Source organism: Nymphaea colorata, chromosome 6 (genome assembly GCF_008831285.2).
Source record: "Nymphaea colorata isolate Beijing-Zhang1983 chromosome 6, ASM883128v2, whole genome shotgun sequence".
Lineage (NCBI taxonomy): Eukaryota > Viridiplantae > Streptophyta > Magnoliopsida > Nymphaeales > Nymphaeaceae > Nymphaea > Nymphaea colorata.
In genome coordinates this window covers 21,058,626-21,179,170 of record NC_045143.1, presented here as the reverse complement: position 1 = coordinate 21,179,170, position 120,545 = coordinate 21,058,626, and the positions used below count along the sequence as shown (strand labels likewise).

The 120,545-nt window shown below is 38.1% G+C and overlaps 1 protein-coding gene across 7 annotated transcripts; it reads right to left on the bottom strand.

Moving 5' to 3' along the window:
* Window positions 1-38,128: 38,128 nt before the first annotated feature.
* LOC116256051 (BEACH domain-containing protein B) lies at window positions 38,129-111,118 on the bottom strand. Of its 7 annotated transcripts, none has more exons than XM_050078403.1 (43): window positions 110,888-111,094; window positions 110,665-110,753; window positions 109,462-109,528; window positions 104,791-105,037; window positions 99,354-99,417; window positions 97,675-97,906; window positions 96,132-96,290; window positions 94,230-94,553; window positions 93,132-93,354; window positions 91,449-91,517; window positions 87,262-87,720; window positions 86,196-86,520; window positions 80,799-81,251; window positions 80,558-80,719; window positions 80,276-80,425; window positions 78,729-78,884; window positions 78,577-78,618; window positions 78,154-78,498; window positions 72,385-72,558; window positions 70,491-70,651; window positions 70,067-70,379; window positions 69,560-69,995; window positions 69,117-69,450; window positions 68,750-68,938; window positions 65,168-65,429; window positions 64,907-65,098; window positions 64,592-64,807; window positions 64,277-64,450; window positions 63,958-64,076; window positions 50,133-50,624; window positions 49,801-50,014; window positions 49,456-49,677; window positions 48,799-49,284; window positions 48,381-48,725; window positions 47,839-48,291; window positions 47,692-47,738; window positions 47,518-47,611; window positions 45,647-45,853; window positions 43,647-43,772; window positions 43,152-43,523; window positions 42,843-43,074; window positions 39,450-40,205; window positions 38,129-38,420 (listed from the first exon to the last, which is right to left on the bottom strand). In XM_050078403.1, exons 4-42 carry the CDS (start codon window positions 104,907-104,909, stop codon window positions 39,508-39,510), a joined length of 9,840 nt encoding a protein of 3,279 aa, XP_049934360.1. In that variant the 5' UTR covers window positions 104,910-105,037; window positions 109,462-109,528; window positions 110,665-110,753; window positions 110,888-111,094; the 3' UTR covers window positions 38,129-38,420; window positions 39,450-39,507. The 7 variants fall into 7 exon arrangements, with proteins under 7 accessions (XP_049934360.1, XP_031488055.1, XP_031488056.1 ...); XM_031632195.2 differs by having other exon boundaries at window positions 38,129-38,446; window positions 110,888-111,093; XM_031632196.2 differs by having other exon boundaries at window positions 38,129-38,446; window positions 104,791-105,032; window positions 110,888-111,093.
* Between the last annotated feature and the right edge of the window lie 9,427 nt (window positions 111,119-120,545).

Genomic DNA, 120,545 nt, shown 5'->3' with positions numbered 1-120,545 from the left:
TCTCTCCAAGAGGCCATCGAGTCATCTCATGTTGAACCAATGCCACATCTTAGACCTGATCCACAGCCACCATTCTCATGAAAATTCACATGCCATGGTAGAAGGGAAAAAGATGGCATAGTTAAAGTGCTTCATTGCTCTTACGGTTCCTTTGAACTTAAAATAGTTAAAGAGGCATTGAAGTATCCAACATGGGTAAAAGCAATGGAGGAAGAAATGGAAGCAAGACATGGGCTCTAGTACACCGAATCTTGGACATGAATTTCATCTCCACCAAGCAGGTTTTCAAAACTAAGTTGAAAAGTGATGGAACCTTGGATTGTCTAAAAGCTTGACTAGTGGCTCGCAGGTTCAATCAAATTCCTAGCATTGAATTTATGGAAACATTTTCACCAGTCATAAACAGTGCCACAATTCATATTATTTTGACTATCGCGCCATCCAAAAATTTAAATATCAGTTAAATTGATGTAAAAAATGCATTTTTACATGGGGACTTGCAAAAAATGTTTATGTAGAACAGCCACAAGGATTTGAAGATCCTATCAAACTTGGTTATGTATGCAAGCTTTATAAAGCTCTCTATGGGCTTCGGCAAGTTCCAAAGGCATAGTACTATAGGTTTTGAATTTTTCCTACTTTCCAAATGTTTGACTCATCTCTTTATATTTGCCATAATAAAAAGGGAACCATAATTTTATCATTATATGCAGATGACATAAGCTTGATCCGCAGCAGAAATTGTTTTATTCAAGATTTCATTGTTGAACTTAATCAAGAGTTTTTGATGAAGGATTTAGGAAGTTTACGTCACTTCCTTTGCATTGAGGTACTCAAAACGCCTCAAGGATTTTTCTTAATCAAAAGAGGAATGCATATAGTCTCTTAGAACATGTTGATCTAACAGCTTGCAAACCAACTATGACTCCTCTCATTTAAAACTTTAGGTCACCTCCTCAAGATCCACGATCCACCATTTCCTAATCCTACACTCTATAGCAGCTTGGTAGGCAGTCTTCAATATCTCATGTTTACATGTCCCAAGATCTCCTATAGCTTGAACTACATCAGTCAATATATGCAACAACCTACTCAAAGTTTGCTTTTGCTAGTTCAAAGAATACTTAGATATGTTCATGGAACTATTGAACTTAGAAGTATGCTTTCACCTCAGTTAGTATTTCGTTTGCATGTTTTTCTGATTCATATTGGGCTAGATGCCAAGCGACACAATGGTCCACCACTGGTTTTTGCACATTTATCGAAACAAATGCTATCTCATGAATGACTAAAAGACATCCAACCGCTCTACAATTGAAGCAAAATATGGATCGATGGCATCTATAACAGCTGAATTAACATTGCTTTCTTTTTTATTCAAGGATGCAGACATTCATATAACAAACCCCACCAAGATATACTGCAGCAACATGTCTGCTCTACAAGTTAACATTAAACCAATCTTCCATTTCAAGAATGAATCATGTCGCTATAGATTAAATAAGGTCAGACAAGGGAGAAATCAGAACAAAATAGGATCCAAGGATAGGAAGGGAAAAATATAAAAAGACTTGGGTTAGATTAGTAGCTCCCCAATGGCAGGGATTAAAAAGTCAAATAGGAATCAACCCAGGTAATCAAAATTTAAATTAATTAATCATCTGTTTGGACTAACTGGGGTTAACTAACCCTGGTTAACTTAGACAAAGTGGCATCACAAGAGGCCAACACCTAGTTGACTAGCTGTCATGCCCACGTTCATTCTGGGTGTTGCAACTAGGTGGCGACACCTACTTCTTTTCTACACCTCCTCAAGAACCTCATAATAAAATATGGCAAATTATAATAAAATTCAACATAAATAGAGAAGGGCCACCCCTTTGGGCAGCAACAAAGGGCAAGGGGAGAGAGAGAGAAAGAGAAGAAGATGAAAGGGTGGAGAAGAAGAAGAGAGAGAAAACAAGGAAGAAAGAAGAGATGAATGATTGGGAGCAAGACCCAAGCCCAGGTTGCTTCACTAACATGAAAACTTTTACTTCCTATGATAGATTTGCTGTTAAATTGAGAGGAAATTAAGGGGGACGAAGCCCATACTAGCTTTGGGTTTCATGCTAGGGTTTGGCCACACCTAAAGCATTTGATGATTTGTTTCAATCAGTTTTGCAAGTTACTAATGTCACCCCAATGGTCACTGTCCCTTCACCATCAGCTCCACCTGATCATAGCCCTTCAAATTTTGGATGTGAAAATCTTCCTTTGGCAATTTATTAGAGGGTTTTTTTTTTTTGTAATTCCACTTGGATTTTTTGGAATTTTTGTTCTCCAAAGGTGAAGCCACCCTCCTTTGCTCTATTCTTCGAGAACTCGATAATCCTACAATACATTTTGTAACTTGAGTGTTGTGCATATTACTGTTTGCAATATAGAAAAGTAACACCCATAGGTAGGGTTGAACAACGAGTTGAGCTACTCAAGCTCGACTTGTTAAAGCTCGGGTCGTGAACGAGTTCAAGCCGAGTCATTCAAACGAGTCAAGCTCGAGTTCATGAGTCGACTCATTCAAATAATCAAGTTTAGTTAGCCTTAATCGAGTTTGTCGAGCCTTAATCAAGTCGATATATTCAAACGAGTTTATGAGTTTGTCGAGCCTTAATTGAGTCAAGAGCTCAACACGTAACGATGAATATCAAATCTATTCAAACAAGTTTGTCGAACCTTAATCGAGTCAATCTCAAGCTCAGCAAGTAACAATGAATATCAATTCTATTCAAACGAGTTTGTCGAGCCTTAATCGAGTCAAGCTCATGCTCAGCACGAGCTATTCTCAAGCTCGAGCCGAGTCAAACTTAAGGTTTCATTAGTTGAGCTGAGCTCGAGCTGACTGAACTCAGGCTCGACTCGACTCATGTTCACTCCTACGCATAGGAATCAAATTGAAGACATGTTGTCAGCACAACACTCAAGTCAACCAGCTATGCTACTCCTCTCAAAACTATTCCACTTCAATTTTCAAGAAAATCATAATGGTTTTGTTCTACATAAATTTCCGATCCGCTCCCTCCCAACCCGAACCTACCCAACCGCCATTCATATAAGCACCTCAATCATAAGTGGTTCCTTGCTTTCACCTACCATTTGTCTTAGCTTTCTCATTTTATTTGGAGAATTTTATTATCAAAGGTTTTTAGGGAGCATTCGATTACCCCTTACTAAAAACTCTTTGGATTTGAGGTTCACCGAATTAAAGATCAGATTCAAAATTGTTAGAAAGGTCAACATAAAATTTTCAAAAATGTAAGAGGTTAGTCTGGGTTAAGTACTTTCCTCTTTATGAAAATATAAATTAGAGTGTTAATTATGTGGGAGCTTACCCTCTTGAGGTGAGTATATAGGAAAAGCAAATGAAAATTCTATGGAGTCACAACACAAACAATCTTTTGTTGGGGGCTTAAATGAAAATGATTCAAATGGGGCCTTTTTTCTGCAGCTTTCAAAAGATTGTACCATTTTAAAATAAAATATTTAAAAGATACATTTCGTAAAAAATAGGACATTCAGCATAATTGGTGAGATCCAAGGAAGCTATGCGAGATAAGGACAACATAAAGAAGAACAAATTTGTGATGTTTCCTGGAAACTATGTTCTCCAACCATGCGTATTTTCTTTCCTACTTTTTTGAATGTGATGTTCCTCTCTCTTGGGGCACAACAATTACCAGTGCTGGTTCTTCCTTTTAACATGTGCTTCCTTTGTGTAAAGAAAAACAAAAACACATTGGACAAGATCCGAGAGTTAAGACCAATGGGTCTGACCTTACAAGGTCTTGGCATGGTAGATGCCTTACTTCCCCTGCCCTCTAAGTAATTCTTTGGCAGGCGAGTTGGACCACCTATGCTCAGGAGGTCAGAGTTATATAGTTGGGGTCAGTTGGTGAGAGGAACTGCAACATTAGGAGTAGTCCTGTAACTGTCCAATAAAAGAATTGTACATTGAACAAACCTAATACCTGGTGATTATTTTACAATTTCTTGGAGAAAATCACCTCATGAGTTGCCTTAATGGAAAGACAACTCCTAAAAGAACGCTGAAGAAAGGAACGTTGAAGAGATGAACATTGTCCTCTTTCCTTCCTCTCATTGTTTCCACTCTTAGTTTTTTCAGCCATTGTAAACTCAAAATAAAGTGTACCACTGCAACGAGCAAAGCAGCAACAACAGCAATAAAAAAATTGGTGACTTCTCCCGTGGACGTTCAAGCCGAACCACGTAAATCCTGCCCCTGTTTTTCTTCTTGATTGACACACTATTAGATTCATTTTCTTAACAGATTATCCCATGCAGGGATTGTGCTAAAACAGTAATCAAATGAAGTCACTTATTTATGTTCATTGTCTTTGGAACATTATGTCTCTATAATTTGCAAAGTTCTTGGTAGTGGTGTCTAATTGTAACAAGTTTTCTGTATGACGTGCGGAGACCTACTGAGTATATATCTATTGGTAAACTCATTATATTAATTGTAAATTTTCAGGTGAACCTAATGCCCCATAACAATGTATGATCGATTTGGGTGTGCAATCTGGAAGCTGTGGCCCACAAATGGTCATTGTTATGCTTTGACTGGTTATGTATATATTATAAATATCTGCTTTTGAATGAGTTTCACAGTCTAGGCCATAGCAATTTGGGAACTCTTTAATGGAAATGACTTTGTCCTTGGGAGGTTTCTGACAATGAAACTTCTTTTTGGGTTGTATACATAGTTATCAATGGGTAAGGTCCCCCTCCCTCCCCCTCCACAATCACGAACGTTTTCAAAAAAAAAAAATTAGGGTCACCATTTCAAGGTGTTACAGCATTTGGTATCAGGGCAGTGGACCAGCGAGCCACATCATTTTTTGTTTTGCTTGATTGTGCGCACACAGCCACATGGCCACAGGTCACTCTCCAGCCTCGTATTATGGTGACAATACACCTAATGTTTATAATGTGTATAAACTTCTTATTAGGAAGTGGATATATAAATAACATGTTTATTTCTTTATATGGATGGACGATTAACAGCCCAATTAGTGGACAATGGAGAGGGATTTCATTATGGAATCTCTACAAACCGCGGCCCAAGAGATGGCAGCTGGTCCTTGGGCTAGACCAGCAATGATTAGAAGGGTGATTACTTATATGCAATTTATGGAAATGGAGCCACCCACCTTCCTCTTTCTAGCGATAGTGATCTCACACTGGCTGAGCAGTGGATGACCAAAATCGAGATCTTTCAAGTACTATAGGTTCCTGAATCCAGAAGGTTGATTTTGGTACCTATATGTGTAGTGAATAGCCCAATAAATGGATAGAGCAGGGAAATTTCATTATGGAATCTATACGAACCATGACCCCAAGGACCTTCATCTCAGCAGGCAAGACCATCAGTAGTTAGAAGGGCGATTACTTATATGCAATTCATGGAAATGGGGCTGCCTTACATTTCTAGTGATGGTGATCCAGAACTGGCTAAGCAGTGGATGGCCAGCATCAAGAAGATTTCTCGAGTACTACAAGTTCCTGAAAACCAAAATGTTGATTTTGGTACCTATAAGTTAACATGTGATTTTAGCGTATAGTGGGACACCATCAAGGACATTAGATTCCTTGCAAATGCATTGGTTACTTGGGGAAAATTTAGAGAAATATTTCTCAAGTCCAATTTCACCCATGATGAAAGAGTAAGAAACTCGAGGAATTTTGGAGCTCAAGCAAGGGCACAACATGTTTGTCATTGAATGTACTATTTTCATAAATCTTCACAAGTACCAACCAACACATATACTACTGAAGCAGCATAGGCCAAAAAATATGTTTAAAACTTGAGGGATGTTATTAGGGGCAAGGTTCTCCTTAGCAGACCTACTACTCTAACAATGGCCATAGACATGGCTGATTATGTTGTTATGTTAGGTATGGACTTGTGATATGAACATCATGCCACAATATTGTGCCATGATAGAAAAATTGTAATTTCTCTTCCTAATGAACGCGTATCGAAGTGTCACTCGAGTAGCAAAGTTACAACAATAAATTAATATATGCTCTTAAGATTGGAAGGCTGATTGAGAAGGGTGCTTCAACTTATCTTACTAGCATCACTTGGTTGGAGCTCTCGTCAACGACTAGTAGATATAGAGGTGGTGAAGGAATTTCTAGATGTCTTCCCATAGATTTGTCAGGTATGCCTCCAGCTGGGGAGAAAGACTTTGTCATTGACATCCTCCCTAGTGCTGTCGCAATTTCAAAGGTCCCATATAAGATGGCACTTGAAGAACTGGCAAATTGAAGAAACAAGTATAGGAATTATTAGATAAAGGATTTATAAGGCCAAGTGTTTCACCTTGGAAAGCTCCAATATTATTTGTTAAAAAGAATGATAGTTCACTTAGGTTATGCATAGAGTATAGACTTCTTAATCAAGTGACCATCAAGAAATATATATTCTTTACCTAGAATTGATGATTTGTTTGATAAGTTGAACTGTGCATGTGTCTTCTAAAATAATTGATTTAAGATCTGGGTATCATTACTTAAGGATGAAGGCGACTGATGTATACCGAAGATTGCTTTTTGAACTAGGTGTGAAGATTATGAGTTTAAGTTCATGTCATTTGGTTTAACTAATGCCCCAACAGCTTTCATGGTTCTTATGAATCATGTGTTCAAGCCATATGTGGGCTGGTTCACAATTGTATTTGTCGGCAACATTTTGGTGTATTCTAAGAATGCAAATGAACAAAAGGAGCATATGAGAATAGTTCTCCAAATTCTCCAGGAGAATAAACTTTATGATAAATTCTTCAAGTGTGAACTTTGGTTTGATAGTCATTTTCTTAGGGCATGTTATTTGTAGTGATGGCAGATCTATTGATCTAGCCAAAGCTGAAGCAACATAGTCATGGGCAAGACCGAAGAATGTTACAAATATAAGAAGTTTTTTGGGTCTTGCGGGATATTACAGAAGGTTTATACATCATTGCTATTTTCATGACTAGATTGTTACAAAAAAGTGTGAAATTTGAATGATCCCCTAATTGCGAGAAGAGCTTTCAAGAACTAAAGCAATGTAATCACAACAGTTGTTTTGGCACTTCCATCCAGTACAACTCCTTTTTAAGTTTATACCAATGCATCAAGCACTGGCTTGGGCTGCATTTTAATGTTGAACAACCATATCATTGTGTATGCATTGTGCCAATTGAAACCTTATGAGCACAACTACCCATGGTATGATTTGGAGTTGGTGCCAGTGGTTTTCACTAAAAATCTAGTGACTTTATTTATGTGGAGAGAAATTTGAACTATACAAACCTTAAGAGTCTCAAGTATGTATTCTCCTAGAAGGAACTGAACATATGTCAGCATAAATGACTTTGAAAGGTTATGACTTTGCATCCTGGCGAAGCCATCATGGTAGCTGATGTTCTTAGTTGTAAGAATAGAAGGGTAACAATGGAACATGGTTGAGGATTAAATTGCTTAGAAACCCTTTATGATGGTCAGGTCTCTTGTTGTTTTAAGTGGATTAATTGTTAAACCTGACAACAATTGACGATATTAAGAACATGTAAGGAGAAGATTCTAGTTATGCGAAATAAATCTATTGCCAATTCAAATGAATCTGATTTACGAGTTGATAAGAATAAAACATTTTTGTTCAAGAGACATCTATGTGTGATAGACACTAGTGAACTACATAAGACCATACTTGATGAAGCACATAGGACTAGATATGTTATTTACCTAGGTAGCATCAAGATGTACAAAGATTTGCAACAAATTTTTTGGTGGGCAGTAAATGTCTGACTTGACAACAAGTTAAAATTGAACACCAGAGGCTAGCAGCACTAATGCAAATAATTGACATTCCACAATGGAAATGTGAGGATATCACAATTGACTTTGTTGGCAGACTTCCAAAGACCCACAAACAACATGACACGGTATGGTAATCATGGATAGATAGACCAATCTGCTCATTTCCTCCCCATTCGTGGCAATCAATCATTGGGAAGCCTCACATATTTATATGTTGAAGAGATTATCAGATTACATGGAGTGCCATAGTCCATTATTTCATATAGAGAATTGTGGTTTACAGCTAAATGTTGAGGACAAGTGGAAAATCATTAGGCACTTGACTGAAGTTCAGTGAAACCTTCCATCCATAAATAGGAGGTCAATCTGTTGCACACATCCGCACTGGATTGGAAAGGTGAGTGAAACAGAAATGTTCAGTTGGCCAAATTTGTCTATAATAACAGTTACTGCATGAGTACTAGTATGATACCATTTGGAGCACAGTACCATCGATCATGCAGCTTTCTTATGTATTATGTATTGCTCAGACATTGGGGCTAAGAGCATTGATGGCCCTTTATCAATACAACATTACACTAAGCAAGTACAAAAGATCAGGCAGAGACTGGTAGCTGCCCGATGTACGCAAAAGAGCTACAAAAAATCGCATATGAGAACTTGCTTTCATTGTAAGTGATAACATTTTCTTTAAAGCTTCACCTACGAAGGGCATATTCTGATTTGGAAAGAAAGGAAAGCTCAGTCCTAGGTATATTGGTTTATTCAAAATTTGGGAGAAAGTAGGTGAGGCTGCATACATGACTACCTTACCATTGAAGTTTGAACACATTCACAATGTGTTCCATGCATCTAGGCTCAGAAAGTACTTCCACAATCCAACCCATAAAATAGACTATGATGACATTGAGGTAAAGAAAGATTAGACCACAGAAGTGATGCCAATAGGAATTGAACATACAAGATGAAACAATTACGTAACAAAGAAATTCCCTTAGTGAAAGTCTGATGGTTACACAAGATTGAATGACACATGTGGAAATGAGAAAGCAATATCCCTTGCTGTTATGTAAATAACTATATGTTAATTTCCGTAAATGACCATTCTTTTAAGGGGAGGAGAGTTGTAATACCCCACCCCTAAGCATACTAGAGTGCAAGTTTACTTCATCTTTTCTTCACAGTTGGGCTATTAGGCATTTTGAATCAGAGTCCGAACAGTAGGATATTGTGTTAGTGTTTGCATCTCAAAATTTTCTATTTGGTTTTGGAATGCTTTAGAAAAATGAGGTTTGTTTTGACCTAGAAAAGAAAAAGGACTCGCCCGTCGGTACGAGGATTGACCGTTCCCGGCGCCTTTACCGGGGGTAATCAATCCAAGGGCTATGTTCATCATTGATGCATTTCATTTTAACTTAAACATCATTTTGATTCTATATGCAGTGTAGAAAATATTGAAAGTTTGATGTTTCAAACTTTTGAAAAGACTCTTGAAGAGTTGCTTGAAAATGTGAAATATTTTGAGGAAAAAGTAAACTTAGTAAATATCATTTGAAAAGCTTGTGAAATCATTTTGAAATCACTTTAGTGTTCTCTTAAGACTTTAAGTAGGTTTGAGATTTTGCTCTAATTTGGTTACCACCTAGTTAAAGCTTCATTCAATCTTGCTTAAGTTCTTTTGGAGATGTGCTTGTGATCATAAGTGAAATAAGGGTGAGAATGCGTGGATGTATTTATCTTATATGTATTTATCTTATATGATTGGAAGAATGTAAAACATTCTGACCACAACATTCATCTAAAGTCATTCCTACCACAACATACATCTAAGATTTTTGTTTTTGTAACTATCATATATATGAAAGAAAAGTTTTTGAAAATGGATTGGGATTGTAGACCTATCAAGCATGAATCCAATATTGGGTCATTACTGGGTTTGTGGTCTTGATGAAGTCGGCAAATGAAAAATTAAAATCTTAAATGGTAACACATTGAAAGAACAGAAAATATGAAAGACTACATCTCAAGAGAGATATAGAGAAAGAGATCTTGAAAATCACAAAATCAAATATTTAAAAGAAAGAGAGATATGTATTCATATACGTATATATATGTACATATATATGTATATATATATATGTATAGATACGTATATGAAAGATTGTAAAAAATGATGTTTAAATCAAATAGAGAAGAAAAGATCATTTTCGAAAGAGAGAGAGATTTAAAAATGGAATACACATATATATATTAATATATACGTATGTGAGAGTTTGTAAAAGAATATGTTTAATCATAAAAAGAGAATGACAAAAATAAATAGTCATGTACACATATACATATATAACATGTATATACGTACTTGTCTTCATGATAACTAAAATAAAGAAATGAATTAAAAATAACCAACTTCAATTTTTGATATAGGCCGGAGGGGAACTTAGGCTCATGCAAGAACCTAAGTTAAGTCTCCAAGGCCGCATTAGAGAAGTTTCTTTTGAAAGTGTTTTGGAAAATATGATTCATATCTAAATATGAAATGTTATGATTTGGTTTGCCACAAGGGATATATTTCTTCCACCGTTGGGTATGGAAGAAAATAAAGCAATATAACGAGTAACTCGTTAGGGTTCCTAATTGGGTGATTAGGAAAGAAACTAGCGCAAAATGACATGCAAATACATATTAACATATACATATTTCGTGAAAGTTTTCCCCGGGTTGGACAAGTCCCAACCTCAAAAATCACAAGACGAAATCCCAACCTCAAACACTCACTCTCATTGTGCATTGGGTCATATAAATGGAAGATTAGAATATCATGCATGAGCATCATTTCAAGCATGAATGATGAATGAAGACAATATATCAAGTATACTTTTGGAGATAAATGAAGATATGGATTTTGTTCCATCTTGCTCATACTCCCGGTGCACTCAAGAGTAGCTCTTGATTCGGGATCATTTGAGCTATCTTGCACGGCCATGGGAAGATGGCAAGAGGAAAAGGATGATATGAAAAGGAAAGATTGCATGATATAAGCATGAACATAAAATATCATTTCATCTTGTCATGCTCCCGATGCACTTGAACATAGCCTCTTGATTCTAAAAATATAGATTGAGGGCTATCTCATATGGCCATGGGGAGAGGAAGAAGAGAGAAAAGGATGAAATGAAAATTGAGGTTTACATACCTCGGATATGAATGATATTGAAAATGCTATGGAGAGAAGAAAAAATGAAAATGGAAATAGAAGAAGATTAAATACCTCGAATGTGATTGATATTGGAAATAATCCCTCTTTTTTTGAATGATCTTGGACTTACCTTGAATGAAGTTCCCAAGATGTTGAAGATGAAGAGAAATGGAAAGAGGAAGAGGGAGAGAGAAAGAACTCAAGAGAAACCCTAAGTCTTCAAGTGAGAATACTCTAGGGTTTCTCTCAAGGCTAACTCTTGCCTAAGAGGGAAGAAGTAGAGGGTATTTATAGAGAATTTTGGAGCCAAAATTCGAAATTTGAATTCAATATTTGAATTCAATATTTGAATTCAAGAGGGAAAACCTTTTAGAACCAAAATTCGAAATTCAAATTGAAGATTTAATTCAAAAGGGAAGAGTTTTGGAGCCAAAATTCGAAATTCAAATTCAATATTTGAATTCAAGAGGGAAGAATTTTAGAGCCAAAATTCAAAATTCGAATTTAGGATTTGAATTCAAGAGGGAAGAGTTTTAGAGCTAAAATTTGAAATTTGAATTCAAGAGGAAGGAGTTTTGGAGCCAAAATTCAAAATTTGAATTCGTCTTTGGAATTTGAGTTTGGAATTCTTGATTTGGATTTAAACTTGGAGTTTGGATCTAAACTTGGATTTAAAATTTATTTTAAAAATAATAGACCTAAAATTTTAATAGCCCTCTTTTTTAAAAAAATTTGGGGTGATTACAGATGCCCCTCTTTATTAATAAGTCGGTGTTAGCCGTGCTTAATGACAAAGATAAGCGCCACAAATTTTTCAAACAAAAACATGTTGGGAGAGATGTTTCAGGCTTAACCCCTTGCTTGAATGGGTTGTTTGAGCTTACATTGCATATTTAACCCCTTGCCTGCGTGGGTTTGCCGATATGAAATTCAGGTTTACCCCCCTCAATAGGTTGCCTTGACTTGCATCGCAAGTTTATATCCTTACCTGTGTGGGTGGCGTTGGCTTGTATTGCAGGTTTAACCCATTTACCTACGTGGGTTGCTTTGGCATGCAGTGCAAGTTTAACCCCTTACCTACATGAGTTGTTTTGGCTTGCAATGCGAGTTTAACCCCTTACCTGCGTGGGTTGCTTTGCTTGCATTGCAGGTTTAACCTCTTGCCTGCGTGGGTTGCTCTTTTGTCAAAAATTTCAGGTTTTACCCATTTCCTGAATGGGTTGCTCTATAACAAGTGGCAATGTCAGGAAAGAACCCTCATCACCTCGAATGCCTTTGTTGAAACGGAGGATGAGACCCTATTGCTCCAACATTGGTTGTGACAAGAAGTCTTCTTATCACTTTGAGTGCCTTTTGGTGAAATTTTTGTTTTCACCCAAGGCTTGATTTTGAACTTATTAAAATTCCCCAAACTAACGTTTGGGTTGAGCTTGCTTTGAAAAAGCCCCTAGCCAAACAGCCAAGTTGCGCTTTGCTCCATAAAATTCTTTTGTCTAGCGACATGGTTGAGCTAGCTTTAGAAAGCTCTGAGCCTAGCGGTCAGATTGCGCTTGATCAAATCTTTAGCTTAACAGCTGAATTGATTTTATTGGGATATGATCCCATTTTTATGGACAATGATGATTGTGTATGAAAATATTTGTTGCAAAAGCAATTTGGTCTCAAAATAATAAAAATGTCCCAGTATTAGGAATTTGCCATGATTGATAAAGGAGAGAATGCTAGGTAGAAGATTGAGACTGAGGCGAAGAAAGTAATGGAAATTGCCTCAATCAAATAAGGTATGAGCAAAATTATATAAAGAAAATTGATATAGCTTCCACTAACAGGAAAATGAGGGTGCAAGGTAATGACATATATATGAACTTTGGTATGCAAGAATTTATGTTTTGTCTCTGAGGTAAAGAAATTGAGACAAAGCTTGTAGGAGAAAAATTTGTTATAAGAATATGATAGGTAGATGGTAATTCTCATGGCGAGATATCTAGTTGATAATGCAGCAAAACAGAGAATCTTAGCTTTGAAATGATTAAATCTCGAGTAGAGTATGAATATATGAGGTTTGACTCAGAAAGATATAGATTGAACCAGGGTGAATGAATGAGTCAAAATTAGATATCCAACGATTGAAAATATAATATATCGGAGCATTAGCAAAAATCTTGGAATAAATGATGACCCAATAAAATCCTGAAAGTAGTAAAATGGAAAGAAATACATTCCATATGTATTGAAGTTGAAAAATATTGGGCTAAATGTAAGTGAGAAAACAAGGAATGTATGGCCCGAGTCAAGCATGTGTTGATCTTAGACTGAGCTTGAGGCTGAGAAAATAATGGAAATTGGCTCAAATGTATAAAAAAATTGATATGTAAGGGTGAAAGGTAATATCACGTGTCTGCACTTGGATATGAAAGAATTTTGACATGTAATTGGGACAAAGCTAGTATGAAAAGAATTTGTTGTAGAAACATGATTGGTAAATAGTGATTTTCATAGCAAGATAGGAAGTTGATAATATAGGAAAATAGAGAGAATTATGAGCAATTTATCACTTGTGATGAAAATCTTAACTTTGAAAGGATTAAACCTCCAATAGAGTATAATGAATACATGATGTTTGATTCATATGGATCCAATAAATGGAAACCACGTGTCTGACGATTGAAGATGGAGTATAATTAAGTAAAGCAAATCTTGATATTCAATTTGGAATAAATGGTAGCTCAATGAAATAAGGAGAAAGATATGGGTGTTGAGACCAAAATAATTATGCATGACTCGAGTCAAATAAAGTCAGTAATTGAACTAATAGATGAGTCACATACTTGATAATAGGAGATTAAAAAAATAAGGGATTGACAAGCTATAGATTTTGAAGCAATTCTAAAAAAATATTTGCCAAGGAATAATTGATGATCCAATGAAATTGTGGAAGAAGTAAAATATGAGGAAAGATATCCAATAAGTATTGAAGTTTGGAAAAATGTTTGGTTAAAATAATGGCAAAAGACTGTCTGACCTAAGTCCAGCAAAGATTGGTAATTGAGCCAATAACTGGCCATCATGTTTAAGAATATGAGGTTGGACCAATGAAGAAATGAGTGATTGAAAATGTAGATCTTGAAATGATTCTTGAAAAATGGATGACAATATTTGAAAAATCAATGTCATGTAGGTAGTAGGGTCCAAACATGATTTCATAGTGTGATCTTGTTGAAGATTATATAGAAATGATTGAAAAAGACATTGATTTAAATGAGAAAATGAGATGCAAGATTATGAAATTGATCAAAGATTGCATGAAGGCACACATGTATTCATCATATAATGATAAACATCCAGTATTTTTGAAAGTCACATTTATCATGCATATATTTGAAAATGAGTCTAGGACCCTAATTGAATTTGGTTTGATCAAATTGTTCCATATAAGATATGCCAATATACCTTAGCCAAAAGGCTTAGTACGAGCATAAAATTCTCCATTAGGCAACTAAGGGTAAGGTTTATCCACTTCTTCTTGATCACTCGTCGATATACCATAAATTACCACTCATGGTACTAACGAGGGGGCTTTCCCACCCAAGGTGTGGTCTAGTTGTAAGACTTAGTCTTGTGCTACCGCTTAAGACCAAGTCCGGCAACATGATGACCGGAACAAATAGGTATTGAGATTTTAAAATATGAGAAATCATGAAAAATGAGTTGTCTCTAATGCAATGTTGCATAAGATGATGATTGAAATAAATAGAAGAGCAAACATTGTTTTCAAACAACTCTTAAATTGAGGAGGGTTGTATTTGATCCTAAATCTAAGTGAACATGATTGACCATCCTCAATTAGTCTTACGTGCAAGAAAGCAAACACAATCACCAAGCGATGCAATTAAGTGCCAATGAGGTCAAGGCCAAAATAGGGGACATGCTTTATCATTGGCAATATGTGAGATGTTTAAGTTAGTGAAAATGCATCAATTATAATCATAGCCAAATGATGACAGGTCCCATCATGGTCGCCATCTGTTTGCATCTCAAAATTTTCTATTTGGTTTTGGAATGCTTCAGAAAAATGAGGTTTGTTTTGAAATAGGAAAGAAAAAGGACTCGCCCGTCGGTACGAGGATTGACCGTTCCTGGCGCCTTTACCGGGGGTAATCAATCCAAGGGCTATGTTCATCATTGATGCATTTCATTTTAACTTAAACATCATTTTGATTCTATATGCGGTGTAGAAAATATTGAAAGTTTGATGTTTCAAACTTTTGAAAAGACTATTGAAGAGTTGCTTGAAAATGTGAAATATTTTGAAAAAAAAGTAGAATTAGTAAATATCATTTGAAAATCTTGTGAAATCATTTTGAAATTACTTTAGTGTTTTCTTAAGACTTTAAGTAGGTTTGAGATTTTGCTCTAATTCGGTTACCACCTAGTTAGAGCTTCATCCCCTCTTGCTTAAGTTCTTTTGGAGATGTGCTTGTGATCATAAGTGAAATAAGGGTGAGAATGCATGGATGCATTTATCCTATATGATTGGAAGAATGTAAAACATTCCGACCACAACATTCATCTAAAGTCATTCCTACCACAACATACATATAAGATTTTTGTTTTTGTAAATATCATATATATGAAAGAAAAGTTTTTGAAAATGGATTGGGATTGTAGACCTATCAAGCATGAATCCAATATTGGGTCATTACTTGGTTTGTGGTCTTGATTAGGTCGGCAAATGAAAAATTAAAATCTTAAATGGTAACACATTAAAAGAACAGAAAATATGAAAGACTACATCTCAAGAGAGATATAGAGAAATAGATCTTGAAAATCATAAAATCAAAGATTTAAAAGAAAGAGAGATATGTATTCATATACGTATATATATGTACATATATATGTATATATATATGTATAGATACGTATATGAAAGCTTGTAAAAAATGATGTTTAAATCAAATAGAGAAGAAAAGATCATTTTCGAAAGAGAGAGAGATTTAGAAATGGAATACACGTATATATATTTATATATACGTATGTGAGAGTTTGTAAAAGAATATATTTAATCATAAAAAGAGAATGACAAAAAGAAATAGTCATGTACACATATACATATATAACATGTATATACGTACTTGTCTTCATGATAACTAAAATCCAGAAATGAATTAAAAATAGACAACTTCAATTTTTGATATAGGCAGGAGGGGAACTTAGGCTCATGCAAGAACATAAGTTAAGTCTCCAAGGCCGCATTAGAGAAGTTTCTTTTGAAAGTGTTTTGGAAAATATGATTCATATCTAAACATGAAATGTTATGATTTGGTTTGCCACAAGGGATATATTTCTTTCACCATTGGATATGGAAGAAAATCAAGCAATATAACGAGTAACTCGTTAGGGTTCCTAATTGGGTGATTAGGAAAGAAACTAGCGCAAAATGACATGCAAATGCATATTAACATGTACATATTTCGTGAAAGTTTTCCCCGGGTTGGACAAGTCCCAACCTCAAAAATCACAAAAAGAAATCCCAACCTCAAACACTCACTCTCATTGTGCATTGGGTCATATAAATGGAAGATTAGAATATCATGCATGAGCATCATTTCAAGCATGAATGATGAATGAAGACAATATATCAAGTATACTTTTGGAGATAAATGAAGATATGGATTTTGTTCCATCTTGCTCATATTCCCGGTGCACTCAAGAGTAGCTCTTGATTCGGGATCATTTGAGCTATCTTGCACAGCCATGGGAAGATGGCAAGAGGAAAAGGATGATATGAAAATGAAAGATTGCATGATATAAGCATGAACATAAAATATCATCTCATCTTGTCATGCTCCCGATGCACTTGAACATAGCCTCTTGATTCTAAAAATATAGATTGAGGGCTATCTCATATGGCCATGAGGAGAGGAAGAAGAGAGAAAAGGATGAAATGAAAATTGAGGTTTACATACCTCGGATATGAATGATATTGAAAATGTCATGGAGAGAAGAAAAAATGAAAATAGAAATAGAGGAAGGTTAAATACCTCGAATGTGATTGATATTGGAAATGATCCCTCTTTTTTTGAATGATCTTGGACTTACCTTGAGGGGCCGTTTGATGGCCTAGAAATATGGAATTGAAAATATATTTCTGGAAATATATTTCCTAGAAAAAAGGAATGAGAAAAATATTTCTGATTCCCATTTTGATGTGTGTGTGTGATGACTGAGAAACATATTTCCAGAAATATATTTCTGTGTTTGATGATAAGGAAATATATTTCCACATTTTCAAAATATTAATTCTTAAAAAGGAAACATTTTTCCGGTGAGAACCCCAAAACAAAAATTGAAAGAGTAACCTCGACACAGAAGTTCAATGGGTAAAGATGACAGCTTTGGGAGAGGTTGAAGAAGCATCCTTACTCCATCGAATGGTAGATGGTGTTATATTGTATTCTGGGTTGTGCCTCAGCCTCTCCATATGATTAACCAAACTAGATAAAACATGCAATTTCTCAACCAGAAAGAATCATCTTTCAGGCATGCATTCAGGAGGCAAGCTCACGGTATGTGAGTAATTGCAGCTAAGCAGGGAATTTTTGTGCTTTTATCACCTTATTTTCAGTCACATGCTAGGCTTCACAAAAAGATAATCAAGCAACAACATATGCAACAAGATGTCCTACAAAAACATCATGCAATTAGTGATTCAGGATAATACTAGCCTAAAAGCAGAGCATAGTACATCATTCACACATTCGGAAGCAGATCGTAGGTGGCCTTATTAATTAGCGACATTATTCAAATGCATGAACATAAGAAAGAAAAAACAGATAACTGAAGTAAAACAATTATCAAAAATTCACATCTACCATGTTCCCCAAAGAAGTGAACTAAGTATTAATGCTACCTAATGATAACATTACCAAGACACAGATCTGAATTTTTTCATCTTTGTCAAAGGGCTAATCTTCGAGCAACTGTCTCAGTCACTATGAAATTTCAGTTACCATGTTTCTGCAACACATTTTCCATTTAGCAGAAAAACAGCTTCCAGCCCCAACTCATAAATTCCTTCATCACTGGCCAACAACACGGTCAAGGAAGACCGATCAAGCATGCAATTTTGCATTCTCTCATATCCTAAAATTTCTTAATTGGAGAACCGAATACGAAAACTAGATTTTCTGTCGCTAACACCATCCTCTACAGTACATCTAGTATAGCAAAAGAATTAAAAAAGAAACCGGGAATTCTGCAAGGGACTGGAACCAAGCAAAGGGCAACACCGGAAAAACTTAACTCCACGGTTGATGCTGAGCCCGAACTCGAGGATTATCCAGCAGAGGTCATGCCCGAGCCCCGTCTTGTTGGGGCAGTTGACGGTGATGACTGCCGGCTCCCCTGCTTTCAGGGCATGCCGGATGAGCATGACGTCGTCGTAGGGCAGGCCCATCTCGCCGCCTGAAAACTCACAACTAGTCGCTCGACTTCCCCCAAGAGGGAAAACCGACAGGTTCCCCGGCTAAGGACGCGAATTTCCTCCCATTTAAAGGAGACGAGAAAATAAATACAGCACAAAACATACCAGCAAGAGAAAGACAGTGAGAAGGGAACATTCGCACGCTTCACCGAGATCCTGTATTCCTAATTCCACCAAAGTGGAGGGGCTATGGGAATCTATCGCCCTGAATTCTGCAAGCAAAACCCCTAATCTTGATCCCAAAAAACAAATAGGGAGAACCGCAGTTCAACAAGCAAAACCCCTAAAATGATGAAATCCATTGGTAGGGATTGGAGAAGAAAAAGGCAGCAAAAGAATAAAAAGCTCACAGTGGGCCAAGAGAGATGACAAGGGAGGCAGGAGGGAGGTGATGAAGGGAGGCGATGCAGCAAGAGGGAGGCGTTGCGACAGGAGGGAAGCGATGCAGCAGCGTGAGGCAGTGGCGGAGGATGAAGATGAGAAGAGGAAGATGAGGCAACAGCACCGTGAGGCAGCGGCGGAGGACAAACAAGTTAAAAGAAGACGAGGCAGCAGCAGCGTGAGGCGAAGGACGAAGATGAGAAGAGGATGAGAAGAGGAAGACAAGGCAGCAGCAGTGTGAGGCAGCGACGAAGGAAGTTGAGAACGATGAAGCAATGGCAGGAGCAAGACGCGAGAGGCAGCGGATGAGGCAGCGGCAGGAGGAAGACGCGAGAGGCAGCGGTAGGAGGAAGACGCGAGCCCTAACGTGCAGAAAAATAAACCTGGAAATACGTTTCCACCCCTCGCGGTGGAAACATGTTTCCGGAAATATTTTTCCGGAAACGAGTTTAACGGCTCCAAAAAAATTGACGCGTTTGATGAAACCTAAAATTTTTTAAAATTTGGAAATTTTTTCCTGTACTACAGGATATTTCTTGCCCGTCAAACGGGCCCTGAATGAAGCTCCCAAGATGTTGAAGATGAAGAGAAATGGAAAGAGGAAGAGGGAGAGAGAAAGAACTTAAGAGAAACCCTAAGTCTTCAAGTGAGAATACTCTAGGGTTTCTCCCAAGGCTAACTCTTGCCTAAGAGGGGAGAAGTGAGAGGTATTTATAGAGAATTATGGAGCCAAAATTCGAAATTTGAATTCAATATTTGAATTCAAGAGGGAAAACCTTTTAGAACCAAAATTCAAAATTCAAATTCAAGATTTAATTCAAGAGGGAAGAGTTTTGGAGCCAAAATTTGAAATTCAAATTCAATATTTGAATTCAAGAGGGAAGAATTTTAGAGCCAAAATTCAAAATTTGAATTTATGATTTGAATTCAAAAGGGAAGAGTTTTAGAGCTAAAATTTGAAATTTGAATTCAAGATTTGAATCCAAGAGGAAGGAGTTTTGGAGCCAAAATTCAAAATTTGAATTCGCCTTTGGAATTTGAGTTTGGAATTCTCGATTTGGATCTAAACTTGGATTTAAAATTTATTTTAAAAATAATAGACCTAAAATTTTAATAGCCCTCTTTTTTTGAAAAATTTGGGGTGATTACAGTTAACTTGGTGTAGGTTCGGTCCGATAGCCAATTGGACTATTCCTAATTGAGATAAATTCAATTATTTGTAAGGGACATGGATCAGTGAATTATGACAATTTTACATCAAGGGCATGTTAAGAATTTATAGAAAAGACAAGGGAAGGATCAATACAAAAGAAGATGTAGGGATAGAAATGGAAATTGTAAGAAGACCAGGGTAGATTGGTCGCATGCTAATTGGCAAGGATTAAAGAGTTAAACTGGAATGAACTCATGCAAATCAAAAATTAAGTTAATTAATCATCCAATGCAGACTAAACAAAGTTAACTAACCCTCATTAACTCAGAATGAGTGGTGCCACAGGAGGGTGACACCCAGTTGACTAGGTGTCCACCCAAGTTCATACCAAGTGTTGCAACCAATTGACCACTCCCACTTCTTTTTTGCACGTCCTCAAAATAAAAATAAATAAATTGTGCCTCCTTCTAATAGAATACATAACTTATAATAAAATAATAACAAAATTCAATATTAATATAGGAGGGCCACCCCTTCGAGTGGTAACTTTGGGCACGGAGCGAGGGAGTGAGAGACAATGAGGAAGAGAAGAAGAAGAAGAGAGAGAAAACAATGAAGAAAAAAAAGAAATGTCCCAGAGCAAGGCTACGGCCTAGTAGGTCTCTTGATGTGAAAACGTTTAATTCCTATAGTAGATTTATTATGAAATTGAGAAGAAAATAAGGGGGAGGGGATCCAACAAGTGGAAAAAATGGATTTCCCTCGTGAATTTTAGTCGAGTTATTGTGCCATACCAACTAGCCAAGCAGAACAACCATAACGGACAAGATTCCTACCATAGTGGTTGAAATAACCGCCATAATGTTTTGGTATAACATGTTAGGGTTTAGTTGTACTCCAGATGTTTGATAATATGAATCATCCGATTATAACTATTGAGATGTAAAATTTTTGTGCATCCCTTGAATTCTATAAAATTGCGAAGTTGATTTACTGTCGGCTTAGCTAATTGGCACGGTGCAAACATCCTATGAGCCATAGTCCATGGCATCAGACTCCTCATTTGTAGTTTGAAACATTGTTGATTTAGGCTTTTGTTTTAACAATCAAACAGGGCCACACCAACTGTAGGCTTCACGTGCTAGGGTTTGGCCACACCCAAAGCATTTGATGATTGGTTTCAATCAGTTGTGGCTATTACTCATCGGTGATAGAAATCTTCCCTACTGGCCGGCACCCACCCAGGAATACTCGGAGGTGATGTTGCAGCCACTCATAAAATAGTTAAGTACAAAATGTGCCCGGCCGGATAGTCACCCCAGCTCAATTCAACTCTTAGGATGGTAGTACAAGGAGGTTATCCCACCCCAGTTTCAAGCCTACTACAAAGTTCTCAAGAGGATGATGAGGCTTATTACAACCACTGTGTACAAGAATTTCACTCCTCACTCATAACATCCATCACACACAAGCCATTCTGCCATACAATCCCTATTCGAACAAACCACACCCTTGCTGCCCTCAATAGGTGGTGTGCGTGATACGGGGCTATGTTCTTGGCAAGTGGTGCCTTAGAGAAACCCCGTGAGTCACAAGACAAATTCGATGGACTGGAAACAAATGAACAACCTCCCCGATTTCTATAGGGGTAACCGATTCTCACCTCCTGGGGCCTTGCCTAGGGACTCCTCAATGCCTCACTGAGGGTGAACGACCGGCAGCAAGCTACTGCCCCCTCAGTATTCCTCCTCCGGTACTCCTCCCAATACGCGGCTAGATATGTCGTGATTGCCACCTCCGCTAGTCCTTGATTAGTCCTTGATATACAGACAATTCAAAGAGTTATTTTCCTATCGAAATCAGCAAGATAGAGGGTAGTATTGCAATCACCGGATTCACCAATCAACCCCAAGATGTAGTCAAGTCGATTGAGAGAAGTAATCACCGATGTCACCCGGTAGATGCGATTCCTTCAATAATGATCACTGGTTGAATTAAGCAGCTGGAATGCTTCGGTCAAGTCTGACCGTCGGGTGTTAAGGACTCACTAACTCCCTCATCCAGCAAGAATGCAGCAACAATCCTTGATACAAGGTAGTTAAAATTGGAATAAACTAGCAAGGAATTAATCCTTTGGTAGTGCACTTCACCGTGATTCAATGGGCGGCCGCCTTCCTTGTTTGGCTAGGGTTTCCTAGAAACCCTCGAAGCTCTGTTGTGGTGGCAGCTCTCCTAGCTCCCACGTGGCACCTTCCATATCAAGTTGATCCTGCCCCTCTAGGCGCACCGAATCCTCCTTCTTAGAAGAGTCATCCTGTCTAAAATTTTAGGAGACGATTTGGAAACCTCAGCTCCTCCCTTCTTGGGCATGAGCCCCTCAAGAACACGTGACAGCTGATCCATCGGCACCTTCCTTAAGGGTTCCACAAATGTTTCCAGCTGATGCGAGCTCTAATCCTTTCCTAAAACATTGGAGACGGATTAGGAAAGAGACTAGTGTGCTCTTGCGGCGCCCGTCCTTTGGTTCGGCAGCTCCGTAGCGCTAGGGTTAGGAATTGTGGCCTTTCACCTTTAATCTCCTCCTTCGGACCAATCTGCCCTTGGTCAACCCTAATTCAAATAAGTTAAATATTGCTGATACAGGGACAAATCGGAAAATATCCTCCGATGGAATTAGGGTTACAATTCTCGTGACTGCTAGAATTACAACACCGGATCTCCTTCAACTCGCCGGTCGTCCTTCACCGCTGCACACTTTCCAATCAGCCTAGGATTACTCCGGTCAATCGTTCTCCTCTTGGCCTGATTTTCGGATATGTGGTATATGAGATTCTGATGAATCCAATGAGATTCCAACGAATCCAACAGGGTATATCGCGTGGTAAATCCTCTAGTAAATTGCCGGCTTCAGCCCTCAGAACTTGCTGCTAACCCCTTGATACCCGTAGGCTGAAAACCGGCCAAATGTGAACTTGATGTAGCCGATCTCTCTTTGTTCTTCCCCCAAGATTTTTCGTCGTCTAAACAAGCACAAATTAACCCAATGAGACTGACGAAGATCCTATGCCAAAGCTGAGACCTCCTAGCTGCAATCTGGCATTAGACCCCATGAAGGTCATGATCAAATGTGCTGAATCACGCCTAGTTGCTCAATCAAGTAGGGCCTTCGAATCGACCGAAATTGCCCAATCTATTTCCACGTTAGACCGATGGAGATCTGAATCGTAATGACGTCCTGAAATTCTACGATAAGAACGTGGGAGATATTTATCTCATGTAGAAGTCCAGCCGATACATCATGGCCGATTGAAAGTGCTCTGCTGATCACATGTGCTTCTTCCTTTTTTCTCTGCAGTCCCTATGGCAGTCTCGGCCTCTAAACCTTGCTGTGGTTTCAAAGAATGCACCGTAGACCACACTACGCACGATATTGGGACCAAAATGTAGCTTCAATCGCTGGTAGCAGATTAGCGGCCAACACAACTCTAGGGATTCATACACTAAGAACACGATGGACAAGACTCCACCATGATCATTCACTCTCTCCATGCAAAAGCAATGAAGAAAACCTCGAAAGTGAATTGAATTTGAAACAGCCTGTCAAAAAAGTCACGGTCTCAGCCTTTTATAGTTCATGGCTGAACCGGTTCACACCTGTCTCAGTACGAGATGCACACCAACAAGAATCAAATGAAGTTTTAAAGCAAAAAAAAAAAAGCAATAAAGGTACAGGCTAAGCCGACACTTGCTCAGGTGATGCCTGAGCTCGTCCCCATGTCCTCCAACTGCTGGTCCTTGGGTGGGCTTGCACCCCCACCTGCCTAGGTTAGCCCTATGCTGCTACAACTGAACCGCTAGGATCGATCATCTCATCCTTGGCTGGCTGGTCACGCCTAGTCGTGTTTTCTCTGCGCTTGCTGGGTTGGGTTGCATAAGTACACCCGCCTGTCCTGTTGCTGCGCCTGCCACGGATAGCCTCTCAATGAGCTCCTTGTCCATCCCCGTGTGTGGCTCCTGGTCCCCGTCATTGGCTTCGGCACTCTCAGCCATGGCTATGACTATTTGTGCGGCTGCTGTCCGCCCAGTCCTCGGCCATTGGTCAGCCTCCTCAGTGGTACTCGGCATCGCTCCAAGAGGGTCTGTATCAGCTACGTAGCTGACATGCCCAGGTCATGTATTTTGTCAACGTCGTTGCTGGCATCTATCTCATTTACTTTATTATATAGATCTTCTACCTCTTCATGCAAAAACATATTTTGTTGCCATCAATTTTATTCGACTAGGAACTGTACTAAAAACCTCAATCTATTAACGAAAAAATATCATGAATAAAAACCTAACCACTGCCTACAACATCAAAGGGATGAAAATCAATTACACTTTAAAGACCACATTTCTAACTTTGTCACATGCCCTCAATATCGTCAAGGAAATGGACATTTCCTATCCCAAAGGATGTCTTGTAGTTGGGTCATAAAATTTGTAACTCTTGGATCTCTTAGAGTACCCAAGAAAATAACAACTAACCATCATGGAATCCATTTTCTTTTCATTCAGCATGTATGACCTTGCCTCAGCAAGACATTTTGAAATTTAAAAATGTTCATATTAGGCATTTTGCATGTCTACCATTCATATAAGGTTTTCGGTACTGTTTTAGTTGGTACTCTACTTAGAATGTAAGTTGCAGTCTTTAATGTTTCTTCTTGGAGGGACTCTGATAAGGTAAAATCATTAATCATAGTTCTTACTATGGTTATAAAAGTCTTGCTTCATCTCTCAGCTATTACCATGTATTCTTGAAGTATGTGATATATTGATGGACTATGCTGCATTCCTCTAGATATTTAGCAAATGGACTTAAACATTGTTCACATAATCCATCAAATCTGTCATAGTAGTCACCACCATGGTTCGATTTGATAGCCTTAATTCTTTTGCCTAATTGGTCTTCATCTTTGATTTTAAATGATTTAAACATGTTTAAGGACTAAGACTTCTCATGAATTATTTACAAGTAACGAGAATATTACCTATGCGATAAAGTGTTGTTAGTCACTTTAACAAGATATTGGGAATAGACCACAAACATCAGCGTGAATCAATTCTATGACATTCAAGACTTGATTGACCTTTGTTATCTTAATGTTTGTTTATTTTCCCTTTATGCATTCAATGCAAATATAGAAGTCTATAAAATCGAGAGAAACAAGAATTCCATTTGACAGAAGCCTTTTAATTCTCTTTGTAGGTATGTGACCTAAACATCTATACCACAACATAGCAAAATCATCATTAGCAAATTTTCATTTAATACCACAAGCCTTAACATGCAAAGTTTCATGATATGAAACAACTATATTAAGTAAATAAAGGTTATCACTACTAGATAATGAACTAATGTCAATTAAATCTGAATTTAGAAGCAACTTAAATTTATTATCTCCGAATGAACAATGATAACCCAATTTGTTCAAGAGGAAACTAGAAACCAAATTTCATATAAAAGATGATAGTACAAAAGTCTCAACCGAATTCAAATAACACCTAGTCATTAACAATAACCAAAAAATCTACTATAGCTTCATTCTTTCTCTTCTTACCGTTACCCACATAGGTGAATATTTCAATATCACTTAGTGGCCAGCAATTTGACACACATATATGAATAGTAGCACCTAAATTTGTCCACCGAACATATGTAGGTAATAAAGTAAAATTAACCTTAAAACAAACCAAAGTCAGAATTTCTTTTTTCATGTATGGTACTCGATACAGTTCTTCTTCATATAACTCACCCTGATAGAAGAAACAAATTGATTTACCTTTTCTTGGTTTCTTTTGTTTCTTAATGGTCAAAAAGTTTGCTACAACTTTTTTATTTTATTTTATTTTCTTTTTTTCTTTTTAGGCAGAGTAGCCAAGTGAGCATATATCATGTCCTTCATCAATCTCTCCTTCTTATCCATGCAGTGTGAAATGAGATAATTAAGAGTCTACTTTTTCTTTTGGCAATTACAACTAATTTTAAACTGCCTATACTGTAGTGGAATGGAAATGAGAATCATATGCACTGTGAAGTCTTTATATAAATTCAAACTTAGTGTCTTTAACTTTAAAGCAAGATGAGACATCTTCATGATATACTCTTCTGTGTTCCACTTGTCTTTGTACTTTAATATAACAAGTTTACTAATCTGAGTACTTATTTCAACCTTCTCATTTTTAGTAAAATACTTTCAACTTAATTGAGGAACGTGGCACTAGCCTCTTCAAAAATAATGTCCTGAAGTTTCTAGGATAAACTTCTTCATGATCATAAGGTTCAAATGATTGGAATGCTTTTACCACTCAAAATTCTGCATATCTTCACAGGAAACTTTTATCTGTTAGGGTCGGTTGGCTTTCCTCCCAAAACACATCTATTTTTTTGGTTGATAAAGATGGCACAGGCACAGGCACTTGACTGTCCTCTCCTTGTCCCTATCATACCATTGGTTGCCATTCGGCATTCCGATGGTTGTTTCTTTAATCTACCTCTCAGTGGGTTTTCAATAACTACAGGCATCTAACTGTGCTTGCTCTATAATAGAGAAGGGGGAGAGGCTGCACGCGAGAAAACCATTGATGAAACTTCATACAAGAGAGAAAGAAGCCACAAAAAATAAAAATAAAAAACCAAAAAAAAAACATTAGAACAAATACATGCATATCACAGAGACAACAATATAATTCATCATTCAACAATGAACGAAGGCTCTGTACCACTTATCAGGACTGAATATTTACAATACATGTTCATACTGAATAATCGAACAATAATATCAATTGCAACAAAAGTGTACCTAAATCCATCTCGATGAAAGCAACGATAAAATTGACAACAGGATCTTTTGAGTTATCTATTTAGTATGTGGTTTCTCTGAGAGGAAGAAGGCGAAGCCTCTGAAATTCTATTTCCCTCTATGTATGACCTACGGACCACTACCTTTTATATTAAGAATAAATTCAGATCCAGTCCAGCATATAATCCAAAATTACATATAGTATTTGCACATAAAAGAATTACCTCATTTCATATGAAATAATTAATTATCAAATTTAATAAATTACTTTATGAGTATTTTCTTTAGATAGTATATAATGTCTGAAATTGCTAAGACATACGTACCCACATTGGTGTTTCAATCGAACCCAGTCAATCAGATTGCAACATTGAGGTTTGAAGAGGAGGAGGGCACTCGGTACTACAAAGTCATCCAAGCGAGCGAAGAGAGGGATGAGTTGGAGATTAGGCTTTTAACTAAATGGCTAAGAAAGAAACAACAATTCAGCTTGAGGAAAACACTCATTTCCAATAGCAGGGGCTGGGTGAGGCATGCTAGGAATTTGCTGGAAGGAAGAAGGCAAGTTCAGGATCTGTGGAAAGAAGTCACTGTTTTTTGTGGTAGAATTTTTTTTTTAGACAGTGCGGTTCCCCCATTGTCTCTCTCCTAGGGCTCCGCTCAGGCTCAGTGGAGGCTGTCGTTGCCACTGGCCAGCGGTCCCTCCCCACCGGCGGGAAGGTGGGGTAGCGCGTGAGAGAGGCCGATTTTTCTCGCTCGTGACTGCTTTAGGCCTGATTGCTCATGGACTGTGAGACGGAAGGTGAGCCGGAGAAAACAGAGGAAAGCCCAAATCGGAAGGCGTGTGCAGGTCGGAGGGGAGTCCAGCAAGGATGGCAGGGGACGAGAGGAGGCTAACCCAACAGGAATGGAGTGTGAGACAGAGGAGACGGAGGCAAACCATAACCAGAAAATGCGTGCAGTCGATGGGGCGTGCGAGGGAAATGGATGGAGGGGCTCTTGGGCGAAGGTGGTGGACATTCAGGAGAAGCCGTGCCTAGGTGAAATGGAGGAAGCGCAAGTCAGCTTCGAGGGAGAAAACCCTACTGTGAGATCCAATCCGGAGGTAGTCAAGCGTCTGGAAGAACCCTTCAAATTTGTTGCTATCGCTGGTCTTTTTGGGGGTGGTGGGAGACTGGGGATGGATTACAGTTATGTTTTTTCTTCATTGAAGAAGCAAAGGGGGAAGATAAAGAACCCATGATTCTCCATAGTGGGAAACGGAAGGTTTCTAATCAGAGTTGATATAAAAGCAGAGTTGGCAGAAGTGGTTCAGAGACGGGCATGGAGAGTGGGCAGGCACACTCTAATTGCTAGCCAATGGCAACCTAGTCAGGAGCTGAGGATTAATGTAGTGGAAACGATTATCCTATGAATTCAGCTACCCCAGCTACCGATTCACCTATGGAATGAATACTGCTACAAGGGCATAGCGAGGGCCCTATGAGGAGAATATGTGGAGGCAGATAGCTGCTCAAGCAAATGGGAGAAAGTTGGTTTTGCAAGGGTGAAGCTTGAAGTGTCGATCAACTTCCTCCCAGTGCCGTGGGTCTCTCTGGATTTAGGGGATGGTCGACGGATCACACAGGAGGTGGTGTATGAGTCGAGGATCTTTTTTTGTGACCTGTGTGGTGCCCTCACTCATACGAGGTCAACGTGTAAGAAACTCACAGAGGGAGAGCCAGCCGCAGCCAACCCATGGGCCCGGGTTAAGATGGCCACTAAAGCTTGGAAGGGGCAACACCGAGATGTTGTACACTCCTTTGCCAAACAGGACGGGTTAGGTTATGAAACAGTGAGGAATAAATCGAGGGAGTCGGAGGGGGAACGCACACCAACTACTCGTCAAAAGGAGCAAACCAAGGGGAAAGGAAAGCAAGGCGATAATGGGGGAGGAGCAGCTAAGCATCAAACTATGGAGTCGAACCCCCGAGGATTAGGTACTCCTTCCAAAACCTTAACTCCTAACCCTTTTCATGTTTTGGCTAACGATAAGAAGATGGACGACCTTGTCTTCCCTCCCGGTTCCACCATTGAATGTGAGAGGACAGCGATGGGGCTGAACTCTAGTGGGGCCGAGACAAAAGGAACTAAAACACAGAATAAGGTGGTGAGAGGCACTCACATTAATGGGTACAGATAGAAGAAGCAAGGTCTGCTATCCATTGACACCACTCCCCCAGTAGACAAGACTAAGCTAGGGGAAGGAGAAAACGAATGGATCAGGGTTGGATGAAAGAGAAGGAAAGAAAGATATGACTTAACTAAGGAGATAGATCGTGTCTTAGATGAAAAAGGTAAGGAGAAACAGCTAGGGGGAATCAAAGTGGCTATGGATGGGGGGATGGAGAGAATTCGGCGATGCACCGATGAAACTCACTTGTTGGAACATGAGGGGGGCTGCACGGCCGGCAGCCCAACAAGACCTCATAAATCTTTGTAAGTCTGAAAGGCCCTCGATCTGCTTTCTCCTTGATGTGCAAGTTAAGGAGGTGGTTATTAGAAGTGTTGCTCGTCGCTTGAGCATAGAAGGGGTGCAGAGGAACGAAGATGGGGATGATGGGCGAGCTCGTATTTTTTACCTTTGGAACCAGGAGCATGCTCGTAACCATGGTTGGGTTAAAAACCAGTGGTGGTTGGCTGGTTATTTCTCCTTTACTAGTGTAACGCAGATTTTTTGGATAGTAGCTGTTTACATGCCTAATAACTCTCTACTGCATCGTAATAGTTTTGCTGAGCTGGGATTTTTCCTTAATGCTCAAGACATCCCTACTTTGATCTATGGGGACTTTAATGCTACGCACAACAACCTCAACAAAACTAGTAAAACTCCGACTGCTCAAGCTTGTAGTGATTTTAACAGATTCATCCTATCTTCCAATTTGAAGGAGCTATGTGACAACCAAAGTAACTATACTTGGTCCAATATATGCCATGGTAAGGATAGGATCCTATGCAAACTTGATTGGGGTTTGACTAATTCTGCTTGGGAAAGAGACAAATTTTGTTTGTGCCCTTTCTACGTCTCCCAGAGCCACTTCAGACCGCAAGGTGTTCATGGTGAAGATGGACAGCCCTCTATGGCAGAGTAGGAATACAAGACGTTTTAGAGTCATAAAACCCTGGATGTTGACCTGGGAAGGCCGCCGTGTTATCAGTGAAGCGTGGGGAGCTGAGGTGCAGGGTTGTTCGATGCTGCGGGTCCTTCAAAAGCTTGAGGTGGTTAAGCGCAGCCTAATACACTAGAACAAAAATTCTTTTGGGCATATTGAGGACAACATAAAGTCCCTTCAATGTCGTCTCAGGCAAGCACAAGCGAATAGTGAGGCTGGGGATGGGTGGGCTACGACGGAAGAGGAATCCATCAAGAGAGAGCTGGAGAAGGCTTTACACTTGGAAGAGATCATGTGGAAGGAAAAGTCCAGAGTCAAGTGGTTGTTAGATGGTGACAAACACACGCGCTTCTTCCAAACTATTGTCAATAATAGATCTAGAAAGAACCGCATTGCTGAACTTGAGGTGGCTAGACAAACCTTCTCTTCAGTCAACAGCGTGCTGGAAGCAGCTAGCGGCCATTTTGAATGCTTCCTTAATGATGCTAGTGCTAGTGGCGAAATCACTAATGATATTTGGCGGGGAGATTTTGTCTCAGCGAAGGAGAACACTTCCCTCTTGGAACCTGTCACCTGTGCGGAGGTCAAGGAAACTGTTATGTCTCTTGATAAGGATAGTGCTCTGGGGCCAAATGGCTTCCCGAATTCTTTTTATCAAATCATGTGGGAGGAGAGTGGTGGACAACTTTTTCAGAACAGGGAAGTTGGTGCATAGTTTGAACAATACCTACTTGATGCTCATCATAAGAAAAGAGGTGCACGTCGGATCGAGGATTTTAGACCCACTGCCCTGTGCAATAGCCTTTACAAGGTGATTGTTAAAGTTATGGTGCAGCGCATGAAGAACATCCTATCCCGCATGATCGGGATAACTCAAGGGGCCTTTGTTAAATCTAGGGTGATCCACGATCAGGTTGCCATGGCCAATGAGCTGGTTCATCTGTTTGATAGCAGGAAAGAGGTCGTTGCCTGTCTCAAACTCGATATCTCTAAAGCTTATGATAGAGTATCTTGGAGATTCGTGCATAACTGCCTTCTTTATATGGGATTTCACCCTCCTCTATCTCCTATATAGTGTTGATTGATGGTGATGTAGGGAGAAACTTCACAGCTGCGAGGGGTGTTAGGCAAGGCGACCCGATGTCCCCCTACCTTTTCATTCTAGTAATGAAAATGGTAGCCAGATATCTTAAGGGAAAATTTTTGAAGAGGGCCATTCACCTACCCTATTCAGTAAGAGCTATACCTGATGTTCACTGCTTAATGTTTGCAGATGACCTCCTACTTTTTAGTGCTGACAGTTAAATCGCTAACCAATATCCAAAGTGTCCTGAGCCAGCTAGAAGGAAGAATGGGTTTCATTATAAATAACTCTAAATCTTCTCTGTTCACCTTCAATGTTGACGCTCCTCTTGAGCAAAGGTTGGCCAACATTGGCGGCTGACAGGTGGTTAAGCTACCTTTGGTTTATTTGGCTGTTCCTCTCTTTGCGGGGAACTTAAATGCGAACCTTTGTGCGGGTTTGATTGCTAAATTTAAGAAGAAGATGGTGTCTTGGAAAACCCAACTCCTATCCTATGCAGGACGTGCTTGCCTTATCACCCATAACCTTAGCTCAATGGGTATTTTTTGGATGCAATCTTTCTCTCTCCCGAATGAAGTGTTGAAGAAGTTGGAGAGATGCATGGTCGGATTCTTGTGGGCTAATACTGAGGAAAACCGACATATCCACCAAAAAGCCTGGCGTTCTTTGTGTAAGCCCAAGGTGGAAGGTGGCATTGGTATATGCCTTCTTGAGGATGTGAATGATTCTCTGCTAGCGAGCAGACTTTGCTCTTCTTTCAGTAATAACTCTCTCTTTGCTCAGTGGTGCAGGACTAGATATCTTAAATCTAATAGTTTGTGGACTGTGCGTAAACCTTGGAGGGGATCTTGGGCGTGTATCGGGATCGTGCAGTGCATGAGCACTCTATTGTAGCATTTCTAGTTTTGAGTTTCAGACTCCGTTGCTCGAGTTCTCGAGTCAAAGGTGCAATCAAGTTTCTAGTTTACTTCTTCATCTCAGCAGCTCCTGTTATGAGTCTCGCTCCTAACTCCGCGAATCTACACCTTTTTTGATAAGCATATCTATATCAAAGCATTTCGCAATTGATACACCTTTGAGTCGATCCTGGTCCGAATGTGGGATCTGTCTTTCATCCAGGGGTGGTCGTGGCGGTTCTTCCGATGGTAGAGCGGGGCACACGTTGTACATTAGAATGCCGGCATCTTCACGGCTACTTGTACATGCTTGGGTTCTGCCCGAGTGACTTGCCGGGAGGGATAATCCGAAGGACTTGACCAAAACCCGCCTGTTCGAAAGGAGGACACGGCCTAGAAAAGGCTGGAATAAGATAGCAATGTGAGGTGGAAGATTGGTGATGGTAAATCTGTGTCCGATTGGTGGCATGACGAAATTCTGGTGAAATCAATTAGTGGAGAGGAGTATGGTGTCATAGTTGATCAGTTGAAGCTTTTTGTGGCTGAGGTTACGGGTTTGGATGAGGCTAGGCTAGAGTTGCCAAGCAAGGCATTAGCCGTGAGTAGGTGCATTCAACTAATTAATGAGACTGACAAACTTGTTAGTAATGCTAGAGACCTCAATGATCTTAGCTCTAGGACGATTTGGGAAGCCACAAGGCAGAAGGGTAGTTAGGAAGACTGGCGAAAGGGTATATGGAACAAACATATCCCAACAATAGCAAGTTGGATTACCTACATCACCAGCCACAAGTGACTGACCACTCAAGATAGATTAAAAAGACACAGAGTTCATTTGGCAAACAGATGCCATTTATGCAAAAGGGAGGAGGAGAATAATGTGCACGTCATGTTGTGCAAAAGGTGTGGAGAAAGGCGATTGCTAGTTTTGGCAGGAGTAGGCTTCCGTGGCAGAATATAGATAAGGAATTTCAGCTTTGGAGTAAGGTGTCCTTCAAGGTTAAATGGCGTAGGAAATGTTGGATTTTGCTTTTCCCAATCGCGTTATGGAAGCTATGGTGGTTTAGGAATGAAGTGGCACATGAGAGAATGACCATAGTTATGACTGAACATATTTTCTCTGCTGTTTGGCGATCAGCTAAGGAGGCTTTTCTAAGTTTGCAGCTGGAGGATGGCAAGCGTAAGGCAATGTCCACTTGGTTGCGGACTGGAATCATCTGTGAGGGCAGGCTATGAAGCTTAAACATGGACACTAATGTGCTGCAAATTGTCACATATAAGAAGGGCATTAAAACCATGGTGATGTGCATGTGGAGATTGAGAGGTATGGAATCCAGTGAGGCCATACTTACTGAAACTCAATCTAGGGAGGATGAAGCTGAATTACAAGTGCTTAATGGGTGGCTGCATTCTATGGCGAGAGTCAATGGCAGTTTTGGGATCATATCTAACAATGAAGGATGGAAGCGCAGACTTAGAGTGATGCTGGAAGGCAGGAAGCCGATTAATCAGAAATGGCAACACATGAGGGAGACCACTCAACGTCTAATGGTTCTTAGTCAACTGCCTACATTAGAGGCTGGAGACCAGATGTGTCAATATGGGGAAAGAGATGGGAGGGATGATGGTGGTTAATGTTTTAAAAGCTTTCCTAATACTGTTTCTGTTTTAGTCTTATGCCTTTTTCAGGAGCAGAAACACTGGTGGGATTTTTTGGCCTTCTGGTGGCGATTTTTGGAGCAGCTGGGTTATGCTTGCCTGGGTTTTTTGGTTTTTCTCTTTATGTGGCTGATTCTCAGCTTTGTGTAAATTTTTCTTTCGTCCTGTACATATCTTAATTTTTCGGTAACCTACCTCCCAGCAGCCGTTTATTGGCAGTACTTCCTACAATGAACATTGGTTTGCTTATTTGTAGATACGTCTTATGGAAGGAAAGATAGACGTGGGCTGAGGCTCAGTTTTGAGGCGTAATGCCTTTGATGTTCTGGTTCTTTTGGTTTTGTTGGCTGTCTGTAGCAGCGCATTTTCTTGTAATTCCTTTTTATGGTTCCTGCTGTTACTGATCTGTAGCAGCCTAGTTATGGCAGTGGGGTTGTGCTCTGGATGGATCTGACACAGTTATTTTTGTTAATAAAAGTGGAAGCCTACCTCCCAGCATTCTTTCCATCGGAATCTAGCATGGGTTAGAAGTTGTGGTTAAAATCTAGTTGGGCTAGAATCTAGCTATTGGAGAGCCCAAGAGCTGAATCAGCAAGATTCAGCTGCAATACAAACAAAAATACAAAAAATACAAAAAAAAATAAAAAAAAGGTGAAGAAACATGGTGAGAAAACGTGACATCAGACATGTCTGACACCAACATGCATCATGCATGGCATATATCATTCTTGAAATATGATGTATCTGAGAAAATGACATCCCTCTCTCTCTCTCTCTTTGTCTCTCTATCTCTCTCTCTCTCTCTCTCTCTCTCTTTCCTGTCACTTCTTTTTCCTCATTTTATCTTTGCCCCTAATGTTCTATTATTTTCAAAAGCTTACCCTCTTATGGCTATTCATTATAGTTCAGCAATTTTCTTTGTTTTCCCTCCATTTGAAATTTTTAGGAACAGCACTCAATATATTTCTTTTAAGTTTAGGCTTTTACGAAATAAATATTTTAGCATAAATTTTAGTTTATATTTGATTTGTATTAGGTTAGATTAGTTAGTATTCAGATATTTCAGGATAAACTCCTAGGTATCGACCTCCTCATTTTACCCCATTTTAGATTAAATATTTTTCATGAATTAGTTATTTTGCTTCTTAGTTACTTCATTTGCATTTGATTAACATATGCATCATAATTTAGGTAGTGATGCATACGTGGGTCCGATAATGTCTCTCTGATCGATCACCATTAATCTCTTTTCCCTCTCTTCCCTTTCTCCCCTCCCATCTCATCTAACTCCAAGTGGCACATCGTTTTTATTAGCTAATATAAATAGTTCAGTGTTCTAGATGGTCGTGCCATATTTGATCTAGTTCATGCACCTAGTTAATGCTAGTTTTCTTTGTGTTAACCAATTGTTATACCCTTGATTAGCTAATTATCCTAATTAATATTGCGAGTTCGTAGGATTCATCACATAAGGTTCACATTGCACATAATAGTTGGGTTAACATAGTCAACCAAGGTGAGTAAAATAGTCCAGTCAGAGTGTTTAACTCAGTTTATTAACTTTCAATGTCTAGTCTTAGTGTCTTCTCTTAACTTTAGTTATTTAGGCTAGTTGTACTTTAGGTGTTAATTGTTTGCTTTGGGTTTTAGTTAGTATAGGTTACACATTGTTCTGGATGCAGGATATCTCTTCAGGTGAAGTAGGAGGAGGCCAGGCAAGGCGAAGTGTTCTTGGCGATTATATGTACTTCTCACTTGAGAGCTTAATAGTATCTAAAGAAATGCCTCAAGCATTGCTAATTTCTTTTGGTTTGATATATCATTTCCATGGATGGAGATAGAAAATTCTAGCTAAGGGGCACTAGTTATATGACTTTAATTTTTAAAAAAAAATCAGTCAGATTTGGATTCAAATATACATAAATATTCAATCAGATTCGGATTTGGTTTCAAATCAAATTTAGCTTTAAACAAATATCACGCATTCAACACCCTTACGTTTTGAACGTCGGCCCGATTTGGTTAAAAATATTTCATATTTTGATGTGAATGCAAAAATTGGATTCAATCTTTAAAATCTTAACCTTGTGTATTTTGCAATGTTTAATTGGGAGCTCTAATGCTCTGAATGGATTCAACTGAATTCCTCTTGACAATCTATGAGTGAATTTAGGAAACAAAGTCCTTTCGAGTCTGTCTACTTTTCCAAACATGAACAAATATAAAGTTAGGCATCCAGCCTGTGGCCAGGCCTGACTCTCATGGATCGGGTCTGGGCCCAGTTCAGTTTTAATAAAAATTGAATAAGAAAAAAACATATATTTATATTCATAGTTTTAACAATAATATTTTTTATGGACGAGTCAGTCCACTGTCAACCTGGGCCAAAGCCCCACCCAATTCGTTGTTGGGCCCAAGCAGGCCTGACTTGGTGTCGGGCCTGGGCCAGACCGAACCTAATTGGCCCGAATCAGGCGCATACACACATGTACGTAAGTGAGAAAAGCCGTCATGAGGTTTCAATACGAAAATAAACACTTTTTGCGAGTCTGTTGCCCACACCACACTTGCTTGTGCCCCGGTTTATTTTCGAGCCTCAATCAAGCTAGTTTTTTTTTTTTCTTTTTCGATGCATATAAGTTACTTAACCTTGTGCCACGTGGGCTGGTCCCAACTCATCACTAGAATAGAAGTTGGAAATGATAATTGGTGCATGATTTCTACTGATTGACTATAGAAATATCTTTTAAATGCAAATCACGTCAACCTTTAAAGCCACCTTCCACGAGCCATTACACCGAATCACCCAGCTAGCTCTATTGCAGTTGCAGTCTGGCATGTCCCACACCTTTGATAACCTAAATCTACACATAATTCTTAGCCACCAATCCGGTTTTGTATTTCTTAATAGAACCGTTTGATCTGTACTTAATATGATAGACTCAGCAGATGGGTTTGATTGTATATGGTATTTCCATAAGCGTCCATGTGTTTTCTAAAGCTTCAAGTTCTATAGTAGTAGCTCGTTGCCAACAAGAAAATTATATTGATTGACTAAAAAAAATTTGGTTTAGGTTATTGTGCAAGTAAGAGAAACAGTTGATGTCAAGGAAAAAATTTTTTTTTTATGAGACAAATTAATTTTCTTAAAGGATACTGGTGACATTTTGAATATGATAGGACAAACTTTTTGGGTGAGACAAAGTTTGGTAAAGGATACTGATGATTTTGAAGATGACTACTGAACAACACCACCGTAATAATTCCATAATAGGACCGAATGATCTTCAAAGTTTTTTTGATTGATCGTGATTTTCAAGAATTGATAAGGCATCAGTTGAATCAAGCACATTTCAATAAAGGGTCTTGCGCTCGTTGAGCATAGGGTTGGTGAAGGAGGAGGAAGTTCACTTGTTTCAACATAGTGTTGTTCCCAACCAGATTACCTTCGTAGATGAACAATTGGACATATTGATTCTAATTATTAGGAAGAGGAAACTATTTTCCATGAACCTACTCCAATTTGAGGGTAGATCACTGTTCCTATTACTAAAGTGGCCTCTAAAGAATGCATTATCAGGAAGATTGGCTTGGAAACAAATTGTTTTAGCAATAATAAAGTGCGCCTGTCACATTTTTTTTGTGGTCTAGGCATGGCTGTGTTCATACCCCCTTTCCATAGAAGAAATTTAATCATATCTATTGAAAAAAATTCAACTCCACTCTAATATCCAAAATAGATTCCTGAAACTAATTTTGAACCATTGTGACAAAATGTTGTACCAAATGTTTATTTTACTGTTTATGCAAGGCAGATGCACCTGTAGGCTTTTGTGGCCAATTGCTCAGACAAACCCACACAATTACATACTAAGGCTCCATAAAGCTTTAAGTACTCACAAATAGTGCCCCTCGACCATTTTACTATATATTTGAAGGGTCTAAGATTTTTTGACTGGTAAAAAATATATGATTACTACGTAACATTGCCCTTTATACAGAATTTTTTTGTTCTGCCGCTGGTCATTAGATAATTCCTACAAGTACAACATGTGAACAAGGCCCCAAAGAATAGTGCAAGGACACGGCAAGTTGTGATTGGAAAACAGTTACCCACGAAGGAAAAAGAAAGAATGGCAAGACAGCAAAGCAAATACCTGAATGTCTTGCATTTTTCCTTTTAAGCGTTCACAAGGTGAAAAGGTTTCCTAGTGAATACTCTCTTTACTTGAAGGAAAGTGCCTTTCCCCTGTGGAAACACGATAGAAGAGATCTTGAGACAAAAATGCTTCCGCACATCTCGGAGGGCACCAATCGTGCCGCAGAATGCCCGTGCAGCATCATTGAAAGAAATTGGAGAAGACCCATGGACTTATTCGTGCTGCAGATTGTAATAATGGCCGTGCAACATCATTGAAGGAAATTGGAGAAGACGACCCATGGACTTATTATTCCAGGATTATACCTGTACAATTCTGAACAAGATTCTGAACAACAGGAACTAAAGAATGTACAATTCTTCGTATTTACAGATTGATAACATAGCCTAGAAAGGCAAATAATTAGTGAAACCAGGATTTATCTACAAATCAATGCACATATACAGAATCTTTGGTACTCCTCAACCAGTTCGAAAGTGCTTTCAGCCCGACTGTGGCTATTTTGGTGTGCCATCTGGGATATGGTTGGGCTGTAAAATGTTGATCTGGAAGTGCCAACTGACAGGAGTATCTGCTAAACAAATTTTACTCAGCAAAAATAAATCATTCACAACATTGACGACAGCAAGTAAATATCTTCATACGTAGAAAAGTATCAACGTTAAAAAAGACATAAAAAATATCAATGGCCTTTAGGTGGCATACAAGCCAATCTACACAATTTTTTATTGTTATCTTTTGAAATCTCATAGCTTTAGATAATGTGACCACGTGTGTGCAGATGGATTATGTAAAACTGCTGGAATCTGGCCATAATAGCCAGCCAACTCATACATTCAATAGCTAAATCATTTGTATGTATATATACGTGTGAGTGTCAGAATGGTAATAACAGTCCTAGAATCAAATTACACTTTCAAGTCTCTTTTCCTCTCTAAGATTCCACAATTCTAGAATGGAAAAGATGGTGAGATAAAAAAGGGTTTTTTTTTTTTTGTGTGGGTGGGGGTGATGGTGGAAGGGGGTGGGGTGCAAAGTTTTCCTTTGAAAAATGTCAAGAAGTCAAAAAACTAAAAAATATTGTCAGAAATTCCAAAAAAGGAAACATAAAAATAATATATAAAAATAATGTTATAAATTTTGTCTTATGATAACATTCATCAGAGCGAAACTAGTCACAGCAAGATTTGCTTTGGAAGTCTTTTCCCAAGATGTAAAACTCGATAGAAAAATATCATGAAATTGTCACTAAAATATACAGAATAAACAGCAGAATTATGAGATAATAAGTTTTGAAATTGTTTTACCGTAAGATATAAAGAAACAAGTAGAATGACCTTCCCAAAACATAAAAGAAAATAAACCAAAAAATTTACATAATTACAAATATGAAGCATTTGTGAAATACTGAAAAGTATCAGCAATATCATGTGATATATGGTAACATTTTCATTTTCTATGACATTTTGAAAATTTGGATCGTTTGCAGATATTATGAGCCGACTTCAAAATGGTCATCACAATACCAGGATAATTACAAAGTACCATATATGTAGACAGAGCGAGAGAGATACCAGCAGAAGACAGCTTCAGTTGCTAATATTGTGATAACAACAGAGAATCTTTATGTTTCTATCCATTGGTGAACTTTTGTATTTTTGCACCTCGAGACATACTACTTCTACGAAGCTGGGCAGTTTCAACTGAATAAACCATGACATTCCCTTCCTTGGTCCCAGCTAGGAAGCATTCCTCTGGCGTTACTGTCAGGGATGTTATTGCCTTCCCAATTCCATCATATCTCATGATAACATCGAGGGAATGCATGGAACGAAGAACAATATGTCCTTGATCACCAGCACAAGCAAGGTATTCACCACATCTGCTAAGCTCAAGACAGTGGAGACGACCAATGGATTCTGAGCTAGCTTTATGTTTTCCATTGATGGAATAAAGACGTAGTGTGAGATCATCAATTGCATACAACACCAAGTTGCCATTCTGTGAGACGACTAGTTTTGAGATGGCACTCCTGGATGGATTCTGAATGGACCTTATGTACCTACCTTTCTGCAAGGAATGGAAAATGCAAGTTCCATCTTTTGACCCACTGATTATGATATCCAAATCCACACTTGCAAATAAGCAAGTGATAATATCATCATGACCACATAAAATATGGAAAGGAGTATCAGAAACAATCTGGTCCTTTCTGGAAGATTCTGCTTGTGCTTGACGAGATCTCCTGTCTGAAGCTTTAATACGAACATCCCACACCATCACTGTTGTGTCATAACTGCCAGTGGCAACAACACTTCCATCCGAAGTCACTGCGGCAAAAGCAAGTCAGGCATGAAAAAAAAAAGTAATGCAATTTACTATTGATTGTTGAAAAGAAAACTCGAGCCATAGGCCCATAGTCATCTGGAATTTCCATCAGGGAAGAAATAGGTGAGTTTTCAACTCAATCAAGCAAGAATCATTATGACAATGGCTCCAAAATCATGTGGGTGTTAAGAGGGAAGACAAGGAGAAAATGATCCTGTCACTACAAAATCCATTTCATACATTGAAGTGGAGAACAAGAAGAATTTATATAATAAAAATTTAATTCAACCTTCCAGACGTGCTTAGTCATTTGAAGAAATTCATGCGGTTTAAAACGTAACAAGTTGGTACATATGGATGCTTGAAGTCTCAGGCTTGAAATGAACATGAGGGATCCTTTGAAGGCTAGACAACACCCAGATTTCAGACAGGCTGATATTTATTCATCTGGCTGTAAAATCATCGTCACAAAAAACCTTATCGTGTTTTAAACGAAAAGGTTTTTCTCGAGTATAATATGGAGAGTAGGAAAAATATAGTAAATTTCTACAAAATAAAAAAAAACTAAAAATTATAAAAAATTAAAATAAGTGGGAAACTATGTCACATAGGTACGGGTACGGGTGCCGGTGCGGGTGCAGGGGTATGGCCGTACACACATGCACATATACATATATATGTCAAAAAATTTCAAACAGAATAACATATTTGCACATATATATATCAAAAAATTACAAACAGAATAATATATTCATAAATCATAATCTAAAATTTATCATTCTTGATTCTCATTCTCCTCAATTGCAAATTTACTGCTCAACCGAGGCCGAAGAAAATCACGCGTGTACAGAAGCATAAGCACAAACAAAAGAACAACATAAACTTTTACATAACAAGATAAAGGAGCTAGCGAAGCAAAAAATGAATCCCAACACTACGAAGCAAGAATGAAGAAAAAAGAGGGAAGTGGGACATTAAAATGAGGGTTTCAAAAATTTTAATGTTAAAATGTTTTAAAAGGTTAAAATGTAAAAATCGTTAACATTAAAATCGAACAAATTTGGACGCAGTCAACTTTGACCAAGTCTAAAAAAGGTCAAAAATGACCTTGGGTGCATTGACCGCAGCACCCCTACCGTACCCAGGGCCGTAACTGTGCCGTACCGGTACCGTGCGGGTACTCTTCCTTAGGAGGGGCACTCGTGTGACAGAGGTGGGAAACTAATGACACAAGCATCAAAAAATAAGTAGATTTGCAACAAATAAAACACAGGAAATGAAAACAAGTAGTTTGGCATTAAAAAAAAAGTGAAAAAATGAATAAAATGAAAAATTGCATTTTTTTTGTTATGTTTTTTTTAACTGGTGTTTTTTTCTGAGTTTTAAACGGCTGACTTATTTATCAAGTTTTTTTGCATTTTTTTGAAAAAAAAGACATTTTTTGTGACTGGCAGTAATGCAGATGATTACATTGTTTTTGCCATCTAGCACATGGTATATGGAAACCCAAGAAAAAAAATACAGAAAAGGAAGCAGGATAGAACAACTATCTTTTCTTTTCTAAACTCTAAGTTTCTTTCCTAGTCTGCATCATGACTTCATCACTCATGGATTTATTTGCCACCCCTATTTTGCAGTTTAATCTAATGTACACTTTACAGCTACGTCACACGGATACAGCAGACTGGGTCGAGTACCGGTGTCGACACGCGGACACGGGGATCCCGACACGGCGATACGGCTGGATACGTTTTGGATCGGGTCTGGGTCAGACCCGATCCAAACCACTTGTATAACCGATTTTTTAACCCGCGTTTTGTTTTACGCATTGACATTTACCCTCGACGCTCGACCTTCGTTTACCCTCGACGCTCGACCTTCGTTTACCCTCGACGGCTTCGTTTATCATTTTTAATTTTTTTGAATATAATATTCGCCGTATCCGCGTATCCTAAAATTTTGAAAATGCCGTGTCCCCGTACCCGTACCCGTATCCATAGGATACCCGTACCCGTATCCGTGTGACATAGCTTTACAGTGATAAGCTCAGTAGTTTCACTTGTTACATGACTAAATCCACTCTACAATCCATATTCCTATACTTAGAAACACTACCTTACATGAGACAAAAAAGAGCAGAAATTGAAGTTCAAACCACACAAGAAGACCCTCTTTATTTATTCAAGAGAAAATGGGAAAAGAGGGTATGAGACCCCTTGCGTTCTTTGTTTTTTAAACAGAAAAAGGACAAGAGAGAACAAGAAGCAACCCCCTTTTCCTCTTTATGCAATACAGTGTTTCTCTTTCCACTTGGCTTAATTTCCTGCCAATATATACCATTTATTCCCTTGTAAACATGGGGATTATAGGTTTAACAGTGACATGATCACGTGACAATGTACCATCATTTTGAAATACTATTCTCCACACCTAACTTCTGTATGTTCTAGGCCATTCTTCCATATTGCTTTACCAACATAGTTGCATCCACTACCAATACTTCATCTCAAAACTACTAGATAATTTCTAATGTTTGCCATCCAACATCAGAAATAATGTAATTGATTATCGCATCCAGTGAAGACTTAAAGGTTGGCAACGGTAAAAGGAAAGAAAAGAGAGAAAAGGTGATCAAGCACCTGCAATACAGCTGACGACATCCTTGTGTTGTTTAATACTTTGTACAACCCTCCCATTCGTCAATGACACAATTTGGAAGCTGTTCTCCCAGTTGCCAGATGTGATTACGAAGTTTTCAAAGGAGGTCTGTAATGTAGCCAAACACTGTGATCCCAGTTCAATACTGCCAGCAAATGGAGAGCCGATCTTCCGTGCAGTCAGAACATCTGAACCAAGTCCAAAAAAAGGATCCTACAAGAAGTTAAGCATGAAATCAGGACCTCAAGGCCATGCAAGGAAAGCACACACATGGAGAAACAAGTAGCAACCTGTGAACCAGAGAACGTGAAGTTCCCACCAGACTGCAATTGAGTGGTTAACCACATTTTAACTGACATCATCAACTCCTGATTGACAATGATAACACTAGATTCCACGACGCTGATGAACAAAACAGCAGAATAGTGATGAGGTACCGCTGAAACAATGGAAGTCAAAGTTATGGATGCAGGTGCATAATATAAAGGACGAGCAATTGGTACTGGTGGTCCTCTTCTCGGGTGCTTTTTACGGAAAATCTGAATAGGCGTTTGACCAAAATTAGCAATCTGATCCTCAATGGCAGACCTTTGCAATTCATCTTCCACATTGTCCAGATCAACAGATCCCTCATAGGTTAAATAATAAAATACATTTGCAGCCTGCAATCAAACATTACTAACAATTACTATCAAGTACCTTGTCTATTGTCAAGCTAATGCAAGTTTAATTTAGCTTGGGGCATAAAAATACATGGTAGCTAACGGAAATCAAAATGCTTATACCTCAACGGCTGGTTTACCACGTTGCTTGTATCCAAATACCAAATCAATCCAATGATGAAGGTTCGAGCTAACATATTCACTTTCAAGAGCTTCCCGGTTTTTGTAGATAAACTCCTCAGGGGAGCCCTGTCATTTAAACAAGAGTTAAAGCCAGTTTCCTGAACAAAAGCAAAAAACACAAATGTCCTAAAAGCCTTGAAGGAGTTCTAGTAAACTGAACTTGAAGAATATTTAAAACTGTATCTGAGCAGTAAAACGATGGTATTTTGATCAGTTCAGATAGCTGAATCAAAGCTTGAGGGCAAATAACTGAATGTTGCATGCACAAAAAAACACACTATAAAGGGAAACTTGGTACCCAGATTACAACAGATGCATCCCAACATTGAGTGTGAAGCCCTAAAGAATAAGCTATAAGCATGGTTTGAGATATTTGTCTAGCGAGTAGGTACAAAATTGGGAACTTAAGCTTATATCTAACTGAAATCTGGCAGTTATAATATGCACATGGTTGAGCTACTTATTTCATAGAACCAAATTAACTGATCATATAGTCAAGTATATGAACCATTTTGGACATATGATCAAATAATATAATCAATAACAGGATGCAAGAAAAGTAACTCATGCTTATATGATGACCTGAGACAAAAAACTAGTGGATATGATCATCCATTTGAAACAATTAAATTGACGAACTCTTAGTTTTCGTGTACCACAGAGGAATCAGCAGCATCTGTATTTGATGAAAATAGAACTCTGAGATTCACTGCAACTTACCTGAGCACTCCTAGAGTTGCAGATATATTTAGTTATTCCATGAAGCATATTGTGCTCGTCTGGAGAGCTAGAAAAGGGGAGTTGGTAAGTGGTACATATGTTGGACAGAGCCTGCCGATCAGTACAGCAAGCAACTCTGGAAGAACCCTCTCCAGATGATTATTGTCAGTTCTAGTTTCACCTCTCACCCACTTTAATGTTAAATGGCAGAACCAGGTTGGACTTTTCCATCGATCGTGGGAAAGAGAATCAATAGATCAACAGTAAATAGGAAAGTCACCTGATTCCCTGAACATCATGAAAATCTACCTTTGTTTTTATCTTATGCAAAGAGATATTTTGGTAATTCCTACATGATCAGGTAGTTGTTAGCCACTGGGACTACCTTAATGGCTAGTGCCCCCTCTTCTTGCCAAACATAACAAAAATATGGACAATGCATAAGAGGTAACAAGAAGAAACAAGTATGAACGGATTACAATGGAAGTGAATGAGAAGAGAAGTAAGACACATGTTGCATCTCAAAAGCATTGTCACAAATATCGTTCTTGGAATTTTACCAAAGATGTTTTTCTTAACCATTAATTCAGAAATTTATTGTCCTTAGGAAAATCTTGGGGAATCAAAAACTTTAAAGTTTAAAATATAAAACATAAGAAAATTTGAATTCAATTAATTTTCTTACAAAAAACATTGAACGATTTCAAAATATTTAATAACATGAGAGAAAAAAAGGTTAAAATATACAAAAATTCATTTTTGTTGGAAAAATTGGGGAAATGTGAAAAAGTAGACTGCGTTTTCAATGTGGTATTTTCTTTTTCAAAATATTATTATTTTCTCCTTTTTTCTCATTTTCCCCCTTTTCCCCTTTTTTCTTAGTCATTGTTTCTGGAAAAAACACTGATATTTCCCCTTTCATGAAAGGAGCATCCCCTTCTATATTAAAGCTTTTAAAAGCCATACTTAAATCTCTTGACAGAAGTATGCTGGACTATGTGTTTGAACATTCCCTTGTGCTCAATTTGGAGCAGCATCACAGAAGACAGTTTTATCTTATTTCTTTAACATCATTAACTTTTATATAAATGTTCTAGAAGAATAAACTTAAATGTAATATGGGTTTCAACAGACAGTTACAACTTACAAGGACAACCTAGTTTGAAGCTTGAGAAAGGCATTTCTCACTTGCAGGTTAGAGTAGAGGAGATAACATGTACCTGAGCCCATGGAGGAAGTAGAACATCAGCCAAAGGTTCTCCGTCTTGTTTCACTCCTAAATGGTACCCATTCGAGTTAATAAGAAACTCAGGCATGTAAAAGAATTCAGGTATCAACTCCTTCACATCACTTGTATTTGAAAGGCAATTGCTATATGTTCCTTCAATGCTTTGGAAGAGACGGTCAGCATGATCGAATTTACCACCCTGTTGCATTAAAAAAGTTTGTCCCATGAAAACCAATGGACCAGATTCTGTGTAATGAGTTGCTATTAAAGGTACACATCAGGCAAGCTTGAATAGGGCCCACAAGGCCATCACAGCGGCTCACCCAATTACAAATGGGGATTGCACATAGTTGCCAAACTCCATATGGCAACTCAGAAATCACCTGAATCAACTTGGATTGCCAAGGAACTGAGTCAAAAGCCAAGTATTGACCAACCAAATCCTAAGGGACTCGGTTCTGGATCTATTGAATCAGTTAATAGGCTAAGTAGTGTTATCCGTATTGCACGATACGAGCCCTTATCATGTGATACGTTATACGACACGCCTACGATACACGATACACTTGTGTATTGTAGGCGTGTTTATCGCCCATATCGTGCGATGCAAGGGCCGTATCGTACGACATTGTCGATACGCCCCTATATCAGACGATACGGGGATAAAATGAATTTTTGTATTTTTCTACAAAAGAAGCTCTCGCTCCCTCTTTCTAAACATGTTTAAAAGTTATGCAAGGGGGAAGTTTTACTAGATTTTCTACAAAAATACCCATTTATGTGAAAAGCATTGATTTAGTGGAGAACTCGCTGGTGGAGAAGATGGCCCCATGGGGATGATGAGACCTTGAGTGATGATAACCATGATATATTATATGTTGTGAACTTGTAATGTAATCTAAAACACTTTAAAGTTGTGATAGACGCTTACTATGTTATTATGAATTTCTTATTTCTCATTTCTAAATGTGTTGTTAATATATTGTGACTTATGAATGACGTGATGAGTTTTTTTATATAGAACACATTTTTTTCCGAAAATTTCTTTGTTTTTTCCTGATTTTACCGATTTTTTCTATTTTTTTTACAAATTTTATGAATTTTAATTTACGATACGCTACACTACGTTTACGATAGAACCGGCCCAACCAGGAACTAGAGTTGTATGCATTATATGGACAGAAAGCAAGCGACCAGGATCATTCAATACAGTGTATAGGTCAGTCCGACCGATACATGTTACGATACGCCTTTTACAACATTGGGCTAGGCCTGATTCTAAACTGTTTCATTCAACACCAGCATTGCCCAATTTCACTAAAACATAAACTATAGTCTATTCTTAGAAACAAACTTATCTAACACATCTTTAGTAGTTATTATTATTTTGTAGTAGTTCAGATGTGAGAGTTATTTGATTGTATTCACTTGATACTTGTTATTTCCTAGATGTCTTCAATTTCATCAATTTGCAAATAAAAATATACCATTTAAATTTATGACCTGACCCAACTCAGTTGCTGAATCAACGTGCTGACCCACAACTTAGTGGTCAGTGAATTCACAGGTTTACAACTAAGGGGTTGCACCAGGTAGGTTAGGTCTGACCATTAAAAGGATAGGGCCTGTTAGGTTATACATCAATGGAGATCATTTACTCAAATAGGTCCAGCGCACAGCCCCAACTTTGCCAAAGCCCAAGCTGCAAAAATAGCACAAACCAGGGCCTTCTTGGCTCGGTAACATTGTCCTATGTAAATAAAAAGTGAATGACTAATGACATGGCACATATAACCAAGTCCAGAAACAGAGAAACAGAAGATATAAAAACAGTTAAATAAGAAAAATCTGACAACCCGGTACCTGCAAATTTCGATGCAACATTGTAAAAGGCTCCAGACGCAATAGATAGAAAAGTACAATGCCCATACTTGAATAATGGGAGCCATAGTAGAAGCTACAAACAGTCATAAGAATAAGCAAACACAAGAAGTCAAACACTGTATTCATTAATGACTTGCATAATAGAGATTTCACCTGGGAATAACAGGATCACAGAAATTGCGGTATCTTTCTTCAAAAACCTGAATTACAAAAGGAACAGTTTATCACACTCTAGCCTGCTAAAAATCGTTGCTCCAAACCTAGCATATAAAAAGGATGAAAGGCCAAGTAGTTGTGCACCTCAAATCGTTTCAAATTCAATGCTCCCACAGGTTTTGTAAGATCACGGAATGTTGAGGACTTGTTCAGGTCAAGCTTTTCAGAGGAATAATCAGCTAGCACCCATGGAAAAATGGGATACTGAGTTAAATCATTATATGATCTACCTGCTAGTGTATTAAGGACCATTAGATACTCAAAATTACTGATCTCTCTTCTTCGCCAACTCTCTCGTGCTTTTTCTGCTTTTTCCAATGCCACTCGTCTGTCAACAAAGTGAATAATATCATTCTTATCTCTAGAACTTCCTTTTGGATACAACAGTTCATTTCTTGACGAAACTATGAATGTTCCAACATCTTTGGCATCTTTTGGTGATTGGAAATTGAAGAACACAGGAGCAACAGAATCACTGAAAAAGACCTCTATTGCAGTGTGTCGAAGCAAGTATCTAGTTGAATGAACAGCTTTTATCTGCAAAAGAACATAAGGCAGAACATTCTAAAATATGACATTGACCATTAAGAAATAAGAATCATAGACTACTACAAAAATTAACTTACTTTGCAAAGGTTCCACCTATGATGCCGCTTGATGTTCTCTGGCAATTTGTGGAGCAAAGACTTGTGGAGCGAGCTCATGTCATCATTTGTACCACCACAAACCTTCTCACAATCAGGATCTACATTGACAATCTCCTGTTGAGGCTTCTGCCTGTCAATAGCTTCTCGTTGTCCAATCTTGACACCATGATTACATGAACTACATAGTATTCTGAAAACGGATGATCCTCCAGTTCCTTCAACCAAAAGTTCACCATAAAAATGCAAAATGTGTTGCATAACTTCTAGATGCCCAGCAATTTTTCTTTTTGGAGTTACCAGCATACAAGGGACAGATAGAAGAATCTACAAGCAGAAGAAGCATTAGTGAAGATGCTACCAAATACGTAATAGCCCCAAAGCCAATCATGCAAATTACCTCATCTTGTTCTGCATCTGCACTGTTAGGGAAGAAATCTTTCCAATTTATTTTAACATCTTTCTGATCAGAATTGTTTTTCCCAATCTCAGCATCAGCACTTTGATTATGGGAGACTCCATCACAGTTGGAGTCTTTAGGTTCAGTTGAATCCTTGCTTTCACTATCATAGGAATCAGACAATCCTTCTTCAGTAACCTCATGTACCCCTTTTATAAGGAAGCTCTTCATTCCCTTGGGAAGCTGACTTCCTAACTGAGGCAAGGATCCAACATCATGTTGACTAGGAAAATTATTCAAATTAGTGGCGGGAGGGTGACAAAGCCGTTCATCAAAATGATAATTCCTTCTTAATTTTACTCTCCGACGTAGAGAGTCTTCAGTCTTATCAAGTTTCCAATGTGTAAGAATCGTGTTTGGAAAAGGACTAGCAGACCAGGGACCTCTCTCATCAATCAGCATGCGGAACATGTGAATCCATTTTTCCTGTCAAATAATATCACGAAATCATGATTCGATAAGCTTAACTAGGAACTACTGAACTCATTCCAAGAGTCCAATACTGGTACAGTTGAAATTAGTTCAAGCAACTTGTGAAGAGAAGTGGCATTCAAGTAACAGGTGTTAAGAATGGAAGAAAAATATTATGCATCTTACAGCTACAATCTGCTGTTCCTCATCATTCAAAACCTGCACAGAAGCCCTTAGATTGTCCTCTGCAGCAAGAACCGTTTTCAGGTTACTTTGAATCTCATCCTCAAAGGCAGTTTTCTGGATCGATAATAAGGATGATTGCTCTTCCATCTTAATACACAGTTGTTCCATCTGTTTTGCTCGCTCAGCTGTCAACTGATTAAGGTACTTCGCTTCCTCAGATACCTTCATTAGTAAAAAGGTTCAGGTACTTACCGAATGAATCAAAAACTTGCTTGAGGTATAGTAAGCCAGACTGTCTAACATGAATAGAGCACTATAAACACAAAAGGAAAATGCATTACAGACCGCAGAGAGGACTCTCTCTTTTTGAAGCAAATTGAAAATGGCACCACTCTCCTTGAGACTACCATCCAGATCAGATGAATCTTCTGTTCCAGAGATACTATTCACAAGCATAAATTTCCCATGGTTGATACTTTCACGAATTAATTGTGAAGCAACATGAAATCTTGCTCCACCATCCAGCATGTGAAGCTGAGATCTCAACAGATGCAGGGACCTATTGACACCAAAGGCATATTATTCACATCAAGGAATATGATAGTATGAAGAGAGTTAATACAAAAGAAATATCATCAATGGAAGCACAGAAGATTGAAGCACTATGTAGTACGTACCAAATAAAGAGCTGCAGTCTACTCTTGCTTGATTCATCTTCCATTGTAAGAAAACATGGCAGAAGAGAAATGAATTGCTGAGCACATCTAGATGCTCTTTCTATATCAGATTTGCAAAGGTACAGGATGACAAGACGAAAAACAATTCTTGGACACTTTTCTCCCCGTAAAAGCATAGCTTTGTCAACATATTTATTTGCTTTTCCACCTAAAGCATTACTAAGTCCCCCTGATACAACTACTGCCGCCATTTCTGCGGCAGGAATATTCAAAGACTCCACTAGTCCACGTGCCCTTTGACCAAAAGAAGGCCCTCCAGAAAGAGAAGTCTTAGAAATCATCTTACTAGAACCCTTTCCATTCATCTGACTTAATAGAACCCAAAGCTTATCATAGACATTCCACCAATAATCTTTAATTACATCACTGTGATTTGATGTACCCAATTGTTGAGCGCTTATTATTTTGCTAGAAACAGGCTTTTCCATTGACCTGCAAACATAATTTAGCTGTAAGTAAGAAAGAAAGAGATGGAGGAAGAAGATGAAGAGGAGAAGGAAAGAAAAAAAAAAGAAAAGGAAAAAGGAGAAGAAGAATAGAGAAAGAAAAAAGTAGAAAAAGAAAAACGGAAGAACCTTTTCTAATTACAGTTTTTTCAAATTGTGAGCTTAGGTACTAGAACCTGGTTGAAGAGGTCGTTGCCTAAGGCCTAGGTGCAGAAAGAACAAGAAATACAAGTGAAACAGTTTACTTAACCAGATGCATAAATCCAGGATTGTCAATTGCAGCGTCTGTTGACTCCATTGGCTAGAAGATACTATTAAAAAAAACTACATGCAGGTGCTGTGGTTAGACCCCAAAGGGTTTTGAAGCCTAGTGGAGGTTACAAAATCCTTCAAAAGCATATACACCCATGTCATATATATGTACATGTGGCCTCCCTCTTTCTCCCTCTCTGCCTTTCTGCTGCAACCAGCTATATTTTCCCTCCTTAGTTTGTGGTACCCAAGCCACATCTAGCACTTGCACCTTGGTTGTGTCGGCATGGTTAAGGCAGCCAAAGTATTGCACGAGTAATATTACTAATGTCAGATTTGGCATGTTCACCTCAACAAATCTCCGCAGGAAGAAGAAAGGATGAGAAAAAGGAGAGCCCAATAGCCATGTCCTCAACATTATGGACACAAGTTAATTCCATTGTTATAAACTCTTAGTAATTTTACAGCACGTTTAGAATACCCTTATACCATTTAACATAATACAATAGAGTGCCAACTTATCACATAATACACATGCCCATCCAACTATGTCACAAGAGCTACCTCTATTTGGGCGACACAAACATCAACATGACCAGACATGGGTGCAGGTACAGCCATACAGATACGCATCAGGACACAGCCCAAACATGGGTCTGACCATGTTGCGTGTACCGTATTCAACCTCTTCTAGATTCAATCAAAAGTTAAAACAGTCCATTTTGTGCAACAATTAGGGCTCTTTAATCCATCACGTATATACGAAGGAAATGAATAGCCCTTGAAAGAAACAAAATGGCTCTAGCTGTTCTTTGCGGTGGTCTGCAACTGTCCAGCAAGATTTTGTGCTGACCAGCGATTGTCCACGCTAAACAGTGTCTTCCCATTCTTTTGCATGTCATGGAAGTGTGTGTGCATCTCCAGCCATCATTTTACCCCATAATCTCTATCTTCGTTTTCCGGCAAACTCTAGATTATCTGGTGGCTTTTCCTGCCCTCTGGTGACTATATTGAGTCGTCCAATTCTTCATCATGCCCTTCTTCAACGTGTTTTTTTCTTTACCGCTGATGCATAGTTTTTTTTTTGTCTAGTACCTGCTTCAACTTGTTTCCATTGTTAGTGTGTTCACATAAAGTTACCAGTCCTGTAGATGATTCTCTTCTGTGGATTTTTTCTTTTTGATTATGTAAAACGTTTTGTTTTCTGCAACTTTGTAGTTTGCATTTTCTAACCGGTGTTTTGGTTGTATTTTCTCTAATCTGTTTGTCTTCAATTCTTTTAAAATGTTAAAAGCCCAAAAGCAGACTGCATATGACTAGCTTGTAGCTTCAGATCAATCATTTATTTGATTCCCTAGATAACACTATAAATTTACAACATGGTTCTGAATTGTTATATCAATTTCATTATGCTGAAGTGCGCTTCTTTTCAGTATGTAATCTTACAGAACAAAGTCAAAAGAACTGCAATGTTCTGTTCAATTCTTTTTTAATCTTTATGTATTTTCTGTCCTTTTCTTTATTATTTCTTCCACTTTTATGTTACTTCTTTGTGCTTTACAAGCAATTTTATTTTCAGTTCAGTTTTTGCTTTTCAGATATAGTGGCTGATAAAGGGAAGACAATTGCAAGTGGTCATGTAGCAAGCTCCGGCAGTAGTGTGAATATCGCTGCTGCAAGTGAAATAGATTCTTCTCAGCCACTTTGGGAGAATGTTACAAAAGCAAGAAAAAGTAATGCTGGTGGCAGCAATACGAATTTGGTTTGCAAAGTTTGTCATGGAAAATTTGCTGGTTCCTGCGCGTGTTAAAGCACATTTATTGTAAAGAAAAGGCATGGAATTTGTTGTGGAACACGTTTTGGAGAGAGAAAACATTATTCTTCATTAACTCTAATCTCTGATTAAAGGAGATTAGGGGTCGACAAAACATAATAAAACAAAGAGTCCGCACAAAATATTAAAAAATAAAATAAGGACCTATGGAATTTCTAAAATTCCATACAGATACCTAAGCCCAATGATATAATTTTTTAACACTCCCCCACAAGCTGGAGAATAAACATCAATCATGCTCAGCTTGTCACAACCTCTAGTAAACTCGCCAATAGGAAGTGCCTTGGTGCAGTGTTGTACGTATCGTACGATACGTATCGTACCGTTTTGAAAATACAGTACGATACACCCCCCGTATCGTAAATAGGGGGTGTATCATTCCTGTATCGCACGTATCGTGTGATACAGGGCCTGTATCGTACGATACGGCGCGATACACCTCATATCGTACGATACGGGCTGATTTCGCGGAAACCCGCCCGAGACCTACTTATTCGACTTCTTTTTGAAAAATACCCTCTGTTCTTCATTTCTCACGCTCGGATACTGCCGTCAAGGAGGGCGATCGTCCATATTCACCATCAAAAAGTTGATTTTCACCGTGAAATCGAAGATTAAGGGGTCGATTTGTACGTGGGTGGTTGATTTTCATTGGGAGGAAAGGGGTTTTCTTCATTTCTTCTTCGTAAGGTATGAAATCTCATGTTTTTACCATATATTCATAATTTTTTACCGTACAATCGTAGATTGAAAGATTTTGAATGTTTTTCATTAAGTTTACCATAGGATTACTTTTTTTTTTTTTTTGAAGATATGGATCCTACATGGCAATGGTGCGAAAGGGTGAAGGAGAATAACCACTTGAAACTCAAATGTAGCTTTTGTGGGAATACATTTTCAGGAGGGATTAGTAGAATGAAACACCATTTGGTAGGGACCTCCAAAGATGCGTCTCTTTGTGTTGGAGGACCAAACAAACCTTTGCCTCCACTTGTGCATCAGCAATGTTTAGATATGCTTCATGATTTACATCAAAAGAGGATATAAAAAGAAATTGAAGAGGCAGATGTAGGTTATAATGAGCCTTTGGAAGATGAAGAATAAGACGAAGAAGCTTATGAATGTGATGATGAATATGATAGCAGTCTAAGAACATACTTAGAGACCTCAAGAGGTAGAGATCGTAGAGGAAAAGGGATCATGTATGAAGGAGGTAGAGATCGTAGAGGAAAAGGGATCATGTATGAAGGAGGTCGATCTGGCATAACGGGAAGGAAGAGAAGAGGCACAGCAGATATTAGGGCCAGGCGTGGTATGCGACCACCTAGTGGTAGAGTTCCTACTGGCAGGTCTAGTGTTGGTTCTATTAAGAGTTTTTTCCCTTCATATACTAGCCCAGGTGGTCAGCCGCAGATTCGTCCTGCTATGACATCTAAAGATATGCTCTATCATGCACAAAAGATGGTAGGGAAATGGTTTATGATGCATGTATTTCATTTAATGCAGCTAACTTTTTTCAATTCCAAGCCACGGCAGATGCAATTGCTTCTATAGGCCCCGGATTCAAAATGCCATCATATCATCAGTTGATGGGCAAAATTCTTCAGGATATGGTCAAAGAAGTGTCTAAACATTGCGATGAGTTGAAATTAACATTGAAACATATTAGATGGGTCTCGGGACCGGGTCTGGATCCATACCCAATCCATCATGTAGCCCTTGCTGGGCCTTACTTAAAGATTGTAACCCTAATTTTGTGAGAGTAAATGAAATCTTAAGAGAGAGAGAGTCTGGTTGCTAGTGAGCACCAGTTCCTCCTCATCCGTGGTTTTTTCCCTTTTTTGAGAGTTTTTCCACGTTACATCGTGTTCATCGTATTCCTTTTTCCTATTTTCCGTGTTTCTACATGGTATCAGAGCCAACGAGTTTGGGAAATTTTTTGGCGATCGTGAAGTTCTAGTCCTGACCGTTCCCTCACTCGCTGCTGCTGTCGCCGCCGCCGTGAAGTTCCGGCATGTCACTAGCGTCTCTTTGTTTCCGCTGCTGTTGTCCTTTTGCCTGACACCAGTGCTGCCGCCGGACATCAACGATGCGGTATACTGCCGCTGCGGAGACTGTCGTTGTGGTATCCTGCTCCACCGTCGCCCCACTCAGCGTCGCTAGTTCTGCCTGCCGACGCTTTTCTCTCTGTCGCACGCATCAATTCGTTACTCGCCCGACGCCTCTCTTGCTTCCTGTTGTCGCCCGACGCCCCTCTGTCTCTGCACCGCCCGACGGTTCCTGTTCGTTCGGTTCAATGTTGCCCTTTCCGTCTACCGCTGCCTCTACTCCCTGCGTCAGTGTTCTCCAACGGGATCTGCTGTAGAGTTCCAACACCTCTGCTCATGCCAGTTGCTGCGTGCTCCCAATTGTCGCGGCTGCCCTTTGTCACTGCAGGTACCCAGCGTCTGTTGTATGGGTCAGGCGACTGTCTCCTGCTGTGTTGTTTGTGCCGCCCAGCGTCGCCGTCCTGTGACGCCGAGTGTTACAGCCCCTGAGACTCTTGTTGGGCTTTGGTGTTATTCCTCTTGGTATTGTTATCAGCTTTGATTTGGGTGTTGGTGCACTTTTTTGTTTCGGGAGAAATTTGGGTGTTCTATCGACGTGATGGCGGATTCCCGTATGGGAGAGTGGATCATCGACAGTGGCGCTACTCACCACATGACCAGCGATCCTAAAGTCTTTCATGGGTATAAGCTTTCGTTAGGAAAGGAACGTGTTTCTCTTGTTGATGGTTCATCTATCTCTGTGGCTGGGAAAGGGAGTCTCCCACTTTTGAACAAGTTCTTAGTCCACCATGCTCTACATGTTCCCCATCTTCCTTTGAACCTCTTGTCGGTTAGCAAGATCACGAAAGAGTTGAATTGCGAACTTATCTTTTCTGTTGATCGCTGTGTAATGCAGGACTTGGTGACAGGATAGAGGATTGGGATTGGTCTGACTTCTGACGGGCTATATCGTTTACCTATGCGTACTGCTCAGGCTTTCATGACGGCAATCAGTCAAGCAACAAAGAACAGAGAGGACTCCCTTCAGTTGATTCTACGTTGGCATGAGCGCCTTGGACACCTGCCTTTTGGACTTCTTAGACAGCTGTTTCCTGATTTATGTTCCAGGTTAGATATGACCTACGTCACACGGATACGGCAGACTGGGTCGAGTACCGGTGTCGACACGCGGACATGGGGATCCCGACATGGTGATACGGCTGGATACGTTTTGCATCGGGTCTGGGTTAGACCCGATCCAAACCACTTGTATAACCGATTTTTTAACCCGCGTTTTGTTTTACGCACTGACATTTACCCTCGACGCTCGACCTTCGTTTACCCTCGACGGCTTCCGCAGTAGGCTGGCAGCACAGTAAGGAAATGGCGGGCGACGGCGACCTCCGGCGATCGACGGCGACTTCCGGTGGCGTCCGGCGGCAGCCAGCGACAGACAGGTAAGTGTTTTGTCTATTATTTTCGATAATAGAAGTTAGGGTTTCAACTTTTATTTGGGGATTTTTTAGATTGGGTATTAAAATCTGATTTGGGGATGTTTTGGTTTGAAGATTGGACGGTTTAGAATCCTATTCTTCAATGCTATGTGCGATGTTTTCTTTTTTTTGTTTGATTTTGGGATTTGGGGATTTTGCCGTTTTGGGTGTATAACCGATTTGGGGATTTTGCCTTCGCTGTTGTTCATGATGTTAGACAATGATGAATACGTGATATCTAGATGGCATTAACATATAATTTACCATTCTTGAATGTTCCTGTTCACTGTTCACTATTCACTTCAGCCTTCGCTATTGTTCATGTTTCTTTTAGTTTTAAGCTTTAACGAACTGCTTCTGTTCCTGTTCACTATTCAGGCTGGCAGTACTATCATTTACCATTCTTGAATGTTCCTGTTCACTATTCAGCCTTCGTTCTGCTTCTGAATCTCTGAAGCTTTGTGACTGCAGTGCATGTTTATACTTTGTCAATTTGTTGTATTGTTTTATTTCATAAATTTTATGTTCATTATACGTTTTTTTCATTTTTTTATTATGTTTAATCTAGTATGGCGAGCAAAGGAAAAACAGTGTCTCAGTCTCAACCTACAAGTTGTGGTTCTGGATCAGCTACACCTCAACCACCATTATGGTCATACGTGAATCTAATGGAGAAACCTCCTGGAGGCGGTGGAAATGCTTTTTTTAGGTGTAATTTTTGTGAGGGATAGTTCAATGGATCATATACAAGAGTGAAAGCACATCTATTAAAAATCAGTCAAAAAGGAATTCAACCATGTAAGAAAATCACTAACGAGACTTTGGCTCAGTTGAAGAAAAAACAAAAAGCCCTTGAGAATAAGAAAAGCACATCATCTGGATCTGGTTTCATTGACATTGCTTCAATTTTACATGATGATATTCAGAATCCTACCAAAAAAAGAAAAGTTGTTGATGTTCATCAGAAATCAATTAAGGATTCATTTAGTTTACAAGGACGACGAGAATTAGATCTAAAAGTGGCGACATTTTTCTAAGCTAATTGCATACCATTTAATGTAGCTAGAAGTCCATATTGGAGAGACTTAGTTACATCTATTGCAAATTCTAACTTGACTGGGTATGTTCCCCCTAGTTCTGAAAGGCTTCGCACTGTACTACTAAAACAACAGATGACTCGAGTGAACAAATTGTTAGAGTCTCAAAAGTTCACTTGGGATCAACACGGAGTTTCTATTGTTTCTGATGGCTGGACAGATTTGCAACGACGCCCTCTTATTAATTTCATTGCAACTTCAGCAAATGGACCAATTTTCTTGAAAGCAATAGATGCATCTGGTGAATACAAAAGTGTGAGTATCTGAAAGGATTGTTTATGAAAATAATTGAAGAAGTGGGGAAAGATAACGTTGTTCAGCTAATTACAGACAATGCACCTGTATGTAGAGCAGTTGGTAATGCGATAGAAAAGGAGTACCCTCATATCTTTTGGACTTCTTGTGCAGTTCATAGCTTAAATTTGGCTCTAAAGAGTATATGCAATCCACCAAGTAAAGAGCAAGATCCTCATGCTTATGAATTATGTTCGTGGATTGAAGACTTGGAAAAGGATGTGAGGAACATCAGAAATTTCATAGTAAATCATCAACATGCACTCTCCATTTATAACAAGCATTCTGATCTAAAATTATTAAGAGTTGCAGAGACACGTTTTGCATCTGTAATTGTTATGGTCAAAAGGATAAAAAGGGTGAAAAGTGCATTGATCAGTATGGTGACTGATGATGATTGGAGTTTCTACCGTGCTAATGATGATGACAAAGCTCAAGCAATCAAAGGAATGATTCTTGAAGACAAGTGGTGGGATCAAATCTTTTATTTTCTTGCATTCACAGAGCCGATCTGGGAGATGTTGAGAGTTCTTGATTGTGATAATTCAACGTTACACTGTGTGTATGAGATGTGGGACACTATGATTGAAAAAATCCAAGAGGTTATTTTTAAGCATGAAAAAAAAAGTATTGCACTTGAAGATTCAGCATTTTTTTATCATGTGCATAGAATATTGATTGCAAGATGGGATAAAAGTAGCAATCCTCTTCAATGCATGGCACATACATTAAATCCTAAATATTATGGAAAAAAGTGGCTTACAGAGGGTGTTGGAAGAACCCCACCACATCTGGATCTAGAATTATCAACAAACAGAGTAGCATGTATTAATAGGATTTTCATTTATGTACATCAAAATCGCCAAGCTAATGATGAGTTTGAAAGGTTTTCTACTGGAATTGGAGAAGATGTAGGTGCAACTTTAGACAAAGATAATTATCCATCTTTATCTTGGTGGATTAAACATGGAACTGCTTATCCTACTCTTCAATACCTTGCTTTCAGATTGCTAGTTCAACCTGCTACATCTTCACGCTGTGAGAGAAATTGGAGTACATATTCACAAATCCACACTATAAAACGAAATAATCTCACAAGCAAACGTGCAGAAAATCTGGTTTATGTGCATTCTAACGTTCGGCTTCTATCACGGAACAAAGAAGAATATAAGTAAATTAAGTATATGATTTATTGATTTAGATGTTTCTCTTCTTATTCGCTAACATCATAATAATTACAATTTTTTTGTCTTGTAGGGAAGGAGAAACTAAATATTGGGACGTGAATGTTGGGGACTTTAACTTAGAACAAGAGAATGAACTTGAAGTTGTTAATTCAAGATTCGAAGAACCTTGTATTCCCTCAACATCTTCTATTGTGGAAGAAGAGGAGATTGGGGAGAACGATGATTTGGGCATTGATGATGACTAGAATGATGATGAACAATGTTTTGTGATGATTGATGAACAATGTTTTGTAACTTTCTTTGAGACTTTCTTGCTTATGTCTTAGCAGTTATCACTTTTGAGATTGGTGATGAACAATGTTTTGTTTGAGACTTTCTTTATTATCATTTTTAATTTTTTTGAATATAATATTCGTCGTATCCGCGTATCCTAAAATTTTGAAAATGTCGTGTCCCCGTACCCGTACCCGTATCCATAGGACACCCGTACCCGTATCCGTGTGACATAGGATATGACTATGGTGTCCTGTGATGTCTGTCACCTGGCCAAACATGTTAGGACTTCATACCTTTTGTCTAGCATCGGCCTAATGAGGTATTTGCCATGATTCATTCTGATGTGTGGGTGCCTTCAGGGATTCCTTCTTGTCATAGTTTTCAGTATTTTATCACCTTTATAGATGATTGTTCTCGTAACACTATTGTCTACTTGTTGAAAGACCGTAGTGAAGTTCCTACTGTCATATAGACTTTCATTGCTTATGTGGAAACTCAATATGGAGCATCTGTTAAGACCTTTCGATCTAACAATGCTCGTGAGTATACGTGTGAGTCTGTTGATAGCTTCTTTCGAAAAAAGGGAATTGTTCATGAGACTTCCTGTAGTTATACTCCTCCTCAAAATGGAGTTGCTGAACGAAAGAATCGTCAGTTATTGAATATGACTCGAGCTTTTCTTTTTCAACGTGATGTTCCAAAAAGGTATTGGGGGGATGCTGTGTTGACCAGTGCGTATCTTATAAACCGTTTGCCTAGTCGTGTGTTGAATGGGCAGACGCCTCACTCTATGTTACCGAGGAGTCGTGAACCTTTCTCTCTTCCACCAAGAGTTTTTGGCTGTGTTTGCTTTATTCACAATCATAGTCCTCACATTAAAAAGCTTGATCCAAGGTCTATTAAGGGCATATTTCTAGGTTATTTTCCCACTCAAAAAAGGTATAACTGTCGGGACCCTTCCACTGGTCGTGCCTATTTTACCAAAGATGTCACTTTCCTTGAACATACCTCCTATTTTGGTGAGAATCCTCTTCAGGGGGAGAATTCTATGTCAAGGGAAGAGTATTCTTCGAGTCAGGAAATTCTGTTTACATATTTTTTGGACTACAGGCGTGAATCCGTTGGTCCTTCTATTGAGGTGCTTGAACAGGAGAAAAATGGAGAGTGTTCTACTGGGGCAGAAGAGGAATGCAATCGTCTGTTTGGGCAAGTTTACTCTAGGCGAAGAGTCTGTACTGATGAGATGACAGGTGGTGAGAATTCTACTCCCAATCCAGTTAGTCATTCCCTGGATGACCCAAGTCGTGCTCAGAAGCAACCTGTTGAAGAAGAGATTCAGATTGTTATTGCAAGTGAAGAGCTTCCCATCGCCCTGCGAAAGGGTGTCAGGTCATGTATTCAACATCCTATTGGTAACTTTGTTTCATATTCTAGACTGAGCAAGGACTACAAATGTTTTGTATCTTCTCTTTCTTTGGCTATGATTCCCAAGAACGTTGCTGAGGCTCAAAGTGATCCCAAGTGGACTTATGCAATGCAAGAAGAGATGGAAGCCCTAAGAAGAAACATGACATGGGAAGTTATAAAGATTCCTGAGGTGGCTCACTTGGTTGGATCTAAGTGGGTCTACACCATCAAGTACAAACCAGATGGAAGTATTGAAAGATACGAAGCTCGTCTTGTGGCCAAGGGGTTTAGTCAGAAATATGGGATTGATTATTTGGAGACCTTTGCTCCTGTTGCGAAGATGAAGACTGTCAGAGTCATTATCTCCTTAGCTGTGATGAAGGAGTGAAAGATGTACCAACTTAATGTCAAGAACGCATTTCTCAATGGAAACCTTGAAGAGGAAGTATATATGTGTATGCCTCCAGGATATGAGGAACCTGGAAAATGTTGCAACCTAAGGAAAGCTTTATATGGGCTCAAGCAATCTCCTCGAGCATGGTTTGAACGACTTACACTTGTCATGAGACAATGTGTATACCATCAAGGGAATGGAGATCATACACTCTTTGTGAAGAGAAATGAATAAAAGATTACTATTTTGTTGGTATATATTGATGATATGATTGTCACATGTGATGATGAAGATGAAATAATTAAGTTAAAGAAACTGTTGGCGATCAAGTTTGATCGAACGTGGTACATGCTTTTGTGAACAGGTGTATTTTGGAGTTAATTGGGGAAAACATACGTAAGTTGGATATGACTATGGGGTTGATGCCTCGACTAAAGAAAGCAAATGAGAATTGGGTTGTGATGGATTGATCGAAACAGTGAATTTTGACGTTTAGTGGCAACGTCAAGAGGTTAGAAGGAGGCCTATTGGAGGACTTGTAGGTCGACACTACCCGTCGACACCTTCTTGAGGCGATGACATGTGCCTCAATGATTTTGTTTTATATTTGTTTGGATCGTAAAGGTAACTAGTAGAAATCTTATCTTTTGGTTATGTCTGCAGGTACACTGGGCACGTCCCGTAGACCTTGAGCGACCAGTTTCGAAGCTCGAGGCATTTTAAAGAATTTTGAGGGTGCACGACAGGTATGGCAGCATTCCAGGCAAATCCCTGCCTGGGCAAATGTGTGAATATGTATTCCTAGGATCGTGGGATCCTAGGATTGTGATGTGATTGATGGATTGTTTTGTGAACGATTGTGTGTATGCATGCAAATGGTTTGATATGTGAAATGATTTGTTTTGAAAGGCTATTAGAAGCATGTTTTGAAAATGTTACGCATTGCATGTGCATGCTAGAATTGATAACTGTTTAGGACAGATGAGATGAGGTATCGAATCGAGTGTCTCCTTGACCCCAATTGTGCATTAGAAAGCATCCTAAAATGATAACTGCATAGGACAGCTACGAGCCAATCACAGATCTAGACTACTCTCTGTGGTTTGGCTAAGTTTTTCAAAGAGATTATTGATGTGATAATTGATGTGACTGATGTAATAATTGATGTGAATGTTGTGTTTTGTTGCATACACATTGCCACGGGCAATGATGCAAATGAATGAATTAGAGGGTAATTGTACCTGTATTGTATTACGGCTAGCTATGACTGTTAATGTTATATGTAGACCTCGTGTGGAGGCAATTGGAGGTGTGGGAGCACTCGTGAAGTGAACCAACCTCATGAGCTAGCCAGTCATTTTGTGAATGTGCAATTGTAATGACAATAATGAAAGAATAAGAGATGAGAGGCCACTGGGTTGTGGCAATGTGTTTGGGAGACGTCCCGCTTTCGCCACTGGTCTCGCCTGTTCGGAGCACAGGCGGTGCAAAGCCCTAGGGTATTATTGTGTGTTGTGCTTGGAGCGTTGGGCTCCCGCCTTCCCAATGTGGGTGTCATAGGGAAGGCTGAGTATCTCTCCTTGGAATTCACACATCCATGGATGAGTGCTCTACCGCTGCAGCGGGTGAATGGATCCATATTGTTCTGGGCCACCATGAGGGTTGTCTCTCAGCTGTAGGCCACCCGCGGTGTGCACGTGCCTGTGTTTGCACCCACAAGAACTGTCAATTCACTAAGGTTAATGAAATGAAATGTATATGATTGATATGCATGAAAATGTTATGAATGAAATGATATGTTTGTTCATGCCTTGCATGTGAATTGAAAACGTGTTACTGTGGCCATTGAGTGGTCTTTACATGTCGTGGTCTATGTTAGGGGTTTTCTTGACAAATGATGTGGCTATGCCCTGACATGACATGATGATAGATTGTTTTTATGATTTTTCTCATAATTGAGCCCTACCTAAGAGGGTTTGGAATTTTTCTGGCTTGTTGTCATACTGCGAAGGCTAAGCCTTCTGTTGTTTCATTTTTCAGGTTTTGGTGGACCAAAGGTAGCAGGTTGAGCAGATGGCTTCACTCACGTTCTACTGAGGAGGTTTTGGGTCTTTTGTAGTGCTGGCGCGTCTTATTTTGATTGTATTGATGTCTTGTTTTTTGTTAGACATCAATTATATGTTTTGGGGCATTTTTGTCGTACACTTAGATGTGATTTTGTATGAATCAAAATTGTTATATGAATGAAAGTTCGCCCCATTGTTTTGAATGGCATAGCTCCCTCTTTTGAATTGTTGTGTCGTCACACTTCAATGCTTTATGTTAGAAAAAAAAATTGTGTTTGAGGGTCAAAAAGGTTGGGGTGTGACAAGACTAGTTCCGACGGCTAGAATTCTAGCCATTGGAGCTAGTCAACAACTGGCTCAAATGCTTCTTTAAGCAGCAGAAAAGAAAAAAGAAAAAAATTGAAAACAATAGATATATATAGAAAAGTATACGTATATATATGAACATAAGTAATTAATACATTTTACATGTATATGTATATGTGTGTGCATATCAAAACCATATTACAATGCATGGACAGTAAAGGCCACACATTCCTAATACTGAATCAGCGCCAGACCAAGGCCTCTCAGTAGTGTCATGGCCAGATATTCCCTTCATTTCCAACTGTTGAAGGAGTCATCAGGAACTTCCGATGCAAACCTGCAGGAAGGTTTGTATCAGGGACTGGTTGTTTCTTCATTCTATTACCAAAGCGGCCTTCCAACTTCTCTCCAAGAGGTGGGAACCATGTTCAACCACCAAGTTTAGTGAAGTTCCAGTGTTGGAGGTAAATCCTTGATTGGCATGGGATCAAGGTCTTATTCAATCTTCATATAAATAAAAGATTGTCTGCTGATGCTGCTAAGCTGATGAAAATTTCAAAATCCGAACAAAAGGAACATAACATATGTCATAAAACAGAACGACCCATATGGATGATAAATATGCATTTTGGAAGAAAGTATATTACAATACACAAATATAATCAGAATGAAAGTCGCCATCCTACCCTGGAAGTGCATGATCTACTTCTTGCAAGGCTTCAAAGACGGTAAAACTAAAGTCCCTGTGGTTTTCAGGTTCCAGCGCATCAGGTAAGAATTCCTTTGAAAAATTCATTCCAGGAAACTAGGCCAAAAAAAGAGAAAAGCAATCAGATGCAATTAACCACTTTATCATAAAAGTTATACTACCAAATTTAACAGCCATACATCCCATCAGAAAAGCAACAGTAAAGAAGTTTTGGCCCTTCTCCATCCAAAATCAAGGGAAACTAATATTTGTACTAGTGATATGATTCCTTAGGAATGTAACAAACTCAAACATACAGGGAGATTGAGATCACACTCTTGAACAAGCACTTCATCAAGCAATCGTATAAGGTACAGTGAGTTATCTCGACATGGCTGAGAAGCAAATATGTTCTCTTCAGATGACAAAATAATCAGCCTGTCTACTACACCCTCCAAGATATCCGTAAGGAAAAGAAATGGTATATCTTCCTGCACATGCAAAGCAAATATAAAGCGAATAACAGTGGCTCCTGCGGCATAACTACAAACATATGTGGAGGAAACAAAAAGAATGGCATCCAAACAAAATCCAGTGCATATGAAATTTGAATGTCCATGGAAAAAAGTAACCTGTCGAATTTTGACCAGAAGGAAATTGACTGTTTCTTCAAGCTGCTGCCATCCACCCTTGACAGAACACACATAATATGAAAGGACAGCTGAATATAACTTTGTGACAAGATCTTCCTCAATTTTACAAGGGCTGTCAGGATCAGCAACAGGTTTATAGTTCTTGATAACTTCTAGTTCAACCGATGCTAAAAGCCATGAATTCCATCCCTTTTCCTGGATTTTGGATGCATCAAAGAAAAAGGTAGGAAGCATGAGAAATGCTATCAGAAGAAACTTCAGATGAATAACTTAGCAAGAAAAATCAGGGTTTACCATCACAGCTTCATAGTTCAGAGGATTTGAATCAAGAAGATTGACCAGATCATTCAAAATATTCAGTCTCATTAATGAGTCATTGCATTTTGTCAAGAATGTGAATATGAGATGCAGTATTTGTGGAAGGATGAAGTGAGATGCATAGCCATTAAAGAAACTCTTTTCAGGCTGACCATATTTCTGCAAAACCTGTACAAGCAACATCTAGTGAAGTTACTGTATAAGAATGTAGTTACTGCCACAACACCACAAAGATACCTGCTTAGGACTAGCACCACCGAGAAGCACATCAAATAAGGCAGCACATAAAGAGTCTGTTAGAGGAAACTTAAAAAGCCTGTCCAACATCGAAGAAAAGATTGGCATGAATTTTGTGCTTCCACTTCTTTGATTCTCTGAAAGAGACTTGGAACGCCCCACCGCAAGGTTGAACAGTCTTCCCTCTTTTTTCTCGGAAGGCAAACCAACCAAAAGCTTCCCAATAAACTGCAAAGCCAACACCCTGATTGCCTCTGAGTCCCTGATATAGAAGATAGATCAACTGCTGGAACAAATAAACCACTTGGAGAACTGACAATTAAACATAGAGGCAGTAAAAGGTAAATTGCATAATCTATGTTACAGTATGCTCACTGTTGCTCATAAACATAAATGTTTGAACCACTATGATTAAACAAATAGGAAAATGAATAGTTTCCAGTCTAGATGTCCAAGAGAACAAGCAAAGACTTGTCCCAACTTCTAAATGGAAGATTACATGCCCTCAGTAAACACACCACTATTATTTCTTGGTAATCTCTTGGCAGGTTTTTTCAGGATCTTTCAATGTAAGTTTTCTTGGGAAAATATTGGCAAAATTTAGGTAATGTTAAAACTTGAAAAACATAAAAAGCGACAGAAAATTATAAAGTAATAAGTTTTCTAACATTTTTCTTACAAAACTATAAAGCAGCAAGTACAAGAGTTTTCTGCAAATACGAACTGAAAAGGAAAATTTCACATGCTCAAAAAATATAAAGGGACATCCAAAGACTGCATTTAGGAGACCAGCAAAAGGGAGAGATAGTTGGAGGCAGTTATGGGCGCAACCCAATTTACCAAAAATTTGATAAGTGGTAACGTCAGAAAAGGCATGAAGTTAGGAAATGCCCTTCCAACTTCTTGTGAAGACATCAGTCAAATGTCAAGACTAATATACTAGCATGGGTCTTAGATGGATAATAGCACTCATGGCTTGGAAACTAAATACATAAAAAAAAATATCAAACCCATGAGTCACATCCCATCTATGGTTTTAGCCATATTGGGAAATCCAAAGATTCTTATTAGTCCTAATGCCCTTCCAACTTCTTGTGAAGACATCAGTCAACTGTCAGACTAATATACTAGAATGGGTTTTAGATGGGAAGATAGCACTCACAAGTCTGAAAATAAATACATAAAAAAATACCAAACCCATGAGTCATATCCCATCTATGGTTTTGGCCATATGGGAAAACCAAGGATTCTTATTAGAACTAAATATTGGTTGTGGCGAATTCATGCATTGCAAAGGACTAAAAGATAATAAAAGCTAATCATTTTATGCATTTGCATAAGCACATTTATGTTTTGTTATTTTTACATGTAAGTTGGTGATTCTGGATGAATTTTATTTTCTCATTTAATCTTACTTGTCTTAGGCTTGCTAAGCAAGGTCAAGGGTTTAACATGTGAGAGCTTTGCAGTTCTCATCTTATATGGAGAATCTTTCATTTGCCAGAGAGTAAGATGGATAAGGACAAAGTAACATAGCTGAAGACTTGATAAAATTCCCAATGTGAGGGCCCTGGCTTAGGATGGCTTGGTTTTTGGCCCTTTTGAGTTTGTTGAACAATATTTCCTTTTAATTATTAATTAAGAACAGAAGTAAAATCTTCATTCACTATTCAATAGAAGTGTCTATAGATGATTTAGTTGTGACAAGAGTAAGGTTTCCTTCCACTTAAAAAAACAAAAAACTAGATTTTATTGGGGTAGTTATAAGAAGGAACTTAACCCATATAGACAGTTCAATATGCTATATACGCACACACATGCGCACATGTTTTGTTTAGAAGCTTTTTACTAATGTGGTCTCCCTTATGAAGAACTTTGTCATTTTAAAATTTGAAACAACATAAAAAAATTATAATGAGGTAATAGGTTTCTAATATTTCTCTTAAAAAAAATATAAATAAACATAAATCGTATTTTTCAAGATAGAAAAAACAAAAATGTAAAAAAATTACATGAATATTTTGGGAGAACATTAAAAATCTCACAATATAACATCACAATTTTTTTGGTCAAATTAAAATAATCGTAATGCCATGGCACTTTTGAAACATTGATGTGTGGGTGTGGCTGTGTGTGTCTATATATGTCTACATACATATACACACACACACACACACACACACACACACACACATATATATATATATATATATATATATATATATATATATATATATATATCTATGCCACATAGGTACCGATACGGGTGCCAGTGCGGGTACAGGTACTGACCATTTTCAAAAAACTTGGGAGCGGGGTACGGCCGTATATATATATAAACAATAAGAAATACTTAGAAAATATGTATCAAAATAAAGAATATACATCAACATAAACAAATAAATAACATAGAAAATATATATCAACGGCTCTTGCAGCAGTGTGTTTAAGAAACCTATGAAAAACTTTAAACATATAGACAACCAAGCAGCCCCCTAGTCAAATATGAACATCAATCGAATTTTCACATCTAAAGAATAGAATAAAAAGTAAGGTGGAAAAAATTAAATCAAAGTAAAATTAAGCAGTTTGGATCTATAGGTACCCAAGTGTCAAAGTACCCATTTTGGGTACGGGTACGGCGACATGGGTACGTGGACCTTACTGAAGTACCCATGTGACTTAGATATATATATATATATATATATATATATATATATATATATATATATATATATATATATATATATATATATATATAAAGAAAGGTTTTACGATATGGGCACTGTCTCGGATCAGTTTATGGTAACAAAGGTAAAAACAAATGAGGTGATGCCAATTTTTTCATCTTCATTTTTTTTCAAATGTTTCACAGACTAATCTCTATTGGTTTGCAGTCCGACCAATATACTTTATTTAGGAGGAAATGAATTTAACATTGTTTGATCATGTAACTAGGCTTTTGAAGTAACTCAAAAGTAGATGTTCTACGAAATGTGGAAAATTAGTCACTCATAAAGTCAATTTTCTCCACAGAAATATATGACCGAAAGTTTGGCCAGTTAGAGCTCAACTAGGTTTTCAAGTTCAGTCAATGTTCCCATGATTCCCACCTCATCAATTATGCACCTTCATTAGTAACAAATGTATCCCATAACAAGTCAACATAACTTGCACAAGAATTTTTACCATAATTATATACTTTCATTAGTGAAAAATTAAAAATATCTTTTTCAGCCAGATTCAAATCCACCTTGGGCACTCAGATGAGTGTTGGGGTGTGGTGTCATTACAATCGGTATCAAACATTGGTTCAGCTCTCATGCCTAAGGTCAAGCAAGCAAGCACTCATGTCCTTTAAGAGGTATACTGCAAGATCCCGAAGTGAGAATGACATAAAAAGTCTTACATTAGATGTTCAGTTACTACCTCATGTTCAAATTCGAAGCATACTAATACCAAATTAAAACTGGCTACCAGGTGAGTCAAGGTCTGCAAAATCAAGACTTAGTATCCTAATTTGCTACCTAATTCTGTCCCAACATGCACCCTTCTTCTTTGCAAGTACTACAAGAAACATACCTATGAAGAAGGTTAAGAAACAGTTGACATCCACCAAGTAGTTCAATTTGCTCTATAAAGGACACTAAAAATGCCTTGCCATATAGAGCACGAATAACCATGTGTAACACATCCTCCACACATGCATTATCTTCTGTCCTCTCAAAAAAGGCCACAAGAGCTTTCACATCAGAGGGAAGAACCTGTTTCCTGCCAGTTCACAGGATTATCAACATTAAACATTTACACCAATTTCAAGACCAGATTGTTTAGAAGGTGTCCCCACAATGAACTTCAACAAAAGCAGATGAGTGACCAGCCCTCAGCACATGGCATTATAGCAAGTTGACAAATAATCAAAATCATCTAAAAATGTTTACAAACATACCTCAAACTCATTTCAGCTAGACTTAAAAGTAGAAGGCGTATTTTCTGAATTTCTTCCCTGATAGGTCTTTTCCAAATGATTTCCTTTGTCATAGGATCTAAAAGTGGTTTCCTTCCAATAACTGAACGATTGGGTGTATCCCAATAAAACTGACATATTATTTCAATGATCTTTGGTAGGCGACAGAAATGTGTCAATGAGGAAGAATCGTTCTCAAAATAGTTCACAAGGAATATATAATGTTCACGCTGTGTCATGTAGTCCGCATAAACCCAGATACGAGGATTTAGATATATCCAGGGAATAGCTTCCTTCATAAGAACACCTGATAGGCCTGAGTGACACTGAATAACAAGTCACTTGTATTACCCAAAATAACTTCATCTAAACTTGAGGATGATGCATATTCAAGCATGTAGAGATTAGGAAAGGCAATTCATTACCTGAGTTTGCAATGACATCTAAAAGATGCTTCAAGGCTGAAACAAGCACCACTTTTGACTCTGGTGAAACTGACTGAAGCAAAAATCCCAGGACAGAAAATCCCGAAAGAAGATTCATCTGCTGCTGATTTTCCAGATTTTTATCCAAAACAGATGAGATAAGCTCAACAACCTCAGCAGCAAGACTACCCTTTAAGATAGACTTAGTTGTCACATGTCCAGACCATCCATATCCCGCTTCTCCTTCACTAGGCTTATCAAACTGCGTCAGCAGGGGAAAAAATACAGAAACACCACCAACACAATAAATAATATCTTGTAATAAACGACGGGAACACAACTGGGTGCCAGCCATCAAAGTAGCTGTGTAAGTACTCTTATCTGAACTGTAATCAGGAACTTGTGCAATGTTGAACAAGGTTGTTCCATCAGTTGCCTGCAGAAAGCAAATATGTTACTCATCAGAAAGTAATGTTGAATCACTATTCGCATAGGAAAGAGCCAAACCTGAGCATTGAAACCAAAGATGAGTTTTGATGCTAAACTATCTTTTGCATCTTGAACACCATTTTGGGCAAAGACACCTGAAGCAGTGGAGAGCTCATTTCCAACAAATGAATACATGTAACTCGGTCCAAGGGAATAAATACTCTTAACTTGGTCCGAGGAGATAGCATCACCAAATAAATAAACTGGACCAAGTTGACCATGTAAAGGCAACAGGTCTCTTTCTGGGAATGCATTTTCACCATCTTCCATGGACAAAATGATGGCCCTTCCGATTGTACACTGCATCAACACTTCACTAACTTTTACATACCTAGAATATGAAGCCACATGAATTTTTAATACAACAAAAACAAACATCTGGAAGAAAGTTCTTATAACAATGATTCAAAATATAAAATGGAATGCGTAGGAATGCTGCTACCTGCACTTCTGAGCAGATACTAGATCACCGTCTAGATAGCACCTGAACATACTACCGCCAGAAAACGCTCTCCCAATGCTATGGGTTATGCAAAGAAAATACCACCTTTTTGGAGTAAGGTTCAAATTAACGAAAACACTTTGCATTTTCTGCCCCAATGCCTGAAAAACAGGTAGGCACTATTGCATCAACTGGTTGATCATTAGTAGAAACTAGCAAGAGTATATGATAAAACAGTACTGGTCATGCATAAACCAATTAATACTAGACAAAAAGGCAGAAAAGGGCAATGACACAGAGGAACCATACTTGGGCTCTGAGTTAGGGTTCAGCAAGAATTTGTCACCAAAATGAAAGTTTGTTGCACAAATGTCTTCCTGGATAAATGCAAAAAAAGGATCCATGGGGAAATCAGGATATCAACAGTTTGGGTTCACTCCTTCGATCCATGTATTACCAAGTCTGATTAATCAGACCCAGGATATCCAATCTGAACTTGGAATTGAATGCTAAAGTGGAGGCTAAACCAAATCTGAACCCACCTCTGGTACACGTCAACCGAAAAGGTAAAAAATGCTTTCCGGATCAAACAATCTCATTTATTGATAAAAGGTCAATTTAGTCTATTTTAAAAATTTTATGTTGAATAAAATAGAACTTTTTATTAAATAATGGCAAACCTTATTGTCTCTTAAAAGGACGACAGGCTGGAGAGAGAGAGAGGAAGAGAGAGGGGTATGGGTGTAATTAAGACTGAAAAAAGGAGTAAAAGACTGAATAAAAAGGAGGGAGGAGGAGAAAGGACAAATGGAAGGAAAAGAAAATGGGACGGAAAACGAAAAGAAAAAGAACAAGAAAGAGACAAAAAAAAGGGAAAGAAATTTTTTTTGGCAAAAAGAGGGTGGGTGCAATCAAAAACACCTGACACGCATTCACCATACCTGGATGTGTGTTGGAGCCACACCTTTGTCTACACCCACATTTATATCGTGCAATCTGGGTGCAGGTCCCTTTTCAAAGAATCTATGTGATCTAGGTTGTAAGTGGCATATGTTCAGACTTCAGAAGGTGATGCACAACAAAGTTCCTATATTGACATCAGTGCATTTCAAACAGCTGATGATTTTGTTGGCTACCCCGCTCGGATGATAGGTGAAACAAGGCTCCAGGCTATTGTATTGTGTTGTGTTTTTGGGAGCATAGGAGTCCTGGCTTCGCAACCTGATTGTCATAAGGAAGGCCGAGCAATTCTTTGTGGACGAGTTCCTAATAGATTGTTCTATCACTACAACACGTTTGGATCCATAGTGTTTCGGGGCCATCACGGAGATTTCTCCCAACCATGAGCTCTTGCTCTCTATCTCACGTCTCAGACCTATGGATTTCAGCCTTTTGGCATACATGAAATCTGGGAATCATAGAACAGCCTTTTGGAAGATCCTACCTCGGATCTGAAATCCATGGCTATCAAATATAGACACAGACCTCATTGGATATACCTTAGGGAAAGCACTCACAAGCATCCTTGGAGACCATTCCTATTAATAATTAATATGTCTGTTAAATTCGGCACTTTGAGTCCACACATTCTGGTTGGATGGAGCAGAAAATGAATGAAATGACTTGGCTTATTACTAAAACCAGTGAACAATACCTAGAATGGAGTCTAGTAGAAGTCTCAATTTCAGAAAGCCAGTAACATAACCTTTCCAAAATACTGTTAAACAAATAATTTCATCTGTGGCAAAGAATATCTAATAGATGAGAAAAACAATACAAGAACAAATGACATTCAGAATTCAGATTCTTAAAAACTATACAAGAACAAATGACAAATTCAGATTCTTAAAAAATCATAACAATAACAAATGCAAATGAACAAGTCAGTGGTTACCTCATATATGAGCACTTCTTTTTCAATGATTGCTGCACATCCTCGTCCATTGTCAGAGAGAAAACCAAACAAGCCCATTGCACCATTCTTTGGATAACATTCCAGCCTGATCCAACAACAAATTGAGAAGCCTTTGCTATATGGCCATCGCATTGGTGTTCTCACTTCAATGCCCTGAATAAGAAATTGCATCACTGATTCGTTAAAAGCCCACACGCAGTAAGCTGTGAAATTCACCACATATTATTCCCCGTGCTGAGTTAAAAAATGTCATCACATATTCCCCGTGCTGAGTGAAAAAGTGAGGTACATTATCTAGATTAATGAAGAGTTCATATGAAATAAACATCAGTCTTTTAATTGAATATACTAAAAACCATTTAAGGAATAAAAAATTCAAGTTCGAATTCATAAGTAACATATACTTCACTTTTCCACTGTAAAACAACTTGATACATATAATTTGGAACCATTGTAAAAAAAAAACGTGTATCGGTATTATACAGGGAGGAATTTCTCGAGTATAATACAGCAAACTTGTATATCTCGGGAATATCTCGGGAAAATCATGGCAAATTTTTAAAAAATTTAAAACATTTAATAAATCTGAAAATTATAAAAAATAAAGAAATTATAAAAATATGAAAAAAAACGCAAATTTTCATGTTTTTTTATTTTTCTTGCGTTTTTTTAGAAAAGACACGTTTTTTTACATATTATATGTGTTTTCTATGTATAGAAACACGAAATATAAAAAAGAATACGATGAACACGATGTAACGTGGAAAAACCCTCAACAAGAGGGAAAAAACCACGGATGAGGAGGAACTGGTGCCCCACTAGGAACCAGACTCTCTCTCTCTTAAGATTTCATTCACTTTCTCAAAATTAGGGTTACAATCTTTAAGTAAGGCCCAACAAGGGCTACACAATGGATCGGGTATGGATCCAAACCCGGTCCCGAGACCCATCTAATATGTTTCAACACTCCCCTTCAAGTTGGGCATACATATCAAACATGCCCAACTTGGATACATTTCTCTCGAACGAGGTCAAAGATAGAGCTTTCGTCAGAACATCAGTTGTTTGATCTTCAGATCACATGTAAGGAAGTACAAGTTCTTTAGCATCAATTCTCTCTCGAATGAAATGCCGGTCAATCTCAACATGCTGTGTTCTGTCATGAAGCACAGGGTTGTTGGCCAAGTTGATTGCAGACTTGTTATCGCAATACATCTTCATTAGTTCTTCAACCTTTATACCAATATCAGTCAACAATACTTTTAGCCACAAAAGCTCTGAAACTCCCATAGCCAGCTCTGTATTTTGCTTCAGTACTGGAACGAGAACAAACATCTTGCCTTTTACTTCTCCACACTATGACATTCTCTCCCAAATAAATACAATAGCCAGAGGTGGACCTCCTACTGTCAATACAGTCTGCCCAGTCTGCATATGAATAACCTTCAATCCCAAGAGTGTCTTCCTTGACATACAAAGACCTTTGGCAGGATTTCTCTTCAAGTAGCACAAGATCCTGTCAACAGCCTTCAAGTGGGCATCCATGGGAGCATGCATGAACTGACTAATCACATTCACAGCAAAGGTAACATCAGGTCTAGTGAGAGTAAGATAAATCAACTTCCCTATAAGACATTGATATCTTCTTTTGGCCTCTTCACAAAGAGGCTCCCCATCTCTAAGACTTAGCTTATGGCCAGCATCTAGAGGAGTAGAAGCTGGTTTACGACCCAGTTTCCCGGTCTCCTTTAACAAATCTAGAGTGTACTTCCGTTGATTTAGCACGATTTAGCACAAGGCTAGTCCCAGACCTAGCAATTTCAATGTCAAGGAAATATTTCAACTTACCAAGGTCCTTGAGATCAAACTCGATCGCCAACAGTTTATTTAACTAAATTATTTCATCTTCATCATCACCTGTGACAATTATATCATCAACATATACCAACAAAATAGTAACCTTTTGCTCATTTCTCTTCACAAAGAGTGCATGATCTTCATTCCCCTGATGGTATCCACATTGTCTCATGACAAGTCTAAGTCGTTCAAACCATGCTCGAGGAGATTGCTTGAGCTCATATAAAATTTTTCATAGCTTGCAACATTTTCCAAGTTCCTCATATCTTGGAGGCATACACATATATACTTCCTCTTCAAGGTCTCCATTGAGAAATGCGTTCTTGACATTAAGTTGGTACATCTTTCACTCCTTCATCACAGCTAAGGAGATAATGACTCTGACAGTGTTCATCTTCGCAACAGGAGCAAAGGTCTCCAAATAATCAATCCCATATTTTTTACTAAACCCCTTGGCCACAAGACGAGCTTTGTATCTTTCAACGCTTCCATCTGGTTTGTACTTGATGGTGTAGACCCACTTAGATCCAACCAAGTGAGCCGCCTCAGCAATCTTTATAACTTCCCATGTCATGTTTCTTCTTAGGGCTTCCATCTCTTCTTGCATTGCATAAGTCCATTTGGGATCACTTTGAGCCTCAACAACGTTCTTGGGAATCATAGCCAAAAAAAGAGAAGATACAAAACATTTGTAGTCCTTGCTCAGTCTAGAATATGAAACAAAGTTACCAATAGGATGTTGAATACATGACCTGACACCCTTTCGCAGGGCGATGAGAAGCTCTTCACTTGCAATAACAGTCTGAATCTCTTCTTCAACAGGTTGCTTCTGAGCACGACTTGGGTCATCCAGGGAATGACTAACTGGATTGGGAGTAGAATTCTCACCACCTGTCATCTCATCAGTACAGACTCTTCGCCTAGAGTAAACTTGCCCAAACAGACGATTGCATTCCTCTTCTGCCCCAGTAGAACACTCTCCATTTTTCTCCTGTTCAAGCACCTCAATAGAAGGACCAACGGATTCACGCCTGTAGTCCAAAAAATATGTAAACAGAATTTCCTGACTCGAAGAATACTCTTCCCTTGACATAGAATTCTCCCCCTGAAGAGGATTCTCACCAAAATAGGAGGTATGTTCAAGGAAAGTGACATCTTTGGTAAAATAGGCACGACCAGTGGAAGGGTCCCGACAGTTATACCCTTTTTGAGTGGGAAAATAACCTAGAAATATGCCCTTAATAGACCTTGGATCAAGCTTTTTAATGTGAGGACTATGATTGTGAATAAAGCAAACACAGCCAAAAACTCTTGGTGGAAGAGAGAAAGGTTCACGACTCCTCGGTAACATAGAGTGAGGCGTCTGCCCATTCAACACACGACTAGGCAAACGGTTTATAAGATACGCACTGGTCAACACAGCATCCCCCCAATACCTTTTTGGAACATCACGTTGAAAAAGAAAAGCTCGAGTCATATTCAATAACTGACGATTCTTTCGTTCAGCAACTCCATTTTGAGGAGGAGTATAACTACAGGAAGTCTCATGAACAATTCCCTTTTTTCGAAAGAAGCTATCAACAGACTCACACATATACTCACGAGCATTGTTAGATCGAAAGGTCTTAACAGATGCTCCATATTGAGTTTCCACATAAGCAATGAAAGTCTATATGACAGTAGGAACTTCACTACGGTCTTTCAACAAGTAGACAATAGTGTTACGAGAACAATCATCTATAAAGGTGATAAAATACTGAAAACCATGACAAGAAGGAATCCCTGAAGGCCCCCACACATCAGAATGAATCATGGCAAATACCTCATTAGACCGATGGCTAGACAAAGGGTATGAAGCCCTAACATGTTTGGCCAAGTGACAGACATCACAAGACACCATAGTCATATCTAACCTGGAACATAAATCAGGAAACAACTGTCTAATAAGTCCAAAAGGCAGGTGTCCAAAGCGCTCATGCCAACGTAGAATCAACTGAAGGGAGTCTTTGTTCTTCGTTGCTTGGTTGACTGTAGTCATGAGAGTCTGAGCAGTACGCATAGGTAAACGATATAGCCCGTCAGAAGTCAGACCAATCTCAATCCTCTTCCCTGTCACCAAGTCCTGCATAACACAGCGATCAGCAGAAAAGACAAGTTTGCAATTCAACTCTTTCGTGATCTTGCTAACTGACAAGAGGTTCAAGGGAAGATAGGGAACATGTAGAGCATTGTGGACTAAGAACTTGTTCAAAAGTGGGAGACTCCCTTGCCCAGCCACAGAGATAGATGAACCATCAGCAAGAGAAACACGTTCCTTTCCTGACGAAAGCTTATACCCATGAAATACTTTAGGATCGCCGGTCATGTGGTGAGTAGCGCCCACTGTCGATGATCCATTCTCCCATACGAGAATCCGCAATCACGTCGATAGAACACCCAAATTTCTCCCGGAACAAAAAGTGCACTAACACCCAAATCAAAGCTGATAACAATGCCAAGAGGAATAGCACCAAAGTCCAACAAGAGTCTCAGGTGTTGTAACACTCGGCGTCACAGGACGGTGACGCTGGGCGGCACAAACAACACAGTAGGAGACAGTCGCCTGACCCACACGGCAGACGCTCGGTACCAGCAGTGACAAAGGGCAACCGCGGCAATTGGAAGCACACAACAACTGGCGTGAGCAGAGGTGCTGGAACTCTACAGCAGATCCCGCAGGAGAACATTGACGCAGGGAGTAGAGGCAGCGCTAAACGGAAAGGGCAACACTGAACCGAACGAACAAGAACCGTCGGGCGGTGCAGAACAGAGGGGCGTCGGGCGACAGCAGGAAGCAAGAGAGGCGTCGGGCGAGTAACGACTAGAACCGTGCGGCAGAGATAAGAGCCTCGACAGGCAGAACTGGCGATGCTGAGTGGGGCGACGGTGGAGCAGGATACCACAGCGGCAGTCTCCGACAGCGGCAGTATACCACAGCGGTGATGTTCGGCGGCAGCACTGGTGTTAGGCAGAAGGACAACAACAGCGAAAACAAGGAGATGCCAGTGAGACAACAGCGGCGGCAGCAACGGCGACAGCAGCAGAGAGTGAGGGAACGGTCAGGACCAAAACTTCACGATCGCCAAAAAATTTTCCAAACTCGTTGGCTCTGATACCTTGTAGAAACACGAAATATAGAAAAAGAATACGATGAACACGATGTAACGTGGAAAAACCCTCAACAAGAGGGAAAAAACCATGGATGAGGAGGAACTGGTGCCCACTAGCAATCAAACTCTCTCTCTCTTAAGATTTCATTCACTTTCTCAAAATTAAGGTTACAATCTTTAAGTAAGGCCCAACAAAGGCTACACGATGGATCGGGTATGGATCCAGACCGGGTCCCGAGACCCATCTAATATGTTTCAACACTATGACAATGACTGGGACTGAACCATTCGACGTGACATTTTAAGAATATGAAAGGAAAAAGCTAAAACAACCAAATGATCATTTTATAACAAAGGTGAAAAATAGTATGGAATCTACAAATGACTAGATCAAAAAAAATACATGATGATTGCTTTCATGTGTAGCATAGTACTTTGACATATGCAAGACTATTGCTACTTCCGCACAGAAACCCAAATTTTACTCCTCCCAATAAAGAAAGTACATGGCATAAAAACTCAAAATATTCTCCTAAGACATTTTGCTTCTATGAAGGTACAATTCAAATATACAGTTGAATTATAAACTAAAAGATTGTGCCCCTCCTATAATTCATTTTATGCCAACTTTGAAGCAGACAGCTTTCAAAAGGAAAACATCACATTTTAATCCATTTCTCTATGAACAGCATTTTGAAAAATGACTGAAAACATGAGTGTCACATATGAAAGCATGACGTACAGAATTGCTCCCACTGAACTCAAAAAATGCTGTAGGCCCCTTCTCTTTGAGCATGCATTTTATGCTGCTCAGTAGCAGAAAACGGTGTTGTTGTCTGCAGCCACCTTTTTCATCATGTAAAATAGCAAATATCTTTCGAATGTCTTTTCCAGATATGCTATAGCCACCAATCGATTGAATCAACTCTGCAAGTTTTAAAATCACAGCATCATCATTTTCCACAGTAAACCAGTCCAGAAGAAAACTGAGCATGCCAGCTTGAAAGCATGACGCCCGGTTTGTGATAGAATCCTTCACTAATTGCTGAAATACATCAAGCCCATAATGTTTCAAGTCTTCACTGCTCTGCCAATGACAAGAAAACAGTTGTAAAAATAAATAACACCCAAGTAAAATTCGAACAATGAGACAAATGCTACTTGCCTTCTTCAAAAGGGTAAGGATAAGTAAAATTGCATCCTCATTCTGAAAAAGTACAAAAGAGTAGAAAATAGTTAAAAAAGGGTAAAAAATTAGACATACCAGACAACCAACAAATTTGAAATTCCAGAACATGGACTGCAAAAGCAAAGTACCTTTATCAAAATATTTGGGGCTATACTAAATTCCCCATCAACAAGCATGTCGAAAAGAGCATTCATAAGTTGCATACTTGGCTGCCACTGGCAAAAGTCCAAAAGCAAACGCTGCAGGGTTTGATAACCAACTCCAACAAGTGCTCTAAATGCAGCCTACAGCAACAAACTGAAATATATGACAGCAGAACCAAGATACCATATCGCAATCCAGAAAAATAAGTTAAAAACTTAAAATAAGTAATGTAATCAAGAATTTTTTAAGACTTTGTGGAAAATATTTCCACAAAGGAAAAATGAAGATCAAAACATTCAAGCATTTCCACTTTTGTTGTTTGACATATCCCAATAACTAGATCACCATAACAATGATATATCACCACGACAGAGGCAGAAGCATGCCAATAGACCTTCTTAATTGATAGAGAAAAGCATCATTGTGAAGCTCTAGTCCGTGTCTTACAACAAAAGCTACAGGTTCCAGAACTGACCATCAGGTCAAATCAGTTACCTAGAACCAGGTCAAACAGTTCTAAACAGTTGAAAGCATATTCTGAAGTCTTTGTCCATGTAATACAACAAAACAGTACAGGTTACAGCAAATAGTTGTGAAGTTCTTGTCCATGCTTTACAACAAAAGTTACAGGGTAAGAACTGCCTATCAGACTGGTACAGCTACCAGAAACAAGATCAAACAGTTGTAAACAATTGAATGCATCCTACATCTGTTTTTGTCCCTAACATAATTTCTTTACAACATTCACAGTCAGGACTAAACTAGCACCCTGATAGACCCAGACCAGGAAAGGACGATGGGTGTGTTCCACCCATGCTAATATGTCTCCGACGGTCTTTTTCAGGTATTTGTGTATCATAGCTGGTGCATAGTGAGTGGTAAGGAAAGACAAGGACGACAGTGCCGAAGAGGAGACCACTCGAAATTCAATAACAGCATATATCAAGGACAAGATACTGAAATACTTAGATCAATGTCAGGCTGAGGATTGTTAGTGTTGCAATTAGATGAATAAAAATGTAGATATTTCTCCCTATAGAAAGTTAATGAATAATACAGCTTCCATTCTCATCTCTATACGTACTTGACAACAACTGTTAGCTCCAAATAGCTTCACATAGAGATCATAACAAATAGGTTAGCACCTTCCTAAATAGGTTAGCACCTTCCTACATAATGGCAAACACATAAGCAGTTTACAGTATTAGATATCAACATAATAGCAGGAAAAATGTATATTTAAAAAATGCATCTTTGGAATATGCAAGGTGGTAACATTCTCTTCTGACAGTCCATCAATGAGTATGTGAACTCTTCACGTAACGAGAAAATTCAAGAACAAATTTTGTCTGACCTGAATTAAGAGTAAAATCATAACTAAATAGAATATTTTGGTAGCTACAAGTTTGAACCTGAATCACTGTGATATCCATCGAATGCATGGGACTCGGCTTAACACGACAAGTCACACTTTGCACTCCAAAAAGAACAAGACTCATCCAGATGGTTCATAAAGTTTACAGAAATAAACCTTGGAAGCATCATTCCCAGTCAGCAAACATGTCAGTGTCCGGAAGACATTGAAAATAAGTTGTTCGCCTGTTTCCTCCTCAAGGTTAGCATTGAGCAAAGAGACAATATGCAGGAAGCACTCTCCATGGCGGAATAATGACTGGTAATACTGAATGGGAAAAATTTAAAACTTAGATCAGTGTTGTTCATCATTTTACCTGAAGTTATGCATAAACTATTCCAAACTCGTATAGTTAGACCCAACAGTACAAGATGCACAAAGTAGCTGTTCTAGACTTACCACCAAATTGATTTTGAGCATGTCCCTAATACCAACCAAGAGATCTATAGATACATCTACATATTGTGTCTCTGCCCTTTCCCTAGCATGTGAAAATGTTTCCAAATATTTAGAACATAGTTGTAGCTTTGCTGCTTGATCTTCTTCAGGAGAAGCAACCAACTGCAGATAAAATTGAAGAAACATTACAACATGTTCTGTAAATGAGATTCACCGCTAAGAGCACCAGTTCTATGTGTACCTTCAATAAGCCAAGAACATGGTCAAGTATAGGTTTTCTCAGATCACCCTCCCAAAATAAGTCAAATAAGCAATCAATACATTTTGAACTATGCAAAGCCAAATGTTTTGCATCATCTGACAGCGACACAAATGCCATAAAGAGTTCAAATGAAGCCTCTAGACACTGCTTCCAAAGCATGACACTCCCAGTTGAATCAGAGATCTGCTGAAAAGATACAGAACTGCCTTCTTCACAGGGTTTCACCATGCACTTTTTTACCTTCCACAGCTCCTGGAGCTGAATACATGCAACTTCTGGAAGCCTAGTAACTGCATCCAAGGACACCAAAGACACAACTGTTTGCTCAACTGATATCTGTAAGATACGATGCAAGCTTTTTGCAAGAATGGTAGAAATGCCAGCGTTACAAGCCGACTGCTCAAGAGCATCCAAAAGAACCACACATTCGGGCTGCAACAGTCAAAAGTCAAAATTAGTTGAATTTTTCTGAACCAAAAAATGGTTGATGTTTATAAGGTGTACAACCATAAATAGTTCACATATTAAGTACCAAGATTAGGAAAGACAAGTTCTGTAGGTAAACTGATCCAACGATAATGCAAATACCATTACAAACTAAAATTGTATCCACGCTTCAAATAGACAAATAATTAAACAAGATGAAATGCATCAAGCATCGTTTAAATGCACTTTGTTGCTTGTTAATAGGAAGCTATAGAAGATGGATGAGACCCAGCTAGATTGATTTATTTTCTAAGATGACCTTCCTTCATAACCCTAAAATGATCTCTTCAAAATTTTTGCATCTTTCTTCATCTCCTACAATGTTGGCTACCTGCACCAATCTCCACCAAATCGAAATAAACTTATATAACTGGCAGCAGCTAGGTTTTTACTTTTTCTTTTCCTTTTCTTTTTTCACTTCAGTTTCAGATATGAAATTTTTCTTCATCCAATAAAGGAGAAAAACCATTCATTTATTTTCTTGTTTAAGGTCCTGTAGTTGAGTAGGGTTGAAGTTAACCATTGGAAGCTTCGTGGAAGGTGTCACCCTCATTCTTTGGCTCAGCCTCCATAGAATGAGCTTTTGGGGGATTGGCATGGTCAAGAATGAAGTTTGACAATGGGAAAGTGTTTAACCAAGGGAATCAAAAGCATTTTTGAGGAGCATCCCAGCTTAGGAAACTTGACACTTGACAACCATGTTACAGTCAAAGGTCGTGGCAATATATGTGCTAGGACATCTCTCTCCAAAATATTCAGTGGCTAAAGCACAAATGCTCACTGGTAGCGATATCCTTGGTTTGGCAGAGGCATATAACAGGCTAAGTCGTCTGGCTATTACTCTACCTCAGCCCGTCAGTGACACACCCACATCAGCATTGGTGGCACCCAATGGACGTGGGCCAAGTTCTTTCGTTGTCTTTAGAGGAAGAGGCACAAGTCAGGGGATCGGAGGACGTGGCCAATTTTAATGTACTCATTGTGGGAAAATGGGTCATCTTGTGGACAGGTGATGAGATATTTATGGTAGACCATCTGGAGGCTCATAGGGAAGAGGGTCTAAGACTCCCATAGGCAAAGGTACTTCATCATCAGTCCCTACAGGATGGCTCAAGCAGCAACCGTTGGAGAGAATACAACTACATCTGAGCTTTCTCTCTTAGTTTGAGCAAGGCAGACTGGCAGAGTATGAGCATATATTATCACAAAGAACTGCTTTATCTTCCCCATCTATCTCTACCTCATCTAGAATAGTTGATTCTGCTCTCCACAATTTCACATGACCCATTTACAGTTTGGATGATTGATTCAGGTGCCTCGAGGCATTCTTGCTGCCGGCCATATTTGTTCTCTTCCTTGACCAAGTTTAATCCGCCACGGTTTGTTAAATTAGCAGATGGCAGATTTTCTCCCATTTTGGGAAGTGGTGAAGCTAAAATCTCTCCTTCCTTGAGTTTATCAAATGTTTTATAAACTCCAATGCTTCCTACAAACATGTTGTCAGTGCAACAACTAACCTCTTGTTTGTAATGTAAAGTCATGTTTGACCCAAATTCTTGTGTATTTCAAGACTTACAAACTAGGAAGAAGTCACGCAGGCAGCACAATCGTTGTATCTATGTCAACAATCTTATATTAAAAATATCAACAAACGAGCTAATATGGCCATGGCAAAGCCTACTGTTTCACCGACGAGTACTAATAAAGGCTATGAGTCATCTCAGACATCCTTTGATAATCCTTCACTCTATTGTAGTGTGGTGGGGGCATTACAATACGCCACCCTTACTCGACCAGACATAGCATCGAGCTTGCCAATTCATGCATTCTCCTGCAATGAATCATTGAGTAATGGTTAAACGAATCCTGCGATACTTGAGTGGAACCAGTCATTATGCATTACATCTCAAAACATCGTCAGCATTGCAACTTTGCACCTTTGCAGATGCCGATTGGGCAGGAAGTCCAGAAGATAGAAAATGTATAGGTGGTTTTGTTCTATTCTTAGGAGACAATATCATATTTTGGGCGTCTAGGAAACAAAGAACTGTAGTCCGATCCAACACTGAAGCTGAATACAAATCCTTGGCATGTGTCGCTGCTGAACTTCTTTGGTTAAAATCACTTCTCAAAGAATTGGGAATAAATTCCTCATCTTCACCCATTCTTTGGTGTGACAACATTGGAGCATTATAACTCGCAGCTAATCCAGTTTTTCATGCTCGAACTAAACATGTGGAAATGAATTTTGACTTTGTTCGAGATCACGTCAATCAAGGACATATTCAAGTTAAATTCATACAATCCACTGAGCAATTGGCTGATGGAATGACGAAAGCTCTCAACACTAGTTCGTTCAACTTGTTTCGAGACAAGCTTAACGTGGTTGAACCAACGTTCAGCTTGAGGGAGCATGTTAAGGAAAGAAATGTCAAGAAGAAATGAACGGATGAACATGGCAAGAAAAGATTACCGGGTGAAGGATTGACTCGACTAAGGAAAGAATTTTCAAATTTCAATTTCTACTCGTAACTCCTTGGTTGTATTGCTACCATGTTGGTTCCAGCCTTGTAACGTTGGACCGTTACCACAGGTCTCCATGGTTTTTGGGGGTGGAATCTTTGGCGTCAACCTATAGGGTTCATAGTTTTTATAATTTCTTCACTAACAGAATGCGAGAGATTGCCCTTTGATTTACCGGAAGCCGAGGAGGAATTAGTAGCAGGTTATCAAACTGAATATTCAGGTATCAAATTTGGTTTATTTTATGTTGCTTCTTACCTCAATTTACTAGTTTCTTCATTATTCGTAACAGTTCTGTACTTGGGAGGGTGGAATCTTCCTATTCCATATATACCAATTACTGAACTTTTTGAAATAAATAAAACTAGTGAAGTCTTTGGAACAACAATTAGTCTCCTCATTACATTAGCTAAAGCTTATTGGTTCCTGTTCATTCCTATCTCAACAAGATGGACTTTACCTAGGCTGAGAATGGATCAACTATTAAATCTTGGGTGGAAATCTCTTTTACCTATTGCTCTCGGTAATCTATTATTGACAACTTCTTCCCAACTTGTAACTCCTTAGTTGTATTGCTACCATGTTGGTTCCAGCCTTGTAACGTTGGACCGTTACCACATGTCTCCAGCCTTGTAACATATTAGTGTTACCATATTTATCAGCCTTGTAACGTTGGACTGTTACAATGCGTCTCCAACCTTGTAACATATTATTGTTACCATATTCATCAGCCTTGTAACGTTGGACTGTTATCATACAGCTCCAGCCTTGTAGCGTATTCACTTCCTTAAGTCGTCACTTTCTCCCTTTCTCGTTTCTCTTTTATGAAGTTGCGTCATATTCTTCCTAATATTTCTATGTCTAAGAACTTTGAGTGTGAAGGTTGCCAGCTTGGGAAACACACTCGAAGCAGTTTTCCTTCCGGTTTGAGTCCATCCACTCAGAGTTTTTTTGGTCTTCTTCATGTTGATGTGTGAGGACCCAATCGGGTTGCCAGTAGGTCTAAGTTTTGTTACTTCTGGTTATTGTTGATGATTATTCTAAAATCAGTTGGGTGTTTTTGTTGAAAAAAAGGTCTGATGTCAGATCTCAAAAATTTCATTCTATAAATGAAGACTCAATTTTCTTCTACTATCAAATGCACTCGCACTGATAATGCCTTAGAATTCAAAGTTTCCAATTTAATGCAATTTTACAACAATCATGGTATCCGACAACAGTTTACATGTCCCCACACGTCACAACAAAATGGGGTTGCTGAAAGAAAACACGTGCCAATTATGCATGTGTCCTTTATAGTTTATACTGCTCATGTTATGATAGGTTGAGCCATACACCAATTACACATATGAACATTCATCTGTTTGGATTTACAAGTAATTGTGTTTGCATATATGTATGTGTATGGAAGATGATTAACATGAGTTAAATGTGCTTATTATATTGTTCTTTGTTGATGTGTTTGCAATTTTAGTTGTTTTTTCTAATTTACTTATTATTTTTATAAATATCATATAATTCTCAAATTTGACCATGAAGCTTACGGTTCAATTTACGTCTTGCCTGACCTCATGAGAAGCTCAATGCCTAGCATTGCTTCATCGCTTTTTACAACATTTTCATCATGTTGAACTTTTTCGTAGGTGCGCATATTCTTCTGAAAAGATTTACCTTCGCTTGCATTCTCTATCTAGAGAAAGTTTCTTAATTCTCCTATATCATTATTCCTCATTTATTGCATGGCATAGAAAGCGAGCAAAAACTTCCATCATTCTTCTTTGAACCTTTAAAACATTAAGCGGAAGCAATTACTGGCCAGCCAATATTTGGTATAGCATAGCAACGAACATTATAACAAAATCCCAGTTGTAACCTGGCCATACCATACTCCAGGTAATAACATTCTCAAAACAGAAAAAGAAAATAGTAACCTCAAGGATCTACCATGTGTACAAATTGATAGAATTAAAGGCTAAAGCAGCAGACACATTGCAACCCAGCTCGGTTATAAGTTCAACTCAACTCAGTTGCCCAGAAGAACAACAGTTGTATGAATCAGGAGGCCAACTGTTAGGCAGTTAGGAAGGCACCTTGTTTGACTTCTTGTTAGGCTTATCAAATGGCATATATAAATGTAATCAGTGTAAGAGGAAAGATTTTATGACAGAATGAAGAACCCTTCTTATCATTCTTATTTTTTTTGGATCTTATTTACTTTTCTTCTTCTTTTTCTTGATCTAGGTCTCGGGGACTAAACACCCATTGAATCACATTTTCTCAAATCAATAGAACATAAATATATTTGGAGAAAAAAGCAGCAGCAATTTATGGAGACAAATATAAATAGAGTACGAAAACAAAACTGACCAAATTGTGTGAATTAATACTAAGTGTTGCAGCATGTTCAACCAATGAAACAACTCCCATCTGAAGAGCAACCGATTCATGAGCCTCTGTTAGGTTGCCAGAGCAGTCAAATGGCAACATTTCACCAAGATATTTCCTTCCTTGTTCAGAAAATAAGCAATTCTCCTTGGCCTCCTCAGAAGCTAACCCAAGGTAGAAAAAGTTTTCAGAAAAGAGGAGATCCCAGACTCCCTCGGCACGAAAAGTTTCAAGCAAAACCGGTGATGAAGCAAGTAACTTTCGGAATGTGTAAAGAATGGATTGTTGTAAAGCACTGGACAAAATTCTGCAAAAAAGTGAACCAAAATTGATAGACAGAATTTGTAGGTTAGACAGTACGATTTATGTATGTGCATACATATCCAAATGTATGTATATGTATAAATATATATGCATACATATACACATACATACATATAGACACACACACACACACACACACACACACATATACATATCAAAAGCATCTGTTCTATCAAAACTAGTTGCTCATGCACAGAAATTACGTAACAGCCACTATAGATAAAAAGAGAGACTTTTCAAGATAAAGACCATTGACTGACAAAAAGTGAAGGGATGGTGGTGAAGCCAAAGATAGTTTTCAAGTTCGCTTGGCTCCACACATCTCTAGTACTTCTAAACAGCCAGCAATGCTTTTTCTTATTCATTATCAACATTAACCCAAAAGTTAAATTATTCAACCACCAATGACCAACTATTTTTCCCAAAGGTTCGCCTAGGCTCTTTTTCTACAAAAACCTACAATTTTTTCCCTTTCTTCTTCTTCTTCTTCTTCTTCTTCTTCTTCTTCCAAGGCATTTTTTTCTTTCCTTCCTTTATGTGAGACTGCTTAATGCGCCCAATCCCACCTACACTCCAGGGTCAACCCACCATCTAGGCATGGACAACCAGAGGAGGCAAGGAAGTTCAAGCAGACAACAATGAAGTAAAAAATGATGTTCCCAAAAGGAAAAAAGAAAGAACAATTTTTTCCATAAGAGGTATGAATTTGAAATCATGATTTCACCTTAGGTGACTGGGGAACTCATTAAGATTACCGCAAGCCTTCAAGCAAGGAAACACTATAAGCAGAACCTTCAAGATCCATCTCAATGCAAGCTCCCAAAAGGATAATGAGACTTGAGTCGGTATACTCAAACCAAGTGATGCATGGTGCTTTTGAAACACAATGTCTTCCGGAGCCAGGATAAAAGAGCAAAGTACTTTGCTCAATGTAAGAGCATAAACATACCAATGCTCTGACACCCATAAATCAAAATCGGTATTCTGCAGAAGGTTTGTCATTTGATCTTCACTATCTACAATAGACTCAGTTGTTTTTCCCAGCAAAACGGTCATCAGAGCAGAGTGCTCTTCCTGCTGGCAAACTTCTTGTAGCATAAATGCAGGCCAACAGATGCTATTTGCAAATTTGTGCACCCTTCCATTTTCACAAAGGAATTGCATGTTGATCAAATTACCAAATCTGGAGAGAGAATTAAGGATTCAAATAACAATGAAAAATGACAAAATGAAACAAAATTTCAGGAGAAAAGCAGTTAAACAAAAGGCCAGCAGAAAGTAGCTAAAATTCATACAGATCCTAGAAAAACTAGAATACAGATACTATAAATGTACAAGACCATGGTGTGCTAACTGTTACCATAAAGAAGTAACAAAGAAATTGCGATAAAGGGTACCTAGGGAGGGATGGAGACTTGAAAAACAGTCGAAAAAGAGGTCTGGTTTTATTCATTTCCCATGCATATATATACATACATACATACATACATACATATATATATATATATATATATATATATATATATATCTGTGTGTGTGTGTGTGTGTGTGTGTGTGTGTATGTATGTATGTATGTATGTATGTGTGTGTGTGTGTGTGTGTGTGTGTGTGTGTGTGTGTGTATTGACATGATGAGAAACATATTTCCTGATTATATTATATGCAATTGCTCGAATCTTCAGATGCTCCTCGAACCAATCATATATTTTATTAAGATAGGTGAACTGAAGGGATTCCGTTTCTAAGAATCATCGTGTAGATATACATACAGTGATACATCAATAACCTTGATGTGACCCACGCGTGTCCTCTTAATTGTTAATGCAACATGGAATGCAAGACAATCTTATTGTAACATTCGTCATTATTTTCAGGTGGGCCGGATCGGGTCCAGACCCGAACCCGAACCCCCTGGCGTGAAGGAGCCCGACGCGAGGGCTCTTCTCCCTCGCCTTTCCCTCTGCTCTCTCGTCTTCCTCCCGGTTGCCTCTCATGCCAGCGTAGAGAAGAAGAAGAAGACGGAGGTGGTGCAGGACGGCGACGAGGACGGTGGCGGTGGCGCTGGTAAGCCTCTGATCTCTCTCTGCCTCTTCCTCTCCTTTCTATCTTCTTCTCCTCCTCCCTCTTGCGCAGCCCTTTCCCCTTTCTGTTAGCACCCTCCTTTTCCCGTGCCCTCTCTTCCTCTCTGCTCAAGCATGCTCAACTCACGCTCACCCCTCATTGTCAACACCTTCATTCTCTCGCACCTGCTCTCTCTCTTTCTCTCGCCTCCTTCTCCCTTCTCACGCACTCTCACCCTCACTGCATGTCTTTCCCCTTTGACCGCTCCCTCTCCCTAACCGTGCGAGTCTCCCTCAACCGAACCCCTGCCTCTCTGCCGAGCCTCCCTTTTTGCCTTGCCAACTGCCTTCTTCTCACGGCAGACCTCTCTTTTCATCTTCCTTTCGATGATATTCATCATAATTATTGTTGGATGATTGGATTTCAGCTAGGGAAGTCTGTCTTCCCCTTTTTCAGCGATTAGACCGTGTGGTTGGCGACGGCAGCAAGCAATCTTGGGCTTTGGCACTTGAAGCGAACGCTTGTGGTAGCTGCCAAGAACATTGCGACAGTTTAGACACTAAAATTGGGGTGAGCGAGACCTAATCGAGCTTGAATTGTTGAATATTTGTTGTTGGAGCATGTATATTTAATGATTGAGCATGCTAGTCTAAAGATTGGATGATTTAAAATGCATACTAGAGATGTTATTTTGGGGAAAGTTTATGCCAATTTTGAGAAGGACGAGTATCTACGTGTATAATGGTTCCTCTAACATGTTGGGTTAATTTTCGAAGCAATAGGGAAGCATGGTAGAGATTGTGATGTTGTGGTGAAGGTTTAGAACCATTTTAACGAGCTTGGGAAGTATGCTTCTATTGATGTACATATGCATTGTATGTTGAGAATCTTAATTGCGGGGAAGACGCCTCAACTAAAGAAAGCTAATGAAAAATGTGTTAGTGATGGATTGATACATTTGGTGGTAACATCAAGAAGTTGGGAAGAGGCCTATTGGAGGGTCTTGTGGTTCGACACTACCCGTCGACATCCTTTTGAGGTGATGACATGTGCCTCAATGATTTTGTTTTATATTAGTATGCATTGCGAAACTAAACTAGTAGAGAATTTACCACTTGTGTATGTTTGCAGGTACACTGGGCGCGTCCAATAGACCTTGAGCAACTAGACGTGAAGCTCGAGGCGTTTTGGAATGTTTTATGGACACGCGACAGGTATGGCAGCATTCCAAGCAAATCCCTGCCTTGGGGCCAACATGTGAATGTGTGTTCCTAGGATCGTGGGATCCTAGGATTGTGACGTGATTGAATGATTGGTTTGTGAGTGAATGTATGTATGCATGCAAATAATTTGATATATGATAAGATTTGTTTTGAAAATGTTGCGCATTGCATGTGCATGCTATAATTGATAACTGCTTAGGACGGATGAAGTGGGGTATCGAGTCGAGTGTCTCCTCGACCCCAATTGTGCATTAGAAAGCATCCTAGAATGATAACTACCTAGGACAGCTACAAGCCAATTACGGATCGATACTACTCTCCGGGATATGGCTAAGTTTTTAAAGATGTGAATGAAGTGTTTGATAAGATGTGAGTTTTTATGAATGTAAATGTTGTGATTCGTTGCATATGCATTGTCGCGGACAATGATGCCAATGAATGAATTGGAGGGTAGTTGTACACGTACTGTATGACGGCTAGCTAAGAATGTAATGATATGTGTGGCCCTCGTGTGGAGGCAATTGAAGGTGTGGGTGCACTCGTGAAGTGTACAAACCTCATGAGCTAGCTAATCATTTTGTGAATGTGCAATTGTAATGATAATAATGAAAGAATAAGAGATGAGAGGCCAGTGGGATGTGGCTATGTGTTTGGGAGTTGTCCCGCCTTCGCCACTGGTCTCGCCTGTTCGGAGCGCAGGCGGTGCAAGGCCCCAGGGTACTGTTGTGTGATGTGCTTGGAGCGTTGGGCTCTCGCCTTCTCAACCTAAGTGTCCTAGGGAAGGCTGAGTATCTCTCTTGGAATTCACACACCCATGGATGAGTGGTCTACCGCTGCAGCGGGAATGGATCCATACAGTTATGGGCCACCATGGGGGTTGTCTCTCTCGGGTGTAGGCCGCCCGCGGTGTGCACGTGCCTGTGTTTGCACCCACAAGAACTGTCAATTCACTAAAGCTAATGAAATGAAAGTATATGAATGGAATGTATGTGAATGATGTGCAAGTGAATTGAAATTGTGTTATTGTGGTCATTGAGTGGCCTTTACATATCGTGGTCTATGTGAGGGGCCTTCTTGGCAAATGATGTGACTATGCCCTGACACGACATGATGATAATATGTTTTTATTATTGTGATTATCTCATATTTGAGCCCTACCTAAGAGGGTTTGGGATTTTCCTGACTTGTTGCCATACTGTGAAGGCTAAGCCTTCAGTTGGCTCTTTTTTTTCAGGTTTTGGTGGACCCGGGACAGCAAGTTGATCAGATGGCTTCACTCACATCCTACTAAGGAGGTTTTAGGTCATTTATAGTGTCGGCGCGTTTTATTTTCGTTTTATTGATTTCTTGTTTTTGTTAGGCATCAATTATGTGGTTTGGGGCATTTTTGTCATACGCATATGTGATTTGTATGAATTGAAACTGTTATATAAATGAAAGTTGTCTCATTGTTTCGAATGACATAGCTCCTTTTTTTTTTGAATTGTTGTGTAGTCGCACCTCAATGTTTTATGTTTAGAAAAAAAAATTTTGTTTGAGGGTCAAAAGGTTGGGATGTGACAGTTATGGTATACATACAAAAGCAGATGCATCAGTCTTACACAGTACTTTCATTTTTCAAGGATACACTCCTGCTCGTAGTACTTCCAAAGAAAGAATTTGAAGGTAGAAACTGCCAAAAACAGGATTCCCATGGCTGCACAATAATGTAATCGGTTAGCATACAAGAAAAACAAACATCTAAGGTCAATAAAAACAAACATCTACGGTCCTGATCTGACTGAATAAGCCCGAAGTAGGACAAACTGCTCTAACAAATGCAAACTCCATCATAACTATGCACTAAAATTTCTCCCCAAGTGGGTAGACGTGCACCTTTCCACATAAAGCGAGAATCCAGCTCATAGGTATATGGAAATCATAAAATTCCAACTATTTTTATCCCAGTCTCTGGCTAGATAATACAAGGATATATCTCACATCTTTAAGCCTTCGCAATATATTCCTAATCTGACCTATTCACTTGTTTAAGGCTAGCACAGCATAAACTAGCATTTGATTGCTAATATTTTGACCCAAGAACGGCAAGGAACTTTAGTGAAATAACTCACAACCAACTTTACTGCATTAAACCATGGCGAGCATGAATGTCGAGGCTCATCTTCATTTCAAATGAAAAAAAATATCACAACAACACACTGAAAATTCACGTCTCAGAATGAGAACCTCTGAAGAAAGGAACCACAATTTGAAGAAAGTGAAATTATCAGATTGAAGGTGCTCAACACTCAAGACACAATTCATCAAACAAAACAAGTATCTAAGTCATGACTTTGATGAAAAGCAGGCCCATCAATAGTTCTACTGGAAGAAGCAAAAAAAAAGGATTAAAGATTTACAAAAAGTAAGAAAAACTACAAGCATAAGCATATTTACTAGGTTTGAAAATTAACTCTCAAAAAGATGCATCTCCTAACCCAGTTTGCCATCTCTGTTTTTTTTTGTTTCTTTACTTCCCCAAAATGTTTTTTCTCTTTTGCCTAAAGAGCAATCTACCCGTTGGGAATTTTCTCAAAGGGCTATTATAGATATATGCCTGTGGATAAGTAATTCCTATATCTACTGAGATTTGGAAAGTTGCAACTTGAAGGGTGGTGGGATGAAAGTGGTGAATGTGCACCTTTCAAGTGGATATAATTACACAAATGCATATTTTTTATTACTTTAATGAACAATGAGATGTTTTTTCATGGGAAGTATGTAAATGTACACAGTACAGTGATGTAAGCAACTGGGGAGGGTCATGGATAGCTGCGTAAGTTGGTGTCTGAGATGTGGGAAAATAACAGATCGTCAGAGTTTTAGATGTCTGCAGAAGCAGAGTTCCACTTCTTAGCCTGTGATCTCACCTTCAAAAACAGTGATTTATTCGTTCATGTACATATCACATTGTAGATGATAGAATCAGCTATAAATAGTGCCTAAAAATATCTTGTGTTGAAGCTGGGTTCTTGAAGATGAATAATGGCCAACCACCACAGTACAACCCGAGGTTGAGGCTATTCAGGAAAGAAAGGGTAAAAGACCTTTGATGGCTTTTTCTTCCCTTGTAACAGTATTGCATGAAACCTAACCTGGTAAGACCTAATGAAATAAGAGAGATCATCTCTTGAAAACTAATTATTAACTTGTTAGTTATGAATCTTGTGATCAAACAATAACAGAGAAAATCAACTAAATGTCGCTCCAAAGAGTGGCTTCTATATATCATGTGTTCACAAAAACATTGAATTGTCTCTGCAAACATCACCTTTGCTCACTTGTTTGATGGACGTCCTTCATAGCTAAAGCATTGACTGAAGGAGGGCCAAGCCCATCCATTAGAACATCAAGGCCCCCAATGCTCCTAAAATGATTCTGAGCTCGAGGGTTCTCAAACAGTGCAGACCTGAGAGCAATCAGACATAAGGACTGAAGTGATCTCTCTGACAACTGATCTTTTAAAGCCAGTCTTCTGATTGTCCGTAACAACTCTGTGAAAGCAAAAAAAAACTGTTACCGCTGGAAATAATTCAGCACCACTCTATACAACAAATGCTAATTTTGACCGTGATGTACAATCAGTTTCCAAGGCCACAGCAAAAGTACAGTAAAGAGACATATGTTCAGATACTTGTATTGGAAATTTTTTAGTACATTGACATACTAATGGCAATCAAACTGTGGAAAGCAATTTCTAGTATTGGTGTTGGCACCATATCAGCCTGTCATTCTATTTTCTCATTTTCTCATTTTAAAAATTATTTGAAAATACTGTAAATAGATTAAAAGCAAAAAATACATCATTTTTAAACCTGTATCAGCAAGGGCCGCTAGTATCCTGAAAAGGTTGGTAGGAAGAAGATGTACACAAATTTTCCAGTCACCTATCCTGTGAACCAGTAAGTGATCTACATCCCACAAAATCATGCAGTGCTAGAAGTCGTGCTTTTTTTATTGGAGAAAAAGAAGCCAGATACTCTCTACACATAATTTTATTGATTTCATCGGGCACCATTGGGGTTAATATCATAGGATTACCTTTATACAAGTCTCACTCTGCAAGAACAGAGGGAGGTGCCCACCATCCTTATATAGCACCTATGTTTTCAACTTCCTTCTGAAGTTGTGCACATTGCTGGTACCTGGCCCTTGCCATTAGCAGCTAGATCATAATGTTTTTCTTATAAACTTTGAACTATATATCTTTTCTTACGCTCTAAAAAGTAAGAGGAACCTATTCTATTTCTATGCAATTTTCACACAACACAACTCTTACTCCTCCGACATTTAATATACCAAATACAATCTCATGCATTTATAAAATTATATCATTCAACATGACTAAAATAGTTGAAAGCACAATTACCTACTAACCAATTAAGGCCCCCTGCTTCCATCACTGCAACAACCGCCTTTTGCTGCCAATAGAATTTTCTTGCAACAAAATCTGGATCAGGAACATCTCCTTTTTCCGAAGAATCAGCCAAATGAGAACTTTCTTTAAAACCAAGATTAAGAAAGCTAGAGTACAGGTCAGCTGTTCCAGATTCAAAATTTATAACGTTTGAAATTATAGACACCACAAAGAAAAGCAATTTTTGCAAAAATCTAATTAATTCCATATTAGGAGGTGATAACTGCTCAGGTATCGCAAGTGTGGATGGCACCGATTTAAGCTGGATGATAGACGCTGAAATTCACAAACCAGAAGTTAGAAAATATTCCAAAATCTTGGATGAAAGAATCGTCGATGAAAGTGAGAACAAATGAAATGAAGTAAACAGCATAATAATAGGGAAAAGGTGCCTAGCAGCATAAGTACCAAATATCGAATATCTAGACCACATGCAACGTGTAGCAATAGCAACAAGGTAAGCACTTTTAATGGTTTTTCCATATCCACATTGCAAACATGAGGTCAATGGAGTTAAAATGGATACAGCAGCTGGAGGAGAAGCTCTTCGTGAGAGAAGAGCATCATTAGCCTTCATGAATTAGGTTTTCACATCCTTTCACATGGGGCAGACAGACGTACACAAAAAAAAAATGTTTGGCTGTACCTCTAGTTGATGCACTAAAATCCTTTGAAATATGATGATTTACATGTGATAGCACATTTATTATATGAAGCATCTATTGTACAACATTGAACCAATCCTCAACCCCTCCCACTGATATGTCTTATAAAGTGAACACTATTAGTCCAAGTCTAAAGAGGAAAGTTGCAATATCTTCAGGCGAACTTTTACCGAAGCAGGCCAAGATATTAACTTTAATTCAAATATATGGCAAGGAGATAGTCCAAATATGGTGAAATGGCAACTCAGCTAAATATCCCAGCCCCAACGATTGGAAGCTCATTCCACAATATGATGGTGGTTTGGGATATGATTCTTCTTCATCCTTGAGATATGTACTTCATCTACCAAAAGAGAGGTTGCCATTGGGTAGGTAAAACCATATATAGATGAGGATTTTCCCATTTTTCAGTTTGGAACCGTATGCTTAGCCCTCCATTCTCTTCTTTCTTGATGTGGCCCATATGTACCTCACAACCTCATGTTGACACACATGATACCACCAAGTCATCTATAGGACTCACTATTCCCTTCAATCATCCTCCAAAGTTCCAAAAGACTTCACTTAGGATGTTCCAATGCCTCAACATTCTTAAGGAATGACTTTGTCCTCCCTATCTCCTCCAATGTTGGGCTGCATTTCCTCCTAGCCAGTATTAAAAGCTTTATATTTTGCTATTTCACATATAAAGAAAAAAAAAATTAGTTTAAAAAGATTTTCTCTCATGGTCATAGTAAAGAGTGTGACCAGGCTTTCTATATGTTGTATTGATTTTTATCATAATGAGTAAGAAACATAAACCAAAACAGTATTCACCAAACTAGTCAGTTCCAAGCCAATATAAAAACATGACTCTAGTCAAATAGAGGAAAGCTCCTAAGAAAAGCATATCTTTTGCATAGTAAATCAATAGAACAGATAGTTCATTAATCATAAATCAGCTTCATAATTTCAAAAAAAATTAAGATGAAAACATTTCAAATTGAAAACTAGACACTACAAACGAGGAAAAAGACAAAAGATGCAACTATATAATGGGCTATGAAGTAACAATACAGGTTTCAGAAAAACCAAAAGCACAAAACATACACCTTCTCAAGCTGCATCAAAGTCCATAACAGCAAAATATACAAGTACCATATTACATGTATGCACACCACACACATACATGTGAAAAAAATAACATTACCTTTCATTAATGCCATCAATTTTCGAATCCCCCCACATGAAATAAAAATTCTGCTATTAAGAATGGAACGGTTCAATATCGACAAGGCATTGACCACGTTCAAATATTTGTTGCCATTTAAACCAACAGGTGACTCCAATAGGTCAGAGGAAAATTGCACTGCAATCAGTTGAAATGAGAATGTACAAAAATACGAAGTTAAAAAATTATCAGCAGAATGAGAGATAAATAGGCATCAATAATTTGAAAGTAACAGATGAAACAGACCCAGGGTTCTTTGCAGGGAAGCAATAGCCTAACTATAACATGCTCTGAGAAGAAGCCATAAAAATTTTCAGAACTCCAGAAAAGTCTGCCCAGATCACATTCAAGCAAAACCTAAAGCTGATAAATGCTCCAGCTAGTAGGACAAAGAGCGCATTTGAAATAGCTGACAGACACCACCAAGAACAAAAACGGGTTTGCACTAAGCAGTATTTGCTTTACTATTTGCCATGATGAGCATATACAGGAAGAAGTTGGCTGGAGAACATAGAGAGGAAGGTGATGAAAGTGAACGCTGAAGAGGTGAGATTGCAGGCATTGTGCAATGGTAAATTATGAGGGTGGCTTTGAAGCCTTGATAGCTGAAGGTTTCAGTTTTCATTGTAGCATCATGCCATCCTTTTGTTCTGTGATTTTTTGTTGGTATAGCCATGAGGTATGACTTATAGTTGTGTTTATTTTATGTCACTAAAAACTGTCGCGAAAAAGTGCATTCCATCGCTAAAAATATCGCCAAGCAATGGGCTGTTGCAATGCATCTTTTTTATGGTTTTTAGCGAGACAAAATAGGAAAAAACATCTGGCCATACCGCATAGAGATAACCGGCTGATATATATATATATATATATATATATATATATATATATATATACATAGACAAATAAAACTAACAATAAGATTGTTCACAAACAATAAAACTAGCAGTTAACAGTTAACAGTTAACAAGCTATAAATTTATCAATGATTCAACAAAAAAGAAAGCAAATTGTTTATCATGGCACTGGAGTCATGACCTGGGTGCAGCAACCTTTTCGAACAGTCTGTTTTACTTAAATGCTCGTCCTATTAGTGCTTCTTTGTGTCTTTAACTTGTTCTCTTATTTTTTTCATTGTAAAAAGAACACTAGTAGTAGTCTTTATTACCTTCTGCATTTTAAACTTTTATTATGCATCTTTTTGTACTTAAATATGATCCTTATCATCCTTACCTTTTCTTCTCCAAACAAAAACCTTGCCTATTATAGTAACTTTTCTATTTAGTCTTCCTTTTTATCATTAATTAATTTTTGAAAGTTTCCAGGATCTTTTCACAAAAAAAAAAATGTTTGTGAAAAAACGTCACCAAGGAAAAGGTAAACCTAGATATTGCCAACAATTACAATGATAATGATGTAGAAATCTCTGGAAAAAAAGACAGATCTCTATATGGAACTAAATAGCAAAAACAAATGCAACACAAATAATCTAACATGATTGAACAGGAAACAAGTCACTTACAGGAGGTAACTGTATTAGCTACTGGTGTGATCTCTTGTGTTAAAGCAATAATAACTTCAGCAGGATGCCCAGCAGAGCACCCTACCACAACATCATCAGTATGTGATGCATAATCCAGAAGATGCATGGCAGTTGAAGCCCCTTTTGATAACTGGAGGTATACAGGCTGCCAGTCCTTATATACCAGCACAAAGTGCATGATAAACACTTCCAATAACCTCCTCCTTTCATCCTGAAAGTCAAAACAACATACAGAACCAACAGTTCATAGCATTGTCATAAATATCATTCTCGGGCTTTTGACAGCAAGATTTTTCTCGGTTATTGTTCAGAGAAGTGATTTTTTCCCGAGAAAATCTCAGGAAAGTAAAAAAATCAGAAAATTCGGTAAAATAAAATAAATGAGAAACTAATAAAAAGACATTAGAAAAACTAGATAAAATGATAAAATAATATTTTAATAATGATTAAAATGATTGATAAATAACTTCATTTATGTTTAAATTTGAATTTGTAACGAGATCGATACAAAAAAAAAAAAACGGGAAAAAAGCAGGATAAAAACAGGATAAAAATGTGATATAAAGGCGATCCATATATTTTCACATTTTTTTCAAAAAGACATGTTTTTCTTGGGTTTTTTTTTGTTTTTCTGATTAATAGAGCGATATTTTAAAAAATATTGTGATATCTATGATTGACAATGCTTCATAGATATCTACCATAAAATATGCTACTCTGTCAAACACAAGCTAGCAGCCTTAACCAAATTTGTCAAAAATATGGAAAAAAATCAAGGACAGAATAAGGATAAATAATTCTCAAAATAAATAGTTCAAGCCGGTCAAATTACAGACACCAAAGGCACAATTAGGTTGGGCACTATGTACTCAACCGCCATGGCTTCTACAGTCTGCAGGTGACTCGGACACAAAATTCCCAGCCTAGTAGCTATCTGAGGATTGATCAGCAGATCAGGTCATATTAGGTTCACAAATAAAGCTAACCCACAGCCATCGTCTCCATTGAATCAAGGGGAGAATAAGAATAAGTCAGGCAAAAACCCTGCAGATCAAATTTCAATTATCACCAGGCTGACAGCTATCTTACTAGGCAGGTAAGCCCAGTAAACCGAGGCCAAATCCAGTCTGATACTTAACTCCTAGCAAAATGCTAGCCCAGAATTAGGTCAAAACATTGGCTCAACAAGCCCAAGCCATTAAACCATTTAACCAAATGAAAACATTCTTTCAGTTTCATATAGAGGCCTAAAACTCTTTTTCTCCAAACAAGTAGACAACAATTTCTCTTGTATAGGTTAGGACACATAGTTTAATCATTAATGAGAACTTAGCTCATTCATCACCATGGCATATATGTTTTGAAGGATTTGTAGAGGTTGCTTCTAAAGAAAACAAAAATTAATAACCTACATTGCAAAATTGCAGCTTGGAATTAGGACTAGCTAACATAGCAGACTCAACCTCAACACATGCAAGTAGTAAACCATTCATACAAAGTGTTTCACTGGTTCACAACAGTTACTAGTAACAAAACATGAGTCAAAGATGTTCAGTGATAAAGTACTTTAGTTCACTATGACAACTTCATGGCACAACTAATAGCAGTTAATACAGCAAAACAATTTATGAATTGTTTGCAGATCCAGCACTGCATACCTTGTCAATTGCACTCTTGTATTGCTCCCAGTGCATTTTTAGAACAGCCTCATCACCAAGCACTCTGAAAAAACATCAATTTAGAAGGATCTTAACTATTTTTTCGTTAAGGAAAAAAAATTATTTACATATGATAGACAATGCTATTTCTTTTTTATTTTGATACAATAAAAATTAGTTTCAGCTCCATGGCAAAAGCAAACTAGCAATTTATGGTTTCATTCCTCGTATAAACTTGATAAAAAATCATGATCCCAAAAGTAGAAACTGCTACAAAATTAAATGGACGAAGCTGGGTTTGAATAGCCAAAACAGTAACAAGAAGCTTGCTCAGTGATCATTTCAAATTTAGGTCAGTCTCGTAATATGATTGTTACATGCATAAACAGTTGATGTATATTTTATATAAGATAAACATAATTAATAAACATTTCCTTCGGATCCTGCTTCTCCCCTACATTTCCATGCTAAGACCAGGAAAAAGACCTGACTCAGCAAGTCCCATGCACTCTTTCTATGTAAAGTGAACAACTGATGCCAGTAAAATCATGCAGATATCTGAATATCAGTGTGCTAACCTAAGCTTGAATTACACAAGGGAGAATCAGGTAAAGATCTGTAGAAAAACTGTTACTTGCAGCTGTGTGCCCTCCTCCTCACACCCTGTGCCTTCCTTTACCTAAATCATCTAGTCTGGCCATTGAGAATGTTTTCTCCAAACTCCGAATATATAAAGTTTCTAAAAGCAAGCCTAGACACATCTCATCTTTTGTTGCATGTGATTAGAAATGAGAACAGACCGAAGAATGAATTTTCATGATATAAGGAAATTTATGTTAAACGTAATCCGGATTACTTGGAGAAGTTAAAAACAGATAATGGTTGCAAGATCTAGTTCATAATCAAAATAGAGAGCTATGGCTCAAACAGCAGCTGAGATGGTGCAGGTTAAATCTACGCTAACCTATCTAGGAGTTAAGGTTCACCTTCCAATGAAGATGACGCGTGAGTGTGACAATAAGGCTGCAATTTATATAGCCAACAACATAGTATTTTATGAGATGATCAAACATATTAAAGCAGATTGTCATTATATATGAGACATAGTTCAAGCTAAGAACATCTCTCCAATTCATGTTTCAATTGAAGAGCAAGCCACATATATGTTTACCAAGCCATTGGCTATACATGGGTTTTTAAAATGCTATAACAAGCTGAGTATGATAGATATATATATACTCCAGCATAAGGAAAAGGGTTGTGAACATAATAAGATTTCAGTCGAGTGGTTATTGGAATTTTAGAAAGTAAAGATCAATAGTGCTTATTGTTTGCATTTTATTATATGGACTTATATGTAATTCTTCCACCATCCCCCGAATTTCTATGTTAAGAGATTCGGGTTATTCTAATGACACGATCTCTGTCTCTCACAACCTATCAACTGCATCAAAAATCAAGTGAAATATATGTTCCTTTTTATCCAATTCCAAAACATGAAGATGCTTTAAAGAAAAGAAAGACAAGCTTGAGAATAAGACCTAAGAAAACAATAGCACAAACATTCAAAAGTATGGGGAGAGCAGAGATGGATGGAAGAAATAAGAGGTTCGTTTCTATAAGTTCACGTCCTTTCAATGTAGTTAGAAAGCCCTTTTTGGAAAGATGTTGTTATGGATTTGACTAATAGCAATTTAGCTGGTTGTGTACCTTCGAGTTCAGGAAAGTTGAGAGCAGCAATCCTTACAGAAGAAATTTTCATGGACACAATATGGAGTCTCCATAGTTTCCAGTAGGTGGACCGATATACAAAGCGGCCAGTAATAAATGTTATTGCCTATTCACTTAATGGGCCAATCTTTTTTAAAGTGTGTTGATGTATTTGGTCATTATATAGATGTTGAGTCTTTAAAGGGTTGTTTATAAAAGTTATAAAAGAAGAGGTGAAGAAAATGCTGTACAAATTATTAATGATGATGCTTCGGTCTGCAGTCTTGCAGGGATGAGTTTGGCAGGTGATCCCAAGAAGAGTCAGATATTTTGGACTCCTTATGTGGCACACAGTATAAATCTAGTAGTCAAAAGCATTTGCAACCCAACAAAAAAAGATGCAAATGTTGTTAAATCATGTTCATGGATTAAAGAGCATGAGAATGACATTAAAAACATCAGAAATTTTGTTGTAAACCATCAAAATGCTCTTGCTATATTCAATAAGTATTCCAATTAGAAATTGTTGAAAGTTGCTAAGACCTATGTCACATGATTGCGGGATGTAGGTGCAGGTGCAACGAGGATGTAATATATGAGTGTGTATAAATATAAATCATTTGTTACTTAGCTATTTAACTGTTGAGTATTCTTATTTATTTATATTTACAATATAAAGTTATAAACTTTTTGTATTAGAGTTAGTTTAGTTATGTGTATTTAATTTTAAAATAGTCAGTTTTGGCCTGTTTGTTGACCGAAGCATATGTGTTGTGTCAGAGAAGCACCAGCATCAGCATTGACACGGGTGCGGCAGCCATTTAGAAGGACCCATTTGACATAGGTTGAGATTCATTTTGCATCGATCATTGTAATGATGAAAAGAATAAGCAGGTGAAACATACATTAATGCTGATGGTGATTGATAATGATTGGGAATTTTATCAAAGTTATGACAATGTGAAGGCCCAAGAAATTAAAAAAATGCATTTTAGATGATGCATAGTGGGATAAAGTTATATATTTTCTTCAGTTTATAACTTCATAGAGCATATTTCGCAGATCCTGAGAAGATTTGGTAAAGAAAGGTCAATGCCTCATAAAATTTATGATATGTGGGATAACATGATTGAGAAAATTCAAAGTATAATTGTCAGACATGAGAAAAAGAATGTTGCACTTGATGATTCTGAGTTTTTCGATCATGTGCATAAAATTTTAGTAAAAAGATGGGATAAAAGTATACGCTTTTGCATTGTATGGCACACTCCCTAAATCTCAAATATTATGGACAAACATGGTTGGTAGGAGGTACTAGCTATGTTCCTCTTAATGATGGTCCAAAAATATCAAATAATAGGGAGATAAGTTTGAATGTTAATCCAAAGGACATGGACATGGATCATGAAAGGGAACATGATTTTCATGCTCTTAAAATAGACCTTGAGAAATCTACCATTCTTCTAATTTTGATCATGAGAGTGAGGAGGATCAGTAAAGGTAACATATTTTGGATTTTTGGTGTGTATGTTACTTTCATAATTTACACATTACCTTCTTCAAAATCTATAAATTTTGAATCATGAATGTGTTGCTTTGTTTGTTTAAAATCTTATTTTTGTTCCATATATATATATATATATATATATATATATATATATATATATATATATATATATGGACGTACCCCATACCTTTGTTTTTGAAAAATGTTTTTGTACCCGTACCAGTATTCTAACCAAAACCCATACCCATACCTATGTGACATAGGCTAACGTTGAATTCAAATTTCAATTGGTTTATCAAATGTTGCTTCAGATAAGCAAGGAGACTCGCATGTTAATTTGCTGAGTTTGATTGGTTGATCACACTAATTGAGTTTTTCCTTGTTTGATCGACTGCCCATTTGGTCACGCATGCCAAGGAGGTAATGGATTAACCGCTTCCTTCCTACTTTGAATCCTTTAGCCATGCATGGTAAGTTTTTAATTTCCCCATATATCATTTTGAGATATTTCCTTCGTTTTCTTCCTTAGACAAGACAAATCTATAAGTATTTTGTCCTTATTAAGCACCTGCAAATAAAATAAAGAAGGTCGCTCCTGCGTTTTCCAGAGGACCATATGAGAGATGTGGCGTTCCCTTTTGAGATGGTCAACAATTGCAGCCCATTTAACTGTATCCTTTTTGGTATAGAGCATAAGACAAATTCATTAATAACATCATGCATGATATTATTAACAAAAAAATATTTTTTGTTCAATTCGGTAAAGCACAAGAGATTGTTTGAACCATACGAACATAATTCCCCACCAAACCTCCAGCAGGATCCATTTGAGACCCATTTTAAATCTTTGATCCATTTCACTTAAATTGAAGGGGTATGTATTCTCACACTTGGGAATGGGCCTTTGATCTAATAGTGGTTGAGTACCATGAATGGAAGCTTGAACCGAGAAAAACTCTAGGCTTTGACCAGCCACACTGGCCATAGGCAAGCCAAGGGCATGTAGACTAAGTCACACGGGTGCTTTAAAATGCACCCAGAACACATATTGACACGATACAGGTGTGGGTGAGGACATAGGTGCGTCTCCGACAGGCACCGAAGCCACACCTATTTTCTTTCCCTTTTTGTAATATTTTTTTCTCTTCCTTTTTCCTCTCCCTCTTTTTGGTTCCCTCCTATTTTTCTGTGCTCTCTCTATCTCTCTCTCTTTCTTGTTCAAACTTTAATCTCTCTCTCTTTTTCTCGTTCAAACTTTAATCTCTCTCTCTCTTTTTAAGAAGGAAGACAGCAAAAGGCCCAGCAGTCTATCGTCCTTTTTAAAGGACAACCAGTCTGCTTTCCTTTAAAAAGGACTACTAGACTGCCTATATTTTTAAAAAAGATGTATTTTATTTCCTTGATCTTTCTTTTTCAAACTTTCAGCTTTCTCTATCTCTCTCTTTTTCTCTTTAAAAGGAAGACAGCAAAAGCTCAGCAGGCTGCCATCCGTTTTAAACAACCATGCTGTCCTCCAAAAACGTCAATCAGACTGTTTATATTTAAAAAAAAAAAACTTTATTTTATTCAACATAAAATTTTAAAAATTAACTACATTCTATTTCACGTGCCCTTAAAATGCACCCAACACTCACATTCAACTTAAAATGCACCTAGCAAGCAAAATGATCTCTGAAAAAACTTAATTTTCAGTATAAAAAAAAATATACACATATAGTATTATTAATTATTATTCTTATATATATATAATATATATAATATATATATAATATATATAGCCACACCTCGGCACCCAAATTTTCTGAGGCACCTGCATCCAGACCTGCACCCCACACCTATGTGACATAGCATCTAGATGTGTGTGGACCTAGGCGGGTCCGCATCACAAGGGCAGCAGTGAGACCAGATGTAATGATTGTTTTTGGTTGGTGAACTGTTCAATTCTACATGCAGTCATTTTACTTGTACACAGAAAAACAAAAAATTGCTTGTGCAAAACGAAAGAGAAGACTAGACTTTTTGTGCAAGCTCAATAGCAATACATAAGCCTGTAAAGGTTAGTCACAACAAGCCAACACCATATTGAAGCCCAACCAATTAGGCTCATTTACCAATAGCCCTAAACTTTGCACACTGACATTATTAACAACATTAAAATCCATCTGTAGTTGCCAGATATCAGCACATCAAAATTCCATAACAAAAGAAAGAAGAATTTACCCAAATTGGATTTTATGTCCAGGTACATCCAAATTTTCTCCTTGTTCACATGATGCACTTTCTCCTCCTTGACCAGCAGTTCTTCGCAGTAGATCAGCAACGCCCTTGACAATATTCATGTTTCTCCAAGAACTATAAGTTCAATCCAGCTATGAAAGCATGGATGATCACAGTCGAACACTCGTGGCTGTGCCTGGAGGACAGCATGGAACCATATTACCTCAGACCAGGTCTGGAAATTTCTGTACTGCAGTCACAATTGTCAGGATTTAGTTAAAGTTCGCATGATTCAGCCTTGTTTACATCTATGCCAAAGAAGGAAAAGCGTACTCGAAAACATGCTATTATTACTAGCTAATATTGTTGATCAAGAAAAAAGCTATCCAAGCCATTTGAGATTATAGGGCTGGGATTTTAAAGGCACTTCTACAAAATGGACATTTCCTATCGAAAGAGAGAATAGAACATGACAGTTACTAAACTCAAATGCAAAGTCTGACTAACTGAAGTTACTAAATAAGGAGATGCTTTTGAGTGTCATCAAACACTGCCTTTCAAAGTAGCAACAACACATTTCAAGGCATGGCCAACATAAAATGCTATATAGACTTGCAGTCAACAAATGAGTAAAGAAGCATATGCCTCTTTTAAAGCATGATTCACCTCAAAGCACACCTCAAAATTGAGGCATCTGTTTTACTTTGGCTGGGCAAGTACAGTCAGTTTCCCAAATCGACCAAAGTATAGAACAAATAAAAAAAAAAAGAAACCAAAAGCAAATACAAGGGCAAGAATGATTGGTCACAGCTACTCCTGTCCTCTCCCATCTAAGCTCTATCCTAATCCCCGCCATCTTTATATTATAAGGCTTATGCCTAAATTTCGTAGCTAATGTTGCACTATATTACGCCTCATTGCATCAGGATATTATACAAGATACTACACAACAGAGAGTCAGTTAACGATGACATCAAGGCTAGTACTGTTCAAGGATGACCAGACAGGTTTGGATGTTGGTCCAGACCCAAACCCATCAGAAGTAGGCGCTGTTTCATTTCTGATATATTTCTCACATGCCTTTATGTTTCGTTAATGACATATGAAGTAATTTGGTATAGCCATTTGGTTTATTATTTTGGCCTTGTATCTACCGTGAGACAATAAAGTTTAGGGTTGAGACTGCACGCAGTTATGGCTGTCATCTCCCTTCTCTCCTATTGTCTTCTTATCCTTATTTTCTGCAAGACTGAACTGGGGTGAATAACAAGACTGATACCAAAAACTGACATGGTATCAGAGCATGGGTTCGGCGACTTCTCCAGAAAAATTGCCAGACAGATTTGATATAAGTTCTTCAGGAAAGACATCTCATTCCCCATCTCTTCTATTCTTCTTACTCTTTATCTTTTGTCCTTCTCTCTATGTCCTTTCTATCTGTGTTTTTCTCTACTCCATCCAGTTTATTCTCTGCATCATATTCGTTCGTCAAGCATAGAACAGTGTTGAATCATCAAGACGTGTTTAAAAAACAAAAAAATGGTGATGAACGTCCTTTTCTATTCCTCCTATTTTCTGCTCTCTTTTTCTTCAGCCTAAAACAGAGTTGAATCTGTCTAGAGCTGTGTTGAAATAATCAAGACATGGTCTAAGAAGTGTTGAACATTTTTTTTTATCATTCATTCTATTTTCTGCCATCTTTGCTTCAGCATATATTAGAATCAAATATGTGCATGTCCTGCCTTGTTTTCAGTCTGCTTATAGAATTCCATGCCTTTATATTCTGCCTTGCCTTTCAGCAGAATTAAATATTCATTGTGCCATTAATTTCATATTTGTTTCACACGATCTTAGTTCTCTACATAGCATACTAGAAATTATGTCAAATTCTTCGTTATCTTTGTCCAATGTTCTCCTTTTCCCAAATATAAACAAAAACATTGTTTCTGTGTCTAAACTTGTTGACGATACATATTTTTCTGTTGAATTCACTCCCTTTTTGTGTATGTCAAGGACCTTCGAATGAAAAAGACGTTCGCTAAGGGAGAGCGACAAGGGAATATGTATGCTTTCAAGGAAGCTCCGATATCCTCGGCCCTAGTCACTTCTTCAATTGCCTCAATAGCTCTTTCCCTAGTCTCTAGTTCATCTTCTAAACAGCAGGTTTAGAGTCTAGATGTCTTGAATTTGTTTCAATGTAATAAGCCTGATTTATGGCACAATAGTTAGGATCATTATAGTCAAAATGTTATTCAGAAACTTGTTGCAAATGATCTTATTGCAAGGTCTACTTTAAAGTTTGTCTCAGAAGTCAATAAGTGTTCAAGTTGTCAACTTTGTAAGAGTCATGATCTTCCATTTCATATTTTGAATAAGAGAGCTTCTAAACATTTTGAGAGTATTCATTCTGATGGATGGGGACATGTCCCAATTCCTGCGTTGTCTGGCAACCATTACTATGTTATTTTTGTCTATTCTTTCCCGTGTTATACTTGGATACATTTTATGAAGCATAAATCTGAAGTCTTCAAACTTCTCCAAGACTTTCACACCCTTATTCGAAATAAATATCCGTCTAATATTGTACATTTTGTGTGATGGTGGAGGAGAATATCTCTCTCAAGATTTTACTAAATATCTTCGAAATAATGTGATAATTAGACAAGTATCTTGCCCTCATACTCCTCAGCAAAATGGGACAGCTGATTCAAAACACCAACATCTTGTAGAGACAGCTTTGAGCATGATGCTATGATGTCAATGTGCCAACCAACCTTTGGACGAAAGCTTTTCATACTGTTGTCTACATCATAAAACAATTGGCCATGAGTATTTGGAAGAATAAGTTTCCTTATTACATTTTTTATGGTCAACATCCTGCATATAATGACCATCGTGTGTTTTGCTATGTTCACATACATTCTTCTTTGAGAAATAGGTTTCAGTATAAAGCTTAGAAGTGCAAGTTTGTCGGATATGCGATGATTATAAAGGATATAGATGTTATAATCTTAGCAACAAGAGAATACGAGCTTCACGGAATTTGGTATTTGATGATTATGAGTTTGATAAGAAATGCGTCCCCATTGATTCAGTCTCGCTGCAGAAGGAAATCTACAACCCATGGTTGAATTTGGAACTCTTGTATAGAGAAAGTCAGTCATGCACATCCTCAGTCAAAAACGGTTCAATCCAGTGATGATTATAAATCTTCCTGAGCCGAATGATGGTTCTTATGTGGAACAAGCTGCTCCACAATGGTTTTCTAGTTTTGTCTATCATAGAACAAATCGAGACACAAGTCATGAAGGAATCAGAAAGTCTATAAGAAGATCAAAACCCATTTGTTATCCCATTGATCGTTGGGTTAGCAATAAAAATGTTTCTCTAGACTTTCGATTGTTCATGGCTCAAACTACTAAACAAGAAGAACCTGTTTCTTACAATCAAGCCTCCAAAACTCGTCCATGGGTAGAAGCTATAAATGAAAAGATGGAGGCACTCTATGAATGCAATACTTGGGAAATTGTTCCAAGGCCTCAACGGAAGAATGTTGCCGGCTCCAAGTGGGTTCATAAAGTCAAAACACAAACCAGATGAAAGTATTGATAGGTATAAAGCAAGGTTGGTAGCTAGAAGTTTTACACAATAGTTTAGACAAGACTATGAGACCTTCAATCGAGTTGTCAAAATGGGCACAATTCACATCGTCCTCTCCTTGGCAATTGATCATGGTTGGAAGCTTAGCCAACTACATGTTAAAAATGCATTCTTGCATGGAGACTTGAAAGAAGAAGTAAAGTTGGGGATCCTTTTGCAAAAAAGTAATACAAATTGGAGGAGACTCCCACCGCATCCCATCCCTCAGTCCCCATTCTAGATGTTGGGAGATGGCATTTGCTCATGTCTTCTTCTTTTTCAATGTTGGCTGTGTTTTTGAATTTGCAGGTTAACGGTTAGCCTTTAGAGGGTCATGAATCTTCAAGAGCAACGCTCCCACCACGACCAAACATGTGACCAAGCAAAATGTCTTCAAGGCCTTCTCATGGGCAACTTTTTTCTTTTGAATGTTTCTGCAGGAGAGTTAGGAGGACTTACTCCTTGCCCCGCACGGGCCATGCCCCTTGTGCACTATCCCAGTGGTCATGGCCCTTAGGCAGCCCTCAGGGCTAGTCACGATATAATTAGTATTTTGATAAATTTGTCTTTTCATTACAGCTGCTTGCCTTCAAATATCTCAATCTCTATTGACTAACTTCTGTCTAAATTCTCAAATATCTAATTTCTTGACAAGTTAATCTCTATATTATGACATAGACTATCATTTTAATTGTATTTCTAAACCGGCGTATAATCTTAATTGATTCTTTCATCAGGCAGCTCAATCATACATGATGTATTGAAGAAACCATAAGAGATGATTTAAGTAACTTAAATTAACCAAAAAACATCTAACTTAGATCTCTTCAACATGTAAATAAACAAATCAAGGCTAAGCAAGAGATCAATTATGTTCAATCTGCTATATTTATCTAATTTCATCAGCCATCCACCAAATAATTAAATAACTCATAGACAACATTAAAATTAGTTGTGCTAACAGTTTATTGCATATTTGAATGTAACAATACAAGACCATGTACTTTAATTGAAGTATACTAAAAATCTGCTCACCAAAGAAGAAGATACTTAGTATGCTCTCCAAGCATGTCCTTGGATGTGGTTTCGTCAACCAGCCCACCTAATGAAAATTAGATAACATAATATTATAATTAGAAGCTTGACATTCTTGACCCAATGCCTAACATCGCAAGGTTTCAGCCAGCCTTAACGAGAGCCAGATCCAATCCAATACTATGTAAGTATGTTCCATCTCTTACAAGTAGGCACTAACTCTAAAGGTCCAAGAATGGTCCGTACCTAGTCAGAGTCCCCTTAAGAAAAAGATAATATTAAGTTATTAACTCCCTTATTGTACGCTGAATTAAACTCCCTTCTTATTGGATTTTTCCTGTCAGATACAAAGAGAAGCCCTGGCCCTTCTTGACCACTTTAGGGGATGGGGGTGAAGGGAGGGTTGACATACAACCGTGGCAAAGTGGTTTATGATTTCATCTCAGAGGCATTCTTGTCAATCCGAGGATGAGCGAGAGGGCGAGGTTTCCTCTGAAGTGGAAGAATCGATTCCGTTGGGGCAACTGAGGGAAACGAGAGAAGGATCTCTTATCGGGCCCAATCCCTATTTCGTTCTCCTTTCATTTACCCAGTTCAACTTATCATTTCTAGAATAATACACATCTGAATTTCAGATAAAACCTCAAAAATTACCAAACTGCACAGGACTAGAAAAGCCCTCTAGGGGCTGACCGTGCGCAACACAGCCCCCTTGCTTGCCCAAGAGGGATATTTCCACCTTAAATTATACTGCAAATCAATTTCTCTGCTCAGTTTGTTCAATTTCTCCCTGTCCAAGCAAACCCTTATCTGAATTAAGAAAAATCCCCAAAGCATTCTAACCATATGATTCATTCAGCCCTCTTGAAATTAGGACGAGATAGGGAGGTAGAGAGAGAGAGAGAGAGAGAGAGAGAGAGAGAGAGAGAGAGAGGAACAGATCTATAGATCTGTAACTACATTTTTGAAATTAGGACGCCGGTGACCATTAACAAAACTTCTTCCTGGCGCCGCAAAGGTTGAAACGCCTGATATTTTGGGCGTTTCACTGATGTGAGAAAGGGAGATAGAATAAGACGGAGATACGTTTGCTACACAGACGCTGATCAAAGGCGAAATGGGATTTTTCGCGCCGGTGACTGGAGCGATTGGTATTTGGTCGTTCCAGTCACCGCGGACACAAAGATGGAGAAGGATGAATACCTGTGCGGGTGGGCTGCAGATCGCGGAAGCGTGAGGTGCTTGGGGAGAAAAAGGCGTCCTTACTTCCGCGCCTGTCTTCCTCTTCTCACCTTGCATTTGCATAAACGGAAGGATACGTAAGAGAGATACAGAGAGCCATATATATATATATATATATATATATATATATATATATATATATATAGAGAGAGAGAGAGAGAGAGGGACAGCGGCGATTTCATACCTGTGCTGCTAAGCGACGTTCGGCCGCCTGCTCAGCTCAGAAGGGGGAAGAAGAGAGGGCCAGTTATTGGCAGACTGCTACTTAACGGCACAATGCCGAATGCGGGAGGGGGGCGAACAGTGATACGGCAATTCGAGGAACTAAAGTCGCACTGATTTACATGCGACTTTCATTTCGGAAATTATACCACTACCCACCAAATTCTTCTTGTTACGTCAGAATTACTTCCGCCAATTCAAACAGCCCATAAGATAACCTTTGCTCACTGAGAATGCTCATGGAATTGCGGAACCGGAATCACGCTGTCAATTTATTTTGGGTTTTTTTAACACCGGGAAAAAACGACTCTCTCTCTTTGTGCGAAGTCAATCACTAGAAACCGGGTTTTAGCATGGCTCACAGCTTGTGCTTCGAACGTTCATATGGTAGAGATGAGAATTATCTCGAGGGACAGAATTAAGAGACTGATGAATAATAGCATGCCACCACCTACTGATGAAGAATATCATGAGAATGCTAATGAGATTGATCTAGCAGTGTCAATATATTCAATAGAATATTCATGAAGATGACGCAGAAGGGAAAAACCCAATGCAACCCAATGTAAAAGGCTCTAATGGAGCTCGTGGCCTTTTCTTTCTTGTTCTTCCCATAGGACATGTCATGAGACAAGTCAATCCTCCTCCTTCTGTGAAATGTAAAATGAAGGTGGTTCAATCAAAAGTTGGGGAAAAGAAAGGGTACAGTGGAGAAGATTTTTATGATGGTTGGAAAGAAGATGAAGAGTTGGAAGACTTGCCATGAAAATCCATTAAATTTGACGGACAGGTTGACCCTGAAGACACATTTGTCTATGTTCTTTGTAAAATGCCATCGCTTCTGGATAAAACAATCCCACATTATTCCATTGTTTTCCATGAAATATGGAGGGAAAAGCAGGCTGATGATATGCAGAAACCATTAATCCCATTGAGACAGGGGCTTTTTTTAATATGGTTATCATGTTCATTGAGATGTTTGTTCATGATTTTGAATAAGCTCTTACTCTGAATTCCTTCTACAATGTTCCTCAAAAACTTAAAGAAGGTGCCCAGGAGTTGATCCAACATACCAACCCAAGAATGAAGAGCAAAGTCTCTTGAAGTTCCACACCAATCGAAAGAGCTAAAAGAACTTTTAGGCAGTCACGTAGCCACATTGTGACTAGTGTGGGCACACCAGTTTCTTAAAAGTGCTGTGTTTTTAAATGGAAATCTTAAATATATATATATATACCAGATTTGTGTACTTTTAAACAAATGTCCCTCCAACCAATTATTCTGGCTCTGCCACTGCTTTAAGCCTCGATACACCAACATTAAAGTAGAGAAAAAAACTCTTCAGATTCCGTATACCAATTTGAGGAGTGGAGAGAACTTTCGGGTTCAACTTACCAACTTGAAAGTGGAGATGTTCCCTGGTTCAACATACCAACCCAAGAACAAAGGGAAAAGACTCTCCAAGCTCTACTTACCAACATCAAGAGCTAAGATGACTTTTAGGTTCAACACGCCAACCTAAAGGCGGAGAGGACAAGATTCTCTAGGTGCTACACACCAACTCGAAGAGCAGAAAGATGTTCACATGCTTAACATACCAACCTAGAAACAAAGAAAAGGCTCTCCTGGCTGCACAAACCAACCAGAAGATTAGGGAGAACTTTCAGCTTCAACGCACCAATCTAAAGGTAGAGAAAAAAAAGGCTTCAGGCAACTTGGAATCGAGTGAAACAAATCTCTCCAGGTTCCACATGCCAGCCTAAGAACATGAAGAAAAAAAATACTCTAAATATGGTGCTATCAACTTTTTGCAAAACTGCTTGTTCGCATTCCTTAACCATTAACTTAGAAATATGTATTCTCCATTTCGCAAGTGTACAAACGAAAGGCATAGCAAAGACCGTTCAACATGCTAAGATTTGATCTTCACCGTTCATAATTCCTTGGCATGTACTCCTTTCTTTTGAATTCTTTTCTTATCCTCTTTTCTTGTGCCAACCTTCACCTTTAGGGGAAGTATCTCACCACCTTCATGGCTACTACGTAGTTCATCCACTTTGGTGGTTATGTGTGGTTTTGATGCATATTTCATTCATTTCACCTTGTAAAACATGACATGATAGACATTCATAAGCCGCGATCTTAATGGAAATGAATGCAAATCATATTTATGCTCATCTGGTACTCTAGATCGTGAACTTAGTGGAATGACCACATTCACTTCGAGCTCACTCTCCACTCTTTTTTCTTTCCTTTTCATCTGATTTTCTTTTGCATTTTTCTTCAGTTTTTTTCCCTTGGTTTTCTTTGATTTTGCAGCACAAGCCAAGACCTCATGATAACCAAAATTTTCCTCTCAAAGGATTTTCATGCTCAATTCATTAACAATGGGTGATTAACATGACAAATATCATTTTCATTGCTTTTAATCTCCTCCATTTCTTTGAAACGATCTTTGAAGAGAATGCTAAGGTATTGTTAGGTTACTCTTGCATTAATTGTTAGCATCAACGTAAGGCTGGTCCTATTTGTCTAACAGAATGCTCAAATAGGATAGGAGTTTGCCATATGATATAAAACCTTTTCAAAGAATGGACATGAAATTACGGTACTTATGCACTATTAACTTTAGTTGCTGTGGATCCTCAAAGGCATTAATCTTATTGGATCTGGACCATAGAGCTTGAATATGAGTGGACCTGACCCAAGGTCCAATCGACTGTACTGAATATGGACCTTGAATGTATCCAGGCTACGCACAAGTCAGCCGACTAATGTAAATGACGAATAGTATACTCTTGATCTATATGACTTGTCACACACACATTGAATAGGAATATCGCGCACTCTAGTGTTTTTGCATCCACACATTGCCGACAACGGATGGATGAAACGATGACTCTATTGAATTGTACATGTTGGCATGATCATGATGTTGTGATCTGAATGACAGATACAAAACAGATGTCTACAAATGACCTAGTAATGGGCCGTTAATGTTTGGGCAATGCAATGGAGTGTTGTGTCCATTGTATGGTGATACGATTTTAAATGTGACCCACATGGGGGACACACTAGATGTGTCTTCCAAAGGGGAGTGACTTGATTTGATTTGTTTCCTAGAGGGGCAATACTTGATGTAGAATGAGGCTCGCAGCTGCCTAAACAGTTGATGTTGATGGCCAAGGGCTGAGCTGCGAGGGCATTATGGGAGTGCTAGATAAACGCTTCATGCAGACAATGCATTAAGAATGCAAGAACGTCGCTTGTTGTTTTGATACATTTAATTATTATGATGCATGAATTGATGCTGCATTTCATGAGCATGAATAATTGTTTGTATGTATTTATCATTTTGTAGAAAACAGGTTATTCTGATAATAGCTGTTTACCATTAGGGAGTATCATGTTACTGTTTGAGTTATGGTGGTCCTAAGCTTCCATCTCTTATGTCAAATAATATACGTTGAAGCATTTATATCATGTGTCCTGTCTATAGGGATTATCATGCATTTTTGAATTCTTCACATTGCAACTTCTATAGGACGAAAAAAAGATCTATAAACAGCATTTAAACAATACCACATGTCAAGAATCGCTACTAAGTTTAGATATGCCTACAAGCTTGTCGCAATATTTTACTAGCTCATGTGCCACCTTAATTATATATATCCAGCTCTACAACTTGGCCAACCTATTCAAGTAAACGAGCTAAAACACTAACATGATTACATATAAACGTTCATTTGTTGATTTAGCAGCATGCAATTTTAAATTCTTGAATGTTTATGCCACTTTAGTTACTTCCTTCTCTTTTCTCCATTTAACACTACTTGGCCATAGGTACCTCGACAAATGCAAGAGAAATTGCATTTGAAGCACTCACAGTAACATCTACTATGGCTTCTTCTATGATTGACTATACCTTTTGGCTGCAAGGCTTCTACAAGGTCAGGCTTCTTGTTACTAATGCTTAGTCAAATTTGAGACCTTTAGTGTTTAATTGTCAATGGTGTAGTTAAAATCACAGCTAATCAATCGAGTTAATCTGTTAAAATGCAAGGTGAAGCATGTAAACTCAGACCAATGGGCTCCTGCATGTCTCATAGAAGACCAAAGAGCTCAACCTGCATTTTCCGTAACATTTTGACCTATTTCTCATGAACATTGGAACAGTCATTAATTAATTGATTTGCATATATGAATTAATTAATAACTTATTTTCATTTCCCCCTTTTATTCTCAAATAACTATAATGGAGCATGTACAAAAGGAGACATAAAATAGTGAGTTTATGTTCTAGCTGGGTTTTGAGGGTGAGTTTTATGGTTGTTGACTATAATGACATATCCACCAAACTTATTCTTGATCCTCATATCTGATTGTGAATGTCCCCTGTGTGCACATGTGTTTAGAGATTTGTCTATAGACACATGTTTGTCTGTAGAAATTTTCTTAGCAAGAGTGACACTATTGAAGCATGATAACATATTTACCTCATGGATGATTAATGATAGTTCATTGTCGTAGAGTTATGTTACACCTCTTACAGTTGGCTGTTACATTTTAGTTGTGATAATCTATTTAGACAAATATATGCATTGGAGTGTGTTTATGTATGCACTTGTAAAGCATACTTGTGGACAAGATATGGGAGTCATACCAAAAACCTCCCTCTCCAAGCAAACTTGATTTAGAGTGCTGCCATGATGACTCGAACATTGCTTCTTCCAGTGACATTTAAGAAAAATCCCAGTTTGCAAGGAGAACAAGATTAGAAATTTCTCATTGAAGAAAAGGTCCAGACTTTCTCATTATTGATATTATATAGATATGTATAGATTGTAGTCTTTTATATACTCTGAATGTAAGGTATAGAAGGAGACAAGCTTGCTGTTGATTACGGTATGTTCTAAATAGAAAAAGTACTAGTGATTTCCTTCCCAATGTTTTCTATATATATATATATATGTGTGTGTGTGTGTGTGTGTGTGTGTGTGTGTGTGTATATATATATATATATATATATATATATATATATATATATATATATATATATATATATATATATATATATATAGAGAGAGAGAGAGAGAGAGAGTAATGCCACATTTAAAAAGATGTGCCACATAAACATGCAGATGATAACATGAAAGGTCAAGGATTATAAAGTAATGAATATATGAAGTTGTTAAAGGATGCAAAATAAGAATGGCGTCTTGGACGTCTCAAACCCTTGAAGCTATCTATCATTATTCGATCATTTTACATAAAATGCATGTACGGATGAAGCAATAAATCATTTAATCTACTGCTAAAATTGGTACATGAAGCATTTTCTGAGAGTGTCTAAATGCCAAAGTCATTTTATGAGACAAAGAAAGTTGCTGCAGCAATGGGTTGACTTAAGATAAAATGGCCTTAGAAGTGCAAGCTATTTTAAAAAGAACCTTCTAACAGAGTTTGTGGTGCTTAAAGATGGAGAGATGTAGTTGTAGTAGAATTTGAAACGTTGCTGCTAAGACTGTACATCACTTTCTAGTAGTACCAAGATGTCAAAGAATGTAGTTATCTTCAAAGACTATTTCAGAAATGAGATGACATGATGTAGAGTAGGTTAAAATTGGTATATTAAGACACCCTATTGATTTGTTAGCTTCGAGATAAATTACATCCATCTTTTGCAATGGATAGTTGTAATGTTAGACTTAGTTTGAACGAGTTCAAGCACTTTCGTACTTTGAGTATGTCATACATCAGTTGTTTTTCTTGTATATAACTTGCCACCGTAAATGTGTATAAATTCTCTTAGAGAAGAAATAGATGTCTATTTACAACCACTAATTGATGAATTAAAGTTGTCATGTAGTGTTCATGTAGAAACCTACGATGAAAATTAAAATCAATTTTTTCAAATGCATGTCACAATGTTGCATGCAATAAATGATTTGTTAGCTTATGGAAGCTTATCGGGATATTGTACAAAGGAAAAATTAACATGTCTTATGACTTTATGTCACAAAGATATACATTCTTATTGGTCAAAAAATAGTAATGAGAAATGCTATACATGTCATCAAAATTTTTTGCCTACACATGTTCATTTGATGGAACTAAAAAAATTAGAAGTGCTCATCTATCTATTTATAGAATTGACACATTGAAAGAAGTGGATCATGAATAATTATCATATAATTAAAAAAACATAATTTTCACTCTGCCATATTGGAAGCATAACTTATTATGTCACAATGCATATAAAAAAATGTGTGACGATATAATTGACATATTGTGAATGTGTAAAGGATGGCAAAAGATCACTGCACTTCTCATTTGGACTTACAAGTAATAAATATAAGGCAAAGACTTCATCCACAAAAATGTAACATAATTGGTGAGATATTTTTGCAACCAACATGTCTTATTATGAACAAAAAAAGTTATATTCTGCAAAGTCTTGAGGCATTTAAAGTTTTTAGATGGTTATAAATCAAATATCTCAAGATGTGCGTATAAATGGTTATAAATTATCAGGTTCAAAGAGTCATGATTGTCATATGCTAATTCATTGGTTCTTGCCACTAAACTTGCAAAGTTCTTTACCAAAAGGGTAAGTGCAGTGTTGATTGAGTTATGCATATTTTTCAAAAAATTATATGCCAAAGTTGAAAAAAAATGAATTGAAGTATTACAAGAATGACTACACAAATCCAATTTTCTAGACCAGTTTCAAATTCATGTTACTTATATTTTAGACATTTACTTTCAATCCAATTTTAAATACATATTATTTAATTTTTTTGTATAATTTATCATTATTTGTTATGGATTCGTTAGTTATTGCAACATAGTACAAGCCCATAAGTGGATGATTTGCTTATATGCTTATTACAATATCCTTAGAAGGTAGTGACAAAATATCAAGGTTTAACCATAAATGGTTTTTGGTTTCATACATCTGAAATAGAAGGTAAGAGAGAAATCCAAAATAGTGGAGTTGTCATTGCATAAATTTTGAGTTTCTCCAGTGCAAGAGATAGCAATATAATTGTTAACAAAGTTATCTACTATGATATCATACAAATGTCTTTGAGGTTGATTATTATAGAAACTTGAAGTTCATCTTATTTAAGTGTAGATAGTTTGATGTTTTAAGTTCACATTATGAAAACACATAAAAATAAGTTTCGCTTTGTGCTTGTGAACTCTAAATATGCATGCCTGCATCTCAAATGGACCCAGTTTTCTTATGTTGATAATCTTGTTGACACATATTAACAAGCTTTGTGAAAGTGGGACCTTGAGAATTATTTGATGTGCGAAGATAATAAACTATGTCAAACAAAATGACTGGTGAAACAAACTTAGATTTTTGAGATATTGAATCTTAGGCTTGAAATACCAGAGGCAGTTGATGATGTTATTTTTTAGATTTGAACATATGTGCTAGCTATATCTATCAACACATATTTTCCACTCAATTGAGATACCAAAAAATGTAATGTTTTAATAGTATAATTATTCTATTTTATATTTTAAACTTGATGGAAACATATTAAATATGTCGCTAAAACTATCTTTGTAATATATCAATGTTCTGCCTTCATTTTGATGGATTATGTATCCAACAAATTTGTCTTCATGATTAGTTTTGAGTTTGATTTGATAATTGCATGAACAACAATGTTTGTCTTTTTATATTCCATGAGTTCTATACAGTTGTGTGTATTTGTTTAATATGATCTAACACTTATTTTCTTTGATATGATATATATTTCATGTAGTTATAGATATTTGATGGTGAATTATTTCATCGAATGACATCAAGCAGTCAAGAGTTTCAGGCAGATGAACCTAGTATAGATATAAATTATTTCTAAATTGAAATATTCTGACATCAATAGAAGAAGACCAGAGATCCTTCGTATGATTTAGATACTATAAGGCTGAGATCAAAACAAAAATTCTAGGTCTACATGAACAGGCACAGTCAGTCAACAGGTGAGAGAGGTTGGAAACTAAGTTTATACATATGTGTTAGCACAAAACCTGCAGATAACACTACTCATCTACTTCACGTGGAGAACATTACGTAAGATATGCAATGATGACATATGAAAATGTGTCATGACAATGACATATTTTCTTTTCTCCATTCTCATAGTTGAATAACAAAAATATATATATTACTAAAAGTTGTTATATTGCAGGACAAATCTGAAGGTATCAAAATTACCATAACTTAGGTAATGATCAATGTTTAAAACTATGGAGATGTTGGATATCTATGTTGAAGAAACTTTATAAACAAACATAAAGTATTAGATCTGTATGAAGCATTGTAAGATCCCGATCCTTGAAGACCAATGAATTACTTTGATTAAACATTTTCAAACTAGAAGATCAAGATTCAATGTGTAGTTAGTTTGTATTTAATTTTAACTTATTCAACTTTCTAATTTTTCTGAAGGAGCAAAGTGCAGGAAATAATAGAAGAGGTCCTCAAGATCCAAGAAGTGAAGCAATTATCTTGTAATAGTTAAACATAAATATTGTTATTGATAGTTGTAGTTCAAGATTATTTGACGGGTGCGTTATTGATCTATTACACTAGCTTGCAGCCCAGAATCAGTGAAGCAAGAGCTCAACTACTTGAAGATCTCAGATATTACCCATCTCCAAGAGATATATTGTTACAAGTGATGGGGTTTGACTAATATGTATGAGTGTGTGTCTATATATAGGATCGTGTTAAACCAGTCATACTTTTTATGCATCTCCTAGAAAAGCACAACAATAATTTTTTAATTATCTACAATGCACCCTACTTGAGGTATGGGTTGTGTGGATGATGACTTGAAATCCCTTTTGCAAGAAATTTTTCTCATGCCAAACTTTTCTCATGTTGCCTAAAGTATGGATCATTGTGGATGATGACCCAAATTCAACCCGAATGAAAAGTTTTTGCATGCCAAAGTTATAATGGTGAGACAAACCAATCTTTTGGCCCTCTCAAAGCTTCAGTCGATACCTAGAATGGAGGTAGAAAGTGACAGAGCAACTTGTAGGAAAAGAGATGCAAAGCGTTGAGGTGGAGAGAGGAGATTTGCTTGATCACCTTGTAAGAGTGGAGAAGCATCTAGTTATTCACTCAATCAGGGCAACTGAATATTGGTAGGGCTGATTCCACTTGTTTAGGACCATCAAACGTAGTTACGGCTGGTTCAAGAGGAAGAATGGAGGACTTAGAAAGAAATCTTTTGTAGTGGCTTTGATTTGAGAAGGTTCGTGCTCAGAAATCAACCGGGGTGGCTTCTCCATCCATTGCTATGGTGGTAGATAGATAGAGGTGCTACTAAATCCTCTTCCTAGATCCTACTACTCACCAGACAATTATCCTTAATCATCTTCTTCGCTTGTGTAACTGCTCTCTCTCTTCTCTACACATTGCACGGTTCATCTAGCCCTAAACATTTGGTTTTCTGCTTTTTGGTATGTGCCGCTTGGAATTTTTCCACTTTCTTTTGGTTGCTTGAATTATAATCTCTAGCATAATTATATGATTTTGACTCCATTAATGAAATATTTTGAGTCATGTTTGCAATAGATTGTTTACAAAG

Excerpts from the sequence above, each read along its gene's own strand:
- LOC116256051 (XM_050078403.1), bottom strand. The coding sequence starts at position 104,909 with ATGAATATTGTCAAGGGCGTTGCTGATCTACTGCGAAGAACTGCTGGT. Across the intron at positions 87,721-91,448 it reads GAAGTACTACGAGCAGGAGT|ATTTGGTAATTTGATCAACA; the intron begins GTATCCTTGAAA and ends TTCTCTCTCCAG. Across the intron at positions 64,077-64,276 it reads AGTGTGATCTCAATCTCCCT|TTTCCTGGAATGAATTTTTC; the intron begins GTATGTTTGAGT and ends TTTTTGGCCTAG.